Source organism: Lissotriton helveticus, chromosome 10, assembly GCF_964261635.1.
Source record: "Lissotriton helveticus chromosome 10, aLisHel1.1, whole genome shotgun sequence".
Taxonomy (NCBI): Eukaryota; Metazoa; Chordata; class Amphibia; order Caudata; family Salamandridae; genus Lissotriton; species Lissotriton helveticus.
The window spans coordinates 64,962,072-65,106,250 of NC_136071.1; the positions used below are offsets into that span (position 1 = coordinate 64,962,072).

General features: G+C 41.6%; 1 protein-coding gene across 1 annotated transcript; it reads left to right on the forward strand.

Annotated features, from left to right (window-relative positions):
- The first annotated feature begins 14,975 nt into the window (after nt 1–14,975).
- LOC144783918 (extracellular calcium-sensing receptor-like) lies at nt 14,976–107,403 on the forward strand. The gene is made up of 6 exons (XM_078662654.1): nt 14,976–15,100; nt 18,022–18,313; nt 31,661–32,485; nt 48,686–48,913; nt 87,704–87,827; nt 106,484–107,403. The coding sequence occupies exons 1-6, from the start codon at nt 14,976–14,978 to the stop codon at nt 107,401–107,403; spliced, it is 2,514 nt and encodes an 837-aa protein (XP_078518780.1).
- The last annotated feature ends 36,776 nt before the right edge of the window (nt 107,404–144,179 follow it).

The window sequence follows — 144,179 nt, forward strand, 5'->3', positions numbered from 1 at the left end:
TGGGAAAGCGAGTCCCAGCTACACTCACCAGCACCTACTCTGCAAAGACACAGCAGATAAGTAACGATATCCCACTAGAAAGAAGAAAAAAAAACTTACATCTACAGAAGTACACATCAAGAACAAATGCAAAACAAGTTTTACAATCACAAAAGACAGAAACCAAACATACTTGTATTATTACACACTTTGCAAAAAAAAACAATTACATTAAAATTGAACAAAAAAGATCTCTTATCAAACACATGCAACTACACAAACAGCAGAACAGCAGAACCACCAGCAACGGAACCGCACAGTGTAACAATCTAAAGAGAAAATAAAACAATACACATTAGAAGAAAAAAAAAACAATACACATTACAACAGGCAATGTCACAGGGTATGTCACAAATGGGATGTCTGTCCCCATGGGGGGCAGAATATAAATCTTTTTAAATTTGGGGCCCCTGGAAGCAACCCTTTCCCAAGGGATTGCATTACTTTTTTTTTTTTAATTCCCTGGTGTCTAGTGTTTTTTTTTGCTCCCTCCAGATGGCAGAAAGGCAAAATTAAGACAAAAATCTGCCCCCAGAGGGGGCAGAATATATTTAAGAAATATGTGCCCAAGGAAGCGGCCCTTGGCCAAGGGGTCGCTTCCTATACAAATAAAACAACAATCCCTGGTGTCTAGTGGGCTTCTCTACCCCCCCACCCCCCAGGTCCACAATGAGAAAAAAAAACAGTCGATCTGCAGAAAAGTCTAAAATATTTATATTGCCCCCTGGAAGCGACCCTTGTCCAAGGGGTCTCTTCCTTATTAATCGGCAGGAAACTGCCGATAAAACGGCGATAATGGGCTTGCTAATGTGCGTTATAGAATTCCTATAGAATCCCAGGTTAGATGTCCTGCACATCTAACCTGAGCTTGTATAGGAATTCTATAACGCATATTAGGAAGCCCATTATCGTCGTTTTATCGGGCAGTTTCCTGCCGATAAAACGGCGATAATTTTAACGAGGTTACTTGCTAGTATGCCCCCTAGAGAGCGCTCTTTTCAGAAGGTCTTATAGCAGGAAAAAAAGCTTTTTAACCCCTTCAGTGCTAATGACAAGGGTAACTCGTCATGGAGTTTCCATTGATTTCAATGGAAAGTCAATGGAAGTGCATCATGTGCCTTAGCAGCCAAGTGGTTAAGGAGGGAAATTGCATCCTTACCATTACTCTGTGTCACAACTCCCGAAGCTTCAGCAGGACACTGCCATCTTGTCCGGCGTCAATCCACACCACAGATTTACTTTTTAAGATACAGCATTATTAAAAGCTGATAGTTGCCAGTCTGGAATATGAGTAAATTGTTGCAGAAATACATACTGAACAGATCATGTGCCACAAATGTGCTGAATTTTAGGACATCCTCTGGGCACTCAAAATGAAATTCACAAGACTTTTACAATTATTTCTTGGTGGCCACTTTTTAAGGAATGTTATTTGGCAAAGAAGCCAGGCTGTAATGGAACTAGTGAGGTCTGCATTGCTCAAGGCAAGAAGACACGAAAATGGAAGCAACATCTCCAGACCATTAAAGCATGGCAGTAAGTGAGATAATATATGTGGCAGTCCCAAATCCAGAGCAGAAACCATGTGAAATAACACTCACAAAACCATTCATATTGTGAGATTGGCTGACATCTTGTATAAGAAGACAATGCACAGCAGTACTGCAAGATGAAAATAGTGTTTACAAAAATAAGCATTGACTCATTTATTTATTTATTTGTAGACAGCCTGAATCACCCCCGAAGGGGTATCTCTGCACTGTGGACGTGCAGCAGTAGGCCGAAAAAGGAAACAAGTTAGAATAATACAGTTTTGAGGAGCCTTCTAAATTGAAGGTGGTCAGGGCATTGTCGCAGGTGGGTGGGGAGCAGGCCCCAATAGAGGGGAGCAAGGTGAGAAAAAGATTTCCCTCCCATCATTGATTTTTTTAACTGATGAACAAGGAGAAGAGATTTAGTTCCTGAGCGCAGAGACCTTGTAGGAATATAGTGGCTGAATGTCCTTGCAAGATCAATTTGGCCCTTGCCATACACAGCCTTGTGGACAATGCAACAGATTTTAAACTTGATTCACTTGCATACTGGGAGCCATTGGAGCTGTTGGAGGAGGGGAGGAGGCCGTTTTGGGAGGTGCATTAGAGACAAGGCCCACAACAGTGTTTTGGACTATCTGCCGTCCGCTCAACAAGGATTCATTGGCTGAGACCAAGAGGGCTTTGCAGTAGTCTAGGCGGCTTTGTACCAATGCCTGGATGAGAGAGTCATTTGATGAACGTGGCTGGCACATGACATCGCGGTGCCCTGCAGATATCCCTGTGCTTTACTGGTCAATTACTAATGCTACATAATAAAGAAATGTGTTGTTAGTCGAATCGAATGAATGATGAGTAGCTTATTGATCAGTTAATTAAAACTTACAATAAAAAAACAATAAAGGTCAACCACCTCTTCATTTAAAACTGCAGTGAAATCCATCAGTCTTTCTGGTTATGTGTCATTGGAACCATTGTCCAGATTTACTTCAATGGTAGGCCATATTAGCTGTATTGTACTGAAACTGCTTCAAGTGTAGATAAATACCCTTCCACTATCCATGGCTTATATTTGAGGAGCTAAAAAGAAAAAAAGGATATGTTCAGCAAGTTAAAGTGTCAAAGCTTTGAATTGTAACCATCCTTTGTGTAGGTGAGGCATATAGGTACAAGAACCAAACGAGGAAGTGCAGAGGCAGTGGTGATAGAATCACCCTCCTAGACGCTGTACATAACCAATGAGATTCTATCACTGTGGGGAGTGGATATTTTATTCTTTTTTGTGAGCTATAGAGACCTGGTGTCTAGAAACAGTGATGAAAGCTCTCTTTGCGGGTGGCAAAAGGAGAGCACTATGTGCTTTTAAAATACCCCTCACACACTATCAATCCCATAGTGTCATGCTTCATCATGGGGGTCTTCCCGTCCCTCTACAGGGCGGGGCGTGTTGCGACCTACGTGGGAGCACTTGGTATAATGACGATAGGCTATGTGTGATGTGAGGACAGTGGTAAGTGATAGGGTGGTAGGGACCTATTTAAGTGTGGTGGTGATAAAAAAGAAAAATTAAAAATTCCCTGGCTAGTAGAAAAAATGATTTATTAACTTCTCTGGCTGGGAACAGTAAAAAGGGGTAATGAAGTAGAACGGAATGCGTTATCTACTTTGTCGACATGACATGTTTCGTAAGCAGACCCCTCCTGCTTACTCCTCAGGACCTCTAATGGTCCCTACTGACAATACTCAAATATAAATAAATAAATGTAGTATGCCTAAAGTCCTAAACTTGGTAGCAAAAATAGGCTACTAAGTTCTGCTTATGGGCTTGAGTGGGCCCTCAGTGAAGCGTAAAAAAGGGTGACCTGTTGTGGTTCCTGTAAAGACAAAAGGAGGGAAAAAAATACAAATTTGGTAAAAAACACATAAAGAGAGGCTGTTCACATATTGATCAAGACCTGCTTATTTGCGTGGGTCACATTGTGGCATAGTATCCATGCGGAAGTAAACTATAAATCTCTCATAGTTATACTGGACAAAGTAAGAACCTTGATGTATTATTCATCATATTCTTTATACATAGGGTGTAATGACCCTGCAAAATCTCACACAGAACAGTGCACACACCTCAATACATTCCACACACACATTCTACAGCGATCCCAAGGTATATGGGTCTGATCGCAACACAGGTTCCAAGTAGCGAATGAAAATACAAATGTCGAAGACATAATGTTTAGTGGAAAAGAGACAAAACGCTGGTTCGTTTTTTGAAAAACGAGCGAAAAGCAAAGCGTAAATGCATATGGCCTATACATACAGTTATTTCACGTGTTGCGTGCCCCATGAGCCTGCATCTTAGGGTTTTAATCAGCGGTATACTGTGAAAAACAACAAGCAAAACAAGACAGAGTCACTCGACATGCTTGTGCTTGAGTAGGGACTAATCATATCGTTTGACCAAATATTTTTAAAGACCCGTGATCTAGGTCTGACTTACGTGACCGCTTCTGAAACTCAGCATTAATCCTACCCTTCAGCAGCTCCGTGGGATCTGGGAGCGATGTCAGGCACCATCTATTTATGTCAGTATTGCAAATGCGGGACGGGCGCTGTGTCATCCTCCCCCGTTCGTATTGCTGGAAAACTAGAGCGCTAACCAAAGATGGCCGCTCACAGCGGCACACTCGGAGGTAGAAAAAGAGTCTTTCTTCTATCCTTGTTATCGTTACGAGGTTACCAGCTGGATTGTTGCGATAAATTGAATGAAATAGTGGATGTTACCGGCTAAATTGCAGCGGTGAATAAAAATGTTATTCGAGTCTATGTGGGTATTTTAAATATGGCAGTGGTTCCGATATTCCCAGAGGTTAACTACCATAGGGTGCTGGAACCACAGGACATGGCAGTGTCAGTCAGAGAGATGGGTGTGTTCTTAGTTGAGGAGCTGCCAAAGAGATGCTGTGGGCAGAGTGCTTCCATGTTGCTAAGTTACATTTGTGCCAGACTGAAGTCGCCGCTAATTATCAATGAAAAGGTGTTCTATCAACAAGATATAGTAAATCAATGATGTCAGGGTTTCACTACACTGCACCTCGATGTAGGTTCATAAATGTCAGCTCGCTTTTATGCAGACCTAGTAAGTTTATCACAGCTGTCCCCATGGTATCTCGTCATTAAGGCCAGTGTTGTTAGTGTCCAGACGGAACACCCACCTTTGTTCCTTTTCAAGGAGGTGTTCTTCTTTTGCCACCTGTTCGATTATTGTCCAAGAGATGTCTTCAGGTCTGTGGTCATTTTCCAAAAAGTGTGTCGTTAGTTTTGTACTTGCTCTGCGGCATTTAATAGTGCTTTTGTGTTCTCCTAGTCTTGTTTTTATGGCCCTGCTGGTCATGCCGACATACTCAAGACCGCAGGGACATGTGATCAGATAGACAACATTGTTGCTGTTGCATGTTGTAAAGCATCTCCGTTCCCAGTTTGTTCCATTCTTAAAAGTCAATTTTATACTCTTTTTCGTAAGACAGCAAACCTTGCATTTGCCACAAGGATGGTGGCCTTGAACAAAGTTAGAGCTGTTGCTGGAGTTGTTGTTTAAGGTTTTTGGTCTGGTGTGTACCAGTATGTCTCGTATACTTCTCCCACTTCTGTGAGAGAACTTAGGTTTCGGTAACTGTAGTCCCCCATTGTTCAGAATCTTCCAGTGCTTGTTAATAATCTTGGTGACTTGGTTTGAACTGGAATTGTATGTAGTGATCCATATTGGTCTTCTGTCTTCCTCTTTGGGTATTTTATCCTCGAGAAGGCTCTCTCTGCAGTTATTTCTTGCCCTCTTGAAAGCTTGATTGATTACTTTCTCTGGGTACTGGCGGACTTCCAGTTTCTTCCGCAGATCTTTAGATTGGAGTTTGAAATTCTCAATCTTGGTGCAATTCCGCCTCAAACGGAGGAATTGCTCATACGGTAGATTGTCCCGTAGATGTTTGGGATGGAAGCTACTATACATTAGTAGACAGTTCCTTGATGTACTTTTAAAGTGGTTGGTCGTCATTAATCTTCCATCTCTGGGAAAGATGTTGAGGTCGAGGAACACAAGACTACTGTTGGAACTGGTGCTTGTGAATTTTAAGAAGTCCTTCTGTGCATTCAACCATGTCAGAAATTGTTGTGACGTACGTTCATCCCCATCCCAAATGATGAGGATATCGTCGATATACCTCTTCCAAGTTCTTATGTTCCGTCTGAAAGGGTTACTGGGGTGGAGTATCCTGGTGGTTTCCAGATTGTGCAAGTAGAGACCAGCTATACTGGGAGCAAAAGTGCTCCCCATGCTGGTCCCGTGTTTCTGTAGGTAGAGGGTGCCGTTGTATTGGAAGAAATTCTCCTTCAGTGCAAGTGATCACATTCCTTGGCGTTTGGTATTCCCAATCAACCCCGAATAGGACATATTCGATGATGTTCAGGGTCTCGTAGTGTGGGAGGCTGGTATACAGACTCTCCACGTCACAGCTTATCATTAGTTGAGAATCTGGATCGAATGTGAGATCTTCTAGTAGATTCAATACGTCCTTGGTGTCCCTGAGGTAAGTGGATGTTTGTTGGACCATAGGTCGTAGAAAAGCGTCAGCGAATTTGGAAACTGGTTCAACACTGATCCGATCCCGGAAACAATGGGCCACAATGTGACCCATGCAAATAAGCAGGTCTTGATCAATATGTGAACAGCCTCTCTTTTTGTGTTTTTTACCAAATTCATATTTTTTTCCCTCCTTTTGTCTTTACAGGGACCACAACAGGTCACCCTTTTTTCGCTTCACTGAGGGCCCACTCAAGCGGATAAGCAGAACTTAGTAGCCTATTTTTGCTACCAAGTTTAGGACTTTAGGCATACTACATTTATTTATTTACTAGCAGCCCGTCCCGACCTTGTCCGGGAGCAATCAGGCTTCCCGGACCCCCGCCCGCCCAGACATTGTGCAGCAGCAGCCCGGCCCCCCGCCCGCCCTGACATTGTCATGCAGCCCGGGCCCCCGCCCGCCCCGTCCCGTCCCCCTCCAGCTCCGTCCCCCGCCTGCCCCGACATTGTCAAGCAGCCTGGGCCCCGGCCCGCCCCGTCCCGTCCCCCGCCCGCCCCCCCGCCTGCCCCGACGCCTACCTGCCCCGACCCCCGCCTGCCCGGAGCCTTACCTCAGCCGCCGCTCCTCCCCCGCGCTCCTCATTTCACCGCTCCGCCGCTCCTCACCGCTTACCGCTCCTCCTGCCTGTCCCCCGGTTCTCACCGCCATTCCACCGTTCGTCACCGCTCCTCCCCCGCGCCATGTCCACCGCTCCTCCTCACGTTCCTGGATGCCGCTCCTCCCCGCGCTCCTGACGTCAGCACGCAGGTCGCTGCCGGTGCTACTTCGAAGGGACTACTTTTTTTTTTAATGTTAATTTTTTAAATGACGCATGCATCACACACAAAGGGTTTATATTGCAGGTAGATGCAGTGCATTCAAATGTCACTTTCTGATGATGGATTACGAACAAACTGGGTTCATTTAGCAGCAGATTTTTTCACTCCCTCTTCTGCTGCTGAAAGTCCGATTCACCCGTTCAGCGCCCGCTCTCTCCCCTCCGCCCGCTCTCTCCCCTCCGCCCGCCCTGGAAAGCAGAGACGAAACCAAACTCGGGCGAACAGCAGGCCGTGAAGTGCTTGGCTTGCCTGGGACCGGGTACGGAGCGCAAACCTGCCAACAGTCTTTGGACATTTCCCGTTTTAAAACCACTAATTCACAGAAAAGAAACAACATAACTTTAACCCAAGATGAACTTACTGAAAATCGGACTATACGACATGAAGCCCTAATCAATAACAATGTCCGCCCGGTCTGCTGCTCCTCACTGACCGCTCGTCACCGCTCCTCCCCCGCGCAATGTCCTGACGTGAGCACGCAGGTCACGGCCGGCGCTACTTCTCAGGGACTATTTTTTTTAATGTAATTTTTTTTAAATAGAACGTATTTTTTTACTTTATATAGCCTATGTCCATCTGCACACCCTGAGGATTACAAAGATATATCGGGTGTGTGGATTGGCGCTGTGGTTCCTGAGTTTACCCGCCTCAAAGCCTCAAAGTTCTTCCTTTATAATAGTAGTATAGATAATTGAGTATTGTCAGTAGGGACCATTAGAGGTCCTGAGGAGTAAGCAGGAGGGGTCTGCTTACGAAACATGTCATGTCGACCAAGTAGATAACGCATTCCGTTCGACTTCATTACCCCTTTTTACTGTTCCCAGCCAGAGAAGTTAATAAATAATTTTTTCTACTAGCCAGGGAATTTTTAATTTTTCTTTTTTATCACCACCACACTTAAATAGGTCTCTACCTCTCTATCACTTACCACTGTCCTCACATCACAGATAGCCTATCGTCATTATACCAAGTGCTCCCGCGTAGTTCGTAGGTCGCAGCACGCCCGCCCCATAGAGGGACGGGAAGACCCCCATGATTGTATTGTATTGTATTGTTATTTATATAGCGCGGTTGCTGCCCATTGGGCGTCCAAGCGCTGAAGCATGAAGACAGAACTGGGAGTAGCGGAGAGATTAGGATTCCGTGGACCTAGTAAACAGGTAGGTTTTCAATTGTTTGCGGATGGAGAGTAGGTTTGAATCGGTCCGGAGTTGTAGGGGGAGTGAGTTCCACATCCTAGAGGCGTTTAAGGAGAACATCCTTCCTCCGGTCCTGGCTCTCCTTACTCTGGGTACCACGGCCAGGAAGGCCTCCGTAGATCGGAGGTTTCTCTTAGGATGGTATTGAGTAACTAGCTTTTCGATGATAGCTGGACCTGACTTCCAGAAAGCGCGGTGGGCAATGCATAATGCCTTAAATGCCACTCTCTGTCTCACTGGAAGCCAGTGTAGGCTGTTCAATGCGGGTCTGGCAGACTGCGTCCGTGGAATCTGTAGCAGGGTGCGGGCTGCACAGTTCTGCACCACTTGTAGCTTTCGCAGGGTCATCTCGGGGGCTCCAACATACAGGGCGTTGTTCGAGTCCAGCCGGGACTGAATCAGGCCCTGTGGAGTAGTGTGGCTCACTGGTTAGAGGCGGCAGACCCGAGAGCAGAGGACGGCCCGGGACCAGGGTTCGATTCCCGACGCGGCAGGTTTCTGGACCAGGGTCAGCGGACTCGATAATTCTCTCGCCTCGGTGCCCACTCTGATCAGCGATCACACTCGGCAACTCTGGGCACTAGCTTGCCTCATCTTCACTAACGGCCCCACCAGACTGCCGGGGATGCCTGGTCTCACCCTGGAGATACCCATTAAGGGACCATCTCTCAGGGAAGCCAGGAAGGGTTTCGCAGCGGTCGAAGCGCGGAGGTACCCCTTCGGGAGTGATTCCAGCGCTATATAAGCACATAATTAAATAATTAATTACTGCCACTTGTTTGGCTTCCATTGGAAGGAGGGGAAGGACTTTCCTAAGTGTTCTAAGTAGGCCAAAACAGGTGGCGGATAATTTGGTCGCCTGAGTGGAAAAGGAGAGATTTTTGTCAAGCCATACTCCTAGGCTTTTTACGCTTTCCTTGGGGGTGGGAGGGGTGCCCAGGCACGGAGGCCATAAGGAGGAGAATGACACTGGTGATACCGGGCCCAGGAGCATGAGCTCGGTTTTATCTCCATTAAGTTTTAAGGAGGAGCAAGTCATCCACTCCTTGATATCCTCTAGGCACTTCATCAGACTTTCTGACGTATGTCTGGTACCCTCTTGAGCCAATGAAACCACTAGCTGGGTATCGTCAGCATATGATACAATTTTTATACCGTAAGGTTCGACGATCCCAGCAGCGGTTTCATATATACATTGAACAGCGCAGGGCTCAATGAGGAGCCCTGCGGTACCCCGCAGTTCAGGGGTTTACTGGCTGATATTGTGTCCCCGTCAAAGATCTGGAAAGATCTGTTGTTCAGGAATGAATCAAACCACCTTAGAGCATCGCCTGTGACACCGATGTTGCATAGACGGTTCAGCAAGGTGGCATAGCTGACCGTGTCGAAGGCCGCACTTAGATCAAGGAGGATCACTGCCACTGATCCTCCCTGATCTAGTATCCTTCGTGACTCTTCAGTGACTGCAAGCAGGGCAGTTTCAGTGCCGTGCTTGGGCCTGAATCCTGTCTGGGTTGGGTCGAGGAGCGAGTTGCTTTCCAGGAATTGTACTAGCTGGATATTTATGTACTTCTCCAGCACCTTACTTACCCAGGGAAGTAGTGAGATTGGGCGGTAGCTGGAGTGATCTTCTGGGTTGAGAGTGGGTTTTTTCAACAATGCCCTTACCATAGCTCTCTTCCATCCAGTGGGTACTGTACAGGAAGAGATGGAGGAGTTAAGAAGATCCAGCACCACGGGGAGGGTGGCTTGGCTTGCCTGGAGCAGTATCTCTGGTGGGGCAGGGTCGCGGGGAGAGCCGGATTTAACTTGACGTGCCAGTTGGTGCAGTGTGTCCAGGTTTAATGGGGGGAAACGTTCCAAAAGAGGGGTATTTTAAAAGCACATAGTGCTCTCCTTTTGCCACCCGCAAAGAGAGATTTCATCACTGGTTCTAGACACCAGGTCTTTACAGGTGAGGCATATAGGCCATAGACTGTAAGGGTCTCCTATTGTAAAGTGCTTAGTGCGTGAACAGGACGCTAAATGCTAACGCAGCAATATCCACCTCAATGATTGTGACCACAAACCTAAATCACTGGGTCATTGGCCATACCACCAGTAGACCATACAAGTTTAGGTGAGATGGTACCTCATGATTGGTAACTGCCTCCCCCATCTTAATAAGGTTACATAGCAGCAACTTGAAGATTAACCCTGGGCGTAGTGGGCGTAGTGGGGCTCCGCGGTGCTACGCGGAGAGGGCGAGAAGCTACGCCCACTCCCGCACTCCGCGTAGCCCCACTACGCACCTCCCTCCCGCTCTCCCCTACATCCATTATTTAAGCAACTAACCTTAATAAAACTGTTTTAAAGCACTTACCGTGTCCGGGGCTCGTCCGGGGCTCCCTCTGGGAATAGCGTCGTCCTGGATACCAATGCGCATGCGCGGGCGGCCGCGCATGCGCATTTCTCCCGAGAAATGCGCATGCGCGGCCGCCCGCGCATGCGCATTGGTATCCAGGAAAGGACGCTATTCCCAGAGGGAGCCCCGGACGAGCCCCCGGACACGGTAAGTGCTTTAAAATAGTTTCTTTAAGGTTAGTTGCTTAGATATTGTATGTAGGGGAGGGCGGGAGGGAGGCGGGTGGCGGCCGACTCGGCTACGCCCACGGAGTGGGCGTAGTGTTGCCGGCTACGCTGTCTACGCAAAATGCGTAGGAGGCAACACTACCCCTACTCCGTGGGCGTAGCCGATTCGGACGCCCAGGGTTATTGAAGATATGCAAACATGTTCTGTGCAAATTAGCCATTCAAGTCATTAATTGAGTGGCATGCGAGGTTGGAGAGCTTAGAGAGTAATCAGAATTGTTAGTCAAATTATATAACATGGTTTCAGAAAAAAACATTCAGGTTCATACTCAGAAGGAAGTGCAGCATTTGTATTATTAGATAAGGATGAATAAATATCTCTACGGATCCCTGAAGATTGCACACCAACTCATAGGGACAGCAAAGGTGTGGATGCAGTATGGGGACAAATGATTTACGGAATGCTGAACAATGCAAACATTCACCCCAGTCACAAAAATCTGGATTTTATCCATTGTTCCCCCAATGGGAACCAGGGTCAAAGTTGATTTGCATATGGTTGGGTTTCAACTGGAATGGCATGGGGAGCAAACAAAGAGAGGATTTAGGCCCAGATCTCTGTACTGGGGTGAATGTTTGACATTGATCAGTATTCTGTCAATCAATTGTTTTTTTTGCATAGATTCATTATGGATACAGGCAGTATTGAAGCTATAGCATACCTGGAGTGTGGAAAATAATATTTAGCAAAAGCGATGCTACAACATATAGATATTTTAAACTGCACACATCAATGTGCACCTCTTATTTGTAAACCACATTTACAAAGACTGCAATTAAATTATAATTGTCACTTTGCATATTCTACACCAATTATGAGGAGAGAGCAAGTCATTAGATCCTGGAATGAGGAGGGGCTGTCAAGGGAACATAACAAGATGTCACTGCAATCAGCTGCCTGTGCACAGAAGGGGATGGGTGAGGAACTTAGAATAAAAGCTGCCTCCAGAATGGTGCCAGGAAAGACTTCTATTATTTGTGCGACGGTCATCTTCCTATGTCTATCTGTCTATCCGTAATAGATCCACATCACCTAAAGAAGCATTGAGCCCTCTTTTGAAGAGCTACCTACTAATCTCCACAAGACGGGTAAGGAGTCTCAAATATATTTCTAGGACAGATTTTCCTATGGTTTTCATGATTACTGCACACAGTTGGAAAGAGAGTTTAGAGAGCTCTTGATTCTGACACTGGACATACAGCAGCCACTGCTGAATCCTGAGCGATGGTAAAAGTTCTTCTGTTATGTTTGGTAGAGGATGAAGTATGTCAATTTAGACTTCTATTCTGCCATCCAGCAACTGAGATCATGCTAATGTCACATGGAACCTGTGAATAGAGATAGAATATGCCCAATGCACGTGTCCATTCTGCTAGTCCGAGAAGACATAAATGCTTAGGTAGTAATCCTTGAGCACTAATACCAAAGGCATAAGAGTTATTTGGATCCTATCTGGGTGTCTTTTTGTGTGTTCCATGAGTACAGTGAAGGACCCATTGTCTCCTCAAACAGTAGTGACAAAATAGTACCTGCAGGCTGCTATCATTAATAAGTCACCTAAATGATGTAACTTCCATTAATGGTTGGGTGTGTAAAATCAATTGCATTTGCTCCATCATATTTTACACTTTCTAATACATATGACAGGCACTTCACGGTGCCTGCCACACAGTGCAGGGATGTTCAGGGGGGCAGCATAGGTCCAGATGCAGATGGAGAGAGGGGAAAAGGTGCCCTGTTAGGGTTCCCCAATATTGCTTTCTGACAGCCTTTCCATGTCAGAAAGACCAACATCTTAATCCCGATGGCAGAAATGCTATCCTTACGGGATTATGTCGAGTTTCCAACTGACCGACGAACATCATGAGCCCATCGGAAAGCGCCAGTCGGTCACTCCGATTGCTACCTCCAACCGCATGCATCCTTGGTCGGATAGAAGCAGTAGATGCGGTACGGACCGCAACCTGCAAGCCATTGGTTGCAATCCAAATTGCATCGTAATAAGGCCCATGATCTAGAAATAAGCAATTGAAAGAGGACCAGGTAGGGCCGTCTATTTCACACAAACACTTCACCACTTTTTTTAGTAACGTTTGACACTTTTGAGCTTGAAACAATTTTTTTTTATTCTTTATATTATGCAGCCGATGATGTATTATGTGGCAAATGTGGCAAATCAATGACTGGAAAAAGGCAGTGGCCGCAAAATGGCATGGCTCCAGTGGCCCTGCCTAACATTCAAACTTTAAACAAGTATTTTGAGCCAGAAACTGGACAAAGAACTGTCATATCAGGGGCATGCACACTGTCCCTGAGCCATGCTACAATGCTGTCTGTTGGAACTCCCAAAGCAGCTGATGCCATGAGTTATCTTGGAGCATTTTAACTAGCCTGAAATGCACTGACTGACATGTTTATCTGGAAACTAAGTAAGGTTGACCACTGTCAACTCCTGCAGCCTCAGATAAGGACCCCAACAAGGCTAAACATATCATCTGTTGTTTACAGCACGCAGATAAGGCAGAAATGTGCGGTTTAGAAATTCACAAAAAATAAGTTATTATTATTCTTATGCTGGGCCATTACTGATCTGGCAAGCAAAATACATTAGGGAGTTTGTATCTCACTAGTTCTGTAGTGACTGTTTATTCTTTGGTAAATATGCCTGAACTGTGCAATGGTATGTGTTATAAATTGATACAATCTGGCAGTGGCCTATGTCTGATGAGCAGTAAGTCACAAGGCAAGCTAGTGATTATTGAAAACTGTGGCCAACCTCTTCTTAACTCCTTGGAACGTACGGCAGCAAATTATAATAACCTGTTTACTTTTCAATTTGATTTAATACCTTATGTTTTAGGTCACCCATTTCCTATTAAGTCTGCTTTATGTATTATTTATGAGTCCACTCGTTTTCTCAGGGCAGTAGCAGTCTCCCCACAGCAAGGGGAGCAAGTGCCAGCCATACTCTGGAAACAGTTAAACAATTTGGAGACCCAAGAATGTAAAATTACTATAACTCTCAATGTGTAAAGCTCAAAGTCAAATATTATGTGGAAATTAGAGACATTACAGGAAAGTCCAATATATCATAAATGTTATACATTTTCCTAAACACCCAATCCAGTTCTTTTGGAGAGATGGACAGGAAGCTAACATATGAAATAATATTGAATTGATACCAAGGGCATCATTTAAGGCATTTGGCATAGGGCAGTGAAGCAGGGCACCTTTCTATGCTAACCAACGCCAAAGTGAAAGTGCAGGAATGCATCATATTTAAGCAATACAGTACATTGCTGTCCTTTTTCCCTGCGCTTGCTCTGTTTTGGCACCCCAGCACCAATGTAGGCACTCTTGCACCATGGTGCATAGGTACCTCCATTGTATGCAGGATCATTTTTGTGCAGGAAAGGGCTCCTTCCCGTACAAAAACAATCCATCGTTGTGTTTTCCTCTTCCTATGTCTGCTGCAGAATGCGTACAGATTTGAGTCTTTCCCAGTGTTTCATGACTTTGTAAATCTAGGGCAGCATCAAATTCCATGGGTGTTGCATGGAAAAACCCACTGCAACTCCCAAGGAATGCCTTCCGGGCACAGAGCGATTTGTGCAGCATCACCCTACTCTTTGTTTAAGAGGCCACTCAAAGTCACACAAAGTTGCTTTGTGAGGCTTCAGAAGTCAATTTGAGAGCCCTGCATCAAGCATGTACCACGTTATGTGGTGCAATAGTAACACAGGGCTCTCATAAATAAGCCCGCAAGTTCTTTGGACTTTACCCTTGTCTAGATTTCCCGATTTAGAGAACTTCTCAGACATAATGTTTGTTCTAAATATAGTATAATAGCATTGCATACGGAGTTTATCTGGACTCACTGGCCACTTTACCAGGAAAGTATCTGACCCTTTGTGCCGGTCCAGTGAAAATCACACAAAATAAATAAAACCAAACTCAAATGAATCTGCTATCTGTTTCCATTTCTAGAGCCATTGTTGCTGCATAATTACAGACAATCCAACATGTTGCTGATATACATGATTCTGCTGCTTAACTTGTGCCTAGAAAAGACATCTGCTCTGGAGCCCCTTAGATCATGCTGTGCACTTTCCAGCCTCAACATGGCGGCGTACACCATGGAAGGAGATTTCATCTTTGGGGGTATTGCACCTTTTCTTGTGGAAAGCTTTTTTCCGGCTTCCAATTTACAGTTCCAGGACATCCCAGCTCCCAGACGCTGCCAGAGGTATTCTATTCATTTTATTTAATGTTCTACTAATGATAATATATGTACTAAACAATTGCTGGTCCTGGAGTGCTGTAGAACTCACTTAAATATTATATATGAGATATACTGTAAAAGATCAGAATACCAGTTTACAGATTCACCTGATTAAGGAACACAACCTTAATGGTTGACTGATCTGAAACAGACAAACACTAAAAATAATGAATTCCTAAAATAGAATGGAACATACTTCAGATTCTCTCTCAAATCAAGCTAGCAGGAGGCTTTCTAAGGAGCAGCATAAATTCATCCCACAATCTATGCACAGACTGAAAGCAAGCCTTTGTGATTTTAACATTTCGAATGCCAAGCAGAGCCACATTGTGAGCAGAGAGCAATGGTTTTCCCATAGTGGACAGGCACCTAGTGGTGCATACATAAACTGCCCTGCAAAACATATATAAGAAAAGGAATAAAAATATCAGCCGCTATATTGTTACATGCCTTTACTATGGAAGAGATATGGCAATAAAGTTTTCCTTCTTTTTTTATTATCTCAAAGCCATATGGGTTGACAAAATAAAGGTCTCTTCAGTCGTCCTCAAATCCAATGCAAAAAACATGCATTATTCAAAACATATATTAAATATAATAACACCATCTTATCCCACTACCCCACCCATGGATGTAGTGTATTTTGTAAAGCGCACAGCTGCCCCAACGGGGCGTCCCGGCGCTGTATAACGCTGTGGAACCCTTCCTGGCTCTCCATGTGAGATGCCCCTCCTGGGCACCCCCAAGATGAAGCCAGGCATCCCAGTGTTGTAGGGGCCGTTGTGGAGATTAAGCAAGCTATTGCCCAGAGTTGCAGCGTGGGACCCATGATTAGAGTAGGCACTGAGGCGAGAATTATCAAGTCCGCAGACATTGAGCTCAAGACCCTGCCGCGTCAGGACTTGAACCCTGGTCCCGGGCCTCATCTCTGCTTCAGAGTCTGCTGCTCTAACCAGTGAGCCACACTTCTCCACTCCATTGATGTCTCCCCTTATTATCTTAATACTACTCCCCTTGTACACCTCAGGTTAAGAGGTGTACTGAAGAGCCCAATATTTATACATGGTGCCAGCTTTGAAGTAGACATTTCTGGAGGTTTCCACCCCTAGAGGTGTTTTGAATAATCTGCCTCCCTGCCCTGGCCCCAGCCTGTCTGACGTAACAAAAGGCTAGTTTCAAACTCTTTGTGAGTGTGCCCAGGCAGAGCCTTTGTGATGTGTAAGTGCGGTAGAAGACAGCTTCTCTCCCTCATAAAGTCAGAGTTGGCCCATTTTGCCAGCACATATTGCCCTTTTTTCACTGTCTGGGAGCAATAAACAAAGACCAACAGCTAAACGTAGTCATGTGGCCCAGTTTAACTTAAGTTTGTCATAAATGTAATGTAAGACAAAATCCTAATTTAAGACCAAATCCTAATTTAAGACAAAATCCTAATTTAAGACAAAATCCTAATTTAGGATAAAATCCTAATTTAAGACAAAATCCAAATTTAGGACAAAATCCTAGCTTAAGACAAAACCCTAATTTAAGACAGCATCCTAAATTAAGACTACTAATTGCCTTCTGTGAATACCAAAAGTAGCAAGTTTAGGAATTTGTCTTAAGTTAGTTCTGTGAATCTGGCCCGTAGTGTTTAAATTGCAGGCCCTGTGCACATGTAGTACCACTTTACTAGGAACTTACAAGTAAATTAAAAGGCTGACAGGTCTAACAGTGGCTTTTTGTACATCGAATAGTTTTCAAATAAGACATTTGCAAAGAAATTTTAAAAAATGTGGCGAACATATAATGCGCATACACTACACATAGCACTTAGATCGAACAGGCTGCTAGTAGCCATAGTACCTCATACTTGGACTTATAAAAATTCACAAATCCAGTGAAATCGCAACAAATGTCAGAGATTGGTGAGATTGTATATCATACCAAGAACCATTTCTAAAACCAACATAGATAATTATGTCTTAAAGTTTATGAGCTACATTCTCTTAAAATGTAAGCACTGTTTCAGAGCACATGCTCACATACCCACATCCTATTAAAAAAAAACAGGCAGAGCAAACCTGAAAATGCATTCAATATTAGGGTTATGCATTGCACACGTGTCAGAATCTCAGGACCTCCAAACCAGCAGCTACACTGTTTTTTTACTTTCTTTTCTTTCTCTTTTGAATATTCAGGAATCAAGACCAATTCCTGCTATTCATTGGCTCTAGTAACTGTTTCTGTGCCTTGCCTGGTAGTATATTTCAAATACTGTATACTATCAGTGCTTAATTTGAACCATTGGTTGCATATAGAGGCCCAGTAATAATAATAGTTGGAGAATACTGCTTATCTTTACTCATCAGACCTTGATTCAGAGCAAGAGAGAGAAAAATACACAAGAAAGAAATAAAACTTTGCTCACGGGCAGTTGTTCTTTTACAAATTAAGCACTGGATATTAACAGTTTAGCATTCACTTAGCCCTCAATGACTTTGCCTCCTGTATGCTTTGTATGAGATCTGATTCTTAGAGGTGATAGAGCATTGGGGCAAGTAGTATACACTGTCACAAACCATTCTGAGTTTGACTTCTAATTCTTTTGTGCCTGGATGCGCAGCTCATTCTTCAGCGCAAGCATTGTTGTACCAGAGAATAATCAATATATGCACCAATATTGCACATGTAGTATGTAAAAGAATATATTGTATGACAGAATAATACCACTGCTATTATTGTAACCCATGGCATAAATTAGTACTCATTTTAATGTTAAATACACTATTTGGTCACTTGTCATTTTGTAAAGATAGTTACTGCAGTAAATTCATTCTTAGATGCCTAGTTTTAACCATGATGTCAATTCAATACATTTCTTTGCTTTCCTGCTGTATCTTCAGTCCTTCTATTGACTCCTACATTGCTATCCTGGCCATGGTCTTTGCCACCAATGAAATCAATCAAAATGAAGAGCTTTTGCCCAAAACAACGTTGGGATTCAAGATTTTTGACTCTTGTAGTTCAGATTCTGGACCTATTGCAGTGGCGCTGCACCTACTCTCAGGCAGAAATAAGACCACTCCAAACTTCATCTGTTGCTCAAAACCCAAGATGGTTGGATTTATTGGAGACAGTCGCTCCACAGCAGCTGTGTCCATGGCCAGAGTCCTAGGGGTCAGCAGCATCCCTCAGGTATGTGACAAATCTTTAATTTAATATAATAGGCATAAATACCCATGAGAAACGAAGTTTATTTAGGGCTATTACTCTGATGTGCCAGGTATGCCAACACAAACATGAACATACAAATCTGAGCCCAATATCAAATACTTGGCACCCGCTTTTAGCATATGGTAAGTGTATCCATTTCTCTGCCATGGAACTGCCATCCTGTAAGAGAGTCTAATTTCAGGGCCAATTATCTTGGTACAGATACAGTGATGCACTCATGTAGGGTCGGGTGTACACACACTAAAGGTTTCAACAGATAAGATGTGTTAGCAAATATGGTAGATGATCAGTCATTTCAGCAAATCTGAAACTTTTTGTGAAATACTAGATCATCCTAAAGGAAAGGTGAACTGGAGATTGTAGAAATATAATGCTGGTCTAAAAGTTCTGATGTTTCAACTGTATCCATGGCCAGAGGTCTAGGGGTCAACAACACCCCTCAGGTATGAGGCAAACATTTAATTTAATAAAATTGGCATATATAACTATGTGAAATAGAACACATTTGGGGATATTCCTCAGATGGGCCAATTTTACAAACACAAACATGAACATGCAAATTTGAGGCTGATATCAAATAATAGCTTCAGGGGATAACTTTCTTGGTACAGATATGTCTGATGTGCTTATGTGCAGAGTGTGGTGTTACATAAACAAACAAAACGTATCAACAGAAAATAAGTTTTAGCAAATATGGCGGATATCAGTCAGATCAGGTACTCCGAAAACGTTTGAGAAATAATAGTTCATCCTAAAAAAAAGCAAAGTTGCAGATGGCTGGAAAATACTGTTGAATTAGGTCTAGATATTTCACATTGGCTGGCAATTAGAAAAAACAGTGTATTTTGTGACTAAGGGCCGCCTGATTTCAAGACAGGGTGATGGGATTCTCCATCCCAAACATGATGGTTAGCCCTTCCACTTTATTACAAGTGAAATAGGACACAATTCACTTGTAGTAGGGTGGATCCATATTGTTTGTGACAGTGTATCCCATCTGCAATGCTCTAAATCGGTCATGAAGGGTCTTAGTTAGAGTTTGGTGGTACAGGGTACTCTGCCTCAAATGTGGCTGGGTACCTGTCTTCGAGTCTTTCTGTTCCCCCCTCTATTTATAGTTGAGTGTGCTGCTTTTTTCCAGAGAGTTTCTCTTCCTCTGCCTCTACTAGCGGAAACCTTTGACAGATGGCTTAATTGATGTCAGTCAATAGTAATAAGGCCACAATCGCAATATAAGGTCCGTTCAAGGCCTCAGTAAATTATTTCCTTGCTCAACCCTTGGTAACTGGCTGCAAGCAGGCAGGCTTAACTTAGGAGACAGGTGTGTATAGCATTTACAAATACCAATACAATAAATAAGTGAGACACAACACACAATGAAAGCCCAACACCAATGATGTCAAAATGACAAAAACCAAAGGGGGGAACAGGAGAGATGAATTTTTAAAACATAAACACTTTCTAATGTCTGAAAGGCAAAAGCGCCACTTTGAGAAGTTTGGTCACGCTTAACCAGGACAAAGTCAAAGTTTGATCCTAACCGCAATGGAGTGGGGTCGGATACACTGAGTAGGAGGCCTCGGTCAAGTTTTTACCTTAGTAATTTTTCGGTGGCATTTTCAGCTGCTTGGTTCAGCGAAAGGCCTCTGAGAAATCCTGGAAGTCTTGCGCTCTGGAGCCTTTAGCTAGACAAACCGGAAATACAGGCCGGGTCTTGGTTTGACGTCAGTGTCTTGACTCCTGTCACCTTATGGAGCTTTTTTCTAAAAGGAGCTCCAAATCTCTGGAACTTTTCCAGAAGGTTAATTTGTGGGTTAAAAGTGTTCAAAGCACAAGTCCAAGGGTCTAGAAGCTCTGTGATGGTCTTTAGGATGTTTGGACTATTTTTCCCACAATGCATCTGGCCAAGTACTTAAAGGTCCACTGCAGGGTGTCCAGCTGCCATTCCCTCTTTGAAGCCCAGTTTGGTTACTCCACCCCCACCCTGTCATTTAGACAGCTTGACTCAGAATGGCAGAGGTTTGCCAATTTGAGAAGAGCTGCGAGAAGAGCTGCAAGAAGGTTGGATTTTGCAAAAAGAGCAATTGATGGATGGAATGCTGAACAATATCAAACATCCACCTCTAGTACAGAGATCCGTTTTTTGGTTCACCACGCCGTTCCAGTTTGGGCCTATCTGTATTCAAATCACACTTGATGCTGTTCATCATGGGCTCAGCCCAGCCTAAACTGCCAGACCAGGTCCTCGTACACATATTGCCATAATGCAGAGATGGGGTACATAGTGTACAACGCATGCCCCACATGTGTCATTCATGTGTGTACAACTGCACGTTTTCTGTGCATTTGCACCAACTTGCTCTGACATGTTAGGGGAGAGGGACACCGCTGACAATAAGACCTCCCTGGTAGCAGAAATTGCATCTTTCCCAGATGTGTTTCTAGTTACTGAGCTATCTTCAAGTTCCTGCAGATGGTAATTATCCATTTTGACCTTACCGTATAATACTCTGAGCATGCACCATAGTTTTTGTCAGCCAAGCCACAAGTCGGACAGTCCTGCTCCTTTGAGTTATTAGGCAATGCCAATTTATGGATGAATGAGCACAGATGGAGTGACCCATGTCTCAATCAGATGTAGAGGTTCCTAGCTAGGTCGGGCTCCATCTCATCCATTAATTCTTCAATTTTATATTGGACACTGCGTATTATAAAAACAATTTGCCGGTGCAACCAAAGTTGGGGTTGAAAGAAGACTACTTAGTTTATAGTTTTTAAAGCTAATATTAAGTTCCAGGTTAGCGATTTGCATGTAGGCTTACCCACGATCATCCCAGAGCCTATCTTTACCCATACAGCGCAAAGTATCTCTGACATGTTTGAGTTAGGGTAGGTCCCCTGCCCCCTAAATGCCCAATATCTCTTCCAGCCATCTTCTGTAAGAGAGCTGCTAATAGCAGTCCCTTCGGTGATTTGTAAACCCCAAAGAATGAACATTCTTTTCCATGGCTTAACCTGTGTGGATTACTTCTATTTCCAGGCATACCAGTAGCATATACCTGATATGGTAAATAAATAAGACAACCTGGTGAATTTGATATATGATATGCATGTTCTATTAAGGACATTAAACACTGGTATTGTATCTGTCTCTATTATCTCCTTGTGGTAACAGGAAATTCCTGGGATTGTCTTCCAGTTGTAAATGCTTGTGCATGCCTAGGAAGTAAGCAGAGGGATTACCATGGTACATTAGGCTGCAGGAGAGATTGAAGCTGTCTCATTCTCCTTGTTACTTAGGGAATCCACAGGTGTTCCCTTAGCCTGGGGAAGAGGGGTATCAAGTGGCAACTTCAAGCTGTTGGGCTCCACCACCACATCACCACCATCCTGCCTCTGCTACGGCAATGCCAAATTTGAGCACTCCTTCTTGGCAGTCTTTGGAGGAACGCTGGCCTGAGGAAAGGCAGCAATGCCACCATCTGGATGATGCGATCCCCACATTCTCCCCTGCCTTGAAATTGGATGGGAGGCAGGAAATGAAACCTTGGTTAAGGGGAGTGGAGAGAGTACTGCCATGTTCCACCAGAATTTAAATAATGGTTTTATTTTACTACATTCCATTTCTACTTTCTGCTGGTGCTCTTTACTCACTGAGCTCACACCATACTTTTATCTTAGAAAACATCTAAAAGCAAGCTTGCTCTGAAATGTTCAGAATTAATAGTAAACTTGTTTGGATTCCATGATAAACTGCCTCTTACAGCAGCTCGACTTATATGCATAATTTTTTATTATATTTTATTAGATTCATTTTATTTTATTTTTGGGCGTTTTGTAAAGTATAAAAACAACAGTTTTGGAATCCTGTTGCTAGACGTAACTGATGTGACTCAAGCAGGGGACACTTATTGTGTTTTTGACACGTTTTCTGGTTGGTTAACAGAGTTGTAAAGTCGGCTGCTATTATGGGTTTTGCAAAGCGATTGGGTGGGAAACCAGCTGAGGCTATATTGACCATCTATAGAGCCAAAACCATAGCCATTGCAAGGTATGGGGCCTCGATATGGGGCTACAAAGACTCTGCCCTGATACAGAGAGAGGAAAATAGATTCCTGCGATCCCTTATGGGTCTCCCCCAATCTACACCAGCGTTTGCAGTCCACATAGAACTAGGGTTGGGGTATATCGAAGATACCCTGTCTATGGCCCCACTTTTGTCATGGATCAGAACATGGCTAAATCCCAATCTATCTCTAAATCATAAAATCATTAGGGACTGTATGGGGCGGGACAAAGTGGTGGAAATACGGTGGATGGCATTTATTAAATCTACAGCAGGTTATCTGGGCCGACCTGAACTGTACACTAACCCTGAAAACCTGACAAGAGAAGATATTAAATGGGTAAAAACACACTTCACAAAAAAACGAGAATCGGAAAGGGAAGCGTGTGAAATTATGAAGCCAACTGTAAGGTCACATTATATGTTGATCACGTCAATCTCTATACAATCATATTTGACGATTGTTACTAAACCATTCCATCGGTGGCTTCTTACAAAATTCCGCTTTAATCAGGTGCATTTTCTGCTGGGCACTTATGATAAGTGGTGCAAGCCTCATGAGAATGCACCATGTAAATGTGACGATTTCTCTGACCAGGATTTACTGCATTTTGTGTTTTTTGCCCCTTTTTTAAGACTGGCAGGGAAAAATGTATGAAGCCAATACTAAGGAATAAAGGGTTTAAGCAGATAAAACCTGCCTTGCTGTATCTGCAACTTATGGAGTCTCCACTAGTCATGTTCGGGGTAGCCAACTTTTTGACTACCTCTATTCTCTCCAGACAGAATAGACTTCGGTCGATCTCTGCTTTAGACTATGTAAATGTTGATCAGTGATAGATGTCATGATTGATTTGTTTGTATTAAAAGAAAGAACTCCTAAAATTACCATTTTATAGGTCTTTGTAAAGTTTTAGCTATTAATCTCCTCTGACTGCCACTGAACATTGTGCACATATTGAATATTTATTGTTTTTAATTTCTAAACTGCTTTTTAATCAGTTACTGTTCTTGATATCCCAATGTATTTGTATAGCATACTTTTATGATTTTAAAAATAATCAAATAAAGTGATTTTGACCTGAAAAGAGTTGTAAAGTGCGCAGGGAATTGAGTTCTACTATGCCAGGAGGAATGAAAATGAATAGCTACCTTTGCCTATTGTGCCAAACTCTCTATCTTCAGGTGACAGACAGAGGTAGAATTGAACAGTAGCGTTGAGGCAAACCTATCAGCTCCTGAATGTTAAACACCTGACCATGGGACAGATTATTAGAAACTGGCATACAGCATGGTACTCTTAAGAGCATGTGTGGAAAAGAGAACTGAATTAGTTGAATGAGCTGCAAAAGGCAGTGGGAAGACCAAGGTAAAGGCCATATCCGTAATCAAGATTAACACTCAAGAATGACCAAAATCACCACAATGATTCTGGCCTGGACTGAAAGGAAGGACCTTTTATAAGGAACTCTATGTTAAAAAAGCAGGTTGAATTGACTGTAGCGGAGAGATAGTAAAAACAAGATCAATATTAAACCCCAGATTGCAAGCAGAGGGGACTAAGCATACAGGCCTCCACTACCAATAAGGACATTTTGTTTTGTTAATGTTGAACTTTAAACTGTTTCTTTATTTGTGTTGGTGGTTGCCAGTGAACGCCATTGGCTCGTATTTTACGAGAACAAGAAATCAATGAATAGTGCTTCAGATAGCAGTCCCAATAGTAATTTTGCTTGTCTTAGATATGGAATTAATAATGTATTTCCTGACTACCTCAACAGGCATCATGTATGTTAGACCATTACATGTTGTCAGTGTATCAACATCACATGTCAACAGTCTTGTGCAGTCCTCATTTTGACGAGTCATTCCACACTGATGCTTTGCTTGTGCATGCTCTGCCTTGCCGGACATATTTACCTCTGTCTCAGACTTGCCGACATTTGATAAAACATCACCTTGCGCGAGGAGGTGTTGGGACTTTGATGGGGCCGTCATTAGAGCCAGGCACAGCCGCAGGCACTACTGCCCACCCAAGCTTCAAAGCTTGGGCACAGCCACATTTCACAACCCACATGCCCATCGGCTGTGCAGGGCCTAGAAGCACAAGCTTGCAGCCCACTCTGCAATTGTTTCCAGTTCATCTTTTGTGCCACTATATGATAGCAGCTGTTTACTGGCAGACTGTGTTAAGGGGTTTGATATTGTGTTTCACAAAGTGGCACCATGTGATTTGCTGGTCTGCTGCCCAACTGTGAAGTGTGACTGGAAGCAGCCATCAGGAAACAATAATGGGTAAACCATTCAATCATACCCTCTTGTTGTCCCTTTCAAGGTGTACAATGCACAGCTCATGTATTGTATTTCAGTTGAGGGTCATGTCACCCCACACTGTGCAGTCCATCTGGGCGGTTGTATGCCCATTGGGGCGTGATGGATCTGGAGGGCACATGGCACTGTGTACAAATCTGATTCCTGCATTAGTCAGTAGCATATCGTGTTTTCCCTGCATCTCCCATACCAAGTCAGGTGGTGTGCAGTGAGGAGAAGAAGACTGTCCAACATTGGCACCAACTTATTAATTGGGTGCATTTAACAGAGCTTCGGTGATCTACGAACCTAAGAAACTCTTTCAGACAATAACGTGGTAAACAAATCACCCATTACAAAATTCTGTCTTTATCATGAAAATATATTTTTTGAGCATGGTTCCATTAAAACAGGAACTTTTGAAAGAACAGTGAAGTTCTCTCTCGGTATTAGTTTGTGTTCCTCAATTCTACTTCTTCCTAAATCTAAACATTTGGGTGGAATAATAGTCTCTGGAAGAGATGATTTCCACCTTAGAGTTCTGAGTGACAATCCAAGGATTTGGGCTAATCTGCCAAGAACTCCAATTCTTTCTTTTAAGAAAGTAGAAGCGTAGCCATATGCTGGAAGTCAACTGGCCTACAGTTTATTAACATTTTCACAACACATCACCGCTTGCAGTAAGGGGCAAAGAAAAGTTTATATTTATTTATGATACATTTCCTCACAAGCTTTGACAATTTTTTCTCACCGGAACCCCTAGGTTTTTTGGGTTGGCCCAAAAAGAGTTAAAACAAGAAGAGTAGACTATCTGCTCTGAATAGTGTGGATAGAGTGATGTATTTACATGGGGGACCCTAAATCCACTTGGTCATCAGTGTAAGGTTTTTACCTGCAGAGCCAGAGTGGGCACAACCATCAGAAACATGATCATCTGCCTAACTCTAAATAGAATAGGCAGACCATCAGTTTGGTGGAAAGAGTACTCCACCACATGGTGGGATCCCGTGTTCATTAGATCAAGTTAGCTGAATCACCTTCTTCAAAAACCCCGACACATTGACCAGTGGTGCTGCACACTAAGGGGCCCATTATGATGTCGGGCAAATTGCCAGCCTGGCGGGGGCAATCCGCCGGCATCCTCACTCGTTTTTCCCCCGCCATATTAGTATGGCGGGGGGGGGGGACCTCGGCTAACGAAAAGACCGTCTGCTGCTTTTCCGCCCGGTCGCCTCGCAGCCTGGGCGGAAAAGGAATAATATGGTGGCGGTGTCTATCAGACACCGCCAGCCATATTACAATGGGCATTTAACAATGCATTTCCGCCACGGAAAGGCATGCAGTCTTCACTCTGGGGGCCCCCTGTGGTACCCCCCTTCATTTGCATTTACAAAGCGGCAGGCACCGCACGGTGCCTGCCGCTTTGTACATGCAAATGCTGAAATGCATTTTTAGCATTGTGGCGAGCGGTGCAGAGAGCACCGCCCGCCAAAATGCTAAAAATACAGGATGTGCCCACCACTGTGGCGGGCACATCCTAATACCCCCATGGGACCCCCTCCCTTTTGGCGGGCGGTCCCAATCCCCGACAGGATGGCGGGACCCCCTAAGTTCCGTCAGCACACCTGTCTATTGTACATTCAGTGATAGGTTTGCACATAGGGCACATGTATGGGGCACTTATTTGCACCCTAATGTAGCCTGTCATACCTTTGTATTTTTCAGTAACCCTCAGATGTGTGTGTGTTGAGTATGAACAGGATATAGTCTGGCCTTTGATTCCAATGTCTGGTCTATAATGAAATCTGTGCTAATTGATTTTTTGGCACAAACATTTTGTTAGGCTGTTAAATATCACAGAAACACTGAAAGTCGTAAGCCATCGATATTCAAGTAAAAAGGTTGTTTCTACTGCTATGTGACATTCAGTGGTTTGTATGTTGAAATATCAGTGACAAAAATATTGGCGACAAAAATATCAGTTACAAAAACAAAACAGACATAAATATTGACTTTACCTTCTTTGTATGGAAGCCAAATAAATTGACAACACAAATATAGAAGACCACAATATTGTAATTAAATGAGTAAGTATATCAAATTGTATGCATTAAAAATGATATTAATTTTAAAATTTATATAACAATTAAAAATAATGTTACATTTTAAAATTATCCAAAACATTACATAACTCACAAGCATAAAGCAAAAATATATACAAAAAGTAGTAAACAGTAATTAAAACATATATTTATTAATTATTAATAATAATAATTTATTTTAATTAGTAGCTGTACCTGGCCACGTGTTGCTGTGGCTCAGTCTGGTTAAATGGAAGAGAAAGAAAAGAGTAAGCGCTCGTTTCTATTATGTTTAATTTCACGATGCTTGTGGGTATACAATATGTTTTTGTCCATCCTGATGTATGTAGACTAATGTCTATACGCATCCCTTGTATTTGTTGCACAGCAACCAAATCGATAGGGTCTGTTTGGGTTGCAAAGTGAACCAACTCCTTCCCCCTCCCTCCACTCACTTCCCGGTCTGCCATCCTGACACCAACTGTCCATCCTAATAAATGTAGACTATTGTCTATATGCGTCCCTTGTATTTGTTGCGCAGCAATCAAATCAATAGGGTCTGTTTGGCCTTTCGATTAAAAACACGCGCGTATTGGACACGCGCGTATTCAAATCCAACGTTGTGTATATATAAACACACGCTAATGTTGCAAAGTGAACCAACTCCTCCCTCTCCCTCCACCCAATTCCTGGTCTGCCATCCTGACACCAACTGTCCATCCTAAAATATGTAGACTATTGTTTCTATGCGTCCTTTCTTAATGTTGCCAAGTGAACCAACTCCTCCCCCTCCCTCCACCCACTTCCCGGTCTGATGCGCTAATGTTGCAAAGTGAACCAACTCCTCCCCCTCCCTCCACCCAATTCCCAGTCTGCCATCCAGACATCAACTGTCCAGCCTAATCTGTTTAGACTATTGTCTCTATGCGTCCTTTCTTAATGTTGCAAAGTGAACCAACTCCTCCCCCCTCCCTCCTCCCACTTCCCGGTCTGCCATCCTGACACCAATTGTCCAATCTAATATATGTAGACTATTGTCTATATGCGTCCCTTGTATTTGCTGCACAGCAACCAAATCAATAGGGTCTGCTCGGGTTGCAAAGTAAGCCAACTCCTCCCCCTCCCTCCACCCACTTCCCTGTCTGCCATCCTGACACCAACTGTCCATCCTAATATATGTAGACTATTGTCTCTATGCGTCTATTGTAGGTGTTGTAATAGGGTCTGTTCGTCCTTTAGATTAAAAACAAGCGCGTATTTGACATGCGCATATTCAAATCAAACGTTGTGTATATATAAAGACGCACTTATTCGAATTCAAGGTTGTGTCAAAATTTCAAATTAATCGGTGAAGAACTTTCGTAGATTTAAGATTTTTATCAAACGCACATTGACATTTTTATGTGTCTGTTTGTGCTTTCGATTAAAAACACGTGCGTATTCGACACACGTGTATTCAAATCCAACGTTGTGTATATAAACACACGCGCGTATTCGAATGCAACACTGTCTCAAAATTTCAAAGCAATCGGTGAAGAACTTTCTGAGATTTGAGATTTTGAACAAACGAACAGTTACATTTTTATTTATATAGATAAACACTAAGGGCCTGATTATGACTCCGGCAGGAGAAACATATGGAACTACGCTGCAAGAACCACGCATTCCGGAAGCCCGCAAGCCTAATCATGCATGCCCGAACAACACAGTTGCCTAAACCACACATATGCGTCATTAAGGTGAATGTGCTCTAGTGCTCACTTTGCCAATGGATTCAAGCTAGCGTGGTTAATGAGGGGACTTAGCCCCAAAACCGGTTCCAAGATGCTTGTTTCGAGTCCAGGGAAGACCTGGCTTGGCTGTTCAGGTTGGACTGTTTCCATGAGGCACGGGGTCGACTGATTTGCAGGTGGCTGGGTCTTCACAAGGGTGGTGAAGTGAGATAACAAAGGATGATGGATTCAACCCAGATCTGTGACTGGGGCTGAGTGTCTGAAAAGTTTCAGTGCTCCGTCCATCATTCCCTTGTGTTTGCTTTGTTCACCCTAAGTTGGCAGGGTATGCCGGGACGTGGGTCCATTGCGCACTTTGCCTCTGGATTCAAGCAAGCCTGGCCAATGAGGGGTGTTACCCCAAAACCGGTTGCAGGATGCTTTTTTCCAATACAGGGAAGACCTGTCTTGGCAGTTCGGGCTGGACTGTTCCCATGAGGCACAGGATCAAGACTGATTTGCATATAGCCTACCTGGATCATCCAAGCTTCATCCGTAACAAATTTTAAAAAATCTCCTTCTGCCAAAAGTAAAAGATGACGATGCTGTGTCTTAATGAAATATTAATTTAATCGTCAGCTGCTGGACCCGTTTCGCCTGTCCTGCAGGCTTGTTCACCAACAGTTACAATAAAGTTTTCAGCCATTTTAAATGCCACGAACGGCGTGTCACTTGTTGAAAACTACTACAGCAGTGTATCAGAAGACAGACTAGTAGTTCCAATTACAAACTCTGCATTTAAACACATTAGTATGATTAAAAAAACTGTTTACGATATTCATTGGCTTTCACTTTTTAATAATTACATAATGTCCCGATCTTTATCAAGTGAATGTGCCCTGAAAACTGAAGGCAACCAAGATAAATCAAAATAGCAGTTTACCTGGAAACAACATTATGAACAAATCACTGCAAAGTTATTCAGCTTCGGATCATTTCGTATTCTGTGCCTGTGGAAATAAAGCCTTCATCTCCGGTATTGGGCCCCTGTGTGGTATGTTACGGAAGTTAAATTGATGGGCTGCGCCGTGCCCTTTGTTAGAGGCCGCCCTGTAGGGTTAGAGGCTCCTTGCTCCGAGTCATGTTGTTGTATATATATATATCAGTAGATCCGGGCGGAAAAAAAAAATGAAGCGCGAGTATGCGCCAGGGAGCTGTGTTGCAGAGATGTGTTCAGAGGCCACAACCCTTTTTACACCTCACTGCGACGCACCTCTGTGGTGCTTACTCGAGGTACCTAGTGGGCTACTTGGACCCTAGGGACCCTCAGGATTCAGGGGGACTTAATCTCCCAAATTAAAATGGCCACAGGGCGTGTTTACACAGTGGTGAAGGGTGGGGACGGGCCTGAGGTGACGGGTGCAAGCATGCCCTGTGGTGTGTTTTAATTTGGGAATTAAGTCCTCTTTAATCCTGAGAGTTCCTGGGTCCAACTAGCCCACCATGTACCTCCAGTAAGCACCACAGAGCTGCATTGCATATAGGTGGTCCGAGGCCATGCCCCATTTTGCACCTCTCTGCAATGCAACTCTGTGGCACTTACTGGACATACCTGGTGGGTTATTTGGCCCCCAAGGACCCTCAGGTTTCAAGGGGACTTTATCCCCCAACTTAAAATTCAAACAGGGCGTGTTTGTACACATGTCAGCTCAGGCTCCCCCTTCTCTAGTGTGCAAACGCACTCGTGGCGCATCTTAAGAGGTAGTTTTAAGACCCCTGCCCTAATATATACCAGGGGCTTACAGAGGAGGTCATGCTAATCACGGGGGTACCCCAAGGCATAGAGTTCCCTAGTGTATGTAGGTGTTATCACTGTATTCTAAGTGCCTTTTAGCATACCACTGGCTCTAGGTCTGGTTAGTCAGAGTCAGTTAACACCAGTAACTGTCTGAAAAAGTTGTGGACACAGGATGATTTGGTAACAAGGCCTCTTTCTGCTCCTCTGTTGGTTCTTTCTGCACATATCTTGCTTCTTCCTGCACTTTTCTTCACATTTGAGGACTTCTGTTGCTTCTTTCTGCATTGCTTTCTTCTCATGTCTTACCTCTGTAGGCATAGTTAGAAAGTAGCATTTAAAAAACCTTTGAAATTCACTGAAAAAACCATAGGTTTCAGAGATGTTATAGTTAGGAATTAGCATTTGAAAAGGCTTAGAAATTCACTGAAAAAACAATAGGTTTCAGGGGCTTTATAGTTAGGAATTAGCATTTAAAAAACCTTAGAAATTCACTGAAAAAACCATAGGTTTCATGGGCTTTATAGTTAGTTGGACATTTGACTCGTTCAAAACCATAGAAATTCTCCTGTTATAGTTAGTTCAGCTAACTATAACTCGTGCGCCCGCAATGCACAATATTTTTGTTTCACCATATTTAGGGTGTTGATATTTTGTCAGTGAACCATTTAACCATTTAAAACTTTACAAATTCATATATATCGAGTTACCCTTATTGGAATTTCGTTGTATTGCTCATTGAAATATTCTCTATTTTTATAAATTCCAGTTATTGTGCTGTGTTTTTGACTTTTTTGTTTTTTCATAATTCTAAATGCTGTAAACTCTTTCTTAACTTAAGCCTGTCCTGTCTGTGTTCTAGGAAACACGGTTAAGCTTAGGCTTAAATTACCGAAACCTTGCAGGAATAGTGACAAAACTCTCTTGTGGAGAACTTCCAGCCACCCCAACTAATAATCCACTTTTTCACAGCTACCTTAGATGATGTTCATGGAACGGGACAAGATGGTGGTGGATAACCCAGGTCAGGTCCCTTAACTGGTACGGATATCCAGAATCAAACTGATGCAGTCTGCATGGGAAAGTTCCTCAGAACCTGATTCCCTCCAATAGGCAAGAGTACAAAATATTGCCTGCCAAGCTATGTGTGTAGTGTAACAAACTCTGTAACACGAACAGTGTAATAAGGCAATGAATGATCATTATTGAAAAAGAAAAAGATAGCAATAATCTCCAATGCTGTGTACACTAGACAAAGAATTTTATAATAGATTGTGTGATTAAATCTCATCTAAACCTTTTACTATGAACAGTTTTAAATCAAAATATTTTCCCCTTAAACAGATCAGTCACGGAGCAGCACTCTCAGTTCTAAGTGACAAAACACAATTCCCATCATTTCTCCGAACAGTGACCAGTGTTGACATCCATTCTTTGGCATTAGTTCAGCTTTTTCTCACATTTAGATGGACATGGATTGGAATTTTGATCTCCAACAATGATGTTTGTCTTCAAGGCAGTCAGATGCTGAAAGAAGAGGCAGAGAAAATGAGGATCTGTGTTGAGTTTTTTGAGACACTGCCAACAGTTCCTAGCCGTGCCTCCCTAGACCGTTTCATCGGGTTACTGCTTCGATCCACCGCCACTGTGATTGTCTGCTTTGCCTATGAATTTCATATTCTCCCAGTACTGAAGGAAATGTCTGCGCTTGGCTCTTCTGACAAAATGTGGATTGGAGTCGGAAGCTTGATGGCATCTCCTATGTTTTCTCCAAGAGAATTATGGAAAATGCTGAATGGCACATTGGGGGTGGCAGTGGTAAACAGAGAAATTCCTGGGTTTAAAGAATTCACCTATGGAATCCATCCTTCTAGGAACCCAGGTGACATATTTCTGACAAGGATTTGGGAGCAGGTCTTTAGCTGCACCTGGGTGAGAGATTTGAATCAAGGTCCAGGAAATGCTTTAAATCGGACGACACTCTGCTCTGGGACAGAAAGTCTACGAGGGCTTGATTCTTCAGTTCTTGATGCAAAGTATACATTAACTGCGTACAATGCCATCTATGCTTTGGCACAAGCTCTCCATGATTTGATTTCCTGCAAACCACACAAAGGTCCTTTTGCCAATGATTCATGTGCCGATCCTCAGAACTTCAAACCGTGGCAGGTGAGAGCACTAGTGTACTAGTGAACGAAATTTTGCTTTTCCGCATTTGTTTAGCTCACATATAAACTTGCATCAGTCAATCACTCCATCCTTTTCAAGCTGCGTAACTTGAACAGTTGGGGGCAGATTTATAATTTTTTAGGCCAACCAGCACAACAAATTAAGTTGCTGCACTGTTTCTTTTAACAGGGAGAAATCGATGCATAGCCATATTTTTAAAAATGGCCTGCTGTTGCTGTCATTCCCTGTGCTGGTGCACTATAAATACTGCCTAGCATCACAGACAACCTTTAAACCATAGTACAAATGAATGAGCATGCTGTGTAGCCTATAATGTGCACTGAAAGCGTAGCCTTCCAGTACAAAATCCTATGATAAGACAATTCTGACACATTCCTCACATTGTTTGTGTGCTGAACAGTGCATCACACATGCAAAGTGTGGAATGTTTGAAAACATTAAATATTTCTTGTTGTTAGTACCGGCTTCAAGGAGGCATTGGTTTTTTATGCGATGCCCAGAGTGTCTATCTTTGTAGATTAGGCTTCAAAAATGAAGTAGACATGCACAGATCCACCCACATTGCAACAAAGTAAAGCCCCCTGGATGCAGAGTGGTGTAAAGTAGAGCAAAGTGCTATACGTGCTCAGAAACATGCACTCTTCCAGTCAAAATACCTTTTGCATGGGAAAGTAAATTTACTTGTAAGGCTTTAAATTGCTTTGTGTAACTTTGTGCCAACACACAGTCGATGGACATTATGGCCCAGACTTAAACTTATATAACCCATTAGAAAATTAGTTTATTTTAAAGCAAGATAGAAGCTGTGAGCATCCATCAGCAGGTGTCCTGTCTCATTCAGTCTGACTGCACACCCTTGATTCCATCTTTGCATCTCATTTATCTGTTACTGAGAAAGGAAACTGACCATCAACTGGAGATACCACCACACCATATAATTATATAAACTGTTGTAAATGGCAAGTCCATCAGAACATGAAAGAAAGACAACCTGACATTTTTACAGTTGCTACTCCTGCTAATTAACTGTGTGATAGTTGTACAGTGTTTATTTACCTGGCTCACTTATATCTTCTTGTTACTGATGCTGCTCAGGATCCCCAAACCACACTAAACCCTGTGAATTTCCAAAGCATTAAAGGCTGTAAAAGAGGAAAAAAAACTATGGCTGGAAATGTAAAACACTAATCAAAAGCTTTGCTATAAATTGGGATGACCACTCTAAAAAAGCCTGAAAGATGATGACCCTTTGGCAGTTAGGTCACCACCTGTAATTGACAGCATTGAAGGTCAATAAGGAGTTCACTCCCCACCTATTGCTTTGTCAATGAATTTAACATAATATCAACTGATATAGTTTTTACACTTTAAACCAGATAGTGAAGATTAGGAAGTTAAATTGTTGACACCATCATATGCAAGGATCTTAGATTAAAACGTTTGGCATGATCAGAGATGGTGATAATATTAGGAACATATGAGACAACGTGTCCGGGCAGTTTACAGTTCTGTCAGCAAATAAACCATTACAGTCAATTAAATGAGCTTAAAATCAAAAAGGATGCTGTCCATTAAAATTTAGAAACCACAAGGTTTATTTTTAAAATTGAAGAGCAATACAGAAGGCAACATCAAGGTTAATCAGAAGCATGGTAAATCAATCAGATGCAGTAAAGTCTGACATGAATTGAGTCTCAAAGCAAAAAACAGCCTGACCAAAATTCTACTCTCATAGAGTCGGGGCAATCTAAACTGGCACACTTCCAATATGTACCAACTTTCAAGGGAAATCGTACAATCAGCATAAGGAAATCAAAGTTAAATGACTCACTGTTTGGAAATATACAACATCATCTATTTCCCTCAGTACCTTTCCTAAATGAATATTAATTCCCCCCTAGTAACTTACCAATCTAGTTACACACAACAAATTAGAGTCTCCTAAATTGCCTACAGTATTTATGGCAGAAAGAGGCTTGAATGTTGCAAAAGGCTTCCTCCATGGTTCTTCTAGAGTAGCATGTCAATACAGACCATAACATAGTGCACATTTTGCTTATGTTCGATGAAAAGGGAAATGAAAATGCACTTCATGGATGTATGAAGAATCAAAATGGAGTTGAGGCCTATTTCAGTGTCAAGGTCAGGAAATATATATTCCAAAGGGAAGGGTTTCGCCATTAATCAGAAATGTTCATAATGCTAGTCATACATATTTACTAAATCAAAATCAACTCTTACAATACTCAGAATTCAACTGTTGCATGATTTTGTGTTGAGACCTAGTCAGTGCTTTCCTAAGCCTTTAACTACTCCATAAACTCTCCTTAGTCTCCTCGTCAGTCTGTCCTCATTACACAGTTACATTATCCAAACTCCCTCCTTTGCCACAAACACTTAACTTTTTGCCATCCATTCAAAATAACGTCAATCCTAACAGCTGATCGTGTACCCCCAGTCTACAATTGTGCAAGTAATTATGAAGTAAATAGCGGGTGTCAAGGTTTCTGCTAGGTTGGCACCAGCCTGTTTGTGAATTCTCAGCATTGCTCTTTTTCATTCACACAAACACACACACACACACGCACACACACACACACACACACACTCAAATACACTCACCCTACATGTTTGGTTTATTGAATTGCACAAATTTCAAGGAAGAAAAACACAGACAAAAGAAAAATATTTCATGGTTCACTTTTAATCATGGATTTTGTCAACATCATGATTGCCTCCCAAACCACTCTGATGACCTTTACCATTGTCAGGACTATTATAATTATGTCTCATGGAGGACTAAGTTATGTTGCAAGTCTAAGTTAGTAAACTTGTGTCTTAAAGTAACTATAGTTCACACCCCACCATTCACAATTTTGTTATCAATTATGCAATGTCAGATGTCATTAGGAATGTTATTAATGCAGTCACTGAATACGTCATGAGTGATGTAATATGCGAGGGTAGAAGCAGTGCATGGCAAGGGCGTGAGTTATAGTTACTCTAGGGCCACATTTATAGTTACGATAGCTATAACTGGTGAATTTCTGTGATCTTGTTAATTAAAAACACTATTTTTAACTGACATTTTAACCTAATAATAATGTCCCTTTAATGTTTGTGATATTCACAAAGTTTCTAAGCATCTTTTTTCATTATAAAGTAAAATATTATTCCAGTTCCTAACTACAACGCCACTTTAACATCTGTTTATTTCTGTGAATTCTGATTTAACATAAAGTAAGAAGTTCATCATCGTGTGCAGCACAGGGCGAAGCACCCAACACCCTGCAATGGATGTCCTTGGGACGACATGCATGGTGTTGGGTTGAGTGTGGGATCTGGCCAGGCCCTGTACCCAACCCACTCTAGGAGCCCAAACCCCCGCAGGCACATAACTGGTTTTTAATAATTATTTTGGGTTCTGTTGATCCGCAAGTCGACCGTGATGCCACCAGACCCCTTAGGGGATTCATTCTGGATCCTCAGATCCACTGTGAAGACCCAAGGGTGTCGAGGTGCATCTGCGCATGCTCGGGAGCCTGCGCATGCGCATTCTTGGCAAGGAGTTTCAAGAAGAACATTTAAACATCTTGTATATACGTTTATGTTCTTATATCAGTCCAATGCATTTCGGTCACTATAAAGATGTTTAAATGATGAACACAAGCAGCAAAAGAATGAATTTTGTGTGAAAAAACAAAAGATATGAACAGATAAAACCTTGTGGAGTGAATCATAGAGGAACTCTGGGTAATCCCCAGTAGGATCTTAAAGCAGTGCATCAAGGGATGCTTTCACCTCCATAGTGGAGAGCACGGCTTTGGAGTAAGTCAGGTTTTTACCAGGTGTAAAATTCTGGTGCTAATCGTTGTTAGCGCACTTTTTTTATCGTGCACAGGTATTGCTAATAGTCGATAGCTGTGTTAGCGACTGCTTTCAGTCGTTACCAGTTTGGGTACGCACACTTTGGATGTCATTAGCGATAAATATCGCTGCCATGCAAAGCGGGCCCCAAACCTGTCGCCCTTGCCTGGAAGTTGTCGCTAACTGCTGTTAGCGACAGCTTGGTAATTGGGTGATAAAAAAAGTTGCCACTTTATCTGCATAAAGGGCAGCTAACGCTGCAATAATGCCCTTACTAATCAGTCAGTCAGTCAAAACTCTTTATTTCGATTAGTTAAAATCATAAAAGACACACCCTTACTAACTCTCTCATAACTTAGCACTAACTCAAACCTTAATTTGAGCGCTACAATATTTTCACAAACTACAATTACTTAGATGGAATGACTAATGTATGGAAAGGAAATCAGCAATAAAGAGGTCAGCATTGGAAAACTCATCACAATTATTTGGGCATCACAGAAAATCACATGATTTGGCCCCTGTGGCCACCCTTCTCCTCATTAGCACAGCATCATTATTTCAAACAGCAGTCCTCCTAAGGCATGCATCAAAATAGCTGCTGATCAATGTGGTATTTTCTTTATTATTCAGATAGCTGGAAATTATCAGTAAGTAAAATCCAGTGTCCCTAAAGCAGCCGACTGATGTGTTGCTAAAAATAAAAAAAACACTTCCTAAACAGTATGGTTGGTAAACATGGACTTGTCCTTCTGCAACAAGAGAAGTATGACTGCAACAAAAGCTTTCTGCAGACCTGTCCATCCTTCAATTCTAGCTCCCAGTAGACCTCAACTTGTTAGGAACTCAGCATTTAAAGTCAGTATCCTGTTCCCTTGGAGGCCTTGGGGTATACATTCTTCTCCTTGCACTATAAATAATGAGCCATCATTTAGGCTGATGCCCTACACCGGACAACTACTTACCACAGCCCAGCTGCCCACAGAGAATGTGCCTACCCTTGCCTTAACCGCTGCACACAGTTCCACATCCAGCTACACCTTATGTGTCACTTGCCTCCATCATCAAGGAAGTCTGGACATCTATCTTACCAGGATCACTCTCAGTGAACGTCTATGATAATTACTATCTACCATAACCCCTTTGGGTACAGTGAAATCTTTCTCGTCCAGCCACTTGTCATATATTCTAGAAGGTCTATATGGTATTTTACTAATACAGATGAAAAAACTTTCTCCTATGTTGCTGTCCAATCTATCAAACAGTAACTTCAGAGTACATGTCCAAGAAAAAGGATCTCAGTGCTGTTTCATATTGCTCCCATCATCCAGAACATCTACCACATCCAAAAATTCAGATAAACAACACCAATTCAAAAACATTACTTGCAGAAAAAATACTTACACACACACACACACAGTGTAGCTGTGGTTGGAAAAGGTATGGATAGGAATTTAAGAATGTCCAACAAATGTAAGAGCAGGGTTCACACACTTTGAAGACTAACCATATCTATGTAAGCACAGGAATGGCCACCATCAATGAGAAGGACTCACTGGTGCGGAAAACTCCAAACTTGTAGTGGAGATCTCTATTCTCGAAAATGGCTTTACGACTGCAGGGAACCATTCTGTAAATTCCTGGCAGGCATGCGTAAGGTAAAAAGTAAACACACATTTATGGTTGAATATACCTTTGTGACTAGGGCCCTATGTTCCCATTTATGTCAGGAAGTATGTTTTGGAATTCTCCACCTACTGATCATGCATCATGATAGAGGAGAGTGTAACGGGGAAGGTCTGGTGATCATTTTCAGAACCCTATATCAGTGCACCCTTTTCGACTGAGCATTTTAGCAGAAGCGGAAGGGATGGGATTTAACATCTACATTTCTCATAACTTCTCCCTGTCAAGGGCTCTTGTCTACTGCCCTCCAGGCTATGTAGCAGAATTTGTAAACTCTTTGCATCAAGTATCTGAACTTCTCCTTGGTGGGAGATTTTAATTTATATGCCAATTGCACAAGCAATACCCTGGCTGACACCATACTGGAAATTCTAGCTGCCTTAAATCTTCAACAACTGGTATTTGTCCCCACTCATGTTGTGCAACACATTATTTGCTTGATTTTCTCAAATCTGAAGAGAACGGAAGTGTTTCCACATATAACTTTGGTCTGCTTATCCATTTGGTCTCACTACACCTTGCGTACCATTAGGAGCAACAAAACATGCACCCGGAAGAAATTCAGTATGCAGGATCTTACCAAATTCTGGAGAGATCTTCACCCTCCTTACGGGGATCTATGGAGGAAGATGTTGAACAAATACATTTATGACTGTCCTCCGCTACAGGTCAACTTGCCATAGCTGAACCATTTCATTCCCTTAAGCTGTCCGTCTCAGCCCCTTGATTTTCACCCCTCCTCATGAGGGTAAAAAAAAGGTTGTCAATTATTAGGGAGGAAATGGCAACAAGCAATATCACAGAGGATAAAAAGGTTTATAAAAGCTGTAAATTCCATTTGTAAAGCTATTAAAATAGCTCAGACATGTGAATCAGTGCAGCTACAAATGTTCTGCATGAAATATTTCAAATTGTAAAATCCTTCCTCAATGATAAGGCTTTCATGTAAAAATTCCCCAATAAGAAGAACTATGCAATAACAGTGCCACTAATTTTGCCGAGAACTTTTTAAAATCCAACAAGCATTCTCTGGTGCTGACACCACAAACTCACAGTGGAAGGAGTCATAGGAATCTTTTTTGAAGGTCTCGCGTTCCTCTCCTTATTTTAACCACATTTCCATAGAGGAATCCAGACATTGGCCATTCCTAGCTGTGATCCCGGTTCATCCAGCATCTCATTTCCACACAGGATGCTAACTGTGGCTGCCGATGTTATTAATCCATTCGTCAATGCAGTATTCAATACATCACTAGACACAGCCATGGTTTCTAATGTATGAAAGCAGGCCAGAGTACAAGCACTGTTGAAAAATAATTCATTTGCTGATTGTGCCACCCTCTCACATTTTAGACCTATCTACTTTCATCCAGCAGCTTCTTCAACAATGGAGATGCTTATCAATATCCACCTATCAGTTGCCTAAAGTATTTTGACTTTCTTCATCTGCCGCACTATGGCTTTAGACCTAGATATTGCATCAAAACTGCCCTCCATTCAGACTTCTGTAGATCAAGGTGAGACTGGTCTTCATCGATCAGCCGCAGGCATTCAACACAGTTTCCCATCAGACACATCTATAGTGACTAGCATATAAAGGGGTCTGTGTAACTGCCATGCAAGGGCTATAATCGATTCTCAGCAGCAGAGGTCAATTGGTATCAGTGAACACCTTCTCTTCTGCTACTAAGTCTGTCAACTACAAGGTCTTTCAAGGATCGTCAATAAGTCCTATACTTTTCAACGAGTACATGGCCCCACTAGTCACTATGACAAAATGGCATGGCATACAGGCTATCTCATATGCACATAATACTTATTCTCTCCTTGACGAAAAGGCTGGGGTATCCAGCATTCTTATAAAAATTGTTTGGTTCATGTAATTGAATGGATGTAGCAGGGTTGTCTGAAGTGCGTCTGATAAAGATATTGAACTGGCCATCAAGGGTATGCCCTCCTCTGGGGCGATGGGCCCGGATGAACTCCCAATCTCGGTCTTGAAACAAAACAGTGCAATGTGGAGTAAAATCCTTTTCCCGGTCTTTAGATTCTGCTTTGCAAATAAAACCATTCTCCCATCTTGGAAAGGGAGTATTTTAGTCCCCCTCTTCAAGAAGGGAGACCGTGACGCCCCACACAATTACCGACAAATTGCACTTTTGGATGCCGTGGGTAAAGTCTTCGCCAAATGCCTCCTGATGCAAATCAATGTCTGGATGGACTCGGGTGAAATTCTTCCAATTGAACAGACCGGATTTAGGCGAAGGCATGGAACCATGGATAATCTAACGGCATTGCAAGTAATAACTGAAAAATATGTTAAAGTTCGAGGAGGGAATGTGTACGCAGCTTTCATAGATTTCTCCACAGCATTCGACAAAGTAGATCGTCCTTAGCTGTGGAGAAAACTATCGGACCTCGGCATGCCGGCCACCCTTCCGGAGTTGGTTCGAGCTCTCCATACTGACACTTGGTGTAGATTCTTGATGGGGGGGAAAGAGGTCTATCCCAAGTTATTTCTACAACAAACGGCCTAAAACAGGGTTGCTTGTTGACCCCCCTATTATTTTCTTTATATATATCTGATCTATCCAATGCCCTGTCCTTAAGTGAAGGTATCGCCCCATTATTGGGGGGAAAATCGATAGTCTGTTTGCTATATGCCGACGTCATATTAATACTGGATTTAACACCGAGGGGATTAAATAGTCGTCTGCAGGTATTACATGAATATACAGAGGCCCATCACTTAAAGATAAATGTGTCTAAAAGTAAAATAATATGCATGCGGGGAAGGAAAAAGTTGAAGCTTGGGAACTATGTTTGGTCTGTTGGTGGACAAAAATTGGAAGTAGTAAATGCATATGTCTTCCTAGGAAAAATAGTGTGTGGAAACTTAAGTGAAAATGCTCATATAGGAAATAATATTAGGAAAGCAATTTGGATTTGGATTTGGATTTAGTTTTGTAAAGCGCGTAGTTACCTGAGGGCGCTATAGTATCAGCTAGAAATGATCCTGGGACGGAGTTATCGGGGGAAGAGCCAGGTCTTCAGAAGCCTGCGGAAGGGCAGCAGGTTGGTTTCTTTACGGATGCTGATGGGGAGACTGTTCCAGAGCTTTGGGGCGTTGTAGGCGAAATGGCGCCCACCCGTACGTGCTCTTTTTATTCTGGGTATGCTTGCCAGTGAAAGGGAGTCCGATCTTAGCTGTCTGGTAGAGGTATGGGGTTTGATAAGGGGTTTGAGAATAGAGGGGCCTTTACCCTGGAGGATTTTATGAGAGATACACAGGGTTTTAAAGGTGATGCGCTCCTGTATGGGGAGCCAGTGCAGAGCTTTTAGAGAAGGTTTAGCAGAATATCTGCATTTCGTCCCCGTGAGAAGTCTTGCTGCCGCGTTCTGCACGTGCTGGAGTTTGTTGATCACAGTTGCTGTAGTGCCCAGGTATAGGACGTTCCCGTAATCAAGTCTGGATATGATAAGGCCTTGGATGAGAATATTTCTGGACTGGGGGGGAATCAGGGGGAGGATCTTTCGGGCTGATCGTAAGAGGCCAAAGCATGTACCGGCTGTCTTTCTCGCTTGTGTTTTAAAGCTGAGGTCTTGGTCAAGCCATATGCCCAAGCTCTTGATTTTGTTTTTTGGTGTAGGGGGAACGCCCATGCTGGGCGGCCAAGCGAGCGACTTGGGGAGGTTGTCGCAGTTGCCAAGGAGCATAATCTCCGACTTCTCGCCGTTGAGTTTAAGGCGGGAGTCTACCATCCATTTGGAAACGCTCTGCAGGCAGGAGACCAGATTCTCCATAGACTGGTCAGCCTGATTGATGGAGACGACTAGTTGGGTGTCGTCAGCGTACATGATCACTTTTATGCCAAATGGTGAGACTATGTCATCAAGAGGGGCCATGTATATATTAAAAAGGGTGGGGCTCAGGGAGGATCCCTGTGGGACCCCACACTGAAGGGGAAAGGCATTGGAGTGGCCGTGGGTATCAGTCACTTCGAAGGTCCTGTGCTCTAGGAACGATTTTAGCCAAGCTAGAGCGGTCCCAGTGATTCCGCTATTGTGCAGACGGTGGAGGAGGATGGTGTGGTCCACCGAGTCAAAGGCGGCACTCAGGTCCAGGAGGATCACTGCCACTGATCTCCCTGCGTCCAAGATGGATCTCGTCTCCTCTGTCACGGCCAGGAGGGCGGTGTCAGTCCCTTGTCCAGGCCCAAACCCTGTCTGGGATTGTCGGAGGAGGTTGTGGGTTTCTAGGAAGGTGGATAGTTGTTCATTCACTATTTTTTCTGCCGTTTTACTGAAGCCTGGGAGAAGGGAGATTGGTCTAAAGTTGGAGGGATCCGTAGGGTCCAGATGGGGTTTTTTGAGGAGGGCACGTACCATTGCATTTTTCCAGTTGGTAGGAACTATCCCTTGAGAGAGGGAGGCGCTGACCAGCTTAGTGAGGACAGGGGATATAATGTGGGCGACTAGTTTCAATTTGCACATGGGTGCTGGGTCTGCTGGTGACCCGCTCTTCACTTGGGTCAGGGTGGCCGTCATCCTCTCAATGGAGATGGGGGAGAAAGCGTCAAGGCAGTGGACGTCTGGGACAGTTGACTGGGATGGTGAATCTAGTCGGGGGGTAATCCCCCTTACCCCCCCTTACCCCCCGACTAGATCCCAGTCAACTGTCCCAGACGTCCACTGCCTTGACGCTTTCTCCCCCATCTCCATTGAGAGGATGACGGCCACCCTGACCCAAGTGAAGAGCGGGTCACCAGCAGACCCAGCACCCATGTGCAAATTGAAACTAGTCACCCACATTATATCCCCTGTCCTCACTAAGCTGATCAGCGCCTCCCTCTCTCAAGGGATAGTTCCTACCAACTGGAAAAACGCAATGGTACGCGTCCTCTTAAAAAAAAAAACATCTGGACCCTACGGATCCCTCCAACTTTAGACCAATCTCCCTTCTCCCAGGCTTCAGTAAAACGGCAGAAAAAATAGTGAATGAACAAGTTCAGAAAAGTTTTTAGTATTTTTAGGATTTTGGAGAAGAACTCGGCGAGTTTGGTGCATCTCGCGCCGGTGGGGTCTGCGATGGGCTGAGGTTCGGGGATTTTCATGAGTGACCGTACGATGCGATAGGTCTCTTTAGAGGAGTTGGAAGCTGCAAGGATTTTGTTTTCGAAGTAAGCGGCTTGTGTGTTTTTAATACATGTTTTGTACTGTTTCATGGTTGATTTATATTTTTCCCTGCTGCTGGGGGCCCAGTCTTTCCTCCAGAGGCGTTCTTGTTTTTTGCATTGTTTTCGTAGTTCACGCAGTTCTGGGGTGAACCAGGGTGATTTGAAAGATCCCCTTTTGCTAAGTAGGTATTTGTGTGGGAGGATTGAGTCTAGGGATGTTTCTATCCATGACCGAATTTGGATGTCCGCCAGAGAGGGGTTCGGGTCCAGCATAGGAGTGGAAGCTGTCAGCAGGTTGCTCCAGACAGCCGTGTCTAGCTTGTGCCACGGGCGCGAGGGGGCCTGAGGCGGGGGGCTGTGTGTGGGTTTGGTGATAGACGGATAGTTTAGACGAATCAGGAGGTGATCAGACCATGCAATGGGTAGGGGAGTCGTTGTGGAAAGTTCCAGGATATTGGAGAAGATTGGGTCCAGAAGATGGCCCTTGTTATGGGTGGGGTGATGATTTTTCAGGGAGAGGCTGAATGCGGCTAGGTCTTCTTTAAGATCCACCGCTGCTTTGTTCCCTGGATCATCAAAATGCATATTAAGATCTCCAAGCACGGTGAAGTTGGAGGAAAGGCATGCTAGTGAGGTAACTGTGTCTGTAAGAGAGTTGGGGAATTGTCCCAGAGGGCCCGGGGGACGGTAGACTAGCAGTCCTGACAAGGTATTCTCTGGGGAGAGGTAGATGGAGAAGTGGATGTTTTCACAATCAAGGATTGGGCTGTCCAAGATCGGGCATGAGATGGGTGCTTTGGTGATGATTGCTATGCCGCCTCCTGGCCCTGATGGTCTATCATGATGTTTGATAAGGTAGCCCGGTTTCCGTGAGGAACAGTACCTCGATGTCATTGTCCAGTATGAGAAGGTTAATCTCAGTCCTGTGTTTTGGAAGGGATCTGCAGTTGAGCAGGGCCATTTTAGTTGTGCGAGGTTTGGGAGTGGGGTGGGGAGAAAGTCTGTATGAGCAATGTCTGCATATGCGTTGACTCTGCTTGGGTTTTATTGAGTGGAGACAATGGTCAGAGGTACTAGTCCTGAGTTGTCGCAGATCACATGCAGAGTATGTGATGGGTGATGGGATCAGGGGTGCAGGGGGGCTGGGCCCGTGGCCCGTTCTGGCGCGGACGGGCGCAGACGGGCTTGCCTTTGGCGCGCCTTCGGCGTGCTGGTGGCGCATCCACTGCTGATCGCCTCAGGAGTGTCGTTTCTGGCTAATGCGGGATATCGCGTTCAGCGCGTCTTATATAGCAGAGTGAGGGGTCGTGGCCTCGTTTCCGAGGAAATGGCGGCAAGTTTGGTTCTCTAACCCGAAGCAGCGCTTCAATCGGCTGCGCGGGGAGAACTGGACTGGTTGGTGAGGGGGGAGTGCCCAGGGGAAGGTGCAGTACACAAGTAAAATTAATTTCAGCAATTCAATTAATTTTAAAAAAGCTCGTTTCCTCCCGGCTGTTCGCCTCAGGAGTGTCGTGTCTGGCTAATCAATGGCACAAGGTAAAAGCTTAAACTCCCTTTACAGATCCACAGGCAGAAGGCACTTCGCACTTCTACTAGAGGTTTCCGTGCTAAAATCCCAGCATCTATGTTATATACTATCGAACTACTCGACTTAAGAAAATAGGGCTTTTTAAATACAACAGAAGGTAACATTTTTCGGAATCTAGCCTCAGTTAACTCTGCCGGTTCTGTTGCAGCTCTTAGGCTGGAATTTGGGCTGCGCAGTAGTTGGGTACAGGGTCTCGCAGGGATAGTGCGCTGGGTCTCAAGCCTTGTAAAGGGTGATCCTGGTACATTAAGATCCTTTATTCAGAAAGAATTATTAGGAACCCTAAATGAGCAATCATTAGTTGTAAAAAAAATTTGAACTGCGGTGGAGTTGCTTCAATTGGATGAATCGGTACTTTTTACTTTATCTTCATATCAGCTTAAGGCAACTTTGAAGCAGGCCACCTGGAAATTAAGTTTTACTATGGACAGTGAAGCACGTATTTCAAAGAGAGGCATTCATCCAGTTATCGATTCTTGCCTGATAAACAAAGTACAGTCTTATATTACTTGGAACCTCCCTCATGGGGTGCGTCGTTTTAGGCTTTTATTGAGGCAGGGTTCTCTTCCACTTAATAATGTATTGTCCAAATGGTACGGTTCCTCCCCGATGTGTAATTTGTGCAATAATTCCACCCAGGATGTTACACATGTGGTCTTTGTTTTTCCGGCTCTTTTATTGTATCGACGTAAGTGGATGAGGCCAATCTGCCTACAACTATCCATTTTGTCCGCCACCGCATTTATGGATGCCATTTATAATCCTCCTAATGAAATGTTTTGCCACAGGATTTGTAACTTTTTAAAATGTTTTTTAGATATATATTAAAATTTCTAAAGGATGTTATGACTATCATCAGTGATTATACTTGACGTTTTACATGATTATGTATATTTGTATATCTTATTTTATTGTTCAAAATGTATGATTTATCCTTTGTGTTTCTTTTTATGTGGCTCTAATCTGAGTTCCAAAATCATAAATAAATTGAACTTGAACTTGTCTGATAAAACAGAAGTGCTTCTCCATAGACAAGCCACAGTTAATTGGTCAAATAATTGGTGGCTGACCGAATTTGGTGTCTTCCTCCACCCAAACCAGCATATATAGCCAAAATCTGGGGGGCAAAATTTGATAATGAGCTTTGTTTTCACCCTTAAATTCTGGCCATAGCAGGAAATTGTTTTTCCTTACTGTGTGCATTGAGGAAGACCTTAGACTTACTTCCTTGGAAACCCACAAAACCCTAATGCATACAATGATTTCATCTAGAAGTGATTATGCTTATGCTCTCTAATTGAGCCTACTAAATTATACATAGTTCCATATCTAAAAAAATGAATTTGCTGTGAGTTATAAGTTACATTCTTTTGAAATCCTTTTTCCTAGCTCATAGCCATTGTTAAGTTGGCTACAACATATCTTAGAAATAGACTCACTCATTATCATACCCTCAGTTCTTTGAGATCATCAGAAGTCCACCTCCTGAGGACACCCAGGATGAGGATGACATGAGGTTGTTGTTCCTTTACCTAACAAGTTTCCAAGGCCTTGGAATGGCCAGCCACCTATGCTCCAAAACACTTCCAATGAGGATCCCTTCAGAAGACTCTGGAAGATATGGCTCTTCGACTTGTAGCGTTGTGTCTTTCTTATCAGCTAAACTGCTTACTTTCAAGCAATGGGATGCTCAGTGGGCAGCTGCACGCTTTATAAATATGATATTATTGATTGTTGTGAAACCAGTTATCACTTATATTAGTCAATGCCTTACAACTATGGGACATACTCTCAAAGTTAAATTTACACATTAGTAAATGCACCTGTGTAAATTTACTCTAACGTTTTGAAGTAAATGTACTACTTTTGACTATTCAGACTTTACAAGGGAACATTTAGTACAAAGTGTTGATTAAATGTCTTCCCCTTTAAAATTAGTTGCTAGTTGTAAATTTTGACATGGAGATAGAGCTCTCCAAAAAAAGGATGGAGATCTCCTATTGGAAATGTAAAACAAACATTAATAAAGTTTACTACATTTTAAATAAATTAGGAAACCTTATTTAATATTACATAAAAATAGAAGACAATAGAAAAGGCTACATCCCCATGAATTTAGTTTGAAATATTTAACCATTTTAAAAACACTTTTTAAAATCCCACCTAAGATGTCTACATCTATTTATTATGTTTTAAAACTCTCTAAATGTACATACAGAATTAAACTATTACATTATTTTTAAAGTAAAGTTTAATTTTAATTTAAACAAAGATACAATATGTATTTCTTATTTAAATATAATGTTTTACAATAAATTAAACAAATTCTTATTTTTATCAAGTCAAAATAAGTTAATATATTTTAACACTATTTCCTGTAAGGTTTTATTTAAGTCTGTCTTCGTTGTTTTCTGCAGGACAGTATTGCAGTACAGGTCGGATTTGAGTACTTTTTGGCTGTTGTAACTTTAGAAGAGCAGTGTGTAAATAAGAAGAGGCTAACCCCCACATGCATCATTGTGCCATTTTGCGATTCCTTAATTGCGAAAATTAAGTAACCGCAATTAAGGAATTGCTAAATGCAATTCATTAAGAAATTAGCCAAAAAAGTGTGATTTCTTAAAATTCCTTATTTGCGATTCTCTAATTGAGAATCGCAATTAAGGAATTTCTACCTATTCATTCCTATGTAGGAGTGAACGGGAGGGCATTCTCAATTTGCAATTCATCATTGTGAATTCGCAAATTGAGAATGCAATTTCAAGGGTGCAGGGGTGTCCAAATGACACCCTGTTGCACCCCTGAAATTTCCTTTTGGATACATCTTACACACACACATGCCCCAAGGGCATGTGCGTGTAACATGTAACAATGAAAAATGCATTTAAAAGCATTTTTCTTCGTTTTTTTAAATTACCATGAAGGTCAACTTCATGGTAATTTGCATTTCTAATTTGCGAATTCGCAATTTCTAAAAGTATGATGAATTGCATTTAAGGAATCTCAAATTGAGATTCCTTAAATGCATTCGTAATTTCAGAAATCGCAATTGTGCAATTTCTTAAATTGCGAATTTCTGAAAAAGGTTGGTGCATCCCAAATCAGGAAATTGCATTTGCAAACGGCCGAAAAATGCGATATGCACCGTTTGCGAATGCAATTTACCTTGATGCATGTGGGCATTAATGTTTTGTGGGTGTCTGCATGTCCTATCCAAAACCAATCCATTATACTGACTTACCCTACATTACTTCCCCTTAAATCCCTCCAAGTTAGTTGCAAGTATTCCTATTTTCCAGACAACCCCTCTACTCCCAAATACTAAAATGCAGGTGTAAATGTTCGCAGATGTCCACAGATGGTCATATTTCCACACAGAAAATATTGGAGATGCGGAACCTCCACACTTTTTTTTAATAAATAGAATTTTGTAGTTTGTGAGTAGCACTAAATGTAGTACTACGAAATATAGTTTGTGAATAGACCCCTATGAATGTAAGTATTTAGCTTGTGAATGGCACAAACCTGCCACTGTTCACTTGTACATTGTATATGGCTAAGCTGATAACCTTTCAACCAGGTGACCTTGATTACATGCACAGTTAATGAGCCTGTGATTTTGCTAAATCTTTATTATATTCTTGATTTTCAAAATGCAAAAAGGGGTAATTTAACTAAGTCAGATTATGTCTGGTTTTGTAACAAAAGGTAGCTGTCGTTTGAGTGGGCATTACCACAGCATATTTATTTCCCTTTGGCATGTTGTGAAATTTAAATGACATTCATCTAGTGCAAACAATATTTTTAAAAAGATGAAAAGGCAAGCATCACTCCTAATTATATGTTTTCATCTGTATTTAGATATTGCACTATGTGAAGAATGCCCGCATGAAGAACTCTGCTGGAAGTGAGGCTTTCTTCAATGCCAAAGGGGACTCGCTACCCTTTCTTGATCTGTTGTACTGGCACATGACATCCAGCAACACTAGTAGCTTTGGCAGGGTGGGCAACTATGATGGAAATGCCCCAGCTGGTCACCAATTCACTATCAACATCAGCACTATCCACTGGGGTGGAAAGTACACTAAGGTCAGAATTTGGTGATATTCTTCTGAGCTCACCTTTAAGGTTTGTTTACTGTTGATTTGTAACTCTTTCCGCATTAGCACAGTACTAGAGCATAATGAATGAGATGTATGAAGTAACTTTGGATTTATAAAATAAGAAGTACACAAATAGACAAAGAATTTTTGAAGACTAAATTCTAACCAGGGCTGGTCACAAAGGAAAGTAGATCTTCCCAGATTCTACAATCACCAATGCCTGACCATAGGTCACAATGAGACGATAAGTAAAAGCTAGAGAAGAATGCTGACTGCTCTCCCTCTTCAATGTGTAATAAGCAAATCTGTTTCATGGTAAATGCATATTACCTGTGTGTTTTAACACAAAATCACTTACTTTCCGGCTTACCATACAGTTCAGTTATAGCCCCTCCGCAGTGTCATTTGATGTAGGAATGAACAGAGGCACCCCTGGTTTCAAACACACAACCTTTTAGTGTGTTAGTTTAGTAAGCTATATAAGAAAAAACACAAAACAAACGGTACTGCAGGAAAGGCAGAGGACAGCACAGCACCATATCTATTATGATATAGTTCTGTCTTCTTTTATCCTTGGGCTGGCATACTTTAGGCTGTTAAGCACTAACATACACATTTGTTCCCCATAGTGCAAGGTGCATGCCTAATGTTAAGCATAGGTTTTGTGCTGGGAGTGTTCCAGTACAAAATAAAATGCTTTGACATCTTTTAACCCATTTCCCTACTTTGTAAGTATGCTGTATATAAAGAAATAGACAAAGTGACAGCCTAAGACTTTGTAAATCAATAAAGACTGAATATATCATATCAAAGGTATTTATAATTTATATCTCACAGGACGAGGTCAGACTTTGACTAACTCTGGTTCTTCCAGGAACCAGGCCAGGAGACAACTGGCCAAGAGGAGGATCCACAACTGCCAAAAAGTAGTGAAGCAGCACACTAGGTCAGCATGATGATTGCAAATATTACATCTTGAAATGATAACAATGCCACAAAGCACAAATATGTAATGGATCAAAAACACGTTGCAGACACAAACAGGTAAACAGAAAACAAATGATAGAAAGCCAGGGATTCACAGGACAAGCAGCATTGGGAAATTGAGGAGAGTAAAAATAACAGTCAGGGCTAGCGTATGCTGAGTGATGAGGTGACAGAAGAAAAGTAAGCCAAAACAACTGAGAGATATTTCCAGGCACCAACCCAATCCTTGCACAGAGCTTTTGTCAATCATTGATCCATGAGACTCTAGGCATCCTGTCTGCAACTGTGAAATAAGGAGTTGCTTAGGTTCCACTACTATTATCCTCATCAAAATGATCTTCTTCTGAGCATAAAGTGGGGTTTATATCCCTCTGTGCATTGGTAAGGGTACTGCACTGGCACAATCTTTCCTGATATTCCTGACAGTACTACCCCAACCCTCAATCTCTTATGATGGGGCCTCAATTATTTGCATACTGTTAATGAAATGTAGTCACCAGTAATGTGCATGTACAGGTCAGCTCCCAGGATCTTTCTGAGGCATCATATACTTTACTAGAAATTAAATCCTAGATCTGACCAAAATATATATGGCGATAAAGCATAGTTCTAACTTACAGTCCTGCGAGACATCAACCGATGTGGATGGCAGTCGAATTTCTCCCTTAATGCCTCCATGTTTAATACGGTACACATGAAATAGAGAATGTTTCACCTTCAAACTGAACAACTGATTGTCCTATTAACTTAAGGATAGAATGTAGACCAACAAATCTGGGGGCAAACATATGGTTGAACCCTGGTAGATATAGATATGTTGTACACAGCCATACCTTTGCCCCCAAACTAGTATTCTGGTAGGAAACATACATGCCATGAAGGAGTAGGGTGGATAGCTGCATAACATAGAAAGGAGTGGTGTCTAGGCAGTGCAAAGAATTGTGTGGGCAAACTCTGCCATGAAAATCTAGTTGTTCAACTCATACTGGTGCTCTATAAAAAGAAAAATGTTATTGGAATCAAAACAATTTAGGAACGTTGGAAATAATATTGTGGACCTGAAAAGCATACACAATACTCAATAAATACACCACTAGGTAAAAAAATATGTATTTTTTATTCTTATTTTATACAATAATCACATATTGATGTTATTTAAGAACAGAAACAACAAAATATGCGCGAGGTAATGATGACCTCTGTATTTAAAAAATGTTTAGACATTTAATTTCATCAATTGCTCTAGACAAGGAATCAGTGTTTTTAGATAGAGAATACAATGATATCTTTTGTGTCTGAAATTCATTAAACATTGATCAAAATATTTCACCGAATCCTATTTAATTGTTGGGATAAGGAACATATTAATTTAGGCATGGCTCTGGAATTGTTGGATCCAACGCGCATTTCGGCTTGGAGCCTTCATCAGGACGCCATATATGTATATCATATAAAACCTTTTATTGCGTATTAGGTTCTTATGACCTCTAAAAAACTTAAAATACAGTGAAAGTCTTGTACGTGAAGTTCTTGGATTGATTTCTAATGTCAAGAGCGTAGTTTTAAAGTTGTCTCTGGCAATGTCCATGATTTCCTGCCTGTATATTTAATCAGCAGGTCATAATATATCCACTTGTATGTCATGCACCAATTTCAATACTTGCATTGTCTGATATGCAAAAGGTTGAATATAATGTGTGGACCGAAACAGCTACCGCTATGGAGACCTATTAAAGGAACGCTGTATGGTGTCCTCAGTGGCATGTCTAGGCTTTGTTACATGAAAGGGGAGGACACGACTACTCCGTCCGCAGCTTTGTTATTGAAAAGTTTGGAACAACTGAAGAAATTCGGATTCACAGGGACCGAGGATTTGCTCTAAGTATTTCCTCCGAATATGGTATCTGCTCGCCTGGTGGACGCCATCAGTAGAAATGGAAGTTGTTGACATCAACGGTGTTTAGCACTTTTTAAAAAACAATTGGCTTCTTAGTCAGTGAGGATAACATCAGCTAATCCATAAACCTTGATGAGCTATTTTTAAAGCTGTTAACAATTCTCTCAGAGGTACAAAAATTCCCATAATTTGCCACCAGCAGGGTATGAAACCCTTGTGATAATGGTTATTCAAAAACAAGGTTTAGCTTTATCTGTTTTTGCCTTAGTGTCAACTTAACATTTCTTTATGTTATCATTAACAGATCTGAACTAATTTGGCCACCACAGGTACCTTTGTAGTAACTCTTACATTTTTCTTGGCCCATTGTGTTCTATATTGGGAGAATTGTGGCACCACTTCCTGTTTTGAAATTGCAAATCCCAATGAGGCAAATAAAAGGAATGTTTCCTGTATAGTTCTGCTTCCTCCTCTCTACGGGCCAGATGTAGGTAATTTTTATTTACCGACCTCTTAAATACCGAGTCACACCGACTCGGTATTTAAGAGGTCGGAAAATAAAAATACCGAGATGTAGGTAATTGCAGATGTGCAATTACCGAATCGGAAACAGTCGGTAATTTCCGATGTGGTAAATACCGACCAGTTAATGCCCATGCATTCCTATGGGCTTTGAAGCCCATAGGATTGATTGGGCATATACCGGTCGGTATTTACCACATCGGAAAATACCGACTGTCACAAGGGTGCAGGGGGTGTCACTTTGACACCCTCTGGCACCCCCAAAAGAGGCTCGGGTGCCATGTGGCAGGCATACCTGCCCTAAGGGCAGGTCTGCCTGTCATATGGCATAGGTGTGCATGCACACATGTGCATGCACACCAGAAACGGTATTTTACCATCAAGTAGTATTTGATGGTAAAATACCGATGTGGTACTGCTTGTGGGACTCAGAAGAGTACCACCTACATACCAATTGTCCGGAATCAGTAATGATACCGACTCGGTATTTTACATACTCGGTAAATTTACCTACCGGTAAATTTACCGAGTCTGTAAATTACAGGGACCTACATGTCAAATTGCTTTTACCGGGTGGTAACGGCCGAATTCGGCCGTTACCACCCGGTAAAAGCCTACCTACATCTGGCCCTACATCTTGCAAATCTTTCTGTAGAAATTGTTCATCATTCATCTGTCTTTGTTTGATATGGACTTAGTTCATTAATTGATGTAAAATTTCTCTTTCTTGAGTAGCATCCAATTAGGTATTAAGAGCAGGTACCGTTTCTTCTTTGTCTTACCACTGTCTAGGCAATGAATCAGCCTTGTCATATCTATCTCCTGGTATATAGGGAAATGAGTTGCCCTAAGGGCTAGGGTGGTCAACCTCGATTCTGGGGAACTGGGTTCGAGTCCCGGCAATGAAGATGAACATCCTGTGATTCTCAGTAAGTCACTTAATCTCCCTGTGCCTAACAAAAATGAATGTGTCCTCATGTAACACAACTGGTGCTATGTAAAGCGCTCTGATATCCAATACTTTCAGGTCAAGTTTGCGCTATATAAAACTCCGGAAAATAAAAATTAGAAAAATAAATACAGATAACTTTGTATCAACATCAGGACACAAACAAACTCATCTCACATGCCTGGTGTTCAAAAACCTCCAAGATAAAAAACATCAAAGGGGTTTCTGGTCTGTTCAGACTGTGTTCTCTTGTACTGCTTTTCCAGGTAATGTTGACACTGTGTGAATGCCTATTTAATCAAAGTATCTTTTCTGTGATAGATATTATAATTGCATTTAGAAATGGTAAGCAGTTGGAGTAAAATGCACCAAAAAACACAGCTTTTGTTGTTGCATCTCTCTATGACAGTACAAATCCAATTGCAAAATTCTGAAGCATCAGATATAACAATGATAGAGCAAACCAATTTGATTGGCCTCACAATCGAGCAAAACTATTTATTGAAATGTAGATTCGAATTTGCTAAGCCTGGGAATGTTTGCATTTCCTTGACTGTCGTAGGAGTGCTTTTTAAAGCCTAGCACCTAATCTGTTTAAATGTACACATTTTTCTGCTTTAGTGTACATTGAATATTTTGTTAACCAAGACAGGACTTCTCCTACTCGAACATGTGTGTGATGCTGTTGGATATCTTTGGAGTAATTACCCATCACCTCCACCGACGCCAACTCCGCAGCCAAAGAATTTCACCAATGGATCTCCAGAAAACCACAAAAGACCATAACAACCACAAGAGCACCCTGAAGGGGTACCTCCAACTCATAAGGGACACCCAACGGACCTTCATCAAGAGCAAAATCGACACCAACTCAACCAACGCCAAGGAACTCTTACACAATAGTTTCATTTCTGAGAGAATTTGATGTGGGAGCAAATACTAGGATTCCCAATGGGGTGGGAGGGGAATGCACTAAGCACTTTAGGGTGAGAAGGGGCATGAGACAAGGATGCGTGCTGGCACCTTTTCTGTTTATATTATATATCAACGACTTGGGAAGTACTCTCGGGAAAGAGTGCCAGGACCTTCCACAAGTGGGTAAGAGGCCCATACCAACATTAATGTATGCCGTCGATGCAGTCCTGATGTCCCGTACCCCGTTAGGGATGCAGAGGCTAGTTGATTGTTTTGGTATTTATATGGCCAAACTAGGACTAAAAGGTAATATTTCAAAAACCTTTGTGATGATCTGTTGGACAGGGAATACTAATTTTAGACCCACATTTTTACAAAGAGTGGGTAGTAGCATTCTCTAAATAGAGAAACGTCTGCACATTTGTTAGCCTCACAATAATGAGTAATATAGTAAGAACGTAGAAGTAGTAGATAACATAATCAAAGTTAGAAAATGGGTGCTCAATTTGCCCTAACAACACCCACTACCCAAGGATGTATATAGCACACAACGTGTGCATGAAGCCACAACACAAAAGAAAGGGCTCGGACAGCACACCTATAGTGACTAATAAGTCAGTAAACAGGTGTCACAATCAATGGGTATTCATAAAACCCACTCCAACCCAACAGAAACAACATCATCAGCAATAATATTGATCAAAATATAAGGATCCAAGCCATGTAGTAATCTTGATAATCTTTATTCCAAATAGTATTCTTGAAACTTCCCAGCGCAGGACTTGCTGACACGTGTTTCGTCTAAAAGACTTTTTCAAGGCAAAGATAGCAGTCCACTGTCCTGTGGTCCGCAACGGTTGTATCCTAATAAAGACTCAACATTCATATATCGTCCCCCTGTAGGCATACGCCAATTTGTACATAAATCAAGAAAAAACAAAAATGATTGGCCACACTGCAAGGACATAAAGCCAATCAAGTATCCAGGCAGACGAACTTCCAGTAGAGTTCAGATAGACTCATGCGATCACGAAATATTGTAAGGCGAGTCACTTCTATAAAATACAGTACTCCTGACGTCCCACCAACCTGTAACCCAGTTGTGAATAGATATCAACTGGTCCAATACGTTTTTTCCTCAAAGTTCTACAGGGGTCGTAGTAAAACCACCGCTATCTGTTATTAGAGTCATGGACCATGATAAGTCCAGACCAGCAAAACGCTCGTATCCGAAGTTCTGATCAGCCCTAAAAGAGCTTCCTCAAGGCTAATGCTGCAATTCTGTAGTTATTCAAATGTGGTGATACTTCCAACCTACATTGGGGTTCAGTTCTTGCGACGCGCCCATGCGGTAAACAAGTAAACTTACTTGTTTACCGCGCGGAGCGCCGTGCCGCCGTGTGGAATACAGAAAGATAAGACACATGAACTATGAACACACAAGGGAGATATTAATCCTCACTGAATTGAGTGGGCGCGTCGCAAGAACTGAACCCCAATGTGGGTTGGAAGTATCACCACATTTGAATGACTACGGAATTGCAGCATTAGCCTTGAGGAGTTGCGGGAACAGACACCCCAATAGCGATGAAACACGTGTTTGCATCAGCTGTATTGACTACAAAAAGTAAAGAACAAAGAAATAAACCGACAAATATACTAGAAGAAAATGTTTGATTATTTGCCTGTATGATCTTCACTAACTGAATGTCTTGCAACCATAATAGGGAAACCTGTATTTGTAAAAATTGACGTGTGCTGAGGAGTTCGAATATTTGTATATTGACTCTAGGCTCATAATTTGTAGAGTTTTGGTGGTTCTCTACACCTTGCAGCACGTCTCATATATTTTTCTGTGAATCTAATTTACGTGTGTGAATTCCACTGATAAGCGCCAAGTAGCCTAGGATTAATACCACAATCAGGTTTTTCTATTGAATGATGCCGGAATACAAGGAAACCCCTCCACTGGATCCAATCCTTTCTCTCCGGCAGAACCCATAGGAGCAGACTCCCCCATTCATCTCCAAATCCACTGAGATCAACTGCAGAGTACCACATGGATCATCGCTCAGCACCACACTCTTCAACATCTACATGGCCCCCCTCGCCACCATCGTCAGACAGCATGGGCTCAACATAGTATCTAAGCGATACAAAAGGGGATGATGGACGGAGCGTTTGAGCAAATCAAACACTCACCCCCAGTCAACTGATCTGGGTTTAATCCATCACCATTCTTTAGCCCACTCAGCCACCCCATTTCAGACATGGCTATATGCAAATCAGTCTGACCCTGTGCCTCAACATAGTATCTTACACCGATGACACCCAGCTCATCCTCTCCCTCATGAAGGAACCCGAAGACACCAGGCTCAGCTTCCAGGAAGGAATGAGAGATGTCGCTCCCTGGATGAAGGACAGGTGCCTGAAGCTCAACACGGAGAAAACAGAGGTCGTCATCCTGGGGCCCTCGACCTCTGCATGAGATGACACTTGGTGGTCCTCCACCCACTGGAGCCCCACACTCCGACAGACCACGCCTGGAACCTCGGCGTCATCCTTGACCCCTCACTCACCATGATCCGCCAGTTCAATGATGTTGCCTCCACAAGTTCCAACTGCCTCCACATCCTCCGAAAGACCTTCAAATGGATCCCCCACGAGCACAGAAAAACCGTCACCCATGCACACATAACCAGCAGACAGGACTACGGAAACTCCCTCTATGCTGACATCACCAAGACCCTTCTCCACAAGCTCCAAACCATCTAGAACGCTGCAACCAGATTCGTTCTCAGGACCACTTGGCACGAAAGCATGACTCAACACCTTCATGACCTACACTGGCTCCCCATCGAGAAGAGAATAACCTTTAAGATCCTCACCCACACCTACAACTCCCTCCACAACATCGGACCCAAATACCTCAACAACAGAGTCCGTTTCCACGCACCCAAAAGAAATATCCAATCCGCCAACCTTGCCCTAGCAGAGACTCCCCGCATCCACAGAAGCATAGCAGAAGGAATGGTCTTCTACTACATCGCAACCGGATCACTGACATAACCTCGACAGACCGAATATCGACTGTACAAAATATCGATGAAAAATTATCGACTACAAAATTATCGATTGCCTATACTTAAACAACAAAACACAAAAATATCAAAACCACATTATCGACTAAAAAAAACAACGACTACAACAACATCGACTAACAACATTATCGATTTCTAAAACATTGATTATCACATCTTTAAATGAAAAACTGACAAAATATTGAATACAAAAATATAGATAGCAAATTTATCGTTTTTTTTAAAATATCGAAATTACTACATCCTTGAATAAATCACTGTATTATCTTAAAATTTAGTCATACTATTCATATTTATTCACTAATTGTTTCTAAAAAGCTATAAAACATACTATATATTTTCCTAACATTTATAACACAAAATAAATACAAACATACATTTTATAATACATAAACAATGTTTCGAACAACTAAACATTTCTTACTGCAAATTATATATATTCCTCCACTTTAAAAATATAAAGATAACATTGCACTATTTTATCCTGGGGGGCTTTGAGAATAAGGGGAATTAAATCATAGGCACTCTGACACCTTAACAAACTTCCTAACACTTGCCCAGCCGCTTTTCAGCCGATACTCGGCGGCGGTGGGCGCCATATTGAGTGAGGCGGGGACAGCGCTCTAGTCGCGCCGTCCTCCCGCCCTCTTCTCTCCCTCCCCTCTATATCATGTGTCAGGTGGCCAGACGGCGCAGCGGGCTGGCGCAGCGGGCGCGCCGGATGCGCGCCGAAGCCGCGCCTAAGCCAAGCCCGTCTGCGCCCGTCCGCGGCCGACCGGGGCCCGAGGCCAGGACCCCTGCCCAAATCATGGGTAAGATGCCGGACTCTAGTGGGAACGTCACTTATACACGCCGTAATTTGCTGGATCTGGCTGGTACGACGGCCATAAATACATCTGACTGTGCCCACATGGGTCCGATGGATACTTACGGCCCATTCAGCTGTCATAATTGTAGATGGGAATGCACCCCCACGCTGTCCTCCGTGACACTAAATTTACCTACAGTTCCCCTTAAATGCCTATACACGAACGCAAGATCATTACCCAAACATTCCACCTATATCTGGGATCTTCTTAATGAACATCAACCCGATCTACTGTGTTTATCGGAAACTTGGCTAGATGACCATAATATCCCTGATATAGTCACAGCCCTTCCCCCAGACTATAAGATATTGAATGTTAATAGAGTTGATAAAAGGGGTGGTGGTGTAGCTCTATTGTTCAGAGACCACCTCTCATGCAGGCAAGAGACCATCGTGCCGGCTGAAAAATATGAAGTCCTGGCATTTACTGTGTCTATGAACACTAATGTACTATTCGGGGGCTTTTTAATCTATAATCCCCCAGGTTGCACTTTAAATTTTAGTACACAACTACTTACACAAATCATGCCTGTTTGTTTGAAGAATAAGAATATCCTCCTTCTTGGAGATTTTAATATACATTTGGACAACAGTAGTAGCTCCCTGACGAATCTACTAGTGGAAGACATGGCTATCCTGCAATTATCTCAGAGAGTTCATCAACCAACTCATATTGCAGGACATACATTAGATTTGATATTCTCTAATATTGAATCTATAGACATCGACCCTTTAATACCACTGTTATGGACTGATCATTACTTGATTACCTTTCGTATTAATCTTCCTATCCCCCAGACCAAAAAACACAATGTTTTTACAGTAAGCACGAGAAACTGGAAATCTTTCACAATTGATAAATTTAGAAATCATTTCTCACACCCCCCGTGCATAAGCACCAATATTCATGAGGAGATAGATCTCCTTCACAATAATATCAAAAATGCTCTTGAACATTGTTCGACCACCCAATCTCGTCATACACCAGGCAACAAAAAATCAGAGAGATGGTACGGACCTGAACTTAAGCTTCTAAAAAGAAATTGTACTTCTTTTGAGCATAAATGGAGATTATCCAAAACAGATGAGACCAAAGATAACTTTAGGAAAGATCAAATACTCTATCACAGGGCAATCAGAAAGGCGAAAAGGGAATACTTCACACGTAGAATATCTGAGAATAAAAATTCCTCAAAAGAACTTTTTAAAATCGTCAAAGAATTATGCAACCCAACCAATCTCTCTCTTCATCTTACCCCCTCACAGGAAAATTGTAATAAGCTTAATGACTTTTTCTGCGAAAAAATTGATACCATCTATGCCTCCTTTCCAAATCATCGAACCGAAATCTATGAACAGGATGTACCAACCGTTGCACACACCAGCTGCCTTGGTTTCGGCCCGTTTTCAGAAGAGGAGGTAGAAAAGGTCATGCTTGAGGTCAAGTCGGGTTCCCCACTTGACCCTTGTCCACATCACATTTTTTCCCAGTTAACTCCTGTAATATGTCCAGCAGTTACTAGAGTACTCAATCTCTCCCTTAGTTCTGCTGATTTTCCTGATTCATGGAAACAGGCCCTAGTCACCCCTTTAGTAAAGAAGGCTGGAGCAGACGTAAACAATCCGGCCAATTACAGACCAATATCCCAGCTACCTTACTTATCAAAGGTTCTGGAGAAGTTGGTCAACAGAAGTCTGTCCACATTTCTGGAAGCAAATGGCCTGCTGGATGATTCACAGACAGGGTTCCGGACAAACAACTGCACCGAAACTACACTCTTAGCGGTGACAGACTGTATCAGAACCAAGGTAGATCAGGGTAGAACAGTCGCACTGATACTTCTTGATCTATCAGCGGCTTTTGATACTGTACCCCACAATCAACTGTTGAACATCCTGGCAGAGAAAGGAATACTGGGCAAAGCATTGGGATGGCTACAATCGTTCCTAGCGGATCGAACCCAATCAGTACGTCTGGGTGACTACACATCCCCTCCACGATTCATAAAATACGGAGTTCCCCAGGGGGCGTCGTTGAGCCCAACTTTGTTTAATGTATTCGTCTCCTCGCTGGCAACCATTGGCAAAAAGTGGGGCGTAGAAATGTGCTCTTATGCTGATGACACTCAGCTGATGGTCACCATTGATGGAAATGATGACTCCAAAACTAGACTCACGAACTGTTTGACCGAATTAGCAACTTGGATGCAGGACCACTGTCTTAGATTAAACGCCGACAAATCCGAAATCTTACTGTTCGGCAGAGGCACACAGGCCTGGGACAACAGCTGGTGGCCAAGTGACTTGGGTTTGCCTCCCAACCCCACTGCCAAAGCAAAAAACTTAGGTATTACACTGGATAGGGATTTATCCATGAAATCCCATGTTTCTATAACTTGTGGAAGGAGCTTTGGACTTTTGAAGTTGCTTAGACGTGTCTTCCCCTGGGTGCCAACGGACTGCAGGAAAACCTTAGTCCAGGCACTACTGATGAGTAGGCTGGACTACGGTAACTCTCTGTTTGTAGGAATGGCGGATTATCTCTTTTCTAAATTACAGCTGGTTCAGAATGCCGCTGCCAAAGCCATCTGCAATAAAAGAAAATATGATTCAGCTAAAAGCTGCATGCGTGAGCTTCATTGGCTCCCAATGCGGCAACGAGCCATCTTTAAGCTGTTGTGCATTTCTCATAAGGTACTCCACGGCACAGGCCCCACCATCCTACACGACAGGGTCAGATTTCATAAACCCTCCAGACACCTACGATCTATGACGTTAGGAAGAGCAGTCATCACCCGAGCTTGTACTGTCAGGATGGGAGAGCGGGCCTTCTCTCACATTGCGGCAACAAAGTGGAACGAGCTACCCCTTAAAATTAGAACAGATGACTGCTTTGTCTCATTTAAGAAGCAATTGAAAACATTCCTCTTTCCCAGGCCAGATCAATAATTTTCAATCAGAGCTGATGTCAAATCACTTGCAACTTCTTCAGCGCCGTGATGTCCTTTCAGGATGAATGTTAGCGCTTTACAAATAAATAAATACAAATACAAATACCTATACAAAATAAGGCCTTACACATTAAATAAACGTTAATTGGCGTCACCCATATAAGGAAAGCAATTAGCATAACAGGTTAAAAAATTCTAATCCACGAATTAAAACAGACTATCAATTTAAACAACCAATCCTACTTCAGAAACTATTAGACTAATACTATATAAACAAGATTACAGCAAACTAAAAATGCAGCCTAAATCTCCTAACTAAAGGAAGACGAAACTCTGCAGGATTTCTGAAAGAAAACGTATTGACTTCAACATAAAGACAGCTACACCTATATAAAGTAAGTACTACTACATTATTTTCCATCGAAAATGTAACTCTCAAACCTCACACCTATGTTTAAAAGCCAAATACCTAAAATATATGTTTTTTTTTACTATTTATCCTACAGACAAAAAAGAAAATACAGAAGACCTAGACAACACCTGGACATCAAAAGTTAAATATAAATAAGTAAGTATATAATTTAAATGTAACTTCGACATTTAATAGATAGGTAACTAAATAGAAACTAGCTAAAAACCTCTACCAAAATATCATAAATAGTTATAAAATATTTGTACATATTTTCTCAACTTCCACAGGTACAAAAATATATACACAGAAAATAACAGTTTGAAGAACATCAACACCTGAAAAGAACTACTTGAAATCATAAAAAGATTTACAGGTAAATCAGAAATGTGTTAAACTGTATTATTAGAATACAACATTATTTTATCAAAATATTTTATGACATTCTCTTTTAATTACCTCCTAGCACTACAATACAAGCATGACTGAAGGAGCTAAATTCATTTATTCACAAAAAGGGAAAATGCTTCTTTGTTACATGGGATATGTCTACACTCAAGAGAAACAAAAAGATTTGAAAGTTTTTTGGAAGTGTACGAAATATTATGCCAACAAATGTTATGGTAGAGCTATAACTCAGGAAACTAATGTTACTTATACTAAGGAACATAATCACCCACCCAATGTAACAGAAATAGAGATTAGACAAATGCTAGATTCCCTTAAAGAAGCTAGTACTAGTACTGATCAACCAACAACTGCTATTCTGAAACACCATTTAAGTGTACTTCCCCAACATGCTTCTAGCCAATTACCATCTATCGAATCCCTAAAAAAAACTATAGCTAGACAAAAAAGAGCAACATGCACTACTCCTCCCACACCAAAAACTTTTGAAGAAGTGCAAATTCCCCCTGAACTCTCTGTAACTCACAATAAAGATGATTTTATACTCTATGACAACAAATGTAAAGATAAAAGAATTATACTGTTTGCCACAGCAAACAACATGACTAAAATTACCCAATGCCAAACTTGGATGATGGACGGTACTTTTTCTGTATGCCCCAAACCTTTTTATCAATTATACACTATCCATGGTCATTTCCAAAATGCTAATATTTCATTCCTTTATGCCCTTCTACCAAACAAACAGCAAGCTACCTATCAAGAAATACTAACTGAAGTCAAGCAACATACTAACAACTATTTTCCACAAAAAATTATCATTGACTTTGAAAAAGCAATGATAAACAGCATCCTTAAAACATACCCACACACAGCAATACAAGGTTGCTATTACCATTTTAACCAATGTATCTGGCGACATCTACAACAATCTACCTTGAGTATCCAATACGCCACTGATAGCACTTTTGCTTATCAAATAAAAAAACTCATCGCCCTAGCCTATGTTCCACTGACAGATGTAACTGAGCACTATAACTTGTTAATAGACAGCCCCTACTATAAAAGAAACGAAGAAAGACTAAGCCCTATGCTTGACTACTTCGAAGACACATGGGTAGGAAGGCTACACAGATCAGGCCATAGAAGACAACCCAAATACCAAATAGCTTGGTGGAATGTCTACCTTAGCACACTAAATAAGGAAGCAAAAACAAACAATGCAGTTGAAGGATGGCACAATGCCTTCCAAGCAACTACAGGCCGAGGAACGCCTACCCTTCACAAATTAATACAATCCTTACAAAAAGAACAGAGTTACCAGGAGCTCCGAATGGAGCAATCATTAAATTTGATCGGACCTAAACTCACCAAAGAAAGGAAAAAAATGTATAACACACTCCAAAGTCAAGTTACCCTCTATTCAACTAGCAAAGGACTAGACTATCTATCAATGATTGCAAAAACTATTCTTTAAAACATAACATAACTATACACGTTACATTAAGCATTATTTTTTGAAATTCCTTAATTTTTACATGTAACAATTTGCAATTAAATTATCAAATACATAATATTAACATATATAAAATGTATTTAGATAATGTATTTACAAAATGTTACATACAACGTAACTAAAGCAAAAATTAAAACAGTTTCCCCACCCATAAAAAGTTTTGTAAATGCTGACCTTTCTGTTGCACCTTCAAACGTAATCCAATTCCAAGCAATCCATACGACACCATAGCAAAAACCCATACAATCCATGGAAGCCCAAAAAAAATGCAAAAATACAAGCAAATCCATAGCGACTCCTCTCCAATGTAATACACACGATATACCATTGAAAACCCGAAAATAGTAATTTAAAAAAAAAAACGCTCCTGGAAAACATGAAAACCAAAATATTTGTGTGCAAAAATAAGAGTATATAATACTCGTCACACAACTCTGATCGAAAAAGAAGGACCTCCTCAAAAACAGTAAAACGCGACGATAACCTGGAAAAAATAAAATACATACCCACCCACACAAAAACACCCATACATATATAAAAAGACATATTTATACACCAAACATATTATCTTTGTAACATTTAAACATATTAGCTCATGTCACACACCTACAACTAAAACGCGGTAAAAATGAAATATCGTACACTCTACCTAACACCGAAAACACAATCTTCTCTTAATAACCCTATGTACATAAACTTAAACACACCACACATATACTAACACTAACTTCATTAACTTCTAAAATACAATAAAAACAAACTTACCCTCTCTAACGCGAAGCAGCATCCAACCACGATCTGTTGAAGCACCAAATAAGCCTAAATAACATTACGCGGTTAAAAAATAGTCCCTGTATACAGCAAAAACCTCTTTAATTTCTATATTCCAACACTTCAAAAAAATACACTGAGTATTATATTAAGTGTAAATAATTATTTAAATTGTAGAAAATTATTTCTTAAATATTCATTACTTTCAAATAATTATTCAACTGTTATCTGTTACTTTAAATAATATTTTATTATTTATATATACATTTTGAAAATAATCTATATGTTAAACAAATGTGAATATATAACCTTGTTACAAATAATTTGTTTATAAAAATAGCTCATATTAGTTTAAACATTATGTAGGTATCTAAAAATGTATTTGTGTGTTTATCTATGTAAAAATTAATATTATAAATATGTTAAATATTCATAATATTACTTTGTAAAAAAAAATATGATTACTTTGTAAAAAACAAAAATGTTACTGTTATAAAACAAATATACATATTTATCTATGACAATATATTCAATGTCTATGTGAATAAAATAATTGTTATTAAATGAAAAGTACATATTACCAATTTGTTTCTTTAACTAATTAAATTACAATATATGTGAATAAACATATAATTATTTAAATATCATTTATTTGTTAAAAACATATATATGCACTTCATATATTTTGTTGGATAATAAAAACTGTTTACTTACAATTTTCAATGAAAATAAAAAATACATCTCTACTTACAATTTATTTTTTATATGTTAATAAACTGTTTTTCATTTATTCCATTTAACCCTGTGTATGTTTCCTTCTTTATTATTCTATATGAATATTAATGACATATGAAATATTCTATTTAAAAATGCATTTTAAATTTTAATAAATTTAAAAATGTATTTATCTTTTAACTACTACAATAACAATAATTATAATTAATACAAAATTTTTCTATGTAATTTTAAAACTTTATTATAGTATCCTACCAATAATAATTATTTGTATTAAAAATGTTTTCTTATTTCCACTGCACCAATTATAAACTCACAAAACCATACTACACATTAAAACCATACAAATTACAATTCCCACTTCACCAATTGTAAACTCATGGAAGGTGCTGGACACTGAACCCATACTAATTACTATTCCCACTCCACCAAGTATAACATCAGGGAAGGTGCTGGACACTGAACCCATACAAATTACTATTCCAACTCCACCAAGTATAAACGTAATTTTTACCCTGTACCCCTGTACCCAAAAACCCCAAACCTACCCTGAACCCTAAAAATACCCCTTTACCCAAAAACTGAAAACTTACCCTGAACCCTAAAAATACCTCTTTACCCAAAAACTGAAAACTGAACCTGAACCCTAAAAATACCCCTTTACCCAAAAACTGAAAACTGACCCTGAACCCTAAAAATACCCCTTTATCCAAAAACTGAAAACTGACCCTGAACCCTAAAAATACCCCATTACCCAAAAACTGAAAGCTGACCCTGAACCCTAAAAATACCCCTTTACCCAAAAACTGAAAACTGACCCTGAACCCAAAAAACCCCTTTACCCAAAAACTGAAAACTGACCCTGAACCCTAAAAATACCCCTTTACCCAAAAACTGAAAACTGACCCTGAACCCTAAAAATACCCCTTTACCCAAAAACTGAAAACTGACCCTGACCCCTAAAAATACCCCTTTACCCAAAAACTGAAAACTGACCCTGAACCCTAAAAATACCCCTTTACCCAAAAACCCAAAACTGACCCTGAACCCTAAAAATACCCCTTTACCCAAAAACCCAAAACTGACCCTGAACCCTAAAAATACCCCTTTACCCAAAAACCCAAACCTATAACATTTTAAATATAATTATATACTTACAAATACTTACGTTGTAATGGTATGCGTTGTAAAAGTACCTGCGTTGTAAAAACATTCGTTGTAAATACATGCGTTATAATGGTATTTGCGTTGTAAAAGTTTCGTTGTAATGGTAGTGCGTTGTAAAAGTTGCGTGGTAAACGTTGTATACCTTTAATAAATATTATTATTTCCTTCTTTATTATTAAATTACTTCCCACTCTATTCCCCTATAAACCCACAACCCGCTACAGGAAATAAAAAATTTAATTTAACATAATTAGCAAGTAATCAATTAAATTAAGTTAATTACCAATGCAATTTTAAATAATAAACAAATATTTTTTAATTAACAATTAATTAAATATTACTAACAATTAATAAATTTACATATTTAATGAATTATAATTAAATTACTTCCCACCCTATTCCCCTATAAACCCACAACCCGCTACATGACATAAATTATTTAAATTAACATAATTACCAATTAATCAATTTAATTAAATTATTTACAAATTAATTTTTATATAATTAAAAAATATTATTTAATTAACAATTAATTAAATCTTACTACCAAATTATACATTTACATATTTTATTAATTATAATTAAATTACTTCCCACCCTATTCCCCTATAAACCCACAACCCGCTACATGACATAAATTATTTAAATTAGCATAATTAGCAATTAATCAATTAAATTAAATTATTTACCAATTAAATTTTATATATTTGAAAACTATTATTTAATTAACAATTATTTAAATATTACTACCAATTAATACATTTACATATTTAATTAATTATAATTAAATTACTTCCCACCCTATTCCCCTAAAAACCCACAACCCGCTACATGACATAAATTATTTAAATTAGCATAATTAGCAATTAATCAATTAAATTAAATTAATTAGCAATTAAATTCTATATTAATAAAAAATATGATTTAATTAACAATTAATTAAATATTACTACCAATTCATAAATTTACATATTTAATTAATTATAATTAAATTACTTCCCACCCTATTCCCCTAAAAACCCACTACCCGCTCCTAGAAATTATTATACTATTTGAATTAATTTTTATATTTATTAATTTTTTATAAATTTATTTTCAATATAAATAAATAAAAAAATAACATATATTTAATCATGACTGTCGATAACACAGCTTTCGATATTTTGACTTTCGATATTTTTAAACTACTAGAAATAACAATATTTTTTACTATCGATATTACTTACTCGATATTTTTTCAATTAATATTTTTTAACATACATGAAAATCGATAAAAAATACATCGATATTACTTACCTCGACATTAATGCCATCTCGATATTCTGGAGTCGATATTATGTCCAGTCGAAAATAAAAACTCGATATTTAGACTGCACACCATCGCAGCCATAGCCATGGCACAAGCTCCCAGTCACCATCAGACTCTCCCCGAACCTGCACGTTTTCAGGAAGGACCTCAAGACCTTGCTCTTCGTCTGAGTTGAGCTGCCTCCCCCCTCCCCCAGCGCCTTGAGACCCTCACAGGTGAGTAGCACACTCTATAAACCCCCAGATTGATTGATTGACTAATGGATCTCTAAAAATTTCCACAAAATTCTGGAATGCTGTAGGGCCATTACATAAACTGAATAGCATCACGAGATACGCTTTGTGCTATAACGAGTGTTGACGCTCTTTCACACTCATCTCCCCTATGAATTTTTACCAGATTGTAGGCTCCTCGAAGATTCACCTTGGAAAATATTTTAGACTCCTTGAAATTGATTAAACAATATATGTTTTGAGAGGGAGAGGGTAGTGGTTTTTGAGGTTGATAGCCTGTTACTCTTGATAATTTATGAATGAACAATAGTTCCTATTCGATTTTGGTATAAAAACTATTCAGGTATCTGCAGGTGAGGTGGCATTGTGACTAAACCTCTTTCCTAAGTTTTCATGCAGATATTGTTATCATGATTCACCCTTTCATTGCTAATTGTATAACTAAGGGCTCAGTTTTAAGATAAGTTGAGTGGACCATATTGAGGTGTAATTTGTTAAAAAGGACAAGGAAAATCTAATCATTGATTTATCAAAAGGAAAACATTTACCTTAGCTTCAAACACTAATTGTCACTATGCTAAAAAGGTTAGGAACAAACAGGGTTCTCCTACACATTTATCAGATGAGATACTATTACTTGGGACACCATCATTCATGCCTGTCTCAATTTGAAGACCAAAATATGAAGACCCAAATTAGAGACAGATAAATTGAGCCCACCGTTGGTGGTGGTACTAGTCTCCCTATGTGACACATTGGTGGTGTCAGTAGATTGAAACTAGAGGTGACCGTAACTCATGTGATTCCTTGTAGTGGAATCAAGAAGAATCAACAAAAAATTCTGCATCCATAATGAGAATTACTACTTTAAAAAAATGACAAATGAAAAACATTAACCTTAACACCAAAATAAGATTTAATAAACAATTAAAATATTTTTTGACATGTAAATAAATAAATCAATTAGGATGAATTAACATATAATTTAAATAAAATCACTACTCATCCAAACTCCGGGTTTCCCCAACTACCAGAAATACATTAAAATCATACTACTAACCTTTACTCCGTGGCTAGGGGGTGGGCATGGCGCTCCCTTACACAAGACAGCTCCATGCCGTCATGAGTCACGGGTGGCGTGTGCTCATGATGGCGTGCAGCCGTCATAACCCAACCCACTCACTAATTCGCCCGCACGGGCGGGGAATTAATGCCGCGTAGGCAGAGCGTGGGCGGAGCGGCAGTTGCATGACGGCTCCACGCCGTCATGAGCACACGCCGCCCGTGGCTCATGATTGCATGGAGCCGTCATAAGCATAGAAAGGGTTAAATAATCAACAAGAATATAATTCACAATAACATAAACAATGAGATAAAAACATAGCGGCCCCATTAGGATGCCAGGGTGCCGGGCGCATCCTAATCTAATCTCTGCAACGGGACCCTCGCACCGATGGCGGGCGGTCCCATTCCACGGGAGGATGGGGGCGGACAATGTCCGTCCACCATTCTAATGACCCCCATAATGCGATGCATGTAGACATTAATAATAATAATAATAATAAAGTATCTTATAGAGCGGGGGTGTCCCGGCGCTATGCGGAGGCAAGGAAAAGGGCAGTTATCGAGAGGACTAGGTAAGGTTAAATAGCCATGTTTTTATTAGCTTTCGGAAACTAAGTTCCGAGGGCGCTTTTCTGATATGAAGGGGTAGGGAATTCCAGAGGGTGGTAGTTTTAACTACAAAGGAACGTCCACCTATTCCGGCTTTAGAGAAACGGGGTGTGAAAAGAAGTTTCAGATGGTTGGATCTAAGGTTTCTTATCCGGCGGGATATGTAGATGCGTTTTCTCAGGTAAAGGGGCCTGTTACCTTTTATTGCTCTGTAGGCAATGGTAAGAGCTTTAAATTCTGTGCGCCTTTTCGCCGGCAGCCAATGAAGGCTGCGTAAGTGGGGGGAAATATGATGCCTGAGTGGGATGTTTTTATGAGCCTTGCTGCTGCATTCTGGACAATTTGGACTGTTGACATAGTCCAGTTGTGATGTAACCAAGGCATGTACAATTGTTTTTCTGCATTCAATGGGTAGAAGATGGAGAAATGTGCGCAGTGCTTTGAGTTCAGGAAGCAGAGGGAGGAGACATGACCAATTTGAGATTTACAAGATAGAGTATTGTCAATTTTAAAACCCAAGCTTCTAGCAGAGGAAACTGGACAGGGGGGAGGGTCAAGTACCGAAGGCCACCAGAGATGGGGGTCTAGGAGGGGTGGGTTGATTAAAAAAGAGGACTTCGGTCTTGTCAGTGTTGAGGCGTAAACAGTTGGTGGTCATCCACATGGAAATGTCTGTAAGACAATGTTTGAATTTAGAGAAAGCTTCCTCTGAATGGTCTGTAAAGGAGAACATCAGCTTAGTGTCATCAGCGTATGAGATGACACCCACCTCATGCTGTTCAATGAGTGAGGCTAGGGGAGCAAGATAAACATTAAACAGGGTGGGGCTGAGAGCCGAGCCCTGCGGGACTCCACATATCAACGGCCACGGGGAAGAGATATATGGTTGTAGCCTGACTCTTTGGACACGTCCTTCAAGAAAGGATTGAAACCACGCAGGTACCGATTCAGTAATCCCTAACAGGTTAATTCCATTAAGCAGAGTCTTGTGGGCCACCGTGTCAAACGCTGCTGACAGATCGAGCAGCACCAGCATTGAACAGCAGCCCTTGTCCATGGATTCTCGGATGGTTTCTGTTACTTCCAAGAGTGCGGTTTCAGTGCTATAGCCAGCTCTGAAACAGGTACTGGGTGTCATGCAACAGTTTATTGTTTCCAGGAAATTTGATAATGTCTTTTGCACCTCCTTTTCAAGGATCTTGGCTGGGGCAGGCAAAAGGGATATGGGCCTTTTTTTTTTTTTAAGATGGAGGGGTCTGCGTATTCTTTTTTTTAAATGGGTTGTATAAGGGCGGTTTTCTATATATCTGGATAGATGCCGGTCTCTAACGAGGCATTCCAAAGCCTGTTAAGTGGAGGGTTGAGAAGATAGGCCAGTTCTTTGAATTGTTTAGCCGGGAGAGGATCTGGGGGTAGCCCGATTTAATTTGTTGTAGGAGTTTCAGCGATGTGTGACAGCTAATAGGATCAAAGGCCGACCATCTGGCTGAGTGAGGGGGAGGGGATGTGACAGGGTCTCCTTCACAGTAAAAGAGGAATAGAGGTCCTCAATTTTTTCCTGGAAAAAATTAGATATATTTTCACATAGGCCCTCTGAGGGCGTGATGTTGCTTTTCATGGATGCGGGTCTCATAAAGTTTTGAACAATTTTAAAAACCTCTCTGGAGGAGTTTCTGGCGGTGTTTAATTTTGCGGCCATATAATCTTTTATGGCTATATATTTTAATTTGTGAAAATGCTTCACTGCTATTCTATAGTTCATTTTGGCTTCAGTACTATAGTTCTTTCGCCATGATCGTTCGAGTCGCTTGCATTTACTTTTTTCAGTTTGAAGCTGCTGCGTAAACCAAGACGCTGATGTTGTTTGTCTGGCAGACTTAGTAGTCTTCATGGGGGCAATAGTATCTAAGGCAGAGGTAATCCACTGATTGAAGCTTTCAGCATCTTTGTTTGGATCCCCTATAAGTATCAATGGGGAGTTAAAAATAAGTGGGCCCATAGTGTCGGAAGAAACATTCCGCCATTTCCGCCTGACTTCCTGTTTATTGTCCTTACAGTCCTGGTTTGTTTTAAGAGTGATATTAAATGGGACCAGAAAGTGATCAGACCAAATTAGAGGGATAGGTTTTTCTACCACAAGAGTTGGTATATTTGAGAAAACCAAGTCCAATGTGTGGCCGGCTGAGTGTGTAGGATCAGTAACCAGTTGGTTAAGATTGAGCCCTTTCAGGGAGTATACTAGTTGAGAGGCGTGGGGACATCGTTTGTTTTCCATGTGGACATTGAAATCCCCCAGGACTATGTAGTTAGTATATTTCAGGGAATGATCAGCTATGAGTTCACACAAGTTCCATAATTCTGAGGCTGTTGAGTCTGGTGGTCTGTAGACTAACGTCCCGGGTATAGCAAGTGTGGGTGAGATGGTAATCCTAAAGAATATGGCTTCGAGTGACTCAGATGTCTGGACCCTGTTGTGTGTGATGTCCCAGTCTTTGTTAATAATTATAGCTAGTCCTCCTCCTCGCTTATTTCCTTTACGATTATCAGTGACAATTTTATATCTGTCAGGAATAGCCAGATAAATTGCAGGTGAAGTACTTTCTTTCAACCAGGTTTCAGTGAGGAAAATCAAGTCCCAGGCATTGGACTCTAGGAGGAGCCAGATGTCATCAGCGTGTCTGGGAAGTGACCGACTGTTAATCACGCAGGCTTTAATAGAAGTAACAGTAGGACAGTTAGATGTTGTGTTCGAAGTGGTAGTTTTTTCTAATGGTTTGTATGCCGGTTTGGGGGTCTCAGTAGGCGTAGAGGAGCAATTGTCACAGTGAAACAATTGATCTGTGCAGTTATAGGTGATTGTAGAAGTGTCGATTTTAAAAGACATATTGCAGTCTTTAAAACGATGTGCCAAGATTTATTCTCTTGTGAGTCCTGGTCGGGGGGCTGCTAGCATACAGGTAGCATGGCCGGCGCAGGACGCGACCGGGGCGCGGACGGGCGCAGACAGGCTTGCGCGCTCGTTTAACCATGTATTAATGAAGGGTGAATTCGGTAGTGTTTCCGCCCCTCCCCCGCCCCTGAATGGCAGCAGACAGAGTTTGGCCCCGCTCTCCACTCAAACGGCTCCTGCCGCGGTGGACCGGGGCTGGGGGCAAAGTCCGTACGAAGGAGCCGAAGGGCTTTGCAAGAGAGCAAGTGCAAAGGCGCAGGTAAGGGGAGTGTGGGGGGGATTAAAAAGGTTAAAAAGCGAGTGGTTCCAAAGTATTAAAAAGAGTTAAGAAGAGTGGGGGGAGCACTGTGGGCAGCGTTTCGCTCGGGGGCAACAATCAATCTTTCTGCCTCACCTTACTCCGCTGAAGGTCCACGGTCCCCTGGGCTTAATGAAGGGTGAATCTGGAAGTGTTTCTGCCCCTCCCCCACCCCTGAATGGCAGCTGACAGAGTTTGGCCCCGCCCTCCACTCAAACAGCTCCTGCCGCGGTGGACCGGGGCTGGGGGCAAAGTCCAGACGAAGGAGCCGAAGGGCTGTGCAAGAGAGCAAGTGCAAAGGCCCAGGTAAGGGGAGTCTGGGGGGATTAAAAAGGTTAAAAAGCGAGTGGTTCCAAAGTATTAAAAAGAGTTAAGAAGAGTGGGGGTAGCACTGTGGGCAGCGTTTCGCTCGGCGGCAACAATCAATCTTTCTACCTCACCTCACTCCACTGTAGGTCCACGGTCCCCTGGGCTTAATGAAGGGTGAATCCGGAAGTGTTTCCGTCCCTCCCCCACCCCTGAATGGCAGCTCACAGAGTTTGGCCCCGCCCTCCACTCAAACGACTCCTGCCGCGGTGGACTGGGGCTGGAGGCAAAGTCCAGACGAAGGAGCCGAAGGGCTGTGCAAGAGAGCAAGTGCAAAGGTGCAGGTAAGGGGAGTCTGGGGGGATTAAAAAGGTTAAAAAGCGAGTTGTTCCAAAGTATTAAAAAGAGTTAAAAAGAGTGGGGGAGCACTGTGGGCAGCATTTTGCTCGGAGGCAACAATCAATCTTTCTGCCTCACCTCACTCCCATAACATTAAGGGCCATATGTAGGTAAATAATATTTACAGATTCCTAAATACCAAATTTTACCGATTCGGTATTTAGGAATCGGTAAATGAGATGTAGGTAAAAAATCGTAACATTTACCGATTCGGAAAAATTCGGAAAATGTGTACGGAATCGGTATTTTCCGAATCGGTATTTACCGAATCGAAATTTACCGATTCGGAATTTAACGAATCGGTATATATCGAATCGGTAAATATCGAATCGGAGATTAAAAAAACAAGCAATTAAGGAATCAACCAATCCTGTGCTTCCACGCCACCCCACAACCAGGAAGTGGCCACACCCATGCAGGTGCAGACAATCAGAACCTTCTGTAGAGCTGTGAGTGCAGAAGAGATCAACTGAGCCACTGGCTGAACATTGCTGAGGAGAACTGCAGGATGGCATCCAATGAATCTGAGAGGGAAGGAGCAGAAAGGAAAAGGAAAATGAAGTTCAGTGCAAGTGAGCTTCGGGTCCTTGTGGAGGAGGTGGTGAAACACCACACACAGCTTTTTGGAAAGCAGTCCCTGCAGGTAGCAGAATCCAGGCGCAGGTGAATGCCATTTGGGTGAGCCCACAGGACATCGATGACCTCAAGAAAATGTGGTATGACCTTCTGATCGTCACCAAGAAAAAGATGGCTACACAGAGGAAACAGATCAGTCTCACAGGGGGGGGGAAGGAGCAGGGCACCTGCCCTCACTGACCTGGAGCAGCTGGTTGAGTCAACCCTGGAGCCCAAGAGTGTGTCTGGAATCGGGGATGCAGACAGCTCAGTCAGTGTGACTCACACTCCAGTACAGGTTTTAGTATACACCAGCAATGCATTATGGGAGATGTAGTCAGTGAACCACCCATCATGACAGTCATCACAATAAACAATAAGGCATGCCACACAAATCAGTTAGAATCAGCAGAGGACATTGAGATAGTGTGACAGGAATGTAATTTAATATTGAAATGCAGGGCTGCAGGACCACTGAGCTAGTCCATATCTGTCCACAGGAGAGTCATCACGCAGGACGGTGCAGGAGAAGGAGGGAAGGGTACCCCGGAAGGGAAGAACAGAGGATGCCAGCATAAGTGCAGGTCCCAGCACTCAACCGCCACCGGCATCAACACCACAGGCAGCTGTTTCAACAGAGCCAGCCACAACACCAGAGCCAGCATCGCAACTGCTGATTGACTCACCAGCACAGCAAGCCTCACTACAACTCTCAGCCTCACCAGCAGCAACATCACCTGTAGTGGTAAAGCTCAGGAGGCATGCTGTTGCCACTTTCCATGTCATGGAGTCATCCTCTGAGGACACAAGGGGGGGTGACACAATAACTGGTCCACTGGAGGAAACAAATGCTGAGCTGCAGTCCACCGCCGAGGGTGCGCACACAGGTGCGAGACACTGCAGGGCCCGGGAGCACAGCACAACTCAGCAGGGTGATGGGGTCTTCGGAGGGCTGGAGGCCAGTATGGTTAAGGTGCAGCTCCTGCAGGGGAAGGTGATTCAATCAGTGCAAAGACAAATGCGGCACCTAAACCATAACATGGTTAACAATGACAGGGACATCAGCTCTATGGCGGAGGGTATCAAGGAGATGGCTGAGGACATGCGGGACATGTCCTAGTCTGTGATGGTTCTGTGTGACAAACTGGACGAGGACAGGGCACAAAGGCGCAGAGAGAAGCAATAAATGGAGTAGCACACCAGGGCAGTGAACCGCCTGGCAACTGCCTCTTCCCTGCTCTGCAGGCGCTCAGTGGCAATGCAGGAGGGGCTTGTGCACTGCTGCACTGATGTCTCCAGGGGGATGGGGAAGGTGACATCCGCACTGGAAGTGCTGCTGACCACCCAGTCAGCCAGCGCTGGTGCTCTAGGTGTGGGGGAGAGTGATGAGACCACCAGCAGGAGCAGCAATACCCCCCTGTACCAGACACCTGGAGCAGCAGGCGGCATGCTGAGGGCCCTGGCCCAACAGCCAGTGAGGATAGGCAGCTGCAGGCATCCAGCACTGTTGTGCGTGGGTACAGACATTAATGCTGCCCACACATTTATGTACATATTTAGGGTGAAGTAACCCATGACTACCTATTAAGATTGTCACCAATTGGACTGGCATGTTGTGCCATTTGTTAATTGTCGTAGTGCCCAGTTATTAAACTATGTCATGCACATGCAACACCTGTCTGTGTCTCCTTACTTATGTAAAAATAGTTGTGTGTGATCTCTGCCCGTCTTAGTCTCCGATCTGTTGCCGGTGCTACTCCTGCTACGTAGGGCTCTGGCTGTGCAAGTCCATCATCATTGTCCTCATGATAAGTTATTTCAACTTCGGTGCCTTTCTTTGTGGCAAGGTTGTGCAGCATAGCACAGGTTGCAATGATTGGTTACAATGGTTGGTTGGAAAGTGTGTACTGACGTGCACCTCCGCTTTTGTGAAGGCAGCGGAACCTGCTTTTCAATAGTTCAAAGGTGCGCTCCACAACGTTGCGTGTGAATTTGTGTGCCACATTGTAACGTCTCTCACTCTGGGTTGATGGGTTCAGGTAGGGAGTGAGGACAAAGGACCGCACAGCATAAGCGCTATCACCTAGGTGGGAAAGAGAGTGCCATTAGTTACATACACAAAAACACATTCAGCTGCAGTATCTATCAGGGTGTGTCACAGTGATTTACCTAGCTGGTATCCTTCCCCAAATTCTCCAGCAGCCAGGAGTGTGTGGATCCCACTGTTCTGGAAGATGTATGAGTCGTGGGTGCTCCCAGGAAATTTAACCACAATGTTAGTGATTATGTTGCCAGCGTCGCAGATTACCTGCACATTTATTGAGAGGGTGGACTTTCTGTTCCTGTAGATGTACTCAGTGGATGCAGGAGGGCAGATTGGAATGTGTGTCCCATCAATACAGACTATGATGTGCAGGAACTGTGCCATCTGGTAAAAGCCTGTCCTGGTTTTCTGCAGTTCTGCCTGTATGTTTGGGAAGCTGATGTAGTGGTGCATTCTTTGCATCATGGCATCCAGGAACTTTCTAAAGAAACGGGACAGGCAACTCTGAGACACCCCGCCTACCGCAGCTATCACCCCGTGGTAACTGCCAGATGCAAGGAGATGTAGGCTACAGAGCACCTGCACATGTGGTGGTATGGCGTGCGCCCCTGGTGTTGCGTGCTCCAGGAGTGGGTGCAGGTCCCTTATCAAGTCCAGGATGGTTTGGGGTGTAGCCTTTACCTTTCATGTAGCTCTACCTCAGTAAGTTGGAAGAGTGTGATCTGCTGTCTGTAGACTTGCTCCTCCCATCTCCAGATCCTCTCTCCTGCTGCCTGTAGCCATAGCCGCCTTGCAATCATGTAGAAAGCTGCCATAGTGATCACCTAGTTGCATTTTGGGATTGCTTATATACCATGTGGCTGATTACCACCTGCTTCCAGTTAGTGTTAATTACCGACTCTTAAATACCGAATTTCATGAAATTCGGTATTTCAGATTTTACCTACATATCTTTTCTTGTTTTTTCCGTTTCTTATTTACTGAATCGGTAAATAAGAATTCGGTAATGATGAATCGGTATTTACCGATTCATAATTACCGAATACTTATTTTTGGTCTCCTCCATCTCAAAGGCCTAAATACCGGTTGGTAACGGCTAATTTACCGAATTTTGGCCGGTACCGACCGCTATTAAGCTACCTACATATGTCTCAAAATCACTAATACACTAAATTATGTTTTAGTCTTTGATATTATTGTAACTAAGTGTAGTCACATTTTTTAACACAATATGGTCAAGACCCTGCGCACTTGGCTGTTGCTGTTTGCTGGACTTTTGCCGGGACTCGAAGCCTCAGAGAGCCGCGGGGGCCGTCAGGAGACCGCCCCGACTCTCTTCCTCACACCGGGAACTATTAAAGCTTCTTGTGTCTCCCGCTTCGCAGGAGACGCTGCGCACTTGGCGGTTGCTGTTTGCTGGACTTTTGCCAGTGCTCGAAGCCCCAGAGAGCCGTGGGGGCCGTCAGGAGACCTCCCCGTCTCTCTTCCTTACACCGGAAGTACTTTAGGAAGCCCTGGTCTCCGTTGCGTGGACGTGCGCTGGGCGAAGCCCGGGCCAAGGGAGGGCCCGTTTGAGCCCATTAGAGACCGGATGAGGACGGAACGGGGCCATCCTCTTTTATCTGTAAATTAAGGTTAGTGCACCCAGACGGAGTGGCAACTATATTAGCACTTATCTAGGAAGTTTTCTTCCTCTTGTCTCCATTATGGCCACTATTAGGGAACCGAAGGGGAGGAAGTATAACATTAATGGCTCACTTATGGGCACCTTGGATAATTTTATTACTAGGGCATCATCCGTGCTGTCTCGTGAAATAGAACCAACAGAAAAAAGGCTGTCACTGGATTCCGCTTTTGATAAAAGGTCTTCTCTGGGCCCATTGTTGCATGCAGTGTCCCCAAACCACCAATCGGGGACCAAGTGCCAGACTTTTGAACTCCCCAGTCACAAGCCCGCAGAATACTCAATTGGCTACTGCTGTAACGAACTTTAGGGATGTAGACCCTGCAGAGTTAGGAACTGCATTTTGGGGCGAAATTGGAACTCATTTTTACTAAAACTTTTCTTCCCATCTATGACAGACTCAGTTTGATTGAAGACAGACTCCTGCATTTAGAGTCGCGTTTTGATTCCGTCCAGGCATGGGTAGATTCTCATGTTACGGGGGGTGATGGTACTTCTGATGGGTTACAGCATAATGTAGACGGAGAAGACAACTCTAACTATAATAACCCGCTCAATAACAATAACTTACCTGCTGCATCTCACGGGGTGGTAAACCATAATCCCCCCTCCCATGCTATTCCAATAATACTAAGGGAAAGCAATGTAGACAACAATATTGCTCTATCTGGAAGGGGCGTGTCAGGGGGTGTCAAGGGGTGTGGTCCAACAATCCCTACCTAGCAGAAATATTACTGGGGATAGGCTCGTAAAAGCCCTACCCCGCATTGATATTCCCCCAGAGTCACTACCGTATTTGGTGGTGCTTGCAGGGGTTCCAGTCTTAAGCCAGGGGATAACTGAGGAATACGCCGAACTTAAAAACAAATGTATGCATTGGCTTAATCTTAACAGGCCTCTCCCCTTACAGGTCTCTGCTGAAATACTCTTTGTAAGACGAGTCGATTTACTAGGGACAAGACAAAAACCCATCGTGGGAGACTGTGTAATAATTAATTTTAGGAACAGTTGTGCTGTGGATCACATTTGTAATGGGGCCCCAGTTCAGTCTGGAACACAAATTCAACCTTTACATTTATCCTATTTTCTCCTGCTCCCTTGTTTGGTCCTAAACAAAATAGAGGCGGGCAGCCCTGGGGGGCTAAGAATATGCAGCCTAACAGAGATCATGAGGGGGCACCAAATTGGCAGGGCTCATATCCATCTATCCCGTTACTTTCATTGTTTCCCCAAAGTAAAAGGTTTAGTACTTTAGATCAAGTGGATTGACGCCTTAAGAGTCAATCCACTTGACTCTCAAGGCGATAACCAGTGATCCAGGCCCCCAAGTAGTGAGGCTGGGGAGTAATGTTGATGTTAATACTCTCTACACCCCAATTATTATTCAACAAGAGGCGGTCGGGGGTAGGGTGGCAATCAGGGATAATGTGGGGCAGATCAAGGGGAAGGATAACCCGGCTGTAGATAATGGTCCCCAATCTCCTGAGACACAGGCGGAGGTAGGTGACACTATAGTTGAGTTGCTAACTGTAGGGGACAAAGAAAGTACGCAAGAAACCGTGAGCCCAATGGGTCTTAGTGGGGCAGAAACTGGTGAAGCTTTACATGTTGGGAAATATGAGTTCAGTGAGAGAACTAGGTCTAACAGGTACCAGGGCATTAGAGGGTAGTATCAAAATCCTGTCCTAGAATCTGGCAGGGATTAGAAACTAACTATCCGTTCCTGAGTGGGGTCTTTTTATACAAAAACACAACATCTGCTTGATGCAGGAGACTTGGGCGTTGGAAGAGACTGTAATGGCCAGATTTGCCACTTTTAATATCTTGGCTACAACTCGGGGAAGGGGCAGACCCTCGGGAGGCCTAACCACATTGGTGGTTATGCACCTGGGTGCAAAAGCAGCCCAAATTCCCACTGATTCACCCGATGTCCAATGTGTTCTTTTAACGCTTTTAGATTCCACCCGGATTGCCTTACTTAACATCTATTCCAGGCCTCTGAAGAGTGGGCAGGAACCTGGCACTATTGATACGCTAAGGCAGTTTATCCTGACTCTCGATCCAACAGTAGCCCTAATAGTTGGCGGTGATTTCAACTGTCAATTTGAACCTCTTAGTAGCTTAGATATGGGAGGATTAGCCGATGAGGACCAGTATTGGTGCATCCCAGACACGCAGATACCGCCTGCCAGAGCATGGACCCCATTGGCTCTTCAAATTAAATCTTTCTCCCTTACAGCGTCCTTGCGGGCGTGTAATGGGAGGGTAGAACCAGATAGACCGGGCTCATCAACTTTTAATAGAGTAGGGCAAAACTCTATTATTGATTACATAATGGTTGAGCTCAGACATTGGGATAAGATCCTGGATTTTAGGGTACATACGAGGAAAAGACAGTGACCATAATGCCCTTGTCCTGACAATGAAACCTGAGAGTTTTGGGCTGTCTAACCCCGCCCCTGAGTCTAATGCTGCTCAACAGTCCCTCCTTCTAACTAATAACAGGAGGAGAGTCAAATGGTGCCATTTGCAGGGTTCTCCAGCTAAACTTGCTGGAATATACCAGCTGGCATTACCGCAGTTGGTAGAAATAGGAGAATTGGGAGCAAAGGATACCCAGTGTGATTCTCAGATCAAGATCTTAGGAACGCATAAGCAGTTGGTCGCTAAACTGTCTGATGCGTTTTATCCTCATGGTAGTAAGATGCTAAGCCCAGTACTAACCCATCCCTGGTATGATGCATCCTGTCGGAAAGCAAAAAAAGATCTGCTAACCGCAATTAAAGAAAAGGATAAAACCGGCATTAAACAATGTCGGACTAAGTATAACCAGGTTATCAACAGGGAAAAGAAAGACTGGGAGATGAATAGATGGGAAGAACTAAGATCAGCACTCTTAGGTAAGGATTCCAAGTCATTTGGGCCATTGTCAATTTTGGCGTGCATAAGGGTGGATTAGCACCCGTATCGAACATAGCACCTGCGGTCTGTGAAGCCCATTTTGGAGCACTTTTTGCTAATCCCATTGAGGAGGCCTTTTCAGTTTCCCCCCCCCCCCCCGGACCCCTTAATGAGTTTCGATTGGCGGGGCCGATGGATGCTGTGCTGTGTGAGGCTGAAGAGACTCCCTTGCTTTCAACCCCTGGACCCCTTCATGATTGGCGGGGCCTTTGGACACTGCGCTGGGTAGGATCGTAGCGCCCCCCTTGCTAGATTCACCAGGAGCCCTCCATGAGTATGGACTGGATGGGCTTTTTGACATCACGCTTGTTGAGGTTGAAGCTGCAATAGCTAAACTTCTACCCAACAAGGCGCCTGGTTTAGACAAGTTGCCTGGGGATCTATTTCGGTCTCAACCGAAAATTTGGGCTCCATATTTGGTTGTTTTATTTAATGCAATATTGAAGGGGATGGACCCACCAGAAACCTGGCTTGGAGCAGAGATAGTCCCTGTCTATAAAAAAGGTTGCCCTCTAATTCCGTCTAACTATAGGCCCATCAGTTTGATAGACACTACGCAAAAACTGATGGGCAGGATTATTTTAGACAGAATTCAGGGCTGGATAGAGGAAAATGAGATTTTGAGTACTCATCAGGCTGGGTTTAGGACGGGTATTTCTACCCTAGACCAAATATTTAGGCTCCAGGTATTACTTTGGAAAACAGTGAGAGTGGAGGGTGGCAGCCTCTACCTCATCTTTGTTGACCTGCGGGCCACTTTTGATTTAGTGCCCAGGGGAAAGTTGTGGAGAGTATTAATGGATCTGGGCATATCCAACTACTTATTGGATGTCTTAAATAGGCTCCACATGGATAATTATGCCCAAGTTAGGTGTGGGAGACATGGTGAATTGTCGGCTCGGTTCCCCGTAAAGAAGGGGGTTCGCCAGGGCTGTGTCCTGGCCCCAACTTTGTTTTGTCTCTATATAAATGGCCTAGTTGATCATCTGCTTAGAGTTATGGACAACGATGCTCCAAGGCTAGCGTCCGGTCGGGTGCCCGCTTTGATGTTTGTGGACGACACTCTGTTGCGGTCCAAAACATCAACGGGCATCCAACGCATCCTGGACGGTTTCGCAGCATTTTGCACATTGCGTGGGCTACAGATAAACTTAGATAAGACCAAGTTTATGATTTTTAATCCCCCTAAACAGACCCGCCCAAATCCGCTCTTGAATGGTACTCTTCTGGAAAGAGTTAGGACCTTTGAGTACCTAGGTATTACTTTATCTGAAAATCACAATTGGGGTTTTCAGACAGCAAAGGCGGCCCTTAGGCTATCCCAAGTGGTGGGTGGAATTGGTAAAGTGCAGAGAACCTCAGACTTTTAGCCAGCGGCCCCGGTCGTTGAAATTTACAGACTTCAGGCCAGAATGGCTTCCATATATGGGGCAGAATTATGGGGACACCAACGTATACCCAGCCTCATGAAGGTTGAGCAAACCTTCATGAGGAATCTATTGGGTTTGCCACTTAGTACACCACTCATTCCCCTACGTATGGACCTGGGGTTAGATCCTAAAGAGGAGGTAGTAGCTGCACAGCCGATGCTATACTGGAAGAGACTGTGGTCAGTGCTTGAACTGGCTTCTTACAAAGAATTTATAGAGGTGTGGGATTCTTTAAAAACAAAGAACATTCCATGGCTCCTACATATCAGGGCACTTAGCAACTGTATCGGCTTACCTGAGCTGTGGGATAATCCCGAATAAAGTTGTCCAGGGATAACCAAGGCAAAACTGTTACACCATCTCAGGTACTACAAGTCATTATCCTTACAGAGCTGTACTACCATAGGAAAATTGACGATAGAGTTCCTCCAAGTAAAAATCGAACCTTAAAAAGAGGATTTTTTGGACGTAATTTATCCCTCACTTGCGAGGAAACTCTACATGCAGTTTAGGATCTGTAGTCTTCCGCGCAAGGCATTTACCTGTAAATGGGCTAATACAGAGAACGCTGGATGCCCGGCATGTAACTATAAGCGAGAGGATGCATTTCACGTTTTGTTTTTTTGCCCTTCTTATCAGTTCACAAGGAAATGTTGGTTGATCCCACTCTGTAGGAATCTAGGCTTCAGACAATGTGCCCAAGCTTGTAGAGTATTAAGGTATGACACCCACCCCCTATTGTTTTTGCTGTCTCACTGTTCCTACTCGGCATGTGGCGTAGACGGAAAAGCTTTTTATGATAAATAATGTCTATTTCTAGATTTTATTATGTCTATCTTGATAACTATTAAGGTTTAATCTATTATTAGCTGTAAATTTTACAGGACATCCTATTTATTGTTTTAACTATTTCACGTTTGTATGTATGTATTTTATCTGTACTTTTATGGTTTGTGGTGACCGAAATAAAGTTATCAATGATGATGATGAAATATATTTATGAGTTGATACGTCAGGGGAATGCTTTTCAGATAATCTAGTCATACCTGTCCAACTTGCTTCCAGTCTTTCATCAGCAAGAGGTGTTTGATCCTGCTAATATAAATTATGCTGATCCTGGTGACTCAACCCATGGTCCTACGATTAAAAACATCAGCACCTACCATAGACTTCCTGGAATGTTAAACTCAGTTGGTTGGTGCAGTGAACCTAAGCTTTTCCCACACTAGAAATAAGAGGGGTCATGGGTAGTCAAAACTATGTGCTTTTGCAATTTGACATGCCCTCTCATTATATGTTTCTAAAAAAATATACTTGATTGCAAATTTTGCTCCCATTAATTTCTTCATCCAACCCTTCAAAGTAGTTTCTAATTCATATATCTGAGCACCTACTTGGAAAGTGCAGGCTGAGAGAATAAACAATTACACATATCTCACAGGCACAGGAGGTAGACAACTGAGATATTCCTCAAATTAGACTACTCTTACAGGCTTAAAGAGCTGAGATACCATTAATATAGCAGAGAATGACCAGCTGTAGATGTCAGAATATCCATTACGTTAATGTAATCCCACAAGCCCAGGCGTATATATGAGTAAATGCCTCCACATGACAAACAGTATATTAATTTTTGCAATCAGCCTTTCCTTTTAAGCTTACAATAGCACTCAAATATAGTTTTTAAATATATTTTTAAAATGCAACAACTTGGACCACAAACACACAAACTTGATGTTTTCTCAAACTGGCACACCTTTTGCTACAAATGCAACTTTTACTTTTGAATGGTATAAGAAATTCAACTTAACATGAGTGCATAATTTTTTGAAAAATACTAATTAGGAGAAATTGGGTTGTTGGTTGACTGCGGTGTGAGCCCTGGCCAAGAAGCAAACACAATCCTTGTCAAGGTGAGGCACAAGCTAAGCCAAAATTAACCTGTGTTCAACCCTTTCTTAGCTTGGCACAGAACAGTCAGGCTTAACTTAGAGGCAAGGTGTAAAGTATTTGTGCAATACCTCAAACAGTAATAAAGTGAAACCACTACACAGAAATGGTCCCACACCCAGTTGAAGTGCAGAACTTTCTTTAGAAAATAAAACAATATCAAAAGGACAAAAATCCAATGACTTGAACCGGAGATACAAAATGTTAAAGATTTAGGTCAAAATAGTGTTAAAAAGCACAAAGTGCCAACTGTGGCTATCAGGTTGCGCCGGACACGTACAGAGTCACAAGTTCAGGCCGACTGCAATGGAGCATGGATGTGCTACAGGGACCCAGTTGAGCCCGCTGAATAAAGTTCCTTGAATCCTGGTTTGCGGACCATTGCTTGGAGAAGCATCGAAGATGCATCATGCATCCGAATCATTGCCAGGCTACAATGTGAAGGCCTGAGTTGTCATTGAGGATCCCGTTGACGGAGCTTTTGATGTAAAGTTTGACTTCGGGAATGTGGCATTCAGTCAGCGTGATGCTTCGTTTCCAAAGAGCTGAAAAGCTGTGATGCATAGCCGCCATCATCCAGCCTTCCGTCGATGAGGGATGCAAGACAGCGGCTCTAAAGGTGATGTGGGCTGTGGAGGTGAGGCAACTATTTGTAATTTGTTCAATCTACATAGCAGCGGAGATGCATTGTTTCTGCTAGGGGTTGCGCCATGCAGCAGGGGAGATGTGTTGATTCTGGTGGATCCACAGAGGCTGGCAAGCACCTTAGGCCCACTTCCAAGGGTCCAGGACTGGGCCGGCACCATTGGGTATATAGACTCATAGATGTTCAGGTGCAGGTGCAAGGTTTTTGGAATCATGTTATGTCCCCGAGACTTCAGATCAGGAGGCTAGCTATCTAGCCAATTAAGTCACTCTGGGATCAAGAGATGCAGGTCCAGTCCTCCTAACCATAGCGAGAGTGTCAGTCCTTTCAGAAACATAGCAGTCCTTCTTCCTGGCAGAGTATCCACAGGTTCAGAAGTGTACTGAAGAGTTGGTGTCTGAGGCATCTAGAGGTATGCTTTTGAAGTGCAGAGATGTCTTTCCTTCCTAGCGCTTTATCCAAAATAACTACTAGGGATATGCTGCCCTTTGTATGGAGACAGAACACATAGTCTACTGAAATGGGGCTGGGCCAAGCTCCCCCTCCCTTCCTGCTAGTGATGTCCCATCCATTCACATTGTGCTCTCCATTGTGTGTGGCTATCTAGGAGGTCTACACAAAACGCACCCGTCACTCACACCTAGTCATGTGATCAGACACAGGCTACAGGCACCAAATTGCCGAGGCAAGAAAATGTCAGCTTTCTAAAAGTGGATGAGTCATTGTTGAGCAACTGCACACCTTCCCTTCAATAATTGTACTTGTAATCCAACTCACTGAATGAAATGCGTGCAAACAGAAGCCGTGAAAACACCCCTAATCACAGCACAATTTGAAAAAATACGCAAAAGGGCACATTTCTCCTGCACCCAACTGTCGCACTGCTGAAAAGGGAATCCTTCCTGAATGAGAAACTTCCTCAAAATTTAAGTCATTTTTGTCAATTCATCAATTGTAGTCCAAAACCTTATGTCATACTTATTTCTTAATATTTCACCACCACGGAGACAGCATGTTTGCGCTTTGATGCTTTATTCAACATTTTCAAGTGCCAAACGTTGCCAATCCAGGCTTTTACGAGGGCATGTGAGGTCAAACATGTTCTGAAAGTGGTCTTATTACAATAGCGTTCTCCCAATGCATTTCGAATCTTTACAATTCTTCGCCAGGGGTTAACTAAAATGAAATAATAATAAAAAAAACAAAAACAATTCAACTCGTTGCTCAACCATTACTAATGTGTAAAAAGCCCCGCTCGTTGCTCTGCCTCCACCCACACCCAAATTGAACTACAAACCATTTGCTGGTAACACTCAAAGTGAAACCCCCATCGTGCTCATAACCTTTGCCAACTCGCAAGGTGAGCATCCCCCATTTTACCAACATATACAGTGAATCTCAACTCCCTGCCAACTGACAAATTCCCCAAAACTCCAAACCACCCTCCTTATCTCCCATTTACCTTCTCAGCGCCACAACCGGCAGCATGACCTCATTTCACTTTCTCTTCACAAAATCTAGTTCCCTTTCCTTGCCGCTCGGACCGTTTTTAAAGAAGGAGCTCTCTCACCTGTAACCAATCAAGCCATAATTCACTCCACCCCCGTGACATGTGCCTGTGCAATACACTACAAATCCCACAATACACTCCCCTGTTGTCACAAAAAACAAAACTAATACACCCCCCTGGATCCTTCAACATATGAAAAAACCAATATAGCGTTGAAAGTAACCTTCCATAACCCCACCCGTCAAGTGTGTGACCTAAAAATAAATGAATGTTTAGAAACGCATTTAATAAAAGAAAAACATTAAAGCAGCAAAGTTCAACTGTCCCATCATTCGTTTTTGCGGACGCAAACGGACGATTTTTGCGAATCGCACTGTTTGCTCTCGCCAAAAAGGTTGATGCATGTGCCTGATGGAGACTAACACATACAACTTCCATATTTTTCTCCCACTTTGCACCATCACATTTGTGGCATAACCTCCTATAGTGTACGGCTATCCGAGATTGTCACCTTTTTCTAGACCCTATTTGTGCTGGCTCTTAACCTCTGCTAAACAGGCGTAAAGTGCGCATGCTCTACCTCATTAACTTGCCTATAAGTCCATTGCATATGAAATAGAAAATAAACCAAGGTCCTGGAAGTTAAATTGGTGTGGTATTTTGAAGTTGTATTCTTTACTTCTGATCCAATTCTGCTATTTTAAAGTCCAATCATTCAATTCTAGGTGATGCACGATTCCTACAACCAGAATGGTAACCCGAGGCTTTTATTATATTTAAAAATGCCGAGCAACATCACAGGGTATGCTCAGATGTGAGTCCCTTGCTCACTTTGCCACTGGATTCAAGCAAGCTGGGATGAAGACGGCTGGAATGCCAGAAACCGGTCCTCGGAAGCTTGTTTCCGGTCCAGGGAAGACAATGCTTGGCAGTTCGGGCTGGACTGTTCCCATGAGGCACAGGGTCAGACTGATTTGCATATAGACATGTCTGAACTGGGGTGGCAGAGTGGGCTAAATAACGGTGATGGATTCAACCCAGATCTTTTGACTGGGTGTGTTTGATTGATTCAGATGCTCCCTCCATCACCACCTCCTTTTGTACCGAGCAACATCACTATTTCACACCCATATAGGGGTCAGAAGACTAAGACACCGACAGCATAGACCTGTCTATCATCTGATGCTCAAAATGATCCTTCCAGTTTGTTGAATTAACTTCCTATCATGCTGGGTTGAATATAATAGGAAGTCATCCTATAGGATGGTCCTTTTGGTAGCCTTATCTTACTGCCAAAACCTAACCTGGTCACTAGGTAACAAGTAAATAAATGCCATCTACATAGTTCTGGAGGTAATTTGTGCAAAGAATAATATATGTTAATCTAAACATAATATCCATTCAGAGTTAATAGAAGAGGTATATGCTTTATCAGGAAGACAGCTCCAATGGAGACATTTCGTCACCCATCTTTCTTGCTCACTCTAGTCCTCTCTATCTGTTTCTCTCTCTCTCTCTCTATTTGTTCTTCTCTCACTCTCTCTCTCTTTCACTCCCTCTCTCTTTCTTAGGCCCCTACGTCGATCTGCAGTAAAAGCTGCCTTCCAGGAGAGAGGATATCAGCAGTTGCTGGACGCCCTTCCTGCTGCTTTCAGTGTTTACCCTGTTCTGAGGGGACTATCTCCAACCATACAGGTGAGATTAATTACTCTATGAAAATATTTGAAAGCAGTAGCGGGTAAATATTTTTGACAAAATATTTTTGTAATTTACATTATATTTATAGGACCAATATGGTTTTGACAACAATATTTTTCACAGAATAATTTTTGGGTTCCAATATTTTTGCATACAGTGATCCTTTCACGTTACTCTACATTGCCAACATATATATCACACACAATAAATGTTAATGAACACGCTATAAAAAGTGTGAACATGTTTCAGCTGCTCAATACAACTTTATTTTACTTTCATCAATCAATACATTGATGCAATAACAGTGATAGGTTGATATATTTACTTGCTGTTGCTTAATCTGTGATGCTATATTATTAACCAAATCACATACTCATTGTGATAATAGTACAATGATTGGGTCTTAGCATTAATAAGGTACAAGGTTAGAGGATGTCCGTTGGACCTGGCAGCCGTAGGGTGGTTTCCCCATCTTTATGCTAACCTCCTCAACTTCGCCTGCCTTGTTTTTGCTGGCTTTAGGGCTCTGTACACTTTAGCCGTGGTAAAGTGCCTGTGCTCTCACCCCAATTGGCATCTTTCATTTACTTATAAGTCCCTGGCAAAGTGGTACCTCGGGTACCCAAGGCCTGTTCTTTGAACGCTACTAGTGGACCTGCAGCACTGATTGTGCTACCTACTGAATTTGCCCTTTAATCATTTGTCAGGCCTGCCACTGCAGAGCCTATGGCCCACATGCATCAACATTGCCATTTGCGATTATTAGCGAAAAATAAGGATTCGCTAATAAGGAATCGCAAATGGCTATGCATGAAGAAATCGCAAAAAAAATAGCGATTTCTTAAAATTCCTTAATTGCGACTTGCAAATTGCGAATCACAATTAAGGAATACCTCCCCATTCATTCCTATGGTGCTAGAGGCCCATAGGAATGAATAGGAAGACATTCTCAATTTGCGATTCTCAATCAGAGAATCGCAAATTGAGAATGCAATTTCAAGGGTGCCAGGGTGTCAAATGGACACCCTGTTGCACCCCTGAAATCTGCCTATAAGTACATCTTGCACATGCACATGCCCCAAGGGGGGCATGTGCATGTGCACTTTAGTGCATTTTTCATAGTTTTTGCAAATTACCATGAAGGTCAACTTCATGGTAATTTGCTCCCCCTATTAGCGAAATCGCTTTTAGTTTGATGCATTGCATTTAAGGAATCTCAATTTGAGATTCCTTAAATGCAATCGCAATTTAAGTAATCGCAATTTTGCGATTTCTTAAATTACGAAAAGTACAAAAATTATGATGCATCCCAAAAGTTCAAATTGCATAAGCAAACGGCCGATTTTTTCAATCTCACCATTTGCGAATGCAATTTTCAATGATGCATGTGCCCCTGAGTGTGCAGTTTTACACTGCCATCTCTACCTGGAAAAATAAACCTTTTGCATAGTCCAAACCTTTCCTTTATAAAGAAGATGCTTTTCTTATCTCGGATCAATGGCCTGGAACAAACTCCCTCTGGAACTGCATGCTATTACTGAGCATCCGGTTTGCAGGAAGTGTCTAAAAACCTGGCAGGTGGCCTACAACGTTCACCTTTATTCTGCAGGTTACCTTACTGTCTAGTGCCAAGACACTCCCAGGAGTATGCAAGTGCTCTACAAATGCCTTTGCTTTTGCCTAAGGAAGGCCCAGGACAAACCAGAGGGCAGGGTGCAATATATTTTAAAAGGCAGGTCATGTACTATTCAGATTTACATGTCCACGTAGCGAAAAACTCCCTAAGTCAATTTTCAGTACAGCAAGGCCTATCTCTCTCTTAGGATACCATTGGGATTACCTTATTACATTTTATAAGCACAAATTACTTTAGGAGAGATAAGACCTCCAAATCTGGAATCCTAATCTAAAAACCTAATTTATGGCGAAATTAGATTTTAAATTACAATTCAGGAAATGCCATTTTTAGAAGGTTGGAATTTTTTTACTTTAGCAGTTAGGTGCCTGCTGCCTGTCTCTGATCAGTCTGGGGAGGGTGAAAACAGGGCTTTGTGTATTTCGCCCCCATAGGCACACAAAAAGGGATCTTTGATGTGACTTGAAGGGCCATCCTGGGAGGATGGGATGGAGGAGCTGGACCCATACTCACTTACACCTGAATAGGTTGTGTCCTATCCCCACACAAAGGGCTGCTTGCCCGCCTTTAGTGAGTCTGTAGCCAGGGCAGGAAGGGAAGTCCTCTGTGCACTTCAAAGACCTATTTTTGAAGTCTCCTCTATCCTTAAGCCTCACTGGTAATAAGTACTGGACCTCTGGCACCATCACTTCAGTACACCTCTGTACCTGTGAAGACTCTGCAGGGAAGAAGGACTGATGTGCTGCTAAAGGACTGCCACTCTGCTGGATGTCTGCTGTGTTGGACTCCTGCCTTGCTGAACTGACCTGCTACCTGCTGTTCTCTTGAAGGGTGAGAGGTACTGGACCTGCATTACTTGAACCCAGAGTGATTCCAAGAGATAGCTGGCTGGCCTTTTGATTTCAAGTCTCTGGGACATACTTCCAACCACTCTTCTTCTACACCTGGACTCTGCCATCTGTGAGTGTGGCCTGTCAAGTGGGTCCACCCCATTCCCGGACCTTTGCAATTGGGCCTCAGGTGCATGCTCAGCAAAACCCATGCATACTCTGTCAAAACAGCGCATCACTACAGTTGTGCATTGCCCCTGTTGTGTGTATCAGAACGGGTGATTCACTCCTGTTCCATTGATCAGGTGATTTGCTCCTGTCGCATGGACCAGAACCAGTGCATTGCCTTTGCTGCGTGGATCGGCCCCAACGCATCGTCTTTGGAATCATTACTGCACAAAGCTCTACATTGCAGCTCCTCTTTCATTGGAGACAATGCATCACTACTTGTGCATTGATCAGGACCAGCACATTGACACCACTGTGTCGATCAAGAGGGACGCCTCATGGTCCGCCTGAACCTTTGACTTTGTACGGCACTACCCGATATCCCAAATAAGTGCTTATTGCTTCTAAGCTCAATTTTACAGTTTATTTTTAAAAGTTCGTATTTCAAGTTCTGCATATTGAATTTTTGTCGTTTTGGTCTTGCTTTCTTTAATAAACTAAATACCATTATTCTAACATAGTGTGTAATCTTTTTGTGCGGTGTGTAATCTTTTTTACCATTCAAAGTGTGGCATAAGTACTTTAAACGTTGACTCTAAAGGTCAATCTGAATGCTCTGTGCCAAGATACCAGAGGGTGAACACAGGTTAATTTATAGTGTGCCTGCCTCTTACCTTGACTATGATTGTGGTTATTGTTTGACCAGGGCTTGACCCAGTCAACCCATAACCCAAATGTCTACAATGTTCATTCCAAGGTGTAATAAGGTGTTGAACTGAAACATAAATTGAAGCAGCCTGTAATGATAATATTGAATAAAACTGCCTGCAATTGTCATCAATGCTTCCTATAACCGATGTATTCATAAATATAGAGGATACTTCCTGCTACTGATTATCACCACATACTTGCTAATATTGTGCCACTGTAGAATAGGTTAGAAATGATGTGCTTGGATGTGAATTAGGAATCCTAGTGGAAGAGTAGGAGAGTGATCATCTCTTTGCCTATCTTGGGTGTAGTACCTCTAACATTGTCCAGTTCCTGTCTTTAATACAATGTGGAAATGTTGGTCCCTTAGATAAAAACAGATGAGGGAGTAGGCCCTACAACGAGATATGATCCTCCTGAAAGATAGCTCAGCCATTCATGTGCGACTAAAATACTGACTGGGTTTGTCAGGATGAAGATTGCTTGCAGACCATCATGGGTGAGGTGGCCATATTGTTTGGATTTAAAATGAACCACAGGTGTATCTTGTTCATCACTAGCAAGGCTAAAGAGGGAGACATTATTGTAGCTGTTACATATGGCTCAATTCTGATTAGCTTTGCAAATATCAATGCGCACATTACTATTTAGGTTTGACTCAATGATAGATAATAGGTGCACCTTGTTTATTTCACCTCCCTGTTATGGACCATTTACACTAGTCAGGCAAATAACACACATGCACAGTTGGGAGACCTCAGATTGGTAGTTATTACCCATTCTGACCTAAAAGAACCCTAATGGTTCACTACTGGGCTTCTGATAAATCCTTGCAATCGATATTTACTTAGTTTGCAATTTGCGCAATTTACACACAGGAGTCTATGCTTCTTGCATGGCAGTTCATTATGTGTCCTATATGGCCTATTTGTTTCTCAAAAGGAGCCTCTTGCACATACGTTTTGTTTTATCAAAGGTTGAATGGTATCGTAAAATATTTTCAGAAAGCTATACCTGTCAAAGTTATGAAAAGTCCTTATGGGGTCCAAAATATTGGTCTCAAAGGCTAACATGGTATATGCCTCGAAGAGAACCCAGATCTAGCGCTGAGTCTCTGCTCACTCCTCTCAGAATACAAACCTCCAGAAATGGTGGTCGTTCCTTCTCTTTCCTTGCCCCTGCCCTGTGGAATAAAATGCCCATCAATCTCCGTGCCATCTCCGAACACAGCTGCTGCCGTAAGAAGTTGAAGACCTGGCTTTTTGCTAACTAGGCCTCTCCCTTTTTCTCGTCAGAGCTGTCTGCAAGCGCCATGAGACTCTTTGGATATGATATGTGCGCGATACAAACGTTTTTGACTTGACTTGACTTGATGAAGAGTGGCACATATCTAATTATTAATAAAAATGTTGCTTATAAACTAGTAGCATTTTTACAAACAACATTCAATAATGCAGATTAATATCATACAGATTGTACGGGAGTTGTATATATTCTAAAAATGAAAAAAATAAATGAAGCAAACTACTCCTAATAGATTCATTCCCCTCCAGCAAAGATGCAAAATGTATCTCCTTTAGAGAAACTCCTGTCACCGGTTTTGCCTCCCATCCCCTTAAAATTCAAATTAATTCAATACCTAACAGAAAAACCTCAACCAGAAATCGTTCCAATCACCTCCACCTCAGTTTACAACCAGATGGCATGGAAATTATTAGCTTCTACTTAGTCTATTAGGTTTTGTATATGAATTGGCTAAATGATAAGTTTTTTACGTTTTTTCCAAGTGATTATTTTGAGATCTAAATGTGCTTTCAAAAATGTCACAATTGACATCAAAATATAAAACATAGCATCAGCTTTCTTTTAATAACTGATTTGGGGTTGAGAAAGGAATACACACTCCTTCACTTTACACAGATATTCAGTAACAATATAAACCCATTTTACGTTCATCAAATGTCAATCAGCAACCTCTTTGTTTTGTTGTGTTCACTGTAAGCTGTAACATTAGTTGTTCATGTAGGCTTTAGAGGGTTCAGGTATTTAATTCCACAACATCAGCATATATAAATCAAGGAAAAACACAGCATTTGCAGCCTGATTCATGTAGGCAATAGCGCTCGCAAAAGGGCCAGATTCTGAGAATCTGGCCCTTTGCGAGTGCGATTTTTGCATTTGGTATTCACAATCCCAAATGCAAAAATCGCTATGTAAGAATTCGCATATTTGCGTGGAATGGCATTTAAGGAATCTCTAATAGAGATTCCTCAAATGCTATTCATGACACAAAACAAAATAGCGATTTTGGACTTTTGGGGCCGCTATTTACCGAGAGGTCAGACCTGTCGGTAAATAGCAAAAACTCAGAAAAATGCTTTTAAAAGCATTTTTCTAAGTTGCATGTTGCACACACACATGTCCTTTGGACATGTGTGTGGGCAACACCTGTTCAAATGTGCATTTTAGGGGTGCTACAGGGCGTCCTTTGGACACCCCTGGCACCCTTAAAATCGCTATCTCATTTGCGAGTAGCAAATTGCTACTCGCAAATGAGGGATACTCCCCATTCATTCCTATGGGCCTCTTGGCCCATAGGAATGAATGGGGAGTATTTGCGAGTAGCAAATTGCTACACGCAAATAAAGAACATGTAGGAATCGCTATTTCATTAGCCATTCCTACATGAATGCCGTTTTGCGTGTCCTCAATAGCGAATCGCTATGATTCGCTATTAGGGCCACGCAAAACGGCCTGTACATGAATCAGGCTGTTGGTGATTAAGCCCTAAAGTATGCACACCTATCTAAAGTCATTGGCTGTAATGACAAAACAATGTCCAATGTTCAAACATTAAGTGGTGCTATCGTGCTACGCACTGATCCACCGTAGGTCCAAATTGATCGCACCTTGATAACAAAGTGCAGATCCAATATCTAAAAAAGAAAAATGCACTCAAGCACACACAGTCCAGTTTACACTGGTAGATCTCTTCTTTGTAATGTTCTGTTATAATGATCAAATCCAGTCCTCATTACTCAAAATCTTCCACATCACTTTTTACTTCAAAGGCACATGTTTATACCATATTGTCGAACAAACACTGCAGCCGACACATGTTTCATCCAGGAGATTTTTTGATGAATGGGGCTGGAAGTCCAATATTTATACATGGTGCCAGACTATGTTTTTTGGGGGACTCCCTGTCCTACCCTGACATCTGGTTCAGGAAAATTCCAAGCTTCGCCAGTCAAGGCTCCAAACTGTCTGGTGGTGACAAAAGGAAGGCAGGTCTAGTGCCAGAAGCCTTTGTGTGTTCAGGAGGCAACGCTCTTTTAAGGGTAATCAGGACTGGGTATAACTCCCTTCGCAGCATCTTGCTAGGATACCCCAACATGTTAGCATCTAAGCCCCTTTTGTGTTACTGTCCAGAAGCAATACACAAATCCAAATAGCAGAGCCATTCACACTCAGGACACAGGCAGGAGGCAGAAATGGTTGGGACAAAACAATGCCAACTTTCTAATAGTGAAAAAATTGCGCAATGGCTGCGCTACATAGATTATATTTGGTGTCTATGGATTGGGTCCAAGGAAGACTTAGAAAGCTTTTATGGTTGGCTCAACACGCGCTATAAGGACATAACAATCTACTTGAGCACCAGAAGGACGAGCCTGACGTTCCTGGATGTGGAGGTGTCACCCAATGAGAAAAGATTGACACCCACGATACACAGAAAGTCTAATGATATGAATACCATTCTACATCACAGAAGTGCTCACCCAAGGAGCCTGAAAGAAAACTTGCTGTATGGCCAATTGTTGTGGATACGGCGAAACTGCTCAAGAAAATCTAATTATGAACAGCATGCAAAAATCTTCAAGGAACAGATGATCTTGTGAGGATATCCTAAGAAACTACTCAATCATGCAATAAAAAAAGCGTGGTACATGCTTAGAGAAGATTTGCTACAACAGGAAATCAAACAACCATTGGAAAGATTGGTTTGTGTTACAACTTTCAGTCCAAATACCAACAAATTGACACAAATTGTGTTAAAAAATTGGCACCTGTTGGAAAACCTGGAGTGCCCATTCCCAAAACCACTCTTTGCCATGAAGAAAAACAGGAGCATTGGCCAGCAGTTTGTGAGAGCTGGCATTTTTCCATTGCAAAGCAAGCAATATCTAAGGACACAATGGCAAGTAAAACCAGTTGAGGGGCATCACAAATGTGGAACTTGTGCTACATGTGACTCCACGAAAGAGGGGATTGAGTTCTCACATATAGACATTAAATGGCGTAATTCTGAATTCACAAATTGCAAATCTAAGAACATTATTTATGCAATACTTTGCCCTTTTGAGAAATTATATATTGGCAAGACAAATCAGCAGAACAACCAGCGGTAGGGAGACAAAATATCGAAATTAAAAAATCGATATACAATAATATCGATGTTTTAATTTCGATGGTATAGAATATTGATGTGCAATAATATCGATGGACAGAATATCGATTTTAAGGTATGTATGTTACTAATATCGAAATTTTGTTTAGTGTTATGTATTTTAATATGTATTTTATATGTTTGTTAAGTAAACCTAAGGGTACAAATCGAGGTGTTGGATGCAAATTCTCTTGACATTTTAGCTTTAAAAATAACTACACACGAAGGGAAAAAATTCTTCCTAATAAATGTCTATAACAGACCAACACCCTCATCAAGAGACTCAATAATATTAACCAATTTATATTGCTTTTTAAGTACATTAGATGGAAGGGAGGATCACGTTATCTTGGCAGGTGATCTAAATTGCAATTATGAACCTATCTTGGGTCTATGTGATATCTTCGAAGAGGAAGATCAAGCCAATAAAATCCCTGCTCTGGAGAATGCGAAACCTGTAAAATGCTCGGTTTTGGCACTCCAGATAACAAAATTGTGTACAGAGTATTGCCTTAGGGCATGGGTACTCACAAACTTTCTCTCGGGGGCCAAATTTACACTGTGGGTTGTGTCCGAGGGCCGCACCAGTGGGGGTGGGGTCAGTGGGGAAGGGGGCGGGGCTAGAGCAACAACAAAAAAACTGACCATGAGGTTGATCACTGGTCCCTGCAGCGGACACCTTCGTCCACTGAGCCACCAGACCCGGCATACACACATCTCTCTCTCTCGCTCTCTTTCTCTCTCTGTCTCCCTCCCTCCCTCTCCCTCCCTCTCTCACTCTCCCTTACTCTGTCCCCCTCCCTCTGTCTCCTTCCCTCTGTCTCCTTTTCCCTCTCTCACTCCCTTACTCTGTCACTCCCTTTCCCTCCCTTCCTTTCTCTCCCTCCCTTTCCCTCTCTCACTCCCTCACTCTGTCTCCCTTTCCCTCTCTCACTCCCTCACTCTATCTCCCTTTCCCTCCCTCACTCTGTCTCCCTTTCACTCCCTCACTTTGTCTCCCTTTCCCTCCCTCACTCTGTCTCCCTTTCCCTCCCTCACTCCCTCACTGTCACTCCCTTTCCCTCCCTCCCCCTCCCTTTCCCTCCTACCCTTTCCCTCTCTCACTCCTTCACCCGATCTCCCTTTCCCTCCCTCACAGTGGCAGCTGGTGACATTTGAAAGTGGTAGGGCGTAAAAGTTAAGGATGACTTGTTACGAGTAGCAAGCATTCACTAAATGTTTTTTTACATCATTATTTTGAAAAAAGTATACCTCCATCAAACCCATATGCACAGAATCACATTGCAACTGGAACACATGACCACTGCCCTGTGCGCTCTGCTGAGAGGCCAGGATTTGATTGATGTCCATCAAGATTTCTGAACATCTTTTTCACTATTTGACAGGCACTGAGAGAAACTCGCAGTGCCCTCAGCCTAAGCTCCAGCGCTCTCAAGTGGTGCCACTCCGTTCAAGGTATGCACTGTACAAGAGTAATGTGAGACATGAAAAATAATACATGAACAGAATCCTTAAATAGCTAACACTTTTAGGGAATGCAACTATGCAATATTAACACATACAATGTAAACAGGAACTAAATCACTGACCTGAACGTGCTCAAGTTTCAATTAAATGTTAAAAATGCTAACATTTTTCTTCCTTCAATGCAGCTGCACGCGGTGCACCCTCGGTTTGCCATCTCTTCCTGTAGTGCCCTCACTCCAGTTCCACTGCACTCTGTTTATGTGGCTCATCGCACAGCGTGGACTGCGCCACACAGGTCACTTAAGGTCCCGCTAGCCTGCATCTCTTCGTTGCTACGTGTTGGTGTGCCTTTTAACTTACATCATGTCACTATAGGGCCCCTTTTTCTTTAGTAACTTTGACATATTTGATTGATATGGTTATATCACGGGCATCGACATTTGATGCATGTTGCGGCCTGCGGCGGCACCTGTTCTGCAGTAAGTACTTCTGTATTTCACCTAACTGTGCGCCTCGCCTCCAACATGCTATTTATGACGGCATGACTGTCTAAGTGTCGTTTGGCGGCGCGCTTAACCAGATTGAGTCCTGCCACTGCGCCCCTCGTCTGAGCCTCCCCATCGCATTTCAAATCAATGCCGCCCAGCGCCTAGGCTCCGAGCCGAGGCCTAGTAACACAGTTTGCGTAAAATAATTTAAAAGTCATTTCGATCGATCATCAGTTAACTTTCCACTTTGCAGTTTGTTTATTTGTCCTCCTGACATGACATGCATGATTGATGCCACCCAGTCAGTCACTGCACCCAGTACTGATGCCAGCCACGAGCCACCCACACACGCATTCTAACTGTACACAGAGTCCCTCACTGTCACTCCCTTTCCTTCCCTCACCCTCCCATTCCTCCCTTCCTCCCTTTCCCTCCTTTCCTCTCTTACTCCCTCACCCAGTCTCCCTTTCCCTTCCTCACTTTGTCTCCCTTTCTTTCCCTCTCCCTCTGTCATCTCGCGCAGCCTGCCTCTGTGTCAGCCCGGGCTGAGACAGCTTCGAAGCACACACAGACACAGCTGCACCGAGCGCATTAACAGGTCTTTAAAAGACCATTAGAATGTTAATGAGGCTGTGTTCACCTCTTAGCACCCCTGCAGCTCCACTCTAACTATGGCAGGAATCGCCCGGCCGGCCCCCACAGAGCAGCAGTCTCGGATGGAGTCGCGCTGCTGTAACTTAGTTCGCAACACTCTTTAAATAAAAAAATACATTTAAACACTGGTATGATGTGTACAAGGTCCGCGGGCCGCCAGGGAAGGCTTGCCGGGCCGCCACTGGCCCGCGGGCCGTACTATGAGTACCCCTGCCTTAGGGCTTGCGATGGACAGCCACCGTCTGATAGCTTGAAAAGACCGACCTTTAGCAGGAATAATTGCAGAAGTATTTTGGATTTTGTGATCGCTTCTATATCCATCTGGCCGAATATTCTAGACTTTGAGGTAATGGATAGGCTAGAAAGCGACCACTTTCCTGTAAGTCTTTTAATGGAAGCCTCCTTGTTTGAAGGAGTAATTTCCTCTCCCTTAGCAGATGGTAGTAACATTGACAATGTTGAGATCCACATTAGCAATAACAGACGAGCACTTAAATGGCCATTTATACTAGACCATGGTGAGATTCTCGCAGAAATATACACTCTCTTTGCAGAGACCTTTGGTTTATACATAGGTCTTACGATAGAGGAGGTAAACCCAATTCATTTTATGTCACTACACAAAAACTTTTTTAATTAAATAAAATTTTTAGTTACTAAAATGCCCAAGAAGAACCAACAAAAGACATAGAATCTGTCCCATAGTAAACCTTGGTATGGCAGATCCTGTAGAGAATCTAAAAGGGCTCTTTTATCAGCAATTAAATGTAAGTCCCCTTTGGACATAAAAACAGCAAGGAATAACTATAAGGTTGTACAAAAGGCATCCAAAATAGCCTGGGAGGAAGAAAAATGGGCTGATATGTTGCTGGCTGCTAAAACAAGAGATAAAGTAGGCTTCTGGCGGCTAGTAGCCAACGGAAACCACATTGGGAGAGTGGCCAAGGACATCTACCTGGATGAGCTAACATGGACTAACCACTTTACTAGTCTTTATAAAAAAATATGATGATGCCCACATGGATTTGGATGTCCCACGCTACGATCATCCCATAGATTGCCTGGGTTTCACTTTAGGCGAAACCGAGCTGGCAATCAACCAAATCAAGTCTGGCAAAGCACCAGGTCTAGACAAGATCCCAGGGGATTTATATAAGCATGATTTAAAAGTATGGGCACCATACATTAACCTTTTGTGCAATAACTCATCCCTCACTTTAGATTTCCCCGAAAGTTGGAGGGGAGCTGAAATTGTTTTAATTTTTAAAAAAGGGGATAGGATGGATCCCTCTAATTATCGGCCAATCAGCCTGATGGATATCCTCCAGAAAATTTACTCACGACACATTTTAGCTCGTGTCAGTGACTGGATGGAGGGTAATGCAATTTTAACTAAATTCCAAGCTGGTTTCCGATGTAAAGTAAGCACAATTGATCAGATATTTAGATTTTGTTGCCTTTATTGGAAATACGTTTTAATCAAAAAGGGTCATTTATATGTTGCTTTTGTTGATTTGAGGGCAGCATTTGATTTAGTGCCACGCAACCTCCTATGGAAAATGTTGAGTGTAGTAGGGATGCCAACTAGTTTATTAGTTCAGATAAAAGAGTTACACGAAGGGAATTTTGCGAAAATTCGATGGGGTCCAAGTGGGGAATTAACCCAAAAAATCCCTATCGAGCGTGGTGTACGCCAAGGTTGTGTACTGGCTCCAACGCTCTTTTCCCTTTTCGTGAATGACATCCCGTCGCATCTTGAGGGATGCAAAGATGACTCTCCAAAACTGAATGGAGAAAGGGTAACATCCCTACTATTTGCTGATGACACTATTCGTATTTCCCAAACTAAGAAAGGACTCCAGGCACTACTGAATTCCTTTAGCGAATACTGTAGTAAGAAAGGACTGGAGATAAATGGGAAAAAGACTAAATGTATGGCCCTAAATCCAACAAAAACCGATAAAGGCTGTTTATTTTTGGAAGGAGTAAGACTAGAATCGGTCTCTCAATTCACATACTTAGGGGTTACACTAGATTCCAAATTTTCATGGAGAGCACAAATGGAAAAAAGTAAAGTGGCATTCGCCCAGAATGCAAAGCCAATCCTTAGGGAGCAAATTTTGAGCACTAGTAAAGCTGTGTCTCCGGGGATTGAACTTTTTAAATTTAAGGTACAACCAGCAGTGCTATACGGCGCAGAAATATGGGGACCAGGGTCTAAGGATACTTTCAGTGTCCTGGACAATAAATTTATGAGAAGCAAGGTAAGGGTCCCAAGAGGCACTCCTCTAGTGCCCCTTCAATTAGACCTAAACATCAAAAGAACCGATCACTATACTATAATTCGGCCACTGATGTTATGGGTCAGACTATGGCGGGTGCCAGAATTACACGACTATAGGGACGGGCTAAAAGAAATCATGGAGCTAGATAATTTAAAAACCATCCCATGGTTAAAGCACGTTAAAAACTGGTTCAGTATAATACGTCTAAAACACTTTTGGGAGAACCCTGAGCAATTACCGCCCAACTCGAAATTAATTTTAAAAAGGGCTTTCTGGAGCTGTATTATTAATAGGACAACAAGTGCCCTAACTGCTGGGACCATAGTAACAAACTTTCTTAGTTTTAATAATGTACCACTGTTTGAGACCTTTATGGACGAGATAGAGTCCCCTCTTGCTAAAACCTTATTCTTAAAATTAAGGTATGGGAATCTCTTACTAAAAACTACTTTGGCACGTTGGGCAAAGAGGCCTAATGTCCCATCTTTAGTGACTGATGAAATTTGCTCTATGTGTGATTGCCACCAGATTGAAAATGAGTCTCATATTCTTTTCTTTTGTCCTGCTTACGTATTGGCCAGGAAAAGATGGATAAAACCAATATGCTTATTGTTGGGCGTGAGATCATGTTCACAGGCATTGAGAATTCTTACAACTAACACAAACCAAAATAATATTCAGCGTTAGTAGATTCTTATATTCAATCTTTTTCCTAAGGAAAAAAAAGGGCCAACAGTTGTAAATAATGCTTATCCATGAAAACAGGAATAATATAGTAACCAGTGGGGGACCTTTTCCTTTTTCAGTATCTCATTGATGATTGTGCTCTGATTTACTTTTATTATGAAATGTATTTTATCCGACGTTTTTTTATGTTAATTGCTTTTTTATTGTAATGAATGTGTAGCGACTCTTTTATGGCAACTATGCCGAAATAAAGATATTTTGAATTGAATTGAATATATGTTTGTTAAACATGTTTTTAATGTATGTTTAGAAATTAGTAATTTTGTTTACATCTTGCATTTTAGTATCAGAGAGGGTTGTGGGTTTATAGGGAAATAGGGTGGGAAGTAATTGAATTATAAATAATTAATTATTATGTTTTTTAAATATTGATTAATAATTAATTTTTAATTAATAATTAAGTGTTAATTAATTATTATTAATTAGTTATTTAAATTAATTAGAGTTAATGTAGTAATTTGTTATGTTTTGTTATTGTTAATTAATAATTATTTGGTAATTATTATTATTAAGTAATTAAATGATTACAGTTTTTATGTGATTTATTTATGTGTAGTGGGTTGTGTGTTTATAGGGGAATAGGGTGTGAAATAATTAAATTATATTAATTAAAGAGATTGTATTTATTTATTGGTATTTATTATTAATTAATTGTTAATTAATTATTTGGTAATTAGTTTTTTAAAATTATTTTATAATATTAATTATAAATAATTAATTAATATATTTTGTTTATTCTTGTAAATATTTTGTTAATTAATTATTAATTGGTAATTAATTATTAATTGGCAATTAATATTTGCCAATTAGTTAATTTATACGTCCATCAATTTAATGATATTAATTGTTATTAATTGATGAATTGATATTTATATTAATTGTGTTTTTTTGTATGGGTAGTGTGTTGTGTGTTAAAGGGGGAGTAGCGGGGGAAGTAATTTGTTGTTATTTAAGTAAGTATTAATTATAAATATTTGTTATTTAGTAATATATTTTAGTAAATAAAATATTATATCTTCTTTTTTTGTTAAAAAAATTATCTAATTGATAAGTATGTTTATATAACGCTTACGCTATTCTGCTCTTTTGCTAATATTGCACCCTCTGGAGTGGGAATAGTAATTTTTACCCCTATGCTATCCAACGCTTTCCCTACAGTTGCACCCTTTGGAGTGGGAATAGTCATTTTTACCCCTACGCTATCCAACGCTTTCCCTACTGTTTCACCCTCTGGAGTGGGAATAGTAATTTTTACCCTTACGCTTTCCAACGCTTTCCCTACTGTTGCCCCCTTTGGAGTGGGAATAGTATTTTTTACCCCTACGCTATCCAACGCTTTCCCTACTGTTGCACCCTCTGGAGTGGGAATAGTCATTTTTACCCCTAGGCTATCCAACACTTTCCCTACTGTTGCACCCTTTGGAGTGGGAATAGTAATTTTTACCCCTAGGCTATCCAACGCTTTCCCTTCTGTTGCACCCTTTGGAGGGGGAATAGTATTTTTTTCCCCTACGCTATCCAACGCTTTCCCTACTGTTGCACCCTCTGAAGTGGGAATAGTAATTTTTACCCCTACGCTATCCAACGCTTTCCCTACTGTTGCACCCTTTGGATTGGGAATAGTAATCTTTTCCCCTACGCTATCCAACACTTTCCCTACTGTTGCTCCCTATGGAGTGGGAATAGTAATTTTTACCCCTACGCTATCCAGCGCTTTCCCTACTGTTGCACCCTCTGGAGTGGTAATAGTAATTTTTACCCCTACACTATCCAACGCTTTCCTTACTGTTGCACCCTTTGGAGTGGGAATAGTAATTTTTCCCCCTACGCTATCCAACGCTTTCCCTACTGTTGCACCCTCTGGAGTGGGAATAGTAATTTGTACCCCTACGCTATCCAACGCGTTCACTACTGATGCAATATGTAGATAAGTATATATATTAATTTATATGTAGAGTTTTTAATTTATTTTAAATGTATATGTATTAGTTATTATTTTTTAAATATGTTTTAATGTTTATATCTATAATTTGTTAAATTATATGTATTTTTAAATTATTTTTACATTATAATTAATACATTTAAAAAAACGATATTTGTGACTTCTATATTTTTGTACTATGATATTTTTTTTTATATCTTTGTACTTACCTTTATGTAGATAGAACTTCGATATTTTTGATGTCGATATTTTTGTTTCGATACTTTTGTATGTCTATATTATGTCTGTCGATATTATGTCATAGATTCCAACCAGCGCATCATGCAACATCGTTCCGGGATCAAAAAGAAGGTGGTAACTGCACCAATGGTGCAACACTTCATGGATACCTTGCACAGGGAAAGATACTTTAAGTGGACAGTCCTGTCAGGTCTGGATACAACCAAACGTCTGATAGACATTGACAATGCATTGGTACAAAAAGAAGCTTACCGAATTCTAACGTTTAATAGTGCAGTAACTGGGTTGAATGGGGTGACAGAACTTTCAAGAGTAGAGCTCGGAACTTCATGTCCCAGAATGCACTAGCCCGGTCTTAACCAAAATGGGACCTGAACGTCAATGTAATTGGTCCAAAACATTGTCACATGATTCATAGGGTAAAAATACAGGAATGCCTAGCTGACAGTGAAGTTGCAGTTCATATCGGATAAAGAATATGGATGTGTTCATACTTAAAAACAGTAAGTGAGCTTCATGCTAGAATCTAGCATCTATATAATATTGTTGTCAAGTTGATCGCTTCAGTAATATGTCCCTCATTCATTTGTAGGAATGCAATGATTACAGAAATAGACGCCTGCCTCTGAGCAACCCGGGAACGTTTGAAAGGTACCTTTTGACCTTGTCCCATCGAGTTGCCCAATGTCCCTGTATTTAAATATACTGAAATAGACACAATCATTTTAATATTTTGTAGAAATTCCGCTCGGCATAAACTACGAAGCACACCGCAGTAATATTCTTATGAGACATTATGGTTACCACGCAAATAAGAGTCAGAGCAGCAGCTCTGTCCATCAATCAGGTACAGAAAATTAAATTAAGCATTTTAAAGGAGAGTAGTGTTTAGTTTTCATTTTCATTGATGCGGAGTTTGCATCATTCATTTATGTTTTTTAGAAATCGCTGACCATTAACACGAAGACTGATGAGAGTCCCGGTACCAGAGGACTGGGTCTTAAAACGCGTCGGCACTTTTTTCAACATGGAGGAATTTGAATAAACTTGTTTTGACGTGAGGGATTTGCATTGAATCGTATGCCCCACGCACACACTCTAAATATTTTCGGTGGTGCTGATTCTGCAAGAGGGGTAGCCATGCACTACCTGGGCACATCCCCTTAAGCTACTTGATACTGCATTTGGTGTTTAACAAGGGGTCCCCTCAATTCCACCAAGAAGTGAACTGCTGTGTGTTTGCCTCTGGCCACTCAAGCATTGTGCCCGTGCCTTTCCATGGAACTGTGAGTGTACATGACGGGCAGCACACAAATGTAGAAGGAAACTATGTGCATGTGACCAAGCATGCTGATCTCCAATAACGTTAAACAGAAGAGGCGCCCAAGTGCTTGCAGTGTATATGCATATGTGGCAGCCATCTTTGAATGTATTTCACAAACATTCACAGGAACCATTTCTGAATATATTCAAAGATCTCCTGCTCATCTTTTATTGTCTTTTGTATATTTGGTAAAGCATAAACAAAATATATTTAAATATGCCTGCTCCATTTTTATATTACTGTCATTCTATAGAGCTGTTGATGGTCCTCAGTTGCAAGGGGTCTGAGTAGGCTTGAGAGGCAAGCAGCCATTCCTTATCCCCCATTCCCTACTGCCATTAGATGAAGTAGGGAATGGGGATAAGGAGGAGGGGATTGGAGAAGAAGCAAGGTAGACAGAAATAGAATGATAGATGGGAGAAAATAGTCCCTCATATGCAGCACAATTCAAAGTGTGCCTTCAGCAGTGTAAGGATACATCATCCAGTTGAAACATTGTACGACCGAAGTAGGCCTGGGGGGTGGAGACATAACAATAGTGAGGGAAGATGTCAAATCAGGAGCAGGGAATTAAAAAAAGAGAAGAAGGCCATCCAATCATGAGTAAGTTGCTGCAAATTAGACCACTCTTAGTATATGTAATTGACTGGCATAAATATCTGTCTCCAACAGGCAGTTTATGGTGTCTGCAGCTGAGACTTCAAAAGTGTAGAAAAGAAAACACAAGATTAGCTATTATTTCTATCCCTTACTTTCACCCTCACAACACCAAGCTTAGTAATAACAGTTGAGCCAAGGGCAGGACGTCTACAGGTAGTTTAATATATCTGGCAGAGAATGGTGAATTTTAAAACCTTTGAGTTCCCCTAAGGTTCAGCAAGCAAGAGGCCTGAGGACATTGTTTGGGTAGTTAGGGTTTCTTAGGGAATGATAGCAGGGTCCAAGCACTGTTAATGGTAAAAGAGGGTGTGTTTAACTTCTGAGTATTACAAGATTCATCCTTTCAATTTCTCTCAGATTTCTAATAGGGTACTTCTTAATGCTCTGTTTGTAGTTTGAAATTGACATGCATTTAAATGTATGGTACGCACTGACTCAAAAGCCCCAGGTGAACAGAAAGAATTACGATTTTGGTCCACCCAACATGCTTTGTTTTATAGGGAGGCAAACTGCAAGTGACATCAATTATTTACCTATATTTATTTTTATCTGTGAAATTAACATCTTAATTTGATTTAGTAATGAATCAATCCAAATCCAAACCTAATTAAGGGTATAATTAATAGTGAGTGGGTACAATCTAAGGCACTGTAGGTAAAAATAAAATATTTGAAATATATTATTTAATTTTTTCATAATATTATGGCTCCAAGGATGTGGTAGCATGCTGCTCTTGGTCCTAGGTGTTGTTGTTGCTTTTGATTCTACCTAAGGAACGTGGATCACAACTGAAATTCAGTGACATAAATAGAATTTGAGATTTATGATTAATGGTGTTTCCTAGTAAAACCATTTTAGCTTTAATGGAAGAAACTATTCATCTTCCTTAACCATGGGAAACATATCTTTAGATTGATTTACAAATAGCAATATGTTTGCTTGCATGTTATCTCTAACACTAGAAAACCTTCTCCTGTTTACTACTTTAAAACCATCAGTAGCATTAAAGTCATCTTTCTGTAGACATTAAACTATTTTATATCTTCCTCAGATTCCTTAAATTGTTTGAAGTGCCCGGATGACAAGTGGTCAAACAGGAAAAGAGATGGTTGCATCCCAAAGGAGATTGAATTCCTGTCCTTTGAGGAACCCCTGGGATTTGTCTTAGTTTTGATCTCTGTCTTCCTTTTTCTTAATACCACCTTGGTCCTGTGGCTCTTCAGATGGTACCGTCATACAGCAGTGGTTCGAGCCAACAACACCCAACTTAGCTATATTTTACTTGTTGGCCTCATGCTGTGCTTTCTCTGTTCCCTGCTTTTTATTGGACAGCCTAGAAGGGTGACATGCATGCTCCGGCAGGTGATCTTTGGCATTTCATTTTCTCTCTGTGTTTCCTGTCTATTGGCCAAAACAATTACAGTGGTCATCGCTTTCAAGGCCACCAAACCTAATAGCAACTTAAAGAAATGGATAGGACCCAGGACTTCCTCCTCAATTGTCCTGATGTCTTCTTTGACCCAGTTTGTGATTGGAGCCATCTGGCTGTGGACCTCACCTTCTTTCCCTGAACTTAACACTAAGGCTATCCATGGGAAGATGACGGCAGAATGTAATGAGGGGTCCTTTTTAATGTTCAACTGCATGTTGATTTTTATGGGACTGTTAGCTTGTATATGTTTTGTGGTTGCTTTCTTAGCACGGAATTTGCCTGACACTTTCAATGAAGCCAAGTTTATCACCTTTAGCATGCTGGTGTTTCTCGGTGTTTGGCTCTCTTTTATCCCAGCCTATCTCAGCACAAAAGGAAAGTACCTGGTAGCTGTTGAAATTTTTGCAATTCTATCCTCTGGTGCTGGTCTTCTGTACAGCATTTTTACTCCCAAAATATATATAATTTTTTTGAGACCAGAAATAAACACTAGACAGTATTTCATTTCAAAATCAGTACTATCTGATAAAAGAAAATAGAATGCATATTATATTCGATGTCTTAGCATTAAATATAGGATTCACGTAATCCATTTTGCTTCTACGACCTACGTCCTATTCAATTTTCTGTACATAAGTACCAAATCAATTCAATGCTGGCTCTTTTTCCTGTTTGAAACCTTTACATTTATTAGTTAGAGTGTTGTCTAGTACTGAGAATGCTATCCAGGAATTAAAAACTATGTTTCAAGAACCATCTAAATCTATTCAGAAATGTCTTGGGACAAACGAGCAGGAGGAACTTGCCCCAATGTTAGTCACAGGACATGATATTGATGGGATACAAGTTAAGGCAAGAGACATTTAAAAAGATACATGTATGCTAAGAATATGGTTTTGAATGCTCTGACTTTACAAAAGCTGGCTACCATTTAATAGACATATATGAATTATTCACGGTTGCAGTAACTGAGTATCACAGTTGCATAGCAGGACTTTTATGGACTATGAAGAACTTATGTTCTAGCTATTCAAGATGGGCACAGTAGCTGGAAAGTCTCATGAGATACAGGTGGCATGCAGTGGTTGTTGTCTTTACGCTTAACGGTGCACTTCCCTCGGACACATAAAATGTCTCTCCTAGTGGCTCCTCCATTCTGTGATACTCTGCACCCACTTCAGCTCCAGAATGTTTTTCAAATTAGTGCATTGAGTGGGACTTTCATGCAGAGATAAAAGCAGATCATGCTGCAACTTGACAGTGAAGTACACCTGGCTGAGATTATAACAAAATTAATATTAGAGAAATCCAGAGCATTTTACATTACATTAACTATAACTCGTACCTTCGCCATGCACTGTGTATGCCTTTTCATATTACATCACTTATATAATCTGAAATCATAGCATTAATAAGAACCTTCATGACATCGCAAATCCCATCATTAGTGAAAACACAGTCCATGGTAGAGTAGCGAGTTAAAGTTGATGTAGTGTGGCTACCATGTTCACAGTATGGTGGTCTGTGTTATATTAATTTGAAATCGGAGAATACATTTAAAATTTAAGGTATAATTCCAAGTTTGTCAAGTTTGTGTAGTTTAAGTTTGGCTTGTATAGAAAGAATAAATAAAGTTATAGTAATTTAAAGGTGGTGAGTGAAAGTATAACTTTAGGGTAAAACTATACATTTAGAATTTCTAATATTTTTTTAGTTTAAGTTTGTTTTATAAAGAAATAATAAATAAAGTCCTCCTAACTATAAGAAAGCTTTAAAAATAGTTTTTATTGAAGTTCAATGTTTTATATTTTTTAATAAAAAATGTTTCAAATGATAGAGTGGAACATCGTTGAGTTCAGTGTTATTAATGGAGGTTCATTCACTATAGTGGAGGAGAGTTTCGAAGAGAGTAGTGTTGTACAGTGGAGTAGAGTGGAGTGATGTACAGTGAAGTGGCATAGAGTGGAATAGTGTAGAGAGGAGTGGATTAGAGTGGCATAGAGTTGAGTGCAGTAGAGTCAAATAGTGTAGACTAGAGTGGAGTAGAGGGCAGTTGCATACAGTGGAGTGGCGTAGAGTGGTACAGCACAAAAGCACAGAGAAAGGTCAAGGCACCAAAGTCCTGCACCAGTCAATACCATGCAGTGACAATAGGAAAGATTAAAGGAGTGGTGCAACGAGCCAGAGACGTGACCCTCCTACATCCCCAATAATTGGGAAAGAAATCCCCCAGACACAAATGGCTCTGCTCTCAACTATAGAAGTGAATTATTAGTCAATGGCTATTAACGTCCATAGCCCATCACAAATAAGAGGGAAATGGTATCTCCCAAATAAACAATTGTGCAAGTAATTTTTTCTGGACATTTTTTTTTTATTCTTTATTCTTTTATTCAATGGTTGCTTCTTAAAACCACAGAGCACAATTGATAGCTGACACATGTTGTCCCACATGGGACTTCTTCAGGGCTTAGCTTGTCAGAAATATGTTCCACATGTTCTCCGTGTTAGGCTTTAGTGTGGTATAAAAATGGTACCGGATGTAACGAGCACACACTTGGGAGACACCTTACCCCAGCTACTCTTAGTACCATTTTTATACCACACTAAAGCCTGATACGGAGAACAAGTGTAGTGGTATAGCGTACAGTGAAGTGGCATAGAGTGGAGTGGAATACATTGGAATAGTGTACAATGGAGTGGCGTACAGTTTAGTGGAGGATAGTAGAATGGCATACAGTGAAATAGCACAGAGTGGAGTGGTGTATGGTAAAGTTGTGTCCAGTATAATTGCATAGACTTGAGTGTGGTACAGTGGAGTGGTGTAAAGTGGAGTGAGGTTGAATGGAGTGGCAAAGAGTAGAATAGTGTAGTGTGGAGTGGCAAAGAAAGAAATGGCATATAGTATATTGACATACAGTGGAGTGTGGAGACTGGAGAGACATACACTTAGAGTACAGATTAGTGGTCTAGGGAGGGCTTGCATACAGTAGGATAGCAAAGATTATAGTGGCATAGAGTGGGGTTGCATAGAGTGGCAAAGTATTCAGTGGAGTGCCGTAGAGTATAGTAGCATAGAGTGAAGTGGCATAGACTCGAGCGGCATACAGTGGAGTTGCAGACAGAGAAATAATGCAGAGTGGAGTGGCATAAGTAGAGTGTCTTAGAGTGGTGTGCTGTAGTGTAGAGTGGAGGGGCGGAGATTAGAGTGGCATGCAGTGGAATAAGCATACAGTGGTGTGCCATAAGCATAGTGGTGTACTGTGGAGTAGCGTGTCATACAGTAGAGTAGAGTGGTGTAGAGTGCAGAGGAATGTCTGCCTTCACAAAATTTAAAGGCAGCCATGTTGTTTTTACCGCAGCTTGTCTGGATTGTAGGTTAGGACCTTAAATATAGGTAAGCAGTGGGTTTTATTGTTATCGATGCCCATTACCACTAATGAAAGTGTGAATAGGTAACGAAATGTATTTATATATTTATATATATTTTTAAATAAGCTTACGGAGTATCTTGCTAGTATATCTAAAAAAGTATTAATACACTGTTGTAGACTATGAGGCCTATTACAATCTCGGTTGGAAAGCCTCCGACCTAAGGGAGGAAGCTTTCAGTCTGAGATCGTCGGTTTAAATTCCCACTGCCTAATTACAGTCTAGGCAGTCGGAATTAAAACCAGGCGGTCATTCTGGCTGGATTGCGATGGGCTCTAGGAGCCCGTTGGACAGTCAGAGACCGGCCGTAATCCCAATGGATGGCATTTCCGCCATTGGGATTATAATGCTCTGTTTTTCAGGCATGGAAAGCTTGTCGGAAAGGTACATTGAGGGCCCCTAGCATTGCCCCATTCTCTTTGTGGTCCTTGGATGTGGGCTGACTATGAGGCGCCTGCCACGCGGTGCAGGGATGAACACAATCCCCCATTTCTCTATGGGAGGTTGTGCTGTAGCTGGTTTACGGCCGCAGTTCAAGCTCCCATGTGGAAATAGGAGTATGCAACTGCACCATGTGCGGGCGCATCATAATTCTGTGATCGGGAACGCCGACCGGATATTGATTGGCCCTGATCCCACGATGACTTCAGTTGGAGGCAACTCCGACCAACATCATAATTAGCCTGTAAATGACTGAAATATAGCGTATTACAGTTTATTTAGAATATTTTGTAGAGTTAGGTTTTTTGTAAGTAGTGCAGAAATTTGTAGATATTACCACGTTACTCCATAAAATTCTTAGGCAGAATTAAATATATTAAAAATTGATAATATACTGTAGTACACTCTATTTGTGAAGTATAGAGTAGTACAATGTATTTAGTTTTTTTAAGTACTGCAGCACTTCCAAGGTAGTACAGCAGAACTCTGTAACGTAAAAAAGAAATATGGTAAATTATAATTATTTTTTCCTACTTATACCCAACTTTAATAAAGTGCCATTAGGTAGGGAGAACATTGAAAACCTACCACTTACCTAGATTTAGACTTTTTGGAAAGAGTTAAATGTGTTAATAAATGAAAATACACTGTAGCACCCTGTGGGTTATATTTCTAATGAAGTAATACAGAGCGATGCTACACACCATTTGGCCGTGCCGTGTTGACTTACATTCGGAGCAAAGGGATTTGTCATATTTACAGCCATATGACATATCCCTGAGCTCTCCCCTGTGCTGGCACATAAATGGCATTGTCATTAAGATATTGTGATTTTGATAACTTTTTTTATAGTGATTTATCTATTGTGGTGGTTAGAATTATTTATATAGTTATACTTTTTTATTGAGATGCTGGCTATTGAATTTCTGCTTTTGCTTTCTGCTTTCACAACATAACCGCGGGGATCACGACTACGGATGTCATTGCGTTCTCAAGTCTCACCGCAAAAATACAATTTGGTTTTAGAGATGGTTGTTCTAACACTAGAAAAACATGACTTTAAAGTGTACTGTAATAAACCCCTTGTGTGGAAAATATCGTAATATGCGTAGATATATGTGTTTTACACTTCATAGCAAAGGTATGATCGTTGCGGTTAAGGACGTCATTGCGATGTCCTGAAGAACTGCGATAACTGAAAATAGGCCTTAAAGACGGCTTTTAAAGAAACTTAGTACAAAAATATGAGTTTAAACATGCTTTACAAGAAGTATGTATATAGTAATATGTGTAGGGAAATGTTTAGAATGGATTTTTTTACATATTATTTTTGGATGAATTTGTCTGCTTTTGTTTTCCATTTTCGCAACGTGCCCCTGGGGATCGCAATAACCAATGTCATTGCAGTCTCTGGGGTTACCAAAAAAAAAGATAAAATAGGTTTTAGAGATAGATTTAATAGAAACTCTCTAGAAAAGCCTGACTTTGGAGAATAGTGTAAGAGACCCCTAGTGTGTAAAATATGTGGGAACATATGTGTTTTACACTTTATGGAAAAGGCACAATCATCACAGTTAACAACGTCATTGCGATGTCCTGAATAGCTGTGATAAAGGTAACTAGGTCAGAAAGATTACAGAAAGTTAAAACAATATTTGCTAAATATTTAGACATCAAATTTATTTAAAACGTGTTTTTTCAGTATTTTAAATACATTTACTGATGACAGGTTCTCCACAGCAAATGCAAAAATGTTGTGTCGACTTACAAAATTGTTACAAATAAAACCAGTTATTAATGTACTATCTGATAAACACATATGAAATTAATAAATGAGCAAGGTATGAAATAAATATAATACACAATATTCAATTATAGAAAGAAAGTGCTAACATCTTAGTGGATGTTACAACTAAGAAGCAGAATAAAAAAAATGTAGAAACTGAAAAAAATAAATGTTAGAGATGGTTTATAGTTTGAGTGCTATTTCACTCGTGCAAAACCATAGAAATTCAGCAGTTATTGTTAGCTGAGCTAACTATAACTCGGGTCTCCGCAATGTACTGCTTATGACCTCACATATACAACTCTCATGACATCATTGATGACATCTCAAATGACATCACTGATGACATCATCCACAGAATATCTGATGTACCCACTCACACCCCATGAAACCTTTCATACACTTACTTCAACTTCTACACTACCATTCACGAAACAATTGACACACCCATACCAGTACTTACACACCCACCCACTGATTCATAGGTCTACACAAACATCCACTCAGTCACCCATACAGCCACTGATATACCAACACGCTCACTAATACAGCCACTGATATTGCCACTCATACACAAATGTAGCCACACACACTGTCAGTCGCTCATTGAGCTACTCACACGCCTACTCACTTACATGGAGAGTCACTCACAAAACCATTTACTCACCTTTACAGTTATATACACTGAGTCACCTATTCATATCGATACTTACTCATACTCACTCTCCTATAGTCACTGACGCAATCACACAATCACCCATTTAGTCACTATCACAATCCCTCACTCACACCTACAGTCTCTCATGTACTCCAGCACTCACCTATACTCGCCTTTCACATATACAGTTACTCTCCCATATACCACTGACTCATTCATTCACTTACTGACACACCCATACACATGCTCTGTCTTGTACATAGACCCTCACTTACACACTTACTAACCCCTACAGCCACTGACTTACCCACTCACTAATCTATGCAAGCAGTCACACATCCTCTTAACCAGCCACACAGACACTCATACACCCATGCAGGTACTCAGACACCCAATCAATCACCCATATAGCTACTCACATACCCACTCAGCAATCTATACAGCCACTTAGACACCATCAGAAAGACTGACACAGACATTCTCAAAACCTCGTCACTCACCCATACATTCACAGAGACACCTAATCCCTCACTTATACAGTCAGTCATGCACCCACTGAATCATCCATACAGGCACTCCTACAGCCACTGATATCACTTTTTGCCCTAAGTGAGATGGTTATGCCCAGATGTGGGTCCCTCGCTCACTGTGCCACTAGATTCAAGCTAGCCTGGCTGATGAGGGGTAATAACATGAAACGGGTCCCAGGATGCTTGTCTCCAGTCCAGGGTATACCTTGCTTGGCAGTTCAGGCTGTACTGTTCCCATGACGAACAGTGTCAATACTGATTTGCATATGGCTGGGTGGAAACTGGAGTGGCATGGTGTGAACAAAAGAACAATGGATTTACCCCAGATCTCTTGACTGGGGGTGAACGCATGATTTATCCAGCATTCCATCCTTCATTTGTTTGTGTAGCACTTTTCAATGTAAAAAAAGTAATATCACATTTATTTGAAACCACAAGTCATGCAATTCCTATTACTGCAGGAGAGACCTACATACTGCAATATCTGTGTCCTAAGATGTATGTGGGTAGTACTACTCACATGGTACATGTGAGGATTCTGCAACATTTGAGAGGTGTTAATAATGAAGATAAAACCTATCCAGTTGCTCAACACATGCATGAATCCCACAATAGCAAAATGGATGAATTGGTTTACTTTGTCATTGGTTCAGTTCCTAAAAGCAAAAGGGGAGAGAATAGGGAACTACAGTTAAGGAAATTAGAATCAAGATAATAAACACAAAAATTCCCAATGGACTGAATTCTGATGAGGAATTATATGTTCATGGTTTACAGTAAAATTCTAGGCAACCTTTTTACTTCTTACAGAACCAGTTGTAGACAGATGAAATAGCACAGGAGAATTTTAGACAAACATAGTATACACTGTTTTTGCACTTTACCGTTTAGCTTTTTTGTATTTAAGAAATTACATTAATGTTATCGATTTTTAAATATTCATTCATAATGATCACATACATTATGAGGAGGATGCCAGTAAGAATGAATTACTGTAGTATCGAATCTATTCGATTGATAGACATATGAGAAGCTGGCTTACCAACGGTAAAGTTGACGCTGTCTTAACATTTGTAAATTCGTGTTTTCAATGAGTTGGGGGTGAACCAGGAGAATGAAGTCCAGAAATCATCTAGTAATGTCAATAAAGTTCGTTATTTTCAATGTATACAAATTGCACCAAGTATATCAAGGCTCAGCCAACGTGTTTTATTCCCTCTCGGGGAACTTCATCAGGGTTGAAAAGATGGTGTACAAAGACAGTATCAATACCCAACATTTAACATGTTATAAACACCATTGTACGTGAAACATATTTAAACAACATCGTACAGGACTTCCAAACCAAAAAAAACATCAATAAACAATGATCACACAAAAATAAATAAACATTACATAGGACTTCCAAAGAGAGAGAGAGAGACATGAATGAAAAGTGACTCCCAAAAATATATTACATATATCAAACACAATACCATGACCAAAGGTCCAACATTGAAAACAACATACATAGAACATGACACAATGACAACTCTAAAATCTACAACTAATTTAAAATGTATACATAGTGAGAAACGGGGGGCATGTGCAGTGTGTTTATGAAGCCCATATTAAAATAAGACACCCTCTTTTTTATAGTTTATATAATGTTAACTAACAGACTCAAATTTAAGGTCAGGGTTTGCTGGGGGGCATTAGAAATGTTGCTTTCAAGGGAATGAGTAGACCAGGGATAGGTTGCGCTCAAAAAACAAAGGTTGCAATGGGGTCTAATTTGAAAACTGAACTATAACCTTAAGATACAAAAGAGAAGTCTTTGAGTTAGGAAAGTTACAAAGAGCTGCAGTTCAACTGGTCGTTACTAGATGTCCCTCACGAGTCAAATAAAAAAGCATTGAAATTATTCTGACATCAAGCTGCAGTTCCACTAGTCGTTACTAGATGTCCCTGGAATTGTTTTTTGACCATAATAACTGTGTTTGGGGTGGTCCTAAGAGGACGGGACCACCACCAAATTGTTCAACAAGATGTGCTTTTTGTTTTCAAGGCATCTGCTTGGTTCTCTCTCTAGGTTAGGGAGGATCCCAAAATCATCACTTCTCTCACTGCTTGCTAATTTTTCAGTTTCACTTTTGTGAAAGTATTATATGCTCTTTAGCATATAAAGATAGAGATACTTGTTTTATCATAACTGGCACCCACTGTGCAAGAAGCCATTTGCAATTATTTCACACTGTGGACAAGTACACAGTGCTATCAGCTACGCTACGCAGTACTACATGACTACGTGTAGTTCAAAGTTTACTACTTGCAGCTACAAGTAGTGCTGCTTGGCAAACTACGCCCAGGGTTATCATATACCTAAATGTGAGAGGGTTCACCATGCATCCGGGAGACTGAGTATATTTATAGCATTACATATCTCACAGATAATAAGAAAGAGCATCTGAAGCTCCAACATACCCTACCAAAGGTACAGCACGGCACACGCTGTAGGAACTCCCTGTTGCATAAATACGAACCAATGCTCCTGAATTCCAGCACCTAGTAGATGTACAAAGTTGATATATGATGATATAAGAAATTAATGACAATAATAAACATGGCCTCAAAAAATAATGATGATGTTCTAACGTTATAAATATTTGATGTTTGCCATATTTGTATACCCATACCAGATTTAATCTTTTGTAAAAGAAATATAGGTCCAAGGACAGTGGTCTCTGGTTCATCAAAGTTGATATATGTCCAAGTTATGCAGTTGGTAAACCCAGTATGTCATCATACTCAACCAAAGAGTATCCTAAATCTTCAAAAAGCAAAAAGTGATCTAAAAGGTTAATAAAACGGTATTAAATGCTCATTTACCTGTAGTTTCAAAGGGCCGATAATAGAAATGATGTGGTCACTCTCGAAGTCAAGGTCCAGTGTAATAAACTGGGACAGTCTGGAATGCTAGCAGTTAAAATTAGTTTCTTCAATAGAGAGCCTGGGGGGATACAATAACCAGTTGTGGAAGACGAAAGAGGAAAACACAAGCCCACTTAGAAAACTGGCAATAATAGCTATCACCAATATCATATAAGGTACGTCATGTCACCCCTACCTGTGGTTTTCATGAACCAACTATTCATAAACTCATGTAGCCAGGTCAAATATCAACGTCCAGTGTGTGAGACTGGAATCTACTGAAAGGGCAGCAGTTATAATAAATCCTGCACCAAGAGACCTAAGGAAATACAAATTTAATCATTTATATGATGTAAAAAGGATCAAAAAAGTTAAAGAAAGAGGGATCTAACACCCAATAATTGAGCCACAGTATGGGACGCTTAACCATATCACCTATTAACAAGGGTCCCTGGTGCGGGCAACTTATAATTACCTTGTCACCATTATGTAGCTGGTAATTGTAAACTAAACGGTGGAGAGCACCAGCTCGTAACTTTAAATACCCATTTTATAGTCTTGGCAATCAAAGTAAACGCACGTGGGGCCCGATTCACAGAACTAACTTAAGACAAAATTCTAAACTTACTACAATTTTGGTATTCACAGAAGGCACTTACTCATTTTGGTATTCACAGAAGGCACTTCCTCATTTCGGTATTCACAGAAGTTAGGAGTCCTAACTTTATGACTCCTAAATGCCTTCTGTGAATACCGAAAGTCTTAAAAATAGGATTTTTCTCAGTTTAGGAGTCCTAAAGTTAGGAGTCCTAACTTTACTACTCCCAAACTGAGAAAAATCTTAACTTTAAGACTTTCGGTATTCACAGAAGGCATTTAAGAGTCCTAAGGAGTCCTGACTTTACTACGTGGCCTGGGTTCCGCCCTGGCCACGGTACAGACACCGCCCTCCTCGCTGTCATCGAGGAGGCTAGGTGCATTCTGGATTCAGGAGGGTCAGTGGCAGTGATCCTCCTGGACCTCAGTGCAGCCTTTGACACGGTGAATCACCGTGTCCTACTCCACCGGCTGGCCGTGGCGGGACTCGCGGACACGGCGCTTGCGTGGATAGAATCTCTCCTATCAGGCCGCTCTTTCCAGGTATGGGACGGCAATTCCCGCTCAGCCCCTTTCCCCCTCACTAGTGGAGTTCCCCAGGGGTCGTCATTAAGCCCTACTTTGTTCAACGCTTATATGGCCCCCCTTGAGGATGTCGTCTCCCCTTTCGGAATCAAGATAGTGAGCTATGCGGACGACACGCAACTGGTCGTCTCACTCTCTCATCTTGACAATCACCCGGACAATCTGTTGAACTGCCTCCAGGAAATCCACCACTGGATGTGCGAGTCATCATTGAAGCTCAACGGATCGAAAACCGAAGTCATGCTCATGGGCAAGAAATGGTCCACCATCCCACCTTCGGTCTGGCCAGACGCTTTCGGTGAGGTGCCCTCCCCGAAACCAGAAATCAAGACCTTGGGAGTCTGGCTTGAACCGGAGTTGTCCATGAAGACCCAGGCAGCCAAAACAGCAGGCACCTGCTTCGGACTTATGCGTTCCATCCGTAAAATCCTCCCACTACTCCCGCCCCTATCTAGGAAACTCTTGATTCAAGGTTTGATCCTTGCCCGGCTAGACTATAGCAATGCTGTTTATCTGGGAGCCCCTGAATCTACCCTGGCCAAACTCCAGCGAACTCAAAACGCGGCAGCCCGGCTCCTTATGGGCCTCCCTTCCAGAACCTCTGCCAGACCAGCGCTGAAGGCCCTACATTGGCTTCCAGTGCGGCAGAGGGTGGAATTCAAGGTGATGTGCACTGCCCACAAACTCCTCAATGGTCTTGGCCCTTCTACCCCGAGAGACATGGTCACCCCCTACAAGGCCCCTAGACTCCTACGCTCTGACAACGAACGCCTGGCCACCGTCCCGAGATTCAGGAAGGCACGCACTGGCGGTAGACGGTTCGCAGTAAAAGCGTCTGCAGGATGGAACTCACTCCCCCGCTTCCTGCGACTGGAACCCTGCCACCTCCTCTTCCGTAAAAAACTGAAAACTCTGCTTTTCCCCAAATAAGCTCCCCTTCCCCCTCTGGTCTCCACTTGTATCATTAGCGCAGGGATGCCTCCGGGTCACCAGGCGCTTTATAAATCGCTAAATAAATAAATAAATAAATATATGCGCAGTCATCAAGATTACGACCCACATAATAGTAACAAAATTGACAAACTTTAAATCTAACCCTAAGCAGTTAAAAAGTGACCCTCACATGAAGCTTCACACCCATGCCTCTTTAATAAACATCAGCATGTAATCAGAATCACTCCCTTGGCACAGGCACCGTGCATTCTTTTGTTGCAACTCCCAAATAACAATCGATTATATGTTGCATAACTTCGATCTACATAACATTCAATAATTATATAGCTGTCTGTGCCACTATGCGCCACATTCATCTCTCATAGGCAGTTAGTAGTATCACGCACAACTTAGGTCCAGACAACCATTGCTCATACACGAGAGATACTAAAAGCGCACGCCACCAACAACTTATATTACAGCCATAGGTCCATATACTGAAATATAAGAATGAGTCTTAAGCTCCGATATAAAACATAGGTCCCCATGCCCCATGACATAATGTTAGGACAGGTCCTGGCCCGACATCCCCTCCATTCCACAAAGCAAAAGTACTGTCCAAAGGTCCCCAGTGGCACAGTTTGAATACGCAAAGAACTAATGGTTAAAGACCCAGACGTCTGACACCCCCAGCTTCAACAGGAAAGGGCCTGTCAGCTGCAGACCCAAAATGCCTATGCAATAAGCATCATATGCTAGCAATCTTCTTACCGTTTTCCAAGTACACCCGGTCCGCACCCCATCCGTGATCGAGTGTGTCCCGCCATCCATTCAAGTATCACTTGCTCCTCCCCACAAATTTCTGACAGCCAATCAGTAAACCAGTATGAGCAAAGCTGGTGCGCACCACACAAGTAAGTAGTAACTGCAGCCACCATATTGGAAGGGTAGAGTAAAAGTTAAAGAACTAATTAAGCGCCTAGACAGAATATATTTTCATGATGGGAAAAACCCAGAATAAACATACAAGGGCAGCTATCCGAAAATATAGGTATAACGGGAGCGAAAAACCGGCACCGTAGTCAAGACATACGGCAATTCGTGGAAACAATTTTAAAAATAGTTCAGTTTGAAGAACCCAAAATTAAACAGCAGGGAAAACGCGCCACCATCTAGGGAGGGTAAATTAACCAGTCTCCCATAGCAAAAGCCAGTATGAAAATAAGTTTTAAAAAAAGGACTAAGAATAAACAGAAACACACCATCTTAATATGATGTAACAAGAGGAATGTCACCTCAAAAGCATAGGCAGATCTTAAGGTGATGTCTTACAAAAAACAATACAACACAGAGGACAACACAGAAAGGTCCACCATGGGAGTAACCAAGGGTCGACTATGGACCATGTGTCTAAAGTTAGGGTGCCCCTAGCCAGTGTATAAGATCGGGGTAGTTCTCAAATCGCAAGGGCTATAATGAGTAGGGAAACGAGTTATCCATATGCATGTGAAGATCTGTACTTAAAAATACAAAAAATAATAACCTAACCATATGCCAATTGCTACCCTAGGTTCCAAAAACTGTTGCAAAATGGTGTTCCAGTAGTGATACATCCTAAAGAACAGGTTAAGGGCAGACAAGTCCAAGGCAGAGTAATACAAGTACAAAGCAGAGTGGTACCAACTGTACCTGTTGATCCTGTGTCGTTCATTACCCATTTCCCAAAAATAAATGCATTTCATTGTCAATGTTAACTCCCTGACTAATACTTTTCAGCTTGCATATCCATTGCCTAAGGCTCAGTTCTCTATCACCGCCCCTGATTCCCACCTCCACATGGTCAATGCCATGAAACCAGAAGCTGGCGTCATCACAGTGGTGTAGGCTATAGTGTTCAGTCATCGGGTATCTTAAGTCACCTCTAATGATTGCCCTTCTCTGCTCCTGAATACGAGTTTCAGACTTCTTATTGTGCTATCCACTTTGATTTTTCTGCATGGACAGACAATCACGTAGACCACAAAGGTTGTATTATAGTTGATGAATTTTGTGATTTGGTAGTTGGCAGATCCATTGTAACAGAAATTTCTGATCTTATTGATCCTAAAGCTACAGCTGTTACAAGAGCTACATGTGTCAAACCCTTTGGGTTTGACTGGAAGCCAAGTGGCCCCCTTTTCCTTATTAGGTGTAACATAGCTAGGGCAAAGTTGGTTCCTCAGTGTGGTACATCTTCTGTATGTGACTGATGGATGCCTTCTTATAGAGCCCTGAAGACTGGGATATCCTCCAGTAGGTGCCAGTTTTTCCTGAGCAACCTGAAGATTGCATCACTATGTGTAGTGTATTGAGTCATAAATCTGATGTCTTCAGTGTTTCCCTTGTTGCTAGTCCTGCTACTGCCCGACAGGGTGGTCTCCATTGCAAGTGTAAGACCCCTTCTTTCAGCTGTCTCTAGGATCCCCTAGTTGTACCCCCTATTCAAGAATTAATATTTGAAAATTCATGTTTAAAGTTAGTAATCAGGTCATGTCATGGAGTGGTTATCAAGTGTGTTATACAATCCCACTTGCGAGTTACAAGTCTGATTAGACCTTACTCAGCATCAAAGGGTGATAAACATGAGATGAAATGAAATGAAATAAAACTTATAATGCGCAACTTTGCCCGAAGGCGTCAAGGCGCCTATAAAAAAATCATAAAAGGCAAAACCAGGGAACTAGGGGTAAGCTTTGGCAAAAAGCCATGTCTTCCGGGCCTTTCTGAAAGTTTGTATTGAAGGCAGAGTCCTAATTTCATGGGGAACAGTATTCCACCATCTAGGAGCAAGACTAGAGAAGGCTCTACCTCCCCACTTGGCTCTTCGAACTCGGGGGACTGATAGAAGAAACTTCTTTGAAGAGCGGAGATTTCTAGAGGGGACATAGGGAATCAGGAGATCTTTTACTCCGCCAGACTTTTTTCTGTTCAGGGCTCCGTAAACCAAACAAAGAACTTTAAAGGAAATCTTAGCATCGATTGGCAGCCAGTGCAAGGTTTTCCTGGCGAAAGTTGCTGATGACCTCCTGGGTAGGTCCAGTACAAACTTCGCCGCGGCATTTTGCACCGTTTGAAGTCTTTGTAACAAGCATTTATTAACTCTAGCGTATAGGGCATTGCAATAATCAAGCCGAGAGGCTATCAATGCTACCACCGTTTGCTTCCGGGCTTGTACGGACAAATAGTGCTTAATTTTCTGCAAGATCTTAAGAATGCCCCAACAAGTGGAGATGGTCCTATTGACTTGCTGACCCATGGCAAGGGCCGGGTCGATCATGACCCCCAGATTTTGTGCTACAAGGGTTGGAACCGGGCAAGTCCCCAGAGATACGGGCCACCATTCCGTCGACCAGATGTCTTCCTTCTCGCCGAACACAAGGATCTCCGTCTTTTCGCCATTTAGCCTCAATGAATTGTCAATCATCCATTGTGCGACTGCCTCCATACAGTGTCTAAACTTGGAGGCAGAAGAACTTACAGGCTGGGCGAGAGACAGCAGGATCTGAGTGTCATCGGCGTAGGAAACTACCTCCATCCCAAATGATCTAATAAGCCTGGCCAGGGGGGTCACATAGATGTTGAACAGGGTCGGACTTAACGCCGAACCCTGTGGGACCCCACACTTCACCGGCAGGGAAGGAGATAGGAACTCCCCTAGCTTCACTTTCTGTTCCCTCTGGTCCAGGAAGGAGGCCAACAAACTTAAAGCAGGCCCCTCCACCCCTATCTCCCTCAGTCGAGATGTTAAGAGGAGGGGAGACAGGGTATCAAACGCAGCCGAGAGGTCTAGCAGGATCAGCAGGGTACCCACACCCTTATCTACTTAGGTGCGGATGTTATCGAGCACCATAGTCAGGGCCGACCCATGTGCCATTAACAAACCAAGTGTGTTATTTTCATATTTGTATAGTGTTTTAAGGCATAACCAGTTGATTTGTGAGACATGTTACTATTAATCAAGTTACTAATCATACTGTACTTGGGACATGTTTTGGCTTGAGTTATTTAATACAAGAATCCATTCAGTCCCACAGGAAGGCCAACAATCTCTGCCATTGGGACCTTGTTTGAGACTACCTCCTAATATATTGATTGCTTCCTACAGCAACATGTTCGAAACTTGCCATCCTTTATTTAAGATATAGGATATTTTCTGAGGAGGATGCTGGACCTTGCATGGAAAGACACCTTTGTCTTTATGACTTTAGATGTCACCTCCGTCTACACCAATATATCCTACAAAGATGGTCTCAATGCAATGAAATACTACCTAGGCACAAGACCCATACATCTACACCAACACACAACATTGCTTCTAGAGATGACAGAATGGTGCCTACGGAACAATTTCTTTATTTTTGGACAAGATACTTATAAATAAATCAGACATATGGCCATGGGAACCTGCTTTACCCCAGTTATGCCAGTCTCCATATGGACTTGTGGGAGGAGCAGTTGCCCATGGCTGACTATACCACATAATGGGCAGAAAACGTAGTCCTCTGAACACGTTTTATTGATGATCTTTTTATTCTGTGGAATGGCACTCATTCACAGCTAAATTTAAAAACAACTCCTTAAACCTTAATTTGACATCAAATGTTAGCACTACAGAAATATACTTATTGATTTGGCCATTTTTATAAAAAACAACCAAATTTATGCCAAAACATACAGAAAACCAACAGCCGGAAATTCCTTCCTGGATGCAGACAGTTACCATCGGGCAAATTGAAACAAATCATCCCCTATGCTGTGCAACTCCATATGAGGAGAAATTGTTTTGATGAGACAATGTTGAAAGAGACCCTATTGGAACTCCAGAATATATTTGCGGCAAGAGGTTGCAGCCATGAGACACTACACCAAACTAAAAGGAAAACAGATATGACAAAGAGGGAGACCCTATTATTCTCCTAGAAGGAGAAGAGAACAGGTAAGAACAGAGAATTTAGGATGATGACAGATTATCACACATATTACCAGAGAATGTGAGGTATACTAACAAATCATTGGAACCTCAATAAGAGTGATAAGTCATCTAGTCTCAGAGAAACTCCTGCTCACTTTCAGACGTGCAAAGTCAATGCGCCAGAAAATCAGTGGTCAATAGTTCAGAAGCACAACAACTGGACGCTTGGTTGAGATGGGACCCGGGGTTCCAACTGCACCATAGATGTACAGCATGTAAACATGGCTTCAATGTAAAAGAAGTCACATCCTCTTTATTCAAAACCATAATCAAGATATGCAATTCCTAAAATTGCACAAGCAACTTTGTGATGTATACATTACAATACCTGTGTCCTAAGACGTATGTGGATAGTACTATTCACATGGTACACGTGAGGATTCTGCAAAATTTGAGAGCTGTTAATAAGGAAGATAAAACCTTTCTAGTTACTCGACGCATGCATGAATCCCACAATGGCAAAATGGATGAACTGTTTTACTTTGCTATTGATTCAGTTCATAAAAGCAAAAGGGGCTGGAAAAGGGAACTACATATAAGGAAATTAGAGTCAAGATACTTCATCACTCTAGACACAATAATTCCCAATGGGCAGAATTTCCATGCGGAGTTTTATGTCCATAAATGAGTTGTTTACAGTAAAATTCTAGTCAACCATTTTACTTCTTAAAGAACCGGTTGTAGATAGATGAAATAGCACAATAGAATTTTAGATAGATTTTGCACTTTACCGTTTAACTTTTTCTTTGTTTGTATTTAAAAAATTACACTGATGTGATTGATTTCCAAGTATGCATTTGTAACGATTGCATACATTGTGAAAAGAATTCCAGTAAGAATGAATTACTGTATTAGTGTTTTTGTTCCATTGATAGACATATGACAAGCTGGTTTACTTGGGGTAGAATTGACACAGGCTTAACATTTGAAAATTTACAGGACATGTTACCTTTAACCATCTTACTGATCATACCCCACTTGGGACATGTTTTAGCTTGAGTAATTGTATAACAAGAAGATAAACATACAATAATTGACTTGTACATTAATAGTGTGAACCAACTATGAAATGTAGATGCCTAATGCATTGTTGTGTTTACATATTTTATATTTTACAGTTGAACATTTTATCAGTAGTTGTATGCACTGTAGTTAAGTATTTGCACAAATAGCACTTTCACTGTTGAAGAGAAAAAAGAAAAAAGCAGGAACAACTAAATTAATTCAAAGATGTATGTTTACAATGTCTATGCTGCTGTGTCCATAACAAGTGGCGTTGCGTATATATGATCCAGAAAGTGGCATCTACGCTACGTGAACAAGGCAGTGGAGACTGTTGAAACGCTTTGCAGCCATGGCAACAATAGACCACCTATTAAAAGATTCGAGGGGTGTAATATATATTTTCAAGATCTAAAAGCCTCCATGTAGCAAGGACTTCACGGCACCATGAAGAAAAGTCTAAACAGGTAATCTCTTATTTTCACATTTTTATTTAACCACCATTTATGCCAAAAGAATATGGACGGTCTACGCGTTTCGGCGCTGTACCTTCAACTGGACCATGGAGTCCGGCTGTCTAGATCGCCATTTTAAAGTGATAAGTGCTCATTCAAGTTCCTTATTGATTTTTACCTTTTGTGCAAATACTAGACTTCTAACCCACCTAATACTGTGGTGGCGCTTTACATCTGCCGATTTCCACACTCCATTGACTGTAAAGTACATCAATGATCGTTTGAATCTTTAAAATACAGCATGACAGAAGGCACAATTGCATAATTTTCAAAAGAAGTGCTAGTGCGAATAGTACATTTAAGAAGGAAATTGAGCAAGTTGTTTCGGAACCCAGTTTCAAACTATTTCATGAAAAAGAGGGGAGGGGTACTTAGATTAGCAGCAACAACTTTAAGTCTCTATTACTTTTCATAGAGTCTTTAAAGTTCATGCAAACAATTCATACAATTTCATTAGCACGCTCATAGAGAATTTAATCACTAAAATTATATAAAATATCTTCAATGTTTAAAATCCAATGATAAAAATGTATATGTATATATATCCCCACAAACTCCTTCTCCCACGATGGAAGGTTTCTGTACATGCGTATGTAAGTGACTGAAACTTAAATGTGCGTGTCTTACCTTTTAACTACAGAGCACACTGTCATTTGGGCTACATTGTTTTTTTTTATATATATATAAACAGGAGAGTTTAATCATTGGCAAAGGATATTAAAGAAATTTGCGCACACAGGCTCAGCAGTAGCAGCCCTCAGCCAGTTTTAAAGGTCTACTTGAATGCAATAATCAATTAGTGCTGCAGGCCCAATACTAACATTTAAGTTACAGGCCTTGGGCATAGGTAGGGCACTCTACTTGCGTTTTACAAATCATTTAAATATACCAATTGTGGATGGTTCACTGACATACTATTGATACAACAAATATCGGGTTACAGAGTTATTGAAACCTTAATATCATTGACAAAAATATTGAGACCCCCCACTTAGCTTAAAAAGTCACTAATATCATACACATAACTATCAATGTCAAAAGTATCTAATCTAACATATCGGTGCCATTACTATGTCAACTGGTAACATTTTTAATGGCAGTTGAAAAATGTCTAATATAATATGGCAGATCCCCACTATTTTTAAGGCTTTGGTGACTAACAGTTTTAACCGCTTATAAATGTTATCACCTAATAACTTTTGTTGCAAGGGTAATAATTTGAAATGTAACAATAGCTGGTTTACCATTGCAGTAAATCGATGCACTTTTATTGTTTTGAAATGATGGTCATTGCAAGTATTGCACATTAGCATTTTGAAAGGTAATGGGTGCAAGAAATGTGTAATAGAAACTTCTTCGCTTTAGACACTTCTGCACTTTACCATTAGCACTTTGAAATATAACATGTGTAGTGTTTCATAGTGTAAATGAATGGTTATTTGTTAGAATAATTTTACATTATGTACATGGAAATAGTATGCAATGCACACTGTCACTTTAAAATGTAAAATTTGCAATAATATCCTGCAATTAGGGATGTAAGGTGGTTAGATTTGGGTTTATTGATAAGTTTTTCAATTGTATTTATGGGACAGTTTTTTTATTACGTGATGAAGAAGATGTTTTGTTTGTAATCAAATGTGTTTTTCTTGGAGTTGTAAGATTTTGTGGTTGCAATGTTTTTAATTAATCAGGCAATAAAGATTATATATATATATATATATATATTCTAACATATATATTGAATCAAAACATTTTTGAAACAAACACATTGGGAACAATAACTAACCAAAGACCATGTCAAAAATTTCAAAATCAACAATATCAACTATTGTTAAAACAAGTAATAAGTAGGAGTTAAAAATATGAAAAACACAATATTTAAACAAATAAACAAACATGTATCCCACAATGATAAAATACAATTCATAAAGAAAATATAATAATTTACTTAATCAAAATAATATACAGCATACATATATCAAGATAAAACTCTTCTAAACTGTAAACTTCACAAATTTACATCCCTTTTACATACAACACATATGTGCAAAATCCACTATGCTGCTAAACGTAAAGATAAAGAGAATTTTGGAGATTGGTAAATCAATCCACCAGTAGGAAATTTCAACAATTAACGTCAAATATATCTGAAGACGCGTGGGAAAACACCTGGGCATTATGTCATGGTGGTATAAATTCAGCAACCGGATTATCAGAATCAGCTACTTATAATTATACTAGGGAACACTTGCCTATTGAAAGCTACCCTAAAACTGTGATGAGCAACAGTCGATGGGATGGTGCCCCGGGGCTGAACGACTCCCCCAAGCACTTTACAAGGAGAATCCGCAATATTGGGCAAACAAACTGACAACTTTATTCAACCATATTCAGGTGAGCAGAGAAATTCCAGACATTTTGAGGGCTCAATCCTGGCTCCGATTTATAAAGCTGGACAAACCACGGACCTCGCCAATTATCAGCTGATAGCCCTAATGGACTGTGAGGCAAACATTTTCGACAAATGTCTGCTGGCTGACATTAACGTCCTGGGTGGCTTCTAAAAATCTGTTGCCATAAAATCCGACTGGATTTATTAAAGGCATAAGCACGACTATTAATATTCAAATGCTAGCACTGACAATTGAATTGGTGGGGCCCTGCTCACTGATTCTCCATTTGTGTTTTATTGATTTTTGTTCTGCTTTTGATATGGTGCAGAAGAATATTTTTTGGGATAAGTTTTCAAAACAAGGAATTCAACCTAAACTCTTGAGAGCGATTCAATTGCTGTACATGACCATTTGGACAAGAGTAAGGTTGGGCCATAGAACAACCACCTCAAAAAAACTATTAATAACTAACGGTTTAAAACAAGGATGTGTCTTGGCCCCAATCCTGTTTAATTTGTATCATGCCGATATTTCTTCAGGTTTGAATGACATTAACTCACACTCTCCGTTGGTGGCTGGTATCAAGGTCTCCCACCTATTGTATGCCGACAATATTGTTCTGCTGAGCTACACAAAGGTGGGGCTGCAGCAGTTAATTAGTGAAACTGCTTTGTATGCTTCATTTTGAGGGTTAAAGTTCAACTTAAACAAAACAAAAACAATGTTGGTGTCAATGGTAATAGCAGCTTGCCCTACACTCAGCATACAAGGGTCCGCACTGGAGTCGTTTGTAGAGTATAAATATCTGGGTGTCATACTAGATGTGAGAGGCTCATTTACGAACCAGTGTGCTGCACTACAAAGAAAGAATAATTCTTTAACTGTAGCATTTGCTTCCCTCTGGAATAGTTTAAAGGGGCTGTCCCTCAAGCCACTTTTACAAGTTATGTCAGCTCAACATGTTCCATCTTTGACATACGGCATGTAGATTCTAAGAGGGAAGGCTGATAACAATATATGTATGCTTGTGACAGGATCGTGACCTGTTTAATCTCACTAAGCAGACATCGCCAGCACAAATTTGATTCGAGTTTGTGCTTAGAAGACAGTACTTAAACAACTTAGGGGCATATTTGAAATTCTGCCACAAACTTAGAAATGATAAAAATTCCACAACTATGACAGATGTTTGGGAGGCAATAAGTGATTGTAAACACATGCATGCACATGAATATTTTAATCTGCCTTTGTCTACATTTAAGGCAGAACAACAATGGGCCGCTCTCAGGTTGGATTTAACAGAGTTATTAATGGGTGCAGTAAAAAAATGTCATCACTATTGGATAGAGAGGCATTGGTGAAAAGATCCCATGCATGGATGGTAATTGCAACATATAGCAAGTAACACCCTCAGAATTATCTAGGGGATCTGAATGTCTAAATGCTAAGGTGAAGATTATGAGACTCCGGCTGGGCGATTTTCAATTTTGCTGTGACGTACCAGCTTGGAAAAAGAAAAGTAGTGAAACGTCATGCTGCATCTGCAACTACAAGAGAGAAGATATGTGCCATATTGTTTCTAGTTGCCCAGCTTTATCAGCCAAATGCAGAAGTCTGTTAAAGCTGGCATTTAATTGCCACGCTATGCAGACATGCAGCCTAGTAGTAATAGTCTGCTTGCAGGAAGTAGCTTTACAATTTACTGGAAGATTTTTAAAGTTCGTAGATATAGTAGAGAGGAAACTGGTTATTAGTGCCAAGTTAAGGGCTCTTATTGTAGTTATTCCATTAATTCATGCCAAAACACCTAGAAGGGCAGAGAGATAAATTACCAAGAAGGGCAGGTAAATCCTAAATGAGTGAAGCAAAGTATTTACTACACAAGTAATTTGAACACTGTGAAAGAATTATGGGTTTGAATTGGCAAGCCTTGCGAGGATTTTTTAAAATAGGCACTTTGTACCTTAAAGCTTGCTCGTAGTACGTTTGCTCGATAAAACCATGTGTTAATAATAAACTGACTAGGACTCTGTTTGCTACACAATATGAATGGTTAGATCTACTCATAGTGTGTAGCAAGTTAGAAACAAACAGAATAAACGGGGTACTAATATCTCCCAAACATTATTATTGACTTTGAGCAAGCTATGATCCAATCTATGCTAAACTTTTTTCTCCACAGAGCCATACAGGGATGTTACAATCATTTTATTCAAATCATATATCGTCACTTACAGAAATCTGCACCAAAACCTCAAATACAAGTTTGGTGGCCCGACCGCTGATCCTCCGTTCTGGCAGTTAGGAGAATGCCACCAAGCAAGTGAATTCCCAACAGCCGTATTCTGAAAACACCGCCGGGCTAGCACAGTTGTGTTGCCGGTGTCGCTTCCACATAGGAGTACTGTGCATCATGCATCAGAAACCACTCAGAAACCTGTCGGAAACCTGGGCCTGGCTTCTAGCCAAAGTGGAAACATGAAAATCATACCTATGGGTTATCCTGGGGTATATATATATATATATATATATATATATATATATATATATATATATATATATGCACAGTCCAAAATCCGCTACGCTCTCAGCCACCAAAAACACGCCAAAATATCGAATTTCCAAGGGTGTTTATTTACACCTACCTGTAGGTGTAAATAAACACCCTTGGAATTCGATATTTTGGCGTGATTTTGGTGGCTGAGAGCGTAGCGGATTTTGGGACTGTGCTTACTTTAATTACCGGCGTGCCCGGCCGGAGTGCACGCCACCTCCCATGGGGCCACTAGCAGTCGAGACAGGGGCTCTCTTGGAATATATATATATATTTATATGTATATATATATATGATCCTTTTAAGCCATGGCAGGGTCTCTGGGGGACCCCTTCACCACAGCTATGAGCTTAGGGTGTCCCTACCCTGGCCTCTTTTCTTTGTTTCTTATCTTTTTTCGTGGTACGCAGACAAGATGGCTGCCAACACTTCCTGGTTGAAGTTTTGACATTGGGGACTGCCAGATCCGCTGAGGAGCCGTCTCCTCATAATTATATATTTTTTTACCTTTAATATCTCTAGATCAACTCATACATTTCGATGGTTAGACACCCAAATCAGTCTTACCAGGCACTCCCCACAGATGCAAACCTCAAACATTTCTACTTATTTCACCCATGGGTAGGGTACAAGGATGCTGATTCAACATAGTTATAATCATTTTTAGCAAACAATAAAATGTTTTACCTAGTGATGGCAACAATTTTGCTTAAAAACAAACACCAATATTAAATAGGAAAACATCATTTTGGAAGACATGATAATCTCATGTCCCAGTAGGCCACACTGAACTCAACCTGACAAACATAAAATGTCTACTATCTAGAAGCATAATCTTCCTAATGAGTAAGTAGTTTAAAATATTAATGTCAACAAAGTGTCTACTAGCTGACGTAATTGGGAAAATATTGTTTGTAAATGTATGCCAATGGTTTCAGATAGTAGGAACAGATACTTATTTATGTGGACTGTAACTTATTTTGCGTCATCTGCCTTTAGCCCTGTACAAGGCAGAGAACTGAACAAAAGGGAAATTGAGGAAAAGAAAGACAGGGAAATAGTAAGAGTGAAAGACTAAAGGGATGCAAAAAGTCCTAGTGGATACTAACAATACAAAAATTACCTCTGTAACCATAAATAAAATATTACTAGTACCTCAGTAGTCCTTTTTATTGACTCTGGACTTCATTCATTTATATACCCTTTTGTTTTTTCAAAGTTTTTTCCCCCATAATATACGTTCAAACATACACCTCTGAATCTTTTGCAATATTCACAAAAACAGTGTCAAAGAAACAATATTTACATGATATACATACAATTAGTCAATAACTAATACTCTTTTCACACACATAAAGGCAACATCAAACATTATTGTGCATGTTTTTCTAGTTTTTAAACATGCAAACAGTTACACATAGACTTAATGATGTCCTACAGACTTGTGTCTGGTATTAGGACCTACTGTGTATATATCCTCAATACTTTCTATTGTTGGGGTCCTGGAGAGGTCAGAGTACTATTCTAGAAATCTATTTCCGAGCTTGTGCAGTTAAGCTCAGAAAGGCTACTGTTCAATGTCTTGTTCTTGTTTTTGGTTGCTCTTGGCCTCAAGAAGAGAAAAGCCAACGCGTTTCGACCTTCATATTGAGACCATACCGATGTGTTGAAAGAAGGTTTTAATCAGGGCAGGACAGGGTTCAAGTAGGACACATGTTTCCAACTGTAGTTTTCTTAATGTGGCAGCAATAGCATTGGTGCAGTTGTTAAGGATCACTGTGGCTCATCAGTTCAATGTACTTCTTAGGGACTTGCTTCCATCAACCTTTTCACTTTCTTCAAGGGGACGCAGATGTCAGTCCTTTTCAAGTTCCAGATTCTTCTTGTTCGGGGCGTATCACTGTTGTACAATGTCGGAAAATCCTAGTGGAATCACGAAGTTTATTCACAACTAGGCAAGCATATTCTTCAGCAAACCCTGGCATTCAACAACTTTTGTGTCCTGATGTTTTGGTTCAGATTAGGTTCTGCACAACTTCACTGGAATGTGGGGCTCAACACCTTAAATTCTGAGGGGAATCTCAGGTTCCGCTGCTTCTTCTTCATCAGCTTTTGCATCCTTTGCTTCACATCTGAACTGTATCTTACAAGAAAAGAGAACAATTCCAATGTGTTGAATGTTGAGACCCTGATTATGAGTAGGTCAGGTTTTCTGACCCCTTTGCAAACTCATGTTTAAGCAGCATCAGAATTTTGAGTTGGGTGGTATTTACTGCATCAGGTAATTAACATATGCAGTCAGTACCTCACTTTTCATTAAATTGTAGGCGTACAGATTTGCCATAAATTAACGGGGAAAACAATAGTGTTTACCTTAACATGTGAATGTTTGTGTGTAGGACCAAAACCTCCATGTTATTACACAGAAACTCAGAATAGTTACTATTTATTGCACAAGATAAATTCCAAAGGCTATGATGTTGGATTTTATCAGGTGAGATAATTTGCACCTACTCCTCTGATACACTCAGAATAAGGACTTGGGTCCTTACATACAAAGATTCCATTGAAGGAAATGTGAACTGAAACATATAACGATTCGCAATTTGTGATTCCTTTAATACAAGGTACAAAAATGGATTTGTTAGAAGTGGCCACAGCTTGTTCATCAACTTCTAAGCAATCCATTTGTATTGTAGGGACACATCTATATATCAATAGGGTGGGTCTCAAAAACATTGATTTAAAGAGGGCCGCAATTCGCCCAACTTCATTAATATGCAAATTGCGACCCACTACAATTGCCTACAGTGACAGGCATGGTGGCTTGCTGGGGCAAAACACCATGGGCCTCATTTATGAGAAATGATGCATCGCTGCATGAAAGCAGCGATGCGTCACTTCTCAGTGCGCCCTCCTTGCGACATACCTGATGCGTCATATTTAATGTATGACGCGTCATGCCGCAAGGAGTTACAGATACGTCAGTATTTCTGACGTATCTGTAAGCGCAAAAGTCACGCTTTGCTGGGGTGTGTCACAAAAGTGACGCAACTCCAGCAATGCGTCCTTTCACATGGGGAAAGCCCCATGTGAAAGGGCTTGCGTCAGTCTTATGCCTGCTGTGAGGCAGGCGCAAGATTTTGACGCAACTGCGTCCTAAAAGTGACGCAGTGAAATCTCATACATTTCACTGCGTCACTATTACGAGGCTTTTTGCGGGGGAACGCCACCTCTGCATACATTATACCTGACGCAGGTATAATGTAGCGCAGGGGTTTACAAAGTGACACATCTGCTTCGATGCGTCACTTTGTAAATAGTGCGCAACAGGAGGCATGTTTTACGCCGCCGATGCATCACAAAAAGTGACGAATCGGAAGCGCAAAACTGACGCAAGGCCTCATAAATGAGGCCCCTAGTCTGTGATTGTTTTTACATAGAGCACTCTTTTTTTAACATGCATTCTATATTCCTTAAAAAAAATTGGTTGTGTTAAAAAAAACATACTTTTTTATTAGCAGTCAGTTGTCTCATGACCACTGCCTGTTCATAAAATCGTTTTTGTGAGCATTCAGAAAGGGGAGGGATCTTATGAGGGTCTGTTGAGGAGATAGTACATTTTGAATGTTTTGCGATTGGATTTAGGTCTCAAAATATTAATACACAGCTAAAAGATCCGATATGTGGAAGGGATGCCCTTAACATCCTCCTTCCATATACCAAATCTTTATTTATTCCTAAAAGCAATTAGCTAATCGTTAAGATTTGGTAACATATTACTGAATAACTTTCTGGGTTTGATGAAGTCAAAATTTCTTGATACATGAGGGCCTCAGTCCAATATAAATGTTTGCTTATCAACTTTCCTTATATGGACAAAGGTTAAATGTATTTGATAGAAGCTGTGGAATTTTCAAGTAAAGAGCTGATCCTACTTCAGAAGCCTGCACTTGTCTCACAACCTTCTCAAACAGTCCAACCAAAACAGCCAGAGGTCAAGACTTTTCTAGGGTACTACATTCTGCAGTGCAGGAAGTAAACTGTTTTTAGCCATTATAATCTTCTTGCTGAGGCCTCCTACTAATGTTTGTATTTATACATTCTACAGAACTGTTTGCTTCAGTTAAGTTTGAAAGAGACATTAGGTAATTTTTCTGAGATTTCCTCAAACGAAAATCTATCATTATGACATTGCATATTTTCAGAAAAATATCTGAGGTTGAAAGAAATAGATTGCCACTGGATTGAAGCAATCTACATTTGCACACTTTTTATAAAGTATCCCATAGAAAGCTATTGAGCATGAGTGTACAATTCAATCACAAATGGCCTTCTGTTAAGTTTATTTAGATGTATTTTTTTGCTCATTTCAACCCCATTCCCACCACTTCACTTCCAGATCCCCTGGTGCATTAGACTACTCCCAGACAAGGAATGTGTCAGAGACTGCTGGCTTTCATGGTAGAATCCGGGGAGATTGTTACTCCACAGGAACAGTGGTCAACAAAACCTGATGACTTTTCCTTCGTCGTTCAGTCCTTCCTGAGGAGGTGTTATTTGCCCACATCTCTAGTTTGGTCTGCCCTGTTCCCATGATACACTGGGCCAGGGTCAGACTAATTTGCATGTAGCCAGGTTCTGAACTGGGATGGTGCAGTGAGCTAAAAAACGGTGATGGATCAAGCCCTGATCTTTCGACTGGGTAGGAGTGTTCTGCTTAATTCAGATACTCTGTCCATCACCACCCCCCTTTTTGAATCGTTTTAGCCACCACAAGTGTGGAAGGGTATGCTCAGATGTGAGTCCCTTGCTCACTGCACCATCAGGATTCAAGCAAGCCGGGCCGAAGACGGCTGTAATGCCGGAAACCGGTCCCCGGAAGCTTGTTTCCTTTCCAGTAAAGAATTGGCTTGGTAGTTTGGTCTGCCCTGTTCCCATGAAGCACTGGACCAGGGTCAGACTAATTTGCATGTATCCAGGTTCTGAACTGGGATGGTGCAGTGAGCTAAAAAACGGTGATGGATCAAGCCCTGATCTTTCGACTGGGTAGGAGTGTTCTGCCTAATTCAGATACTCTGTCCATCACCACCCCCCTTTTTGAATCGTTTTAGCCACCACAAGTGTGGAAGGGTATGCTCAGATGTGAGTCCCTTGCTCACTGCACCATCAGGATTCAAGCAAGCCGGGCCGAAGACGGCTGTAATGCCAGAAACCGCTCCCCAGAAGCTTGTTTCCTTTCCAGTAAAGAATTGGCTTGGTAGTTTGGTCTGCCCTGTTCCCATGATGCACTGGGCCAGGGTCAGACTAATTTGCATGTAGCCAGGTTCTGAACTGGGATGGTGCAGTGAGCTAAAAAACGGTGATGGATCAAGCCCTGATCTTTCGACTGGGTAGGAGTGTTCTGCTTAATTCAGATACTCTGTCCATCACCACCACCCTTTTTGAATCACATCTCTTCCAGGCAAGCTCATACACCTTTGTGTCACCCAGAAAGCAGATCCAGAAGCAACAAGCATTGGGAAATCCCAAAGTCCGTGCATTGGCTACCCGTCTTTTGGCTTTCGAAATTTAGCACTCTCACTTTATTGTTGGAGAAGTTGCCGGGCCATCATCGGTCTACAAAAAGAAATGATTTGCAAATGGCAAAAATCTTTTTTTGATCTAAAAAAAGTACACTTTACCATGGTAGTTGGTGGCACTGAATGAAATTACTTTGTGTGTGGGTATACTTCTTATGAAAGTGTAGCCCCCTAAATAACAGTGAAGTCAGCCAATGGCTGAAGTGGCGGACGCATTGCCTTATTCGGTACACTTTGGCAGACACACAAAATATGAATAGGAATTTAACATATCAATGGATGAAGACTAAAATCCACAACATTTATGTATATCATGTAATTATATATATATATATATATATATATATATATATATTTTGAAATTATTGTCTGGAAATAAACTAAATGCATTCTAAAAGGCAAGAATGCACAATGGGGCACACATATATGCCTTCCAGCAGAGTGGCCCTGTTCCACACTCCTTTTACTTGTGCATAGTCCTTATACATAAAGGGAGGATCAAAAAAGCAGAAGGACAAGAGACTTACAATAGATGGATAGAATTCTCCATGTCAGTTTAAAGAACACACGCACAAGGTTTTTAAATAGTTTGGTGACCTCGACCAGCCTTTAAAATTTTAATTACAGGTCGTGCAGCATTTTAAATATCTGTCAAACCTTTAGGAAACTAAAATGCTGTTTATTTATGAATAATCTCACTTAAACATGTTTATGGCTTAGTATTACCTTCCTATGAGTATATGCTACGAAACATCACATTGCACACCACAAAAGTCCTTTTTGGAGTTCCAGGTGTTCTCAGGCCCTTATCTCAGGTAGGACATTGCGCAGCCTTACATCATTCTATCTAGCTGTAGCTAACAATGCTTGTATTGCTAGATTGAGGGGGTGGGGGTATTAGCTCAAAGAGGCAGCTCAACATTCTGTGAGTTATTTACTTTATATTGGCGTTTGTTCGGCAAAAAGAGACACAAAGGGGCAGATTTACAAGCCCCGTGCAGCACATTTGCGCCGCCGTTGCGTCCCTTTTGTGATGCAGCGGCGGCGCAAAGACAGCGCCATGTTGCGGGGTATTTACAATGTGACGCATCTAGGGAGATGCGCCACATGTGGGCGTTCCAGCACAGGGGGGGGGGGGGTCCAGTGCAGGAACGCCTCCAAAAAGTGGCTGAGTGAAACTCAGTCACATTTACGGCAATGCTGCGTCAAAACCCTGCGCCTGAAGCAGGCGTAAGGATTGATACAGCATGTTGGGAATAGGGGCACCCCGAGCCTTGCTGGAGCTGAGTCGCACTTGCGACTCGGCTGCAGCAAAGCACAGCCTTTCCGCTGGGGGATGCGACACACATCTGCCCATCCGTGCGCCACGGTGTGCTGCATTGTGAATGCGGTGCATCAAAGGTGGGGCACGGGTGGGCAAATGCATCACAACTCTTCTGGCGCATCCCTGCTGATTAGCAGAGATGTGCTAGAGGTAGCAAATCTTCCCCAAAGTATCACCTTGAATTACTTTCCAATAACAAGACCCATAAGCACAGCTCAAAATTGTGCTGTGCTGCACGAGCTCCCCCAACCCTTAGTAAATCTTGGCTTGTGTCTTGCCTCAACTTTTTTTCATGTCACAATGAATTCTGTCACACTAGCTTTTCTGTCCTTCACAAAACACATTTCGTTGTAGGGTTTATTTTATCAGTAAGTCAGCAGTGACATTTTACCCACTGCAACATTTACTGTTAGACATGATTGTGTGTTAGATGTTTGTGGAACTAACAGGCAGATGCATCAAAGAAAATACCGGGAGCAAACGGGTCGATTCGCAGAAGCTCCTGGTATTTTTGCATTTGGGATGCTAAAACTTTGAAAAATTCACTTTTGTGCATTTTTCAAAGTTACATGTTGCTCACACACATGCCCTTAGGGCATGTGTGTGTGTAACATTTGTGCACAGGTCCATTTCAGGGGTGCAACAGGGTGTCCTTTGGACACCCTGGCACCCTTGAAATAGCGGAACATTAGCGATTCGGTAATAGCTAATCGCTAATAAGGAATGGCTTTCCTATTCATTCCTATGGGCCTTTAGGGAAAGCCATTCCTTATTAGCAATTAGCTATTACCGAATCGCAAATAAGGAATCTGTAGGAATCGCTAATAACATTGCGATTCCTACATGCATCCTGTTTTGCGAGTCTTCAATAGCGATTCCTTAAAATTCGCTATTAAGGACTCGCAAAACATAACTTTGATGCATCTGCCAAAAAGTAACGATGTAAAATAACTTTTTAAGATACATCATTATCATTAAATGCCGATAGCTTTCAGTCTGTACCTTGAGCACTGAAGTTATCATAACCCCTAATCTAGCACATCCTACGGAAACCTAGGGGCTTATTTATGAGCTCCTGCATCACTTTTAAAAAATGCGCCATGTTGCACCATATTTACGAAGTGACGCATCTAGGTAGATGCGTCACTTCGTAAACCCCTGCGCTACATTATACCTGCACCAGGTATAATGTATGCAGGGGGGGCGTATCCCCACAAGAAAGGGTCGTAGGAGTGGTGCAGCGAAATCTATGAGATTTCGCTGCACCACTTCTAGGACGCCAATGCATCAAAACCTTACACCTGCCTTATGGCAGGCGTAAGGGTGACGCAGGCCCTTTCCCATGAGGCTTGCCCCATGTGAAAGGAACATTGCTGGAGTTGCATCAGGCTTCCAACACAACTCTAGCAATGTGACACTTTTTGAACTAAACAGATACATCAGTTATACTGACGTATCTGTCCTTCCTTGCGACATGATGCGTCATATTATACATATGATGCACCATTGGTGTCGCAAGGAGGGCGCACTGAGAAGTGGCCCATCGCTGCTTTCACGCAGCGATGCGCCACTTCTCGTAAATGAGGCCCCTAGACTTGTGCTTTAAATGAGGATACAAATATTCCCTGATGGCAAAGTTTGAAGAAACTATTTGATTGGTACTAGCAGCAACTATTCACATTGCATAATGGTATGTTACGTTGATTGCTTATAGCCAGTGTCTAACCCAGGGTGGTGTGGAGTGCAAAAAAACGATGGATTTAGGCCCAGATCCTTGTACTGGGGTGAATGTATGACATTGTTCTACATTCTGTCCATCAACTGTTTTTTGCAATTTTCACCCCGAGTGGGCTGGGTATGCTCAGACGTGAGTCCCAGGCTCTCCACACCACTGGAGTCAAGCTATCCAGGCTGATGAAGGCTGATAGCCAGAAACCGGTCCTTGGATGCTTGATTCCGGTCTGGGAAAGACATGGCTTGGTAGTTCGGACTGGACTGTTCCCATGAAGCACAGGGTCAGAGCGGATTTGCATATAGCCAGTGTCTAACCCAGGGTGGTGTGGAGTGCAAAAAAACGATGGATTTAGGCCCAGATCCTTGTACTGGGGTGAATGTATGACATTGTTCTACATTCTGTCCATCAACAGTTTTTTGCAATTTTCACCCCGAGTGGGCTGGGTATGCTCAGACGTGAGTCCCAGGCTCTCCACACCACTGGAGTCAAGCTATTCAGGCTGATGAAGGCTGATAGCCAGAAACCGGTCCTTGGATGCTTGATTCCGGTCTGGGAAAGACATGGCTTGGTAGTTCGGACTGGACTGTTCCCATGAGGCACAGGGTCAGAGCTGATTTGCATATAGCCAGTGCCTAACCCAGGGTGGTGTGGAGTGCAAAAAAACGATGGATTTAGGCCCAGATACTTGTACTGGGGTGAATGTATGACATTGTTCTACATTCTGTCCATCAACTGTTTTTTGCCATTTCAGGGGTGCAACAGGGTGTCCTTTGGACACCCTGGCACCCTTGAAATAGCGGAACATTAGCGATTCGGTAATAGCTAATTGCTAATAAGGAATGGCTGAATGAATGGGAAAGCCATTCCTTATTAGCGATTAGCTATTACCGAATCGCAAATAAGGAATCTGTAGGAATCGTTAATAACATTGCGATTCCTACATGCATCCCGTTTTGCGGGTCTTTAATAGCGATTCCTTAAAATTCGCTATTAAGGACTCGCAAAACATAACTTTGATGCATCTGCCAGAAAGTAACGATGTAAAATAGCTTTTTAAGATACATCATTATCATGAAATGCCGATAGCTTTCAGTCTGTACCTTGAGCACTGAAGTTATCATAACCCCTAATCTAGCACATCCTACGGAAACCTAGGGGCTTATTAATAAGCCCGTGCATCACTTTTAAAAAATGCGCCATCTTGCACCATATTTACGAAGTGACGCATCTAGGTAGATGCGTCACTTCGTAAACCCCTGCGCTACATTATACCTGCACCAGGTATAATGTATGCAGGGGGGGGCGTATCCCCACAAGAAAGGGTCGTAGGAGTGGTGCAGCGAAATCTATGAGATTTCGCTGCACCACTTCTAGGACGCCAATGCATCAAAACCTTACACCTGCCTTATGGCAGGCGTAAGGGTGACGCAGGCCCTTTCCCATGAGGCTTGCCCCATGTGAAAGGAACATTGCTGGAGTTGCATCTGGCTTCCAACACAATTCTAGCAATGCGCCACTTTTTGTGCTGACAGATACATCAGTTATACTGACGTATCTGTCCTTCCTTGCGACATGATGCGTCATATTATACATATGACGCACCATTGGTGTCGCAAGGAGGGCACACTGAGAAGTGGCCCATCGCTGCTTTCACGCAGCGATGCGCCACTTCTCGTAAATGAGGCCCCTAGACTTGTGCTTTAAATGAGGATACAAATATTCCCTGATGGCAAAGGTTTAAGAAACAATTTGATTGGTACTAGCAGCAACTATTCACATTGCATAATGGTATGTTATGTTGATTGGTATAGCACACCAATCACCCAAGAGGGTATCCTGTGCTTGGGCAGGTGTGTAGGTTCGTGGTGACAAAGTGCTTATGTGAAGAGCCAGGTCTTCAGATTCTTGTGGAACTCAAGAATGGAGGAGGAGGCTCTGATGCGGTAAGGGAGGTCATTCCATGCCTTGAGTGCGAAGTAGGAGAATGATCGACCTCATTGTGGGATTAGGTAACGTGGATGCGGAGACAGTGTACATCAGTGTACATCAGTGCAGCAAGAAACATAGAGGTATTTAAAAAAAAATACTTTGACATTCAGTTAATTAAAAAAAATGCATTTACTAATTTCTAGAGAGAGGCATCTGATGAACACAACTGGTACAGTGCCATACCAGTCTCCTGCAGGTGTCCTATGCTTTACTGGTACATTACTAACTCTGCATAGTCATGCAATTTGTGGCTAGTAATATTATAGGAAGGTCTCAGAAAAGAGCCTGCAGGGTCCTACTCAGAAGGGCAGCATTTTATTAGTGAAGAATAAATGATAGATATCTCAATAGAACCATGAATATTATACATCAACACACAAGGACAGCAATGGTGTGGAACCAATATGGGGACATGGACTAATGAAACTGTAGTGTAGAAGGACTGTGGAACATGTGATTTAGAGAAAGTGATGCCACAACATAATAATATGTTACACAAATCACTGTGCATTTCACATCTGCAAATCACATCTTCAAAGCCTGCAATTTAATTATAATTGTTACTTTGGATTTTGTCCAACATTTACCTAACAATTATTAGAAGAGAGCAAGTCATGTGACTGGAATGAGGAGGGGCTGTCAAGGGAACATGATAAGGTGTCACTGCAATCAGCTGCCTGTGCCCAGGAGGTGGGGTGATGAGGAACTCAGAATAAAAGCTCTCTCCTAACCGGTGCCGCAAAAGGCTTACATTATTTGTTGGAAGGTCATCTTCCTAAATCTATTCCATCTCTCCGTTAAGGATCCATACCACCCATTGAAGAGCTCACTGCGTATTGCCACCAAATGAGCTACTGTTACAACCGGTAAGGAGTCCCAAGTATTCCCATGATTGATTCTTCTTTGGATTTTAAGATTTTTGCACATAGTTGGCAAGAGGTTTCAGGAATCTTGATTCTGACATTGGTTGTACTGTGGTCACTGCTGAATCCTAATAGATGATAAAGGTTCTTCTGTCAATGTTTGGTAGAGGATGATGTACGTCAATTTAGACTTCTCTTCTGCCATCCAGCAAAGTGTGTTCCATCCACAAATGAGGTCATGCTAATGTCATAGGGAACCTTGACTGGGAGCTAGAAGGTGCCTGATGCACTTGTCAATTCTGCCAGTCTGAAAAGACATACCAGCTTACAAGGTAATCCTTGAGTACTAATACCAATGCCATCAGACTTATATGGGTGGCATGTGGCAGCCCATTTTGGTCCCATCAGTACATTGATAAAATCATTTCTTGTCAAAGGGGATCCTTGTTTTCTTATTGAACTTGAAGGTATGTTGGCATGTGCTTTACAATAAAATCTAAGACTGTACAGCAGCAGGGCATTAGGCCTATATTTTGTTGCAGATAAGCTGTGAAAAAAATGATTGATTACTGTCCAAACTGGGGTGCCTTCCAAGGCCATCGATTTCTGGTGTCAAACCAATATGAACCACAATGGCGCATTGAAAAATTCTGATGAAGATTATGCAACATCTGTTCTAAAGCCAAATTATTAGTGACACTTCTGTAACTGTTGGCTGCTCTCATTAATTTGCTACCCAAATGGTGTAACTTCTATGAATGTAGTTTATGTCCCATTTATGGTGTCTTCACTCTTAGCAGCAGGATATTTATCAAAATCTGCTCTTTGTTGTTTTACTATCTGCCACCTGTTTTGGCCTCATTAGAATGTTGAGAAAGATTCTTCCGTTGTTACCTTTTGAGGCGAGACAAATTGTGGTCCAAGGACTGATTCTTTTGAGGTTGGATTTCGGAAATGTGCTTTATCTCGGGGCCCCAGATTTCACACTAAAGAAGCTACAAGTGATTCAAAACTGTGCGGCTCGGACCTTGCTTCAAATCCCCTGCAGGTCCTCTGTGAAAGCTGGACTAACAAGATTACACCGGCTCCCGGTGAAGGACAGGATTAGTTTTGAATCACTCTGTATCGCCCACCAGTCTTTCTGGGAAACTGGTCCAGTGATCAGTCGCTCGTTAATTACTCCCTACCTTCCTTGCAGACAGCTATGGTCTACCAATGCTTTACGTGCTGTTGTGCCAAAGTTCAAACGGTCCAGATCAGGAGGTTGTTCCTTTTCTCTGAATGCGGCCAGGCTTTGGAACTGTTTACCTTTTTATTTAAGATCCAATTCGGACCTTACCTCTTTTAGGAAACATTTGAAAACTTTTGTGTTTAATAAATAGTTTGCTTCTGTTTGCACATCAACTCAACTGACAACACACTGCTAGCATTCAGCGCTTGGACGCCTCCGGGCAGCTATCTGCGCTCTACAAAACTCATTTTCATTTCATTCATTCATTTCATTTCATTTGTGTTTTCTTGCAGTAATCAGCCCCTGCATTTGATTTTATAGCATCAAGAAGCAATTTCATCATGTATGTTGCTCTATATAAATTCTGCATCCAAATGAAATTACAATGCATCAAATTAAAGCAGTATCTCTCCTTTCTTATGCTGCACACAACAGCTAGTCCAATAAAAGTAAATTCATCAGTGTACTTACTGTGATCATTCAACATTGTTTTACTTACACAGCATCACGTCTTGCTTTCTATCGCTTCTGTGTGATGCACACTTATACAGGGGTGGCTCCCAATAAATAATGTGGTGGGTGTGATGGCCCAAAACTCACCTCTACTACTCCCTCCGATGCAGCAGTTCTATCCCCAATCATGTCCTAGAGCAGGAAATGGAAGGACTTCCTTCCTGCTCATGGAAAGCAAATCCAACCAATCCTATCTAAGCTCTCATGCTGAAAGCAGCTCCTGGATTGGTAGGAGCAGGCTATCCCAGCACTCATTTTCAGGCTGAGGGCCTGTGGCATCAATCCCCTGGCTGTTTCACAGGCAGTGCGCGTGCCGGGCTGGCCATAGCAAGAGAGATGGCCAAACCGACATGTGCACTGCCGGGTCAGCAGTAATCCTACATTGCAGGATTCAGCCCCGCTCCCTGCCCTCACATTCGCTCGAGCTGGTAGAAAATAAAATGGCATGGTAATAAACTTGCCATGCCGTTTTTTTTATTTGTGTTTGTCTGTGCGCTGCAGCAGGCTGGGCATTGCTCCTCAAGTTAACCCTAGCCCCAAAAAATAATATCAGGTTCAATTTAGGTCAATGTCCTATTACACTAGTGAAAGTGAACATTCCCATGCATGACTGTGCTATACCTATCCAGTCAGATTTTTTTCAGTAAAAGAAAAACATTGGGTCTATGATATGATCAAGTACTTGGCTGGTACCACCCTGTTGGTTAGAATTAGTCATTGAATATGTT

Bases quoted from the DNA above. Each gene is read 5' to 3' on its own strand.
- LOC144783918 (XM_078662654.1), top strand. From the start codon at position 14,976: ATGGCGGCGTACACCATGGAAGGAGATTTCATCTTTGGGGGTATTGCA. The intron at 32,486-48,685 runs GTGAGAGCACTA...ATCTGTATTTAG, and splicing joins AGAACTTCAAACCGTGGCAG to ATATTGCACTATGTGAAGAA. The intron at 48,914-87,703 runs GTCAGAATTTGG...TCTCTTTCTTAG, and splicing joins GGGGTGGAAAGTACACTAAG to GCCCCTACGTCGATCTGCAG.